Source organism: Dufourea novaeangliae, unplaced genomic scaffold (assembly GCF_001272555.1).
Source record: "Dufourea novaeangliae isolate 0120121106 unplaced genomic scaffold, ASM127255v1 scaffold28, whole genome shotgun sequence".
Taxonomy (NCBI): Eukaryota; Metazoa; Arthropoda; class Insecta; order Hymenoptera; family Halictidae; genus Dufourea; species Dufourea novaeangliae.
In genome coordinates, this window is record NW_015373917.1 from 805,758 (window position 1) to 928,567 (window position 122,810).

The 122,810-nt window shown below is 40.2% G+C and overlaps 5 protein-coding genes across 5 annotated transcripts; 2 read left to right on the forward strand and 3 right to left on the reverse strand.

Moving 5' to 3' along the window:
* The first annotated feature begins 21,371 nt into the window (after window positions 1-21,371).
* Window positions 21,372-72,677, forward strand: LOC107194302 (sonic hedgehog protein A). The gene is made up of 3 exons (XM_015583905.1): window positions 21,372-21,752; window positions 68,526-68,787; window positions 71,844-72,677. The coding sequence occupies exons 1-3, from the start codon at window positions 21,372-21,374 to the stop codon at window positions 72,524-72,526; spliced, it is 1,326 nt and encodes a 441-aa protein (XP_015439391.1). The 3' UTR covers window positions 72,527-72,677.
* Window positions 72,678-93,396: 20,719 nt separating this feature from the next.
* On the reverse strand, window positions 93,397-94,955 carry LOC107194303 (max-like protein X). Its single transcript, XM_015583906.1, has 5 exons — window positions 94,904-94,955; window positions 94,528-94,677; window positions 94,033-94,412; window positions 93,825-93,938; window positions 93,397-93,755 (listed from the first exon to the last, which is right to left on the reverse strand). The coding sequence occupies exons 1-5, from the start codon at window positions 94,938-94,940 to the stop codon at window positions 93,699-93,701; spliced, it is 738 nt and encodes a 245-aa protein (XP_015439392.1). The 5' UTR covers window positions 94,941-94,955; the 3' UTR covers window positions 93,397-93,698.
* Window positions 94,956-98,769: 3,814 nt separating this feature from the next.
* LOC107194275 (F-box only protein 28) lies at window positions 98,770-104,187 on the reverse strand. The gene is made up of 6 exons (XM_015583873.1): window positions 103,363-104,187; window positions 100,552-100,831; window positions 100,224-100,472; window positions 99,953-100,148; window positions 99,514-99,878; window positions 98,770-99,317 (listed from the first exon to the last, which is right to left on the reverse strand). Exons 2-6 carry the CDS (start codon window positions 100,792-100,794, stop codon window positions 98,931-98,933), a joined length of 1,440 nt encoding a protein of 479 aa, XP_015439359.1. The 5' UTR covers window positions 100,795-100,831; window positions 103,363-104,187; the 3' UTR covers window positions 98,770-98,930.
* A 3,513-nt stretch (window positions 104,188-107,700) lies between these two features.
* On the forward strand, window positions 107,701-120,736 carry LOC107194237 (carbonic anhydrase 1-like). The gene is made up of 7 exons (XM_015583828.1): window positions 107,701-107,822; window positions 116,229-116,270; window positions 117,416-117,577; window positions 118,538-118,782; window positions 119,303-119,539; window positions 120,063-120,501; window positions 120,690-120,736. Exons 1-7 carry the CDS (start codon window positions 107,780-107,782, stop codon window positions 120,734-120,736), a joined length of 1,215 nt encoding a protein of 404 aa, XP_015439314.1. The 5' UTR covers window positions 107,701-107,779.
* Window positions 120,737-121,446: 710 nt separating this feature from the next.
* On the reverse strand, window positions 121,447-122,092 carry LOC107194238 (coiled-coil domain-containing protein 12). The gene is given in 3 exon segments (XM_015583829.1): window positions 121,447-121,641; window positions 121,730-121,868; window positions 121,962-122,092. Coding segments are annotated over 3 exon segments (462 nt in total). The 5' UTR covers window positions 122,090-122,092.
* Between the last annotated feature and the right edge of the window lie 718 nt (window positions 122,093-122,810).

Sequence of the window (122,810 nt, forward strand, 5' to 3'; positions counted from 1 at the left end):
TTGAAAAATTTGATACTTTGCATTAAAAAAAAGTGTTCCATACACATATTATATTAGAGATCATGTATAAGAAGACATTTTGCGATGGGTAGGTTTTTGAGTCAAAGTTACATGTTTGCTAAACTTATGTTATGTGTCTTGCAATGGCTTTGACAATGGGATCACCCGTGGGTTGTTGAATATGTAATGTGGGTTGTTAAATATGTAGAGTCAAATATCTTATTAAAGAATCATGATTAGTCTTTTTGTCTTTAAAAATGAATTTCCAGTAGGGTCTTTTTCTTAATGACTGAATTCTATTAAATTAATAAGTATCCCATCTTTGCTTTTCAATTGTTATTAATACAAATTTGAATCATTTTAATTACAAATTAAACGAGAAAGAATCAAAGAATATTAACTGGTTAAAAGAGTAGCAACTTATAATTTTTTTCGTTGGATTTTCAGGATAATATCGTCCAGCAAAGCTCACATTCATCAGTACTCAATAAGATGTCCTCGGGCAAAGCTCCACTTCATTCAACATTCTTGTCTTATACGCAGCCCTTCTATCATCGGGTGAGTCGCATGCTTTTTTATTCCTCTGGTCCCCAATCATGCCGTAGGACGATAGGTCCGAAGCGGCACGGGAGACTGGTTGTATACGTGCTAAATTTGGCGAGTACAGTGAACGCGGATATGCAATCATATCCGCGAGTAGTAACATTGATCTGTTGTGTTCCTTAGCTAGGCTAGGGTCTTCTTGTATGCCATGTTTACAATTAGTAATGCAATTCATAAATATTTTATATTAAAAGTATATTTATGAGTTCAACTTTAAAAGTTTGATATAGAGGTGAATGTGATGCGAACGAAGTCACATTGCTTACTTATAATTTCAATGTCGTCGTCTGGTATCATTTATGAATGTAGAATGAAATACGATTTACATAAGGAAATTTACAGAATATAGAAAATACAATAAATTCACAATAGTCTACAACTACAGTCAGCTGGTACAAAAATAGTATTGAATTCATTAATGTGTAAAAGAAATTTAGATAATAGATTTGAATATAGAGTAGAAAGAACGGAACCATACCGGTATGTTTAAAATAAAGGGGAAAACATAGTGGTGCCTTCTTAGATGAGCATGTTGTAGCAGTTAGCGCAATACCACGAGACGCGACAGCACGTTTCAAAAACCGGAACCAGTGTCGCAAGACACAAAGGTATCATTCGTATTTGCAAGTTCCATGAATAGTGGAACACGTGTACTGGGAATCGCAATAAAGTATCGGTGCATAAAAAGAAGACGTATTAAGTTATGTCACCTGTGCATCGATATGCACGCCCTAGTGAAAAACCGCGTGTTATGGAACAATTTAACACGTTGTGCATGTATGACCATTGAAAAGTGCATTGCGATTTCCAGTTATCGTGGCCGGTGTTTTCGTTGCCACTGGCAAAGAACGCATACGGTTACGTACACGGGTAGACTACCGAGACGTACTGGCGTGTACTCACGACCACTTTCATGGAGTGTGAGCGTTAAATGCAGGGAAGGTACTACTGTGTTTCACCAGCATGTATTGTGTCCTACAAACATATTTGTATGGTAGACGTATATACTCAGAAGGAATGAGTATTCTGTCTTTTATAAAGGGCAGAGCAGAGTTGTCCATCTATTGCTTATGAGCAGCATTCTTTCCCTCCGGAGGTACCCTCATTATGGGTCTTAGTTTGACTCGTTCGAGTCAATCTGAGGTCGGTAGTGGAGGAAACCCACGAGGGGAGGCTCGAACAGCTTGTGGCTTGTGAGCGACATTTGGACACCTCTGTTATAAATTATATTTTTATGATAGTTACTTGTTGCATATTTAGAAAATTTGATTTTACCCATTACTGTGTTAATTATTATTTTTAACAGTTGTACTGTCACTTGTAGACAAATAAGAAAATGAATGGAAGTTGAATGTATTTACTAATGTAATTAGTAATACTATTTTTTACTACTTACTATTTTATAATTTGCTTAATAAATGAGGGATTTAATATGATACCAGACTACTGCAAAGAAGTTTAAGATTAATACTTGTGAAGAATATATATTATCAGATTAACTATGCGTATTGAAATATATCAGAAATACGTACACTCACGTTTCTCAAAGACAGTTATAAAAATTAAATAGTGCACTTTCATACACATAGATTGAGTTAGAACGTAACGTTCTGGACAAATGTGATATTACAGACCATGTACAAGAAGGCATTTCGCGACGGGTAGATTTCTGAGTCAAAGTGACATGATTTGTTACATTTATGTTATCTGTCTTACATTGACTTTGACGACGGAATCGCCCGAGGGTTATTCAATATGTAGAGTCATTTATCTAATTGCAGAGTCTTGCTTAGTGTCTTAATAATTAAATTGTACAATATTAATAAATAGTCAATCATTGTATTTCAATTTTTATTCATACAAAGTCGACTCACTTTTATTGCAAAATGAAATGAAAAAGAATCAAAGAGAAGTAGCCCGTTAGAAGAGCAAAAAGTAATAATTATTTCAGTTAGGATTTTCAGGATAATTATTCCGTGTTCGTTGCTCGAACCCTTTCACGTGCCCAGGTGCTACTTGGTTGGGCGAGAGCAACGGGGAACGATGACTTGATTTCATATAATAATATCATGTCTCTGCGACTGGCAATGTGTTAGCTTACCGTGCACGACGTATTTTCCACTTATGTGTGTGGTTAGGCAGTGGATTTGCGTCGTTTATATTTCCATCAATTAATAGTTCATCTGTCATTGTTCCTTGGAACAATTTCTCACAATTTCCGGTATCGGTCGTACATATTCCATTACTTCATACAATGTCTATAATAATATTTCCATGGAATATGTACCGGTTTAAAGTACCTCGCTATCAGACGAGAAAATTAACACGTAATCGATATAAAGTATACCAAGTATACATATATATATTGCTTAGAAAATTTTTCTATTTTCGCAATGGATGCTAGCCACTGCCAGTCGATTTCAGGAAAATGGTACGTACCTATTAGAGTGTGCAAGTTGAATATCACGTTCGGGTGTCGGAGGCGTCCCGGGACGTCCTCTCTAGGTTATTGCACCCGGGCGTATGCTTGAGAACCGTGGAGTGTTGTGTGTTGGTGAGAATCTGTCTTTTGCCAAATTCTTTTTAAATATAGGGTTAGGTAGGTAGGTAGCATATTTTTTGGTTTGTGAATGTGTACGATTAGACTGTAAGTAGGTAGGGGCCGGGGCAGGCTATCACATTATCTGATTGGGTAGGCTGGGGTAGGCTCGCGTAGGTTTCGCGTGATAGTCCTGCTACCGGGATAATTTGTAGAGTCGATTCGAAACTGGACCAGATAGAGCATGCTGTCTGCTTCCGATTTCGAATTCGATTCTTCAAATTCGGCGAACCCCAAGGGGGTCGTCGTCGCGGTCGCGGTCGGAAGGATAGGATTGTCGAAACGAACGACCTGCTCGATTGCATTCGTGGTACGATCATACTGACTCTTGGAGTTGTTGGTCGTCCACAACCGAGCAGCTTGAGGGTTTCAGGTCGGTGGACTGCCGAAGAACAGAAGAGGCTATATGCCGAAGAGGCCCGACAGAAATTGTCATTGAAAAGGGCAACTACTAATGGCTCTGCATCTTCGGATGGGGAGTCATTCTGTTACTACTTTGTCACTGTACTCGCCTGTAGTTGTAGTCGTAGTAGTTTGTATTGTGGTCGACAGATCGGCCCAACCACCAGCAATATTAGGTAAATCGTGGTTTGAATTAGTGTTGCGGATGAGACTAGATCACGGTTTGCATGGAATTGTAAAGTTTCAATACAGATCATGATAGTTGCTTAGAGAATAGTGTTGCGAAAAATCAGACCGTGTTTCCTTTAAGATTGTTTTTATATTTCAAAATAGTGTTGCGATAATGACTGAGCGCGAATGAAGTTATTATTTTTTTAATTAGTATTGCGATACAGATTGGTCGCGTCTGGCTTAGTCGTGCGATCTATCGGATGCCTAAAACCATTCCCGCACCATCGGAACCATAAAGCAATTGTGTTTCGTATTATGAGACTAAGGTGCACGGAAGTTTCTTCATTAGATATTTAGTAAAATAGTGTAGCGAACAACAAGCACCTCCTCTTTTTCAACATTCTCCCTACAATTTATTAATCTTAATATATCGTCGTGGTCCCCGTGATTAATTAACGTATCGACAATTATCGAGCATCTACTGTACATTTGTATGTATGTAGATCACAGACGAGATAGAAGAATAGACCTAACATCTTATGGGACTTTGTGTCCCACGAAAATCACGCTGATAAAACAAGAATATGTAAAAAGTAACATTAATAAAATGTCCATTAACGATGCATTTAGAATAAATTGTCTTGTAGTTAAGTGAAAAAATGTATACTTTTCTGTTTCATGTTTCATAAATGTCATATTTTTCCCTTAACCTTAAACTGAAGCATTGGATATTTTTATTCCCGTCAAATCATATAAATACACGCAATATGAATGTAATATATAACACTTCATTTGTGCTAATAATACTCAGAATTCATGCTTTATCGGTAACGTCGGGTATTGACACTAAAATGGTAAGGGGGCTTCTGACGCCCTCGAAACATGGGACAGAAAATTACATTGCATGTTAGTAGGCGTTAGGTCTATTCATATATCTCGAGTGTGATAGTAGATCCCTACAAAATCACGCTCGACTGATACAACAGTCTCAACGATTCTCATTCCCCTATTTAAAATTGTCGACCTCTGCAGTCTCCAAGTGTTGATTTGGATTTGGTGAACCGATGAAAATATATCAAGATATAAAATAAAACAACTAAAAAGATGCTAAGAAACAAGTAGCAGTGAGATTTGTCTTGGTCAGTTGATTATTGACCTCAAAAGGAAAGGAAACTCTTAAAAGGTAACACATTACAGAAAGGATAGAGCAAGTAGTCTATATATTTTCTTATACTTTTACTTATATTTAATAAGAGAAAATAGTGATGACGTCGAAGGTTGTGATGTAGTTTGTTTTTATCACAGTCAATAGACCTGGTGTATGTATATCTGGCACCATAAATAGCTGCCTCGTTTGGTCAGTCTCGTATTACGTCTGGGCTGATTTGAGCAACAACACACCATACATCGGGTGACACACTTTAAGGCAAACGGTACATCGTTTTTTTTCATATTGCAATTCCAAATATTCCTCTTGTCAAAAACTCATTAACTAACACCATTTTCAGTGAATCTTATAGATCTTTTTTTTTTTAAAGAAGACGATACATTTTGCAATGATACTTAAACTACATATTATGTGTGTCTGCATATTTTCTTAAATGGTGCTGTAAAAACACATGCATAAAACATGAGTATGCAGATTACCAACTAAAGTTATGGTTTTAATTGTATTTATTCGGAGAGTGATTATAATTCCTCGAATAAATATTATTAAAAGGTGGCATCCAAAAGTATAGACAAAAAATAAAGTTAAGAATTGCGACTCCATTGATAACAAAATAAATCCAAGTATTAGAAATCTATAAGAACATACATATAGTACGTAGTTGACGTATTGATATATTCATGTATAAAAACCATACATATTTATTATTATGCTTAAAGGAAAGTTCTGTCGTTCTTGTGCCTCTTATTTGATTTATCTTAAAATTGTCTTCGCATTAACCCGATACGTATTCTTATTTATGACTACACCTTGTACTACCTTCTACGTAAACTAAAAAACATTTGCCATTTTAAAATTGAAACATAGGAACTTTTCCTCATACCTAATAAGAAATCTCCAGATAGTAGAGTTACTAAAACACATGGGAAACAGAAAATGAAAGTTTAATCGAAGACAGTTTTCAATGTTAGACACATCCACGAGAAATAATGGAAACACCACGATTTAAATTCCTCAACGTAATCGCAACGTTTCGCTCGGGATGGCTCCCGCGGTGGCGCGAAATTTGAACGCGTCACCCGTTATGCACACGATGGGCCGCACACTTTCGTGCAATCACGGCCGCCAATCACCGCCGATACGTTCATCTTATTGCGCTCGCGGGGCGCAAACATGGGTAGCAAAACGTAAACCACCGTCATTATTAGAAGGATGTGTAATAGGAGGCCAGGCTCGAGTTCGAGAAATAGCCTGGGGAACACAATGGAGCCGTCGCTCTTGCGGTTCGAACGATGTTTTTCCACCCATCGGCTAAACAGCAATTAGATCCAGCGGTGATGTTTGTAGCTACAACGACGAGTAAATCCCGACTGGATGACCGATTGTTTCACCGGCGTCGATTCGATCTCAATGAAATTACAAAGCAAAACAAGAATGCTCGCGCCATGGTCGGACTGCCGCGCGAAAAACATCCCGATTGAACGGTCGGCCGATGGAGCATGAAAATGAAAACATTGTTCATGGTGTCGATTTGCGGAGAAGTTAATTAAAGACGGATTTAACAGTCTCGACGCCATGCGAAATCGATGGTTCCGGATGATACTCGAAAAAAACGGGCCCCAAGTAGTTGCATTGTAACATTGAATAGTACGGAATTGTTACACGCTCCTTTACTTTTGTTTTACATTATTTGTAATTAGATCTGAAATGAGGAAATAATATCGAATGATTTTTAGATTCTGCGAGTAAACTAGTCGCAATATGATATTTGGTTGGTGAAACCTTTCACAGGTGTATAATTTCAATCGTTTATGGCAGGGATTATATGAAGAATTAAATCAGGCGTTCAATGGTAATAGGAGATAATCGTTTTTTTTAGGTTTCAATAAGAAATTAAGAGGAATTTTATGAATATTAATAAAGTGGAAGTTTGTGACCGTTTTGTATGATTACGCTGGAGTACGTATCACACAAATGACTTGGAGAAAACTATGCAAATGGGTGTATCAAGTTCTGCTGTGTTCACTATATTCGTCAAATCATTCTCTATTATATTGTCAGTTAATTCAGTACTTGCGTAATTTTTTCAGAAATCAGTAATTCAAACATAATGCTGCCGTTAGAAACTGTGCTATAAATGATTTAGTTACTCGTTGAGAAACATGTATGTAAGACAATAGCAATTTGTTTTACTACACTAATCCAATACATTACCGTTTAATTTATTATACTTAATCCTGGATATTCTGTAATTTAATTTTGATTCTTCCATGAATCAAACATGATTCGCTTGTATAGAGGTGTGTTAAAGAATACATTAACGTCTTAATGTGCAATGAATGGACAGTAGCAGAACGGATATCATCAATAGCGACAAAATTATGTCACGACCGACCAAAATGTTTTTGTCATGTAGAATGATGTAATCAGAGGGCAATAAAGAATTCACGGTCGTAAACCATTGTGCGTATCTCACTCAACGTTTAACTCTCCTGTGATTCGCGCGTAGTTTCTTGTTTATGGATCAATAAATCTGGCGTGGCGGAGAGGAATGGAGGGATAAATGACATCTAACATTGGCCCTGACATTTAGTAAAGTCGCGCATTAGAGATTATCGATATAATTATATCGTTTTTCTCGGCCATTTAGTATCTAATCTCGACCCTCATGTGAGTATAGCAGTACATGATCGATTTATTAGAGGATCCATTTATCAATGGATCATAAAAAAGATTTTATGGTCTTGGAGTAAAATAAGTAAATCGATTAAGAGAAAAAGATTTTATAATTTTAGAGTGAAATAAATTAATTAATTTAACTAAAAAGAATTAAGATAGTAAAAAAAATATTAATATAATTTTCTTGCAGAAAAGAAACAAAATGGTTTCTCGTAACAAAAAGAGACTTCTAAGACAGTAGAACTTTACTTAAGAGGATTATAAACCATCATACTTTTAACAGTTAAAATAGAACTTGAAGATAATCCTAAAAATATACCCACAACGGTGATATAAAGTAATCTATTATCAAACTATCGATGTTAAATCACCAAAGAGTAACGAATCACAGTCTATCATAAGCACCTCTCAACAACTTGTCGCGCACTGATTAACATATATTTCGGCAAAGAAATCAGAGTGAGTGCCAGGTCAATATCCAGGTAGGAATTCGACTGTGTAACTCCAAACGCAAACGAGAATCGCAACGATAGTTGGCCCGAGCAATTCCCAGGCCCGCGTCCGCTCCGCGGGCTCTGGGCCAAAAAGGAGCAACGGCGAGAAGGGGCAACAATGCTTAGGCCCCCACGATCAACGCGCCAATATTTTAAAGCCCGTTCGAGCCTTAAGCTCCGAATGGTCCTCCTATTCCCATATGCACTCCTAATCATGAGTCGCATCGGCGGATATAGCGTGTGTACCAAACCGTGATCCGCACCCCGTCGAATATTTCTGGAAAGGGGATCGAGGGGGAGAGAGAAGAGCACTCTCTTGGGGTGACGGCGAAAGAGGGAAGCGTAGGAGGGGAGCGGGATGAGCTCGGGGTTGCGGGCGACCACGATAGAAGGAAAGGAAAAGAGAGACAGACATCGAGAGAGAAAGAGAGAGAGAGATAGAGAGTGAGAGACTCTGTGGAGAGAGGAACGGCGAAGCAACGTGAGAGGAGGTGGTGGGTCGTATCTGGAGATGTTGGAGGAGGAGATGGTAAAGGAGCAGAACAGAAGGAGAAGGGGAGAGCGACATTCCAGAAGGCGGCGGCGGCGGTGGTTCTCGTGGGAAACCAAAGAGAGAGAGAGGAGATAGATCTCGTCTCAAGGAGAGAGGTTGCGGGTCTTAAGGCAGCGTTCTCATCTCCGAACGCGCGACAAGACCGCGGCAGACTTCTGATTCAGGTGCTGTGCCGACAGTCCTCGAATTTATGAATTCGGGAGGATGGATAGGGCATCTATCTCCGCGGGACTCATAAGGTGAGAACACTCGAAAAAGGCGCATAGAAAAATCCTGAACGGAAAGAGATTACCCACCGAGGATTCGCGTCGAGGATCGATTCCTTGCGCCACCTACTTACCGTCCCGTAAGGGCGATAGGGATTTAGAGAAGTTTATTCGGTCGATTTGCGTCGCGGAAACGCCGTGTAAAGGAAATTGGATACAGCTTTATCCGGTGTTTTGAGCTGGTCCGAACACCTATCGGTTTATACGGGTATTAATAGCTTACCAACGCTCTTACATATTGCAGTCTTGCATGCGTTGACTTCTTTTGTTTACCGTGCTGGCTACCGGCTAGTGCATTATTCCGGCCCCGATAAGGCCCCGACAATTCACGCGGGTCAGTGTAATATGAGCCTACGTGACAGAATCGGTGAACGGTGATTGCGATAAAGTGAACTCTGTGTGTAGACCAGTTCGTTCGTAATAAAAAAGGAAAACAGTTAATCGACTGAATCGAGTTAAAATTCATTAGTCTTTTCATTGATCGAAATGTTCAGGATCACCATTGACTATTCCGCAAGATATCCAATGAAATTCAGCGAAGAATATCGGCGGAATCTATTTGGCGGTTTGTGAATCGGACCTTAGACTGAATCTTGGCGAAGGTAAGGACAACTTGAACATAGAAAAAGTGAACAAAGTGAAGCCTGCGAAGTTTTTGATCATCCCGAATGATCGAAGCTGACTTTTCCCCAGCCACTGTTTTAGAAACTACCAATCATCAATGACCTTTCAAATTGAAAAAGAAACAGATCCTGCAGAAAGACAGGTATACAAATTTAAAGTTCAACTCGCGTGTCGACGTATTAATTGGCCACCATAACCAAGTGTATACGCGGCCGGACATTTCGAACGATAATCTCCTTATCTCCCGCTCGGACAGCAGCAACGACAATGACTTGTCGCCATGCTCGTCGTGTGGTATATGATGGCAATAAAGTGTCTCATTCCGATTATTGCGATCGTAAGTCAAAGCAGCGGGTCCGCATGCGTGCCGCAATAACACGATAATCGCTCAGCGTGCATCAGTATCGGGCAACGACATGCACGCACTTCATTGCGCAAACGGGATAACGTCCAATTAAATGACACTGAGAAATCCAACACCGAGACCAGGCCCAAGTGTATGTATATCCATTTGTCTGACCGCTGACGGGGCACTACCGTGTCTCAGTCTCCTCGTACCCTTCCTCCTTGTATACAACGCCGATCGAAACACCTCGAATTTCCATAGGGTGAGAACGAATCCACCGGAGCCGGGCAAACTTTCAATAGTCCCCTCATTAAAACGATCGTACAAAATTCTAGTCGACCTGGCTACCGTTTTGAAAAGGGTAAGAATTTCAATTCACCAAGCGGTAACCACCTTTCGATCCGTATAAAATCTGCGCGTATCGGGTTTCGTCCAGGGCATAACACCCAACTGTGATCAGTTAACGGGACCCCTCAGATCCTGAGAGACAAAGGTGTGCGACCAAGCCGCATGCAAAACGAAAGTTTTTCGCCTGGGTTTACCAAGCGGGTGCGTGCACGTCCAGATGAACACCTTGTATAAGGCAAGGGGGGCAGAGGCACGCCGGTTCGCGAGATGAGAAGAAGAAGGAGGGAAGAAGGTGGAGAGTTAATTGAATCCGAGCAGCGTATAAGTGGAATGGCCTATTCCTCCTCCGGTTCGCTCTTCTTATTCTTCTTTCTTCCCGCGTGCCTCTTCTGCTCCTCCTCCTCCTCATCCTCCTACCCATCCCCCTTCCCTCGTTCTACCAAGTCTCTCCCTTGCCTTACCTCGCGCCGTCCTTCGTGACTCCTTGTACCCCCATCGGACGGGGTACCGAGGTGGATCGGTAGGTGGAAGGACGGCCAGGAGGATGGAGGGAGGAGGCATTCCTTTGTCTCTGCGCGCACCGGACCTAGATCACATAATATATAATGTGTATAATGTGCATGCGGATGTGCAGCTATACATATAGGATAGGGCGTCGGTGCATTACGCGTGTGTCTCTGTGCATTAGCCAGAAATGGCCGAGTCCTTCTGTATCAATATTTACTTCGGTATCAATATTTACCCGTAGACTAATTTCTCGATGGTCCTGTTGATTTTATGTCGGAGAATTGCTAGGAAAATTTTGCTAGAACAAGCATTCCCATCACGTTGTGCACTTCTTTATCCGCCTAGGTTCATCGTACGCATGTTTCTCGAAACATTTCTAGCCCGATGCCGGAAGAATGGAATTTGTATATGAATATGTGTGGTTATAGATGAGATTATTTGACGGTGATTCATAGAGTATAACCAGTAGAAACCACAGTTGCCGCATGAAAGGTGGATTAGCATATAAAAGAGGAACATCGCGACAAGGCACGAAGACAAGCTCAGAAGGATAATAGTTGTCTAAACGTTTCGATAATATAAACGAACTTCCATGAACGTCATTTTTTTTTCTATCATTAAAGCGCAATGACGTAAGCCACTTTCGTACTGTCAAGTGTTCATGCACCAGTATCCACACCGTACACGCGCGTTCGCTTTAAAAGTGTCCTCCCGTGTGACTCGTCCCTGGAATTTGGGGGAGGGGAAGTCCTTACCCCATGCGATCAGGTTCGGCGTAATTCATCCAGTCGGAGCTTATTTTCCGCAATTTGTACTTGTCCCGGGAGGATCGATCAGACGCTCGCCGCAGGGTACATGGCACCTCTTACACCGACAAAAATCCCAAGCTTTTCTGGCGGTAAACCGGACCCGGGACACGATGAGTTTCGCCGATGACAGTCTTGGCGGGTCTCACTGCGGGTGCTTGCCCGTGAGCATCCCTCGTCGCGAACGCACTCCCCGCGTATTTGCGTACCCCAAAATAGCTGTACTCTCCCTCCCCCATATCCTCTGCCCCTCCGTCAGACGGTGAGAGGACCCGAGAGGATGAGGAAGGTGAAGACCGATGGGAAGGGACGACCGGCGGGAGAGGGGGAGGTGAGGCGAACGGAGCATGTATACCGCAAAACCAGTTCGCTGGTGAGTAAACAAAAAACGAGAAGGAGCCAACGCCGCGGCGGGGCCTCGTTGTCCGTTGCGAGGGGAAGAGAATCGCTGCTTTATTGCTAATTCGAAGACATTCGCCCGGCAGAAATGAAACTTTATAGTCCTCCTGCGAGGCGCAAGGGGTACCAGCGCGTCATCGAACATACGTAGGAGCTGATACAACAGGCACTCAGAGACTGGGATACGCTCCTGTCCCCAGGACTAATGCCTCAGCGCCGCGTGGATCACTTTCGAATCCTTTTGGTTCCCGAACCTCCTCAAGGAGTCGTCGGTTCTCACGTGTGCCATTGATGAGTTGACTGTATCTTGGAGAGACAAAAGCGGGAATGCAGTTTTTAACTTTGTCTCCCATTTCTTAGGACCTGGAACTTTGGTGCAACAATAGAGAATAGGAGTTTTAGTTTGTAGAACGTGAGATAGCGAAATGGAAAATTGTAAATCTTTGAGTTACAAGAGGAGATTACTAAGAAATCTGGCGATTATTTTCTCCGAAATCGTTCTCGGTTTCCAACACACTCTCGAACGAAAACTCAGCGGGTGGCTCGCGCCACGAGAATGCAGCCCCGTAGCGGCGAAGCTCATTATGTTAGTGTGTGCGTAAGAATTTCGTACATCCGATGTAATTGCGCCCGCTGAAACTGACGCGGTGAAACACACGCGACACGTATCGCGAGTCATCGAGTCGGTCAGGAACCTTTGTCATCGTTCTTGAAAAGAAGAAAGAAATATTTCACGGGTCATCTGTTGTTTTTCCCACGCGAATTATTTCAACAATAAAACTGTGTCTGGTTGTAACCAGCGGACAATACTTGTCGCAATGTTTAACGTGCATCTCTATTATAAGTCTAGTGTAGCAATTGTCTACAGTCTACAATAATAAAACTGTACAAAGAGTGCAAGAATCTGATTTCTGGTCAGTACAACGGATAGAAAGATCGTGTTTGGATACGGGAGGCTTTATGGTATTTGGTTTTGTAAATTAATCTGTAAAAATGTTGTATGGCGTCAACTCATCCTTCCAATTTATCCAACTGGAAGTCACCATGTAGCTACGCGTCATTCATTTAACACCGACTAGATGAACAAAAATTTCGGTCTACTGCGGGTGTCGTAACTTTAATGACCCTCCATCCTTTGTTACTGAGGTTGCTGACTATACGAACACTAAACAAATTGACAACACAATAACAAACAATTAACCAACGACAAATAATTTAAATACACCTCTGAATTTTCACACGAACATCGTGCCGAGTGCCGAAGTACGATTCAGTAAGCCATATTGGTGTATTACAAGTGTCGCAGTTGCACGTCGTTAATGTGAGGCAGGTGCTAACGCGGAGAGAAAGAGGAAGACAAGGGAGAAGGTGGCGGTGAAGAAGAGAGAAAGAGAGGAGAGAGAGAGAAGATGCGCCCGGATCCCGTCCTCCCCCTAATTGACAAATTGGAATCTTATTAGAAGCTCGTGATGCCGGAGGTACCCGAGGCGCAGGAGAGGCAACCACCGGTGGGTCCTTCTCGCTGCGGCGCGAGAAAGACAGCGGGCAAAAAGAGTAAGTAAGAGGCACAGGTAGCGAGAGTAGCCGTGAAAGACGAGGAGAGAACGAGGGGACATAATGCGTGGATGGTACGACACTAACAGGTTGCACGGCCCACGGTGGAACCGAGAGAAGAAATACCTTACGCTTAGCCTGCCGGCCGGCAGGCGAATGCCACCCAGGAAGCGTTCGCGCGTGCGCGATCTGTGTGGCCTCGGCTTGGTTCGACCACCGGGCCCAGCCGAGAACGCACGAACTCCCCCGATTCCGCACGAGGACGCCCGAAGCCGACGTGTGCTGGCCCACCCGGTAGAGCGCGCGCGTGCCGCGTCCTGTGTGGTCTTACGCTCGCTTCTTCACTCTTCCTATTCTCCCTTACTGGGCTCTTCTGTTCCCTTTCTTCTATCGCTGGATCTTTCTCCCTCCTACCGGTGACTTGACTATCTCGTGCTTTTCTTTCTTTTTTTTCCTTCCACGCTACTTTTTTTCACGTTACCGTTTTTCTCCCTTTTGTTGTAGTTCCACAGGTTTCATTTGGTGTCCTACCTCTCTTCTCTAGGTTCTCTAGGTTAGCATAACTTTCTTCCGATTTAGTTTTGTTCTATTGTAAAGATATACTCTCGGCCCCGACGACTCGAAATCTGCTTCGATTTGGCTTCACCGAGCGAGTGTGTCTACAGCCGAGGAGACGCGACTACGTGCGCGTCTCTCTCCTTTCTCTTACGAGCGCAGTTTCCTCCTCCTTCTCCCTGCGCAACGGACGCTATATGCGATCCACACCGTTCTTGCCTCCGTCCGGGCCGCGAAGATGAGGTGGCCCAAAGACAAACAGCAGAACGGTGGAGGTGCTGACAGTGGCGTAAGTAACGAAGGATCGTGTAGATCGTACGATATTCCCGCCGACAGGACTGGCGAAATGGAATTCTAATTAGAGAGGTTCCCCCCTCGTTACGGGGGAGAGAGGCAATGGGACAGTCGAATGCGGGAGCTTGAAAGATCGCCAATTTATACAACGATCCTGAAATTACGCCGTTTTCACATTCTATTCGTGCAACTTAAGCTACTAAGTGGCTCATTCGATATTTATCGTCTCTACCAAAAACCGAGGAGAAGCAGTTGTGTCATCACGCGAACCTCTTTACTTTGGCTTAAGGTGGTTTTATTAGTCACGAAAATGAGCCGGGAAGACGGCCCACTTCAAAGAGCCATTGGTCCCCCATTATTACTACTCGTCACGAAAACAGTTTCTGGTGTCACGTTCACAAGGGGCCACGTAGAATTTTATCTACGTCAGTGGCCACAGAAAGAAGATGAGGTGGTAAGCCCACTCGACTCGTTTCACCTCTCCATTCCCGCTTCTCGGTTTCCTTCGCACGGCTTGCCTCGACCACGTGCTAACTTACGAGCTACGATCTCTGTACCCTTCCACTTTTCTCTCTTTCCTCATCTCTCTCTCTCTCTCTCTCTCTCTCTCTCTCTCTCTCTCTCTCTCTCTCTCTCTCTTTCTCTATCTTTGCCTCTCTCGTCGACTTGGTCGTTGTTTTTTCTTCTTTTTATCTCCGTTTGTCCTTCTCTGTCTCCTATGTCTCTCTCCTTAGCCCGATCCCTGGCGCTGCGTCGTCTCGCTTTTTCGCTCCCCTCGAATTCTCCTCCGATTATTAATCCACCGACGAAAGAGGATCCGTGGCGTTCGCGGAGATTATGGGCCGAGAGCACGGTCAAGGTGCTGCTACGTTAACAAGCATCAATAGACTGACGGGGGATTTTAAGCGTGACTCGAATGATGAGAGATCGTATTCTGCTGTCCCCCATCCGGGGAACATCATAGACAAGACCTAATACGGAAAACAGATGTCTGAAAAACAAAAAAAAATCGATGAAACTATTTTACAATTCAAAGTACACAATTTCCATGTCGAAAAATACATTTCAATTAAAACAATCAAGTTGTGTCAGCTGGTAAATTTCCAAAATGAGAGCAGATGTGGTGTCATCACGTCAGGCTTTTACGTCGCGATTCGTGTCGATCGCGAAAAGAACTCGCGCGCGTGTGTCATAAAACTGTTTGGAAGGGGAGCTGCGACGATTGGCCTCCAGTCGTAAACCGTATTTTCGCGTGTAAAATGTAAATGACGGTGCTCTTGTGTTCCTGAGGCCGGCCAGTTTCCCGCGCGTACGTGTGTGCGTGCAGGAGGAAGATGGGAACAAGGAAAAGAGAAAAAGAGGGGGAGGGGCGGGGAGAGAGAGAGAGACGAGCAGAGTTCAAAGAGCCGACAGAGGTTAAAGAGCCTTCTTCCTCTCTCCACCTCGACACGCACAAGTACAAGGCGCAACCTTTCGAGCTACCCAGAAGAGTATCATCCTTCTACCTTTCTCTCTTCCTCTCGATGGCTGTCCCTCTCTTTCTCTTTCGTTCTCTCTCTCTCTCTCTCTCTCTCTCTCTCTCTCTCTCTGTGTCTCTCAGACTCCCGGCACCTCGATTCCCCTCCTGTTCCTTGCTCCGCTGGCAGAGCAAATTTATTTCACGTTCCTGCCTTTTCTGGACCTTTCACAATATTTGGCTGTGCTTTGGCATCCAGCGCGGCGGTCGCGGTGGGCACCGGTCACCAGAAGATACGGCTTTGAGCCTTTGGTGATGGATGGTTCGCTCTCCAGCCCGCCACGAATTGCTGCTTCTACTCTCTGTCTCTCTGTCTCTCTCATTCTCCGTGTCCCCCGTCTTTTTCCCACCACCTGTGGTCTACTCTCTCGCTCGCTCCCGTTGTTGGCTTTTCTTCCCTCCGCAGAGGATGCTAGACCGCCGCTGATGGGGCCCAGGGCCGGTCAGTCCTGAGGTGTATACACGTGAGGTTCCTTGTCGAGATCGGTCAGATCCCGACTTGTTCTTATAGAGTTCCGGGATATGGACGCTCGAATAATCTAGGTTTTACCCGCCTGTCGTACACATTCAAGCTCAGTATCGTCGTGTTGAAATCGGACGCGGTCACGTAGCGGTTGTCACGCGTGATTTCGTATACACTAGGAGTTTCTCGAGTGATCGTCGGTAATTATGGGTATTCGAGACTTTCGAAGGATCGTATAAGTTTCTTCTCGGTGGATCGCGAGGAAACGACGAAAATGAATCCTCGAGGAATGACCCCCGGTGGCGTTCGGGTATCGCAACAAGCCGTCCCTGGGTCCGTGGACCCGCAGCCCCGGGACCGTTCCACCGAGTTCGTGCAGGTATATAAATTCTGGTGCTATTATTGGGGTTTGTGCCTTCTCACAGAGCCCTCTGGGGCCCGCGGCGGCCCCTTTGAGCTACTCCTTCTGCCTCTCTCGTCGTTCTCCCTCCGTCTCTCTCTCTCACGGCCTCCACTGTTTCTACTCTCTCGGGCTCCCCTGTCCTTCTCTCCTCCTCCCCCATCGACCTTATCCTACCACCGTTCCTTCCCCCCTTGCCATCATCCTCCTCCGCCTCCACCTCTTCCTCACCCTTTAACTTCTCTTCGGCCTTCCCCTTTCCGCCCCCTCCCCCATTCTCCACCTTACCGGTGGATCCTACGCCGCCGCCCCGGTGACTTGTTTGTTTTCCCTCGCGTCGTCTTCCGTTTGCTAAACGCACCTTAAATTACGCGGCCGATGATAAATATTTGAGCCGTCCATTACGCGAAAGGGGCCCCTCTCTCTCCCTCTCTCGTTCTCGGTCCGGACCTCTGTCTCCCACCCTGGCATTACCTCCTCGAGCCGACGGCAAGAGAAGTTCTTCCTCGCCTGTGGATCGTGTTACTTTGAAGAAGAAAAAGAAAAAGGGACACCCCGGGAGAAGAGCCAACTCCGAAACGGTGCAATAGTGGTGCCTTGCAACCGGTGGTAGACACCATAGAGGTGGGATTTTCAGCGACATTCGAACCAGAAGGGGATCATCCTACCGTACGATCTTAGCGCCGCCGTCTCGTTTCTTTTTCCGATCGTCTCCACTGATTACGTGAACGTGAGATCGTTAATCGGAGCGAAACACTGGACTCCAGGTATTAACGCATTCCAGCTCGCGAACCGCTCAATGGAATATCCATCCGGGGGAAGTAGAACAGAAAGAATTGATAATTGTAATCTTTAAACAGGATACGTCAGTGCTGAGAAGTGACAAAGGGGTGGGGGGATAGTTGGTAATCGATAAGCGAGAGATCTCTCGCTTTTTAAGCGTTCACCGTGGACATCGGCGACGGTGTTGTACACACCCGGGTACGGCAACGCCGCGCGCGCTATTACTTGCACCTCGATAGCGGAATTTTATTTCCGCTCCGCAACCACCGCAGCTGCCACAAAAGTCAAAGTGCCTCGTAACTGGATTATGAAATGTTCCGGAGTAGCGTTCCCGCGGATGTTTACAGCTCGCGAATACTCGTTATCTTTTATTGCCCCTCCCTACCGGCCCTGTTTCAGCGATTCTGGCATCGGCATCGTTAACAAGCGACGTTTATACTTCCCATTGGTCCGTAAACTCTTAGTCCCCCACCCTTGTTTTGCGCGTACTATGTACGCGCGGTAACATAACGTGACCATTGTTTTTGCGGCGGTTTCGCGCCGCGCCGAATCTTTACACGCCTTGACAAGAAACGTGCGCTATCCACCGCGCGTTGATCCTCCACGGTTCGTCGCGTTTCGCTTGGTGGACGTCGGGTCGCCATGAAACCGACACACCTTCTTCTCCGTTTGATCCGGGAACTCTTACCTCGGGGGGTTTTGTTTGGCGAACACCGTTTTTATCTACGCAGGTCACCTGGACTAATCTCCGATTTTTCTGCTCGCTTGCCCTATGTCGCTCCCTTCACGCGTCGAAAATCGAATATATCGCTAGCGAATGGGGATGCCCGATACAATTCTGATACATATAAGTATCGATATGTTGGTTCACGAATATCTGCAATTTTGTGTGTGATAGTATTGACAAAGAATGATTCTCAATTTGGTGTAGATGAAATAGTGATATCTAGTAGATCTGATTTGATAGTGACCTACTTGTATATTCACAATAGTCTTCCTAATTTCTAGATTCTTAATATTTTTTTTAATTTACTTTTAAATGACACAACATACAATTATTATCGATATCTACGCATGATTAATCCAACCCAAAATTTATGATGATTCATGATGACAGTCATACTTATTATATACATACTTTATTTATAACTATTTCATTGTATTCGATAGAAAAATGATTCAATACTTCCAAAAGCGATTACACAACAACGCTTCCACACATGCTACCGAAAATTCACAGCGATCTAAAATCGCAGCAAGAATATCAACGAAATCGTAATCTCCACGAAAAGGAAAGAAACAGTTTTCGCGGAATTTCAAGGGCAACAATTGTTTATACCGTAAATATCGATGTGTCAATGATAGATTGGCCCGTGCGAGCTGTGGCGGTAGAGTGGGGCGGCCCGAGGCATTCGAGAAAAGATGTTTATTATCAGTAAACCGTACGGTTTCGGTTAGGCCGCGTTCATCGTTCCTCCTTCCCCACCTTGTCCTTCGTTAGACTTCTTGGACTTTCATATCAGTTCGCTCGTAGCTGTGACTGGTGACGTTTCATTCCGTGTGCGAGTTTGTTCCATTGCACAAAATCAAAAAAATTCACAAAATCATCGATCACCTTCGCGCGTATGTTTATCGGCGAACGATCGAGCGTACGCGGTAATCTTAGGACGTGGGTCGATAAGCGTACAAGCGCCACGCGATAAATAACGATCACTTAAACTTCTCGCAATTGGGAGACGCCGTGCGTCGATCGAATCGGTTGTGTATGTATATATTCCGACACAGTGGTGGTACTACACTTTTTTTCTCTCTCTCTCTCTTGCTGCGGGGCATCGAGAAAACGCGATCGATTTAATAAGACGTCTTTCGCGGAACGATTAAAATCCTCGTGTACCGGAACTGTCGATTGCCCTTTAAAGTCTGAACGATGACCACGGTGTATGGGAACCGATGGGAACGCAACGCGCATTGGTTCGACGAAGAGGAGCGCAGAAAACTCGACGGATATTGTATTTAATAAAATCCCCGTGACTCCCGACACAGTTCAGGAATGCGATAAAAGCCCCGGTAATCGGCGAAGGGGAGTAGGTAGGGAAGGAATGGGGGGGGGGAGGAAGAGCAGAGAAAAAGCAAAATCGTAAAGATGAGCGAAACTTGACGGCTGCCGAAGTCAAGGTCAGCCCACCCCACGCCTCTACCCGGTATGCCTAGGGTACGTGCGCGCTCCGCTTGGGGGTAGACAGTCATTGAGAATCTTCTCGCAATCGCGTCGAGTACTTGGCGTAAGGATCCACGAGGGGAGAGGGGTGGAACGAGGAAATCTCTTCAGCGGGTGGAAAAGGACAGATAGCAACAAGGTAAAACGTTGTAACGACGACAACGAAAACGACGAAGAGGAAGGATCAATCGAGTCGGAGGTGGGGGAAGAGGATCGGTGGACATCGTAAAAGGAAGAGGACCAGGGGGGACGGGTAAAGAAGCCGAAGAGACGGGAATATTCGTATAGGGGAGCGAGAAGGAGAGTGAGACAGCGGAGGTTGATCAAACCGAATCGAACGAAGAGAAAGCTAAAAGATTCTCTTCCTCTCTCACTTTGCCCCGTTCGTCCAGGTTCGTTCTGTCTCTCTCTATCTCTTTCTTTCTTCCTCTCATTCCCTCTCTGTCCGGCGCGGTGCACCTGTCCTCGTTCACCTAGTGCACGCCCCGCCCCGACCAATGGAGTCACAGCGGGCCCGGTGACGTCAGTGACGTGTACACCAAGGAGGGCCTCTGTGGTAGGAGTAGGATCATCCACCACCACCACCATCGGGAGGCCGTGAGAGCCCCACGGGGGCCAGCTAAGCTAGCTGCAACCAGCGCCAGGCTGTGGCCGTTGGCCACCGTTGAGTGGGGGCAGGAAGAGGGGCACCCTGGACCCGAGGCAGGCCAAAGGAACAACGCCGGGGTACCCACCGAAAGCCCCATCCACGCATTTCCCACCACTGACTCGTCCGGAAAACGTGCGCCAGAGAGCTTCCGGACCGTGCTCGCAATATCGAGTTCAGTCAAGTGAGTCCGGTCGATCGGTGACACCTATCCTCTCATCAAAACAGCACCAAACCGTGTACCCGTTCTTACGAGACAAGTTTGTGACTTGTGTTTTGCGCGTGCGCGCACGCTCTGTCTCTTTCTCGCTGTCTCGAGAATTTCAATTTTCAATTGGAGAACGCGCGAGATCTCTAATCGACGGGTGACAATTTGCAACGGTGATGATTACCCTCGGTCCGTTAATAATGTAGGAAATATCCATCGATTTTTGTGGTCGCGATCCGGTTTCGGTGCCGTGGAATTACGAGGAGAACCAGCGGCTGCACGATAAAGCTCTTGGATCCCTGTTTCCAACGACTCTCGATCGGAACCGGGTGGGGGGAAAAAAAGAGGAACTCTCCGTTACGGAGGTTCCTTGAAGTGTGGCAATCGGTGTGCCCGGGTCGATCGCCAGTTCTGATCATCTTAAACATCTTACCCGGGATTTATATTGTTAGCTCCCGTTCGCGGTGGCGATCTCACGGCGCAGCTACGACGGTCCCAAAACGGTGATAAGAGTGCGTGCAGGGGGGGTGTGTGATGCCCTGGTTATGGTTAAGCGTGAGTGAGGTCAGTGGCAAGAGGAGGAGAAGAAGGACTGGCAGTGGCAGCTCGTCGATCATCAAGTCGTCGTCGTCGTCGTTGTTGTCGTCGTCTAGGTCATCGTCGTTCCTCTGTCAACCGCGGAGGAGGAGGAGAAGGATCGCCGGCGGCGGTGGTGGTGGCGGCGGTGGTGGTACCCCAGGGTCGTCCGTCGAGGCATAGCCACGTGATTATGGTGCACCATCATCGTCGTCGCGGCCTTCCGGCGAGCCATCATTGCGTCCTAAGGAGGCGCGGCACGACACCCTCGCTACTTCAGGTTCTGCTGCTGATACTCGGTCTCTGGTTACCGGTCCTGGACAACGGCGGCCTGGTTCTCGCTTGCGGGCCTGGCAGGGGCGGCGGACGACGACCGATCTTGCGGAAACTCACGCCCCTGGTGTTCAAGCAGCATGTGCCGAACGTCAGCGAGAACACGCTGCCGGCTAGCGGGCTCAGCGAGGGCCGCGTGTCCAGGCACGACTCGCGGTTCCGTGATCTCGTGCCCAACTACAACACAGACATCATCTTCAAGGATGAGGAAGGTACCGGAGCGGATCGCCTTATGACACAGGTAAACGAAACGTCCATATTACCTTTTTCTTTGTGCTACTCTTTTGGAATTGTGCTTGTCCCCTTGTAATACTAAGATAACGTGCCTGGAACGGGATACTTGGTGTAATCTTGCGATATACACGAGAAATTTGTGCAAAAGCCAGGGTATACAGTTTTACGGTTTGAATCTACGTATTTGGACCGACGATAACGAGTTCTCTCGAGGATTCGTCATTAGTCGAGAGGGTGTTTTTCGTAACGTGGTTGTAGATAATATCGTGTGTCAACCTGCGATAAAGATAGTCGACCTTGAAGGAGCCCGTTGATGAATCATCCGAGGGGTGACACGATATTTCATCATCGAGAGCCCCGTCGCTGTATCGTCGAACGGATTGATCCACGGGATTTTGGAGCGGGCTCGGCCCGCGGAATGACGATCGTACCCGCCGTATCAGGACGTATCGTTTCTAGAAACGGGGCTCACGTAGGTGTCGGAATGAGAGATCTAGAGAATTCTAGAAAGAGTGCAGTCAGTGACCTTTACATCTGATTCCGATAATAGTACGGTGATTCACGCGCGAGCAATAATTCCCAGAACCGAGAATGTTTGTGTGTACATATCGGCGGGAATAGAGATCCGAACGTTTCGTGTCGTTCGATCGGATTCTTCGTTGTGCTAATAAACGTTGGGATACCTAGTATCGTTCGATCATTACGGGAATGTAACAACAAAGTCGAATATCGTGGCTATCTGGCAAAGTTCGCCAATCCGTTAAATCGCTGCTTAAGTTATAACTCCATAATCCTCGATGATTAAGACTATCTATGTAGTCATAAGTTCTATTTAATCGTGTAACGTCCTGTTGATCGTATTTCTTTCGCCATTTATTGGCGCCACGATTGATAACATCTTTGGGAACACGGCGTTTAGAGATAGCCGATGTCGACGCTTTTAAATAGATCCCGAGAGATTGTTATCGTAACGCCGAAAGAATTTTTACCGGTTCTTGAATATTCGTACCCGGATGGATGATTTACAGTGGCTTTAACGATGCTTTACGAGAACGTTTCGGATGAATTAGAATGTTAGAACGCGGCCGTTGATCGGACGGGGGATCCCCGATTCTAAGGAGATTGATTGCGTTTCTCGTTTAAAGTACAGCCTTGACGGCCGCGTTAACTGCAACAACGCGTGTTATTACTTCAGCGGCGTGTCACCGTGGCTCCCCGACCGTATGACAAATTAGCCGCTGCATGTCGTTAAACGTCCGCAGGTGATTCACGCGAAATGCTATCCCGCCCGATAAGAGGCCTCGATCGTTTCTGAATACGTTTCGCGTGTGTACGGGATCGATACTTGAAACCCGAATACACAACGTAGGATCTTATGTGAAACTCTTGTGACGATTAATGATCCATTCGTGCTCCGTTAAAATGATTCGATTCATATTTTTAAAAATACGTTTTCAGTATCCGACGTGTCTAAATTTCACACCTCCTTTTTATGTATCTTCCATGTCTTAAGAACAAATCATTTCAAATTTTGACATTAATTTCATTCAAAGTGATACGAACCTGAAGAATGAATAAGAAAAACAGCAGGGTCAAGGTAAAAAAAAAAGCTAAATTTATTTAAAAATTCTCTTCTATAAGGTATTTGCCAATAACTATGATCACGAGATACATATCACTCGCGATTCGTTTCTTCTACTCGTCATCCCCTATTTACCATGCAAAACGCTTCCGCGATGCTTTTCAACGACAAATTGACGAGATTAGGAGGCAGCCACGGGAATGAAAGACTGGAAAACAGTGATCGTCTGTTTTCGCCACCTGTACCAGTCTATAGTCGTTCAGTGTACACCTTGAATGTTTATTTCCCTGTCCATAGAGCGTCCATCAGTGCTTTATTCATGCAGTTTTTATCGATGTTTGCCTTCCACTTGGCGCCTCCGCGAAGCGTGAAACGATTCTCCTAACTCCGGGCCCGTTGTATTCCAATTTGTAAGTCCCACGTTACGTGAGACGCGCGACGAACAAAAGGGCTGCGCGGCGCCGCTGGTTTCCGCTCGTAAACCATCCCCGGGTGGGGAAGGGATCGGTGGCGGCTTTCCCTTACACGCGTGTTTACTCGCGTTTCGCCAAAAAAAACCCAACGGGGCCCTCCTTTTATCGATACACACGGGGATCTACGGATGAACGTTGAACCGGCGCCGAATCTATCGTCCCGCTGCGTTGGGTTTCACTCGTTCAAATATTATCTCAAGATTTGTCGTTTCCACGAGGAATAAAGGTCGTCGCAAGAAAGGAAATCGTGAACGTTCGCGGAAAGGACGATCGCTTCGATTATCGTTTTCGCGAACGATCAGTAGGTACTGTAGAAGTATACGAACAACACTGTGATCCCTCCAGCGGGACAAGTCAGTAAAATTAACGAAAACGTTCGCATGCTAAGACCAGATATTGTGGTTACTAACCTAAATGGTTATCGCCTCCTTTTGTTTATAAAGGGTTTTCCAGTAAGAATGATATGATTTTGAAATGAAATGGCAACTATGTTTAAAATGTTATAACTGTCACTAGTTTTCAATTATAATTCATAATTTACATGTCATCACGATTTTTCAGGCATTTTCGATGCTCTGACAAGAAAATGTTTCCAACAAAGATTAATCAGCACTTTCTGTTCTACAAATTCCAATATAAAAGTTAAAAAAAAATTTTTTTCTCTTAAAACATAAGGTCACCTTGATTATATTTTTTACTTAATAATATTAAAAGCTGACGTCTAACAGTTGTGAACAGCTAATTCTTCGATCTGGCCCACTGTAAGTCGTCGTGGCGTGTTTTCTCGCGATGGCGCGAACTGGCCCTAGAGAGCTCGCTTCTCCATGCGTCGATGTCACCAAAAAGCGGGAGTAGAGGGATCCGTCGGCGACTTGCGCCGGGCCGCGCTCGTTAACGCCGTGTTTTGCGAGCATGAATCTCGCGTCGGACGAGAGAGAATAGGCTTCTTCCTCGCGACCGTAAAGCGACGGTACCGCTGACCAATTAGCCGGGCTCACCGACAAATTTAACTGCAATGAATAACGCAACGTTCTTGCAAGTTTCGAGTCTGGTAAAAAAACATTCTTTGTGGGCACATCGGTAACCAGATTCATTTCGAACAGTATTTCGCGTTGATTTACGCACTTGGAACCGTTAGGTGTTTGAAATTTAATGGGTACGAACAACTTTTATGAACTTAGGGGCGTTTCCTTGATATAGTTGGGAATAAATCAATGTTCTTGTGAGAAGATTCTGGAGGATACTTCAGAAGTAGCTGAATTGCAGTCAAGTTTTCTTGATGGGTCTTCTGAAATATTATTTTTGGGATTTTTCTGAAAATTAAATAGTGTCATTTAGTTATTGCAAGGAGCGTTGGCGTTCGATTTTAATAGAATTTTCATGTTTCTTTTGTGAATTCTGTTGGGTTGGTTGAAAAGTTCGCTCGGTTTTTGTCGATAATTGTCAGAGATTACGAAATGCATCTAATTTTGGTTCGAATCTTGAAAGCACATGGTCTTTGATAGCTAGTATTTAACCGTACACTTTAACCAAAAAGTTTGAAGACTGGCTTTGTTTTAAAATCTTTGCAAAAATTTTAAAGATGGACATACGAAAGGAGCATGTTTAACATATTTTGCTGAATGACTTACGATTCACACAAGAGAATATTACCTCCAATTAGTCAGTACAGTTAAGTTGCTAGCTAGCCGAAGAAACGTTTCGTCTCGACAGGATTTGTTGAAAAACCGAGTTTCAGCGACGGTCGGGTCTGCAAGAACACCGCGCAAGAAACAATGGGTGACCAGAAGCAGACGGTGGTAGCAAATTGCCGGCAGCTCTGTCCGGTTTTAGCCTTTTCGTCCTTTTCGTCGTGCTTGTCCTCGTATAATCGGGGAGGGAAGGGGCAGAGAGCACAGGTCGCGCGGAATAAATAGGGGAAAAAGCGCGTACCCGCGCGCCAGCTCTAAGTGATTGTGGGTAGGTTTATGGCGGCCATAACCGGTGTTTGGTTTGGCGCGTTAAAGCTCCCCCAATTACGGCAAATAAACCTAATGACCGTCCCTCTCTTTCCTCCAGGCCCTTCTCTCTCTACCTCTCTCTCCCTTTCTCTCCCGGCGGCCGACGATGATCCTCCTTGTACCGATAATCCTCCGATTTCTCGATATCGATCGGTGCCTGTCGTCGAAATCGATCCTCTCCGCCCCGGCGAACCTCTAACGCCGATCGTTTTTTATCGTGAGAAAGTTCACCCGTGGATCCGTCCGTGTGATAAATGAAACGATGATCGCGCGAACGATCGATTTGATATTCGATATACGCCCGGTCATCTATCAATTATATCGATCGGTCGTGCTGTAACGAATTAATTGTCTGCCAGGAGCCGTGGTAATTAAGATTTACCTTCGAACTGTGGACGTTACTCGACGTGTAGTCTCAGGTGTGCGGGGTTCTCGATGATATTTTTCACTGTTGGTTTTTCGTGGTGGCGCTCTTCGTGGAGTAAGACTTGATATTCTAGTGTGACATTTATCCATTAAGATAATTAACACGTTAAAGTGGTAGAATGAAATATTATATGCAAATAAAATGAGTAACTTGTATTGAAAATATTGCAGGGGTTAAATAACATTTTATTGTGGGGGTCAAATTTCTATTCTACACAGGTTTCAAGAAGAAACTGTACATAAAATTGTATGTATATTTTCAAGTCTATAAGTTACAGTTACATATAACTACAAAGAATACGACAATAGCTACAGATGGGTCCAAAGGACCCTGCATTCGCTGTAGGAGGGTTAAAACAAAATCTCATCAGAAGCTTTCGACCTATTGCTCCCAGAAAGTTTCTCTGCGAAGAATACTGTGAACGCTGCCTGAAAAATCCAGCTCATTTCCATCGAATGGTCTTCACCTCTCGTCACAGCGTGCTTTAGCAGTTGCAATCGTTGCGACTCGATAATCGAGACGATCGCGACCAGATAAGGCACAGCAGACGGGGGCAAATCGTGGTTGCAGCCGGTCGTGGCAGTGACTTACAACACGGGTGTCTGATGACGTGCAATGACCAACCGGAGTAACCCGATAAGCGCACGTGGCGCCACGTGATACGTTTCTGACCCCGCGAGGATCTGCTGTAGTCTCGTCGACAACGTTTATCGTTCCCCCGTCGAAGGATCGAGAAACGATACGCGCAAAGTCAAGGTGAACGTCGCGGAATCCGAAGCCCGCGTTGTCATCGACACTGATTGCATTCGTTAGAGAGTTTTCGAGTGATCGTGAACAGGGTGGGAACAAAGTAGCAACGATCGGTATTTCGGTATGTTAAAACATCTCACCTACCGGCTGCTATTTAACAGAGAAAGTACTTCGTCCTTTGGAATCGTTTAAACGTGAAAAGTCCAATTTTTGTAACAAAAGAATATTTCTTCAGTAAGTCGACATTTGGCAAACAATTATTCATTTCATATCGTTTACTCTAAAAAGTCCAGGATTACGCCCTTAGGTACTCCTGCTTTTCACTGTGTATTATTCGAATAAAATTGTGCCCGACTCTGATATTTAGTAGGTTTAGTGGATCCAACGATCAACAGTCAAGGACCTATTATTAAACGGTGCAATCACAGTTACAAATTACATCATCAAGATTACGACGATCGCGGGACAGGAGGGTGGGAAGGCTCTCTGTTATCGTGGGGACTCTCGCGAGAACGCGCGAAATCTCGCGGTACTGTTGCCGATGGCGTTACGCCACGCTGATAAATCGTTACGCGATTGTCCAGTGGACAGAGCGTCGGTATATACACCTATTCGATCGATCGGACACCGGAAAATAAATACAGTCGGTGTACGTGCAATCGTGTGTATTAAATGCGCCTCATAAATTTCTCTTTCATAAATTCGACTCGGTCGTTCCGGCGACACGATGCACGCTTATTTTTCTCGTGAACGTCGTTTTTCCAATTGCGCAAAACGTGATTTACCGGCTGTTGCGAACTCGCCGGATCGAGGACACTATCTTAAGTGTAATTAATAAATCGTTGTCGAATAAGTACTAACCACGGCGGAATGGTCGAACGACAAACGGTCAATAAAGTCGATGTTTGACGGTGAACGTTGCTGGCTCGTTGCTTATGGTAAGAGGACGTTAATCATGGTCTTTGTACAACAATAGTTGCGATGCTCTTTTATGCGTTACTGCGGAGACGACCTTTTCCAACGTTTCGCGGTATCTTCGTTAAATCGTTTTTATTATTTTTTGTTTTATTCGTGACGGAATGGGGGTCAAAGACAAGTATCAGTGTGTCTTCGACCTCTTGATGAAGAGCTGCAATGCTGGTGAAACGTTGAGAAAACAATTCCACAAGGACACAGCTTACTTACTATAATATAGTAATTTAAATAAATTACCAGTTAATATAAACTTACCAACCCCAGAACATTAATTATTAATTTCTATTCATAATATATATACATAAATAGATATGCACCATGCACTACAGAACTATATAAATAATATCCATTAAATACGAATTTATACGTCGCAGCATATATCATACGCACACCGCGAGAATATTCTAAACCAAAGTTATTTCAATTACCGAGGACCGATCCAAGCTCACGACCATCGCTGATTTACAACCACTGAAAAACCCACTTAAGAAACTCCTCGATTACCGTCGGAGGATCATTAATCCGCGACGTATGGCAGCCGGTATACATACGAGGAAAAGCTTCACGTGTGACGAATTCACCGGACATGGCCCCCGCGGATCACGGCTGCGCGCGCTGTTGCTCCGCGATTTCTCTTTGACCGCGGTGATCGATCTGGCGAACCGGTCCACGGGTGAAAAGTTCGATACCCGATAAACATCACGGTGGAACCTGAAAACTACGGTCTGCCACGGCGATGTTCGACGGTTAACAGATTGCCGGCCGTCCGTGTTTTACTAATGCGCACGCGGGATTAGCGTTCGCCATAAAATGCCCTCCTCGCGCATTCGCCACCGTGCCCCGCGCCGTTATCTTCGGCGGCCATAACCTCGTAAATCTACGGGCATTTGTTTCCAGCACGGCCGGACGTCGGGATTACCTCCGTTAACCCCGATGCGATCGTTCATGCGTTTACAGCGACAAATCGGCTGCCTTCTACTTCTCGGTTCCTTCTTCGCCGCCAACCCTCTCGTACGGCTAACCGATCTCTCTTTCCCACGTCGGGGAAATGATTTCACGCCGCTGTCTACCGAGCCGATCTTGGACCTCATCGACACCCGGTCGGTGTGTGTCCCACGGAATTCGTGGAATTCGTGGAACGTTGGATTATCCGGCTCGATAACGAGATTCTTGATGATAATTTGACGATAAGGATTTAGGAGTTGATACTTATGTGACTTTCTATCGTTGAGGGTGTTTGCTGGTGATTCGATGTTGCTTAGCTTTTCAATAGAAGTTGGGCATAATTTTGCAAAGCTGCAGTATCTAAGGGCATCATCCTGAGCTATAGACAGTTGATGAGATTGAACAGATTGGTCGCCGAATGTAGACTCGTTCAAGAAGTAGCATTTTATTCTTAAAATTGGAATTTCCAGGTTTGAACGATTAAAAGTAACGAAGAACTTTCTTATCTTTTATTAATTATTCGAAACTCTTTATCTAGAAATCTAGATAATGAATTTGTTCTGCGACGCAATTTGATGTATGAGAATTTTTATAGTTAGTTAGTTTGTAATTTATATAGGAATAAGATTTCCTTATTTTTACTGGTTTTTGATTGAGGTGGCTTTTGAGAGTGATGCGAATTCTACGTTGTTTAGGACTTCTGGAAATTTTTATTACAATATCTGATCTAAATAAAAGTGATATCTTTTGGTCCACTTTTATTACTTTACATTAGCTTAATTGTTGTTCATCACAATCTTCAACAATTTCGTAATGCCTCATTAGGTCTATCTCATACTCGACAAGTATCCTGATACTTATGAACAGGAGTGTATCTCGACTCCCATTTAAACATATACCCATATTTCCTATAATTAATCTTTACCCCTAACAAGCACAAATATCCCTGGAGGTACATAACTTTGACACTTATTCAATAACTAATAGCTCACGGAGACCAATAATTTCGAAAGTGTCACGGTAAACTATCCAACCCAGCAGCAAACAATGTCCCCACACGAATACAATATCCCACGTCAAGGGAAAACGCAAGCTATGTTCTCCAAGTAACAAATTCGTAATACCATAAGGGAAGTTACCAGCGGGAATCCTGATCGTTATTCATCGTCTTGTCGATCCGGAGGTGCAAGGTATGCCTATCTCGATGTGCACGGCGCTTAAAGTACAAACCGCAGACCAGGATGCGTATAGACACCAGAGGAGCACGAAGCGAAAGCCTTCGGTATCCTTGCCTTTCTTTCCTCCCCACCGATTTCTCTCTTTCTGTCCATCTTTTTCTTCATTTCTCTCTCTCTCTCTCTCTCTCTCTCTCTCTCTCTCTCTCTGTCTGTCTGCTCGCAGCATGTTCGATTATATGTGGGATAATACGGTGAGAACAAGAGAGGGACAAAGAGACCACGAAGGAGGAAGAAACGGATGGAAAAGGGACGGAGCGAGGGCAGAGAGCAAGTGAAATGTAGAGAGAGAAAGAGAGGGACGTAATCTGGTTGGTCCACCACCGTGGTGTTTCAACGGGGAAAGGATGAAGGAAGGGCCGGAGGGCCTCGAGCGCGGCCGCCATAATGCATCGTGAGAAGTGTGTATGGGGTCAAACGGGTCAAAAGAACGTCATGGAGCAGCCTCCTCGTTCCTATGGCGGATCCGCTTCCACGCGTCGAAACCCCTTCGTCGATATTTCGTTTAACGTCGAACCCCAGCCGGTGGTACGTGACGCCGGGGGACGACTTCATCGCGATTACGCGCGGACCTTGAATCGTAAAAATGGTCGACACGCTCGGGGAGAGTACTCTGACCTTGCCTCTCGCGGTAAAACACCCTTTAAAACTCCCATGCAACGTGGGATTTCCATAACACGATTAAGGGATTAGGGACACCCCAAATAACACAGTTAAAGAATTAGGTATAACACTATAATTTTGTTACTTTTTGGAACCTAACACTGTTTTTCCTATGTACACTACCAGGCAAAATTAGGGGATCAGAGTTCATGATCGATGAAACAGTAACTCATTATTTGGTTACGATATGGTCAAAGTTACGGAATCTGTACATGTACAAATTATTTTCAATCAGTTTTAGTACATTACTTTTATCGAATCATTGCCAAATAACATTTTTCCGTTTCGCAACGTCTGGAACCGTTCAACTCATAAAGTACATAAAATCACTCGGCGAATAACACGGACGTTAGGGGTCACAGGAAAGGGTAGAAGAAGGTGTGCAGGTTTCGAAATCAATTTAAATACTGGTGTGTGTGCCGCAGATCTACCGGTTGCGGTGGTATTTTGAAACATCATCGAAACATTAACCGCGGCGCTCCGAGCATTTCCATGCGACTCGCGCGCCCCAGAGAAAGACAGAGAAAGACAAAGATACCTAACGATTTGTCAAACGCGTCGTGGAACGACGTTCCACGCGTTCCTCGTATCCGCTGATCGAGAGGCATCCTGCGAACACGAGGTCGTTGTCGTGAATGGGGTAGGCCACGCTCGCGCGGAGAAGAAAGTTTTGCAAAATATGGGACGGTCTTCGCTGTAAAATGATCTTCCCGACCACTTCCTTCCTCCCGTTGCGACCGGGGATCCGATGACCAGTTTGAGGTCGGCGATGACCGACGTGGGAAAGGATCGTCACTGGCTGGTCTTCCTTTGGCCCTCTCGTGCTCTCACTTGTTCGCCTTTTTTTATTCCTTCTTATTGTTTCTCCTCTCTGTCTCTCTTTCTCGTCTTCCTACTTCTCTTTTTGCACTGCACACACCGGTGATCGGTTGGCGTCCTCGGCCGTCGTCGTTTCTTCCCGGTACAAGTTTCCCCTCGGTATAACTTATCAATTTCTTGCCATTATCGCCCGCGGGAGGGCGGCGTGCCTTTGTTAATTTTGCAAATTCGCTCTACACGCACGCCACGTCCCCCATCCCCCCACCCTTCGGGATCGTTCCGCCATTTTGACGGCTTTCCAGGGACCGTGGCGCGAAAACCGAACGAACGAACCGTCGTCCATCGATTGATATTTTATATTTATAACGCTATTATACGGGGATCATAAAAAGCCTCTTCATCCTTGTTTGGTTATCGGTCGAGGTGATCGCGCCGCAACGATACGGTTTAAACGCAAAAAATCATTTAGCTCGGGCACACTATCTCGGCTCGATCGCCGTAAAACGGTGGGATCATAAGTGTAGCGTTTGGTAAGGACGGTAATACAATATTTCAAAATGGGAAGGTTCTCGCGACTGCACTCGATGATCGAAGCTTGACGGTCGCGTGTAATAACTAGGTATAAAACTCCGCCCACCCCACCCCTGTAGATGATTATGAAACAAAATTCCGCGGAATTTTCGTGGACCACGTTCTTTCGGGGAAAAACGAAAAAAAAAGGGATAAATTGAAAAAGGTTTGAAATCAGTCAGAGATTATTTAACCTCTCAGCTGTGAATGAGGATTATACTCGTCATGAAGAAATGGCAATTTTTTATGTAATGACGAGCATACCCGTCGTGCGAGAAGAGTAATTACAATTTGTTATTTAAACTCAAATTTTTGTGCAATCTCAATCATTTTTTGTAACTTTTAGATATTTAGAATATTTAAACAGTAGTTTACCCAATAAATATTGGACCTATGGAAGGAAAATATATTGAATGAATTAAACTCTAAAATGAAAATTCAGATGAAATTCATTGAAAACCCTTCGATATTAAACAAATTTAAAGCATATCGATTTATTTTATTACATACTACCGATGTATCGATGCAACTGCCATCGATTATCGACGTGTTTTTTCATTTCTTACCATTACCTGCAGTTTTGGCGAACGACAAACTCACCGTGCGTTCGCGAGTGTTATTAATACGACGGCCGAAACGATCGGCGGCTGATCTTCCGAGGAATTATGGGAAGTGTGCGCCGCGAAAACCCTCGACGAAATTTTCATTCCCGATCAATTTATGCCTGTCGTCGGTGTCTTGTTTCTACGCCTTTCGACACTCGCCGAAAATTGCGGTCGATCGCGCTGTCGAACTTTATATGCGTATACACGTCGCGGATACGATGACGACACCTCTTATTACTTCCTGCCCGTCGATGATCGCCACGATGACGTCCATCGGGCCCCGCCTTAAAATAATGCGATCGGGCCCGATACTGGAGCAATTTTCGCCTCGGAGTTCAACGACACTTTCTGGTGAATTTACAGTGGACGTTTGTATTAATTAATTCATTTTTTTGAACTATAGTCTACCAGGTTTTTCATTTGTCATGTTAGATTTGGATTGTGGTCCCTGAGAGGGTAGTTATGTCTACTGCATATTTTATAACATTTTGTCGTTTTGTTAATGTATTTTGTACAAGTTAAAAATCAAACATCACTTCCTCTTTCAATTTGGTTTATGAATTCATAGAATGTACACCACTGAAATTGATACTCCCGATTTGAAATCGTGTATTTTTCCACGGTGGAGAACGCGAAAGCGCGGTTAATAAATAAACAAATAACTGTACAGTTCACGGTACAAGCCTATTGTGCATTGTACAGAAGGCAGCTCTACTCGCCGAAGCAACGGCCCTTACAGTAACACAATGTCCTATCTGTTGCAATGCATTACGGCATGGGGGTCCAATGCGCTGTCCCGGGTATATGCGTATTACACGTGACTCTACAGGTACACGCAGAATTATTTGCATTATACGATCGTTATATAACCGTGCCCGAGAGTAGAATCCGTTGTCCGAGGGACCGTTCCGCTAAACGTGTCTGTTTGTCAAGAAAAATTGCACGCAACGTATTAACAGATATGTTAAACATCTCACGAATTAATCGTCATTTACGTAAAAGAGCAAAAATATAGCGTTTTTTGTTTGTAGTTGTAGCGATTCCTTGAAACATCATGTGCTAATTTTAATGCTTGAACGATGCAAAATGAATACATCGCTATTTATAACTTTGGAAGATGTTACGTGGTCCCTAATATTTCTTACTATAATAGTAAATCTGTTTTTTTTTTTTTCATTTTAATGTCACTTGAAAATAAATGAACTCATGTTTTCTTCTATAATTGTACTTTGTAGGGTCTGTATTCGTCCGAAATTTCATAATATTCTAATTTTATTTCTTGTGTATTTAATATATGAATAAATATAGAAAGTACAAAAGATTCGGTTGATAAAGGTTTGCACAAGTGGTCCGCTAAAATACGCTCCTTTTTGGAGCGTTAGACTGGTCTGACCCCTTGAAGATCGATTTCTACATCAAGGATCCGCAGTCTAATTACGAGAAAACAATGTTTCGGATAAGCCACCAGCGTTCAGCTTGAATCGTCCTGTAGAAGTTCGATCGCGGCCACGGTTTACTGCGGGGCGCGTGTTCGGCGTAGGTGGGCAAGTAAGAACAACCGGCGAACAACGCGCTTATTCAAATACATTCAATTAATTTCCATAGGGATACAACAATGGCTTCCACGCCATGTAATCGCCGATATGGCTCGGCCTGGTGTGTATATATATAGGTATATGTGCCTACGTTTCGTGGGGCCGGTACTAACGGCATTAAATCTTCACCGTCTTACTTATCTCGAATCTGTTCGCGAAATACTATCCACCCCCCTCTCCCCCCTCCCTCGTCCACGATCGCGTCAATAAACCACCGGCTTGGATCGTTTGTAACATTGTATGACACCGAGATCGAGGGGACCGGACATGTTCGATTTTATCGCCAGCTGAATATAACGTCCTTGTTGTTTTTATTATTTTCAATATAAGAAACAGAATAAACGGATGTCTGTTTGTCAATTACCGGCAAGGACAAAACGTTTATATTTGGGATAAACATTTTTCCATTGGTTTTTTGTGGATTCGTTTCTTTTACGAGGGCACTTTGTTACAGAATTGAAGGTCTAGAGTCTAGGGGAAGGTAAACGCGTAAAAGTGACAGTTTTGGAAATGGAATTGAATGGAATTGTTTACAAAATGGAGGTTCTTCTGCCCTATGCCTCCGCTGCAATAGAACGATCACGCGGTAAATAAAAAATAATAGGACGTACGGATGAGTAATTGACAGATTACAAACAAGATAATTAACAAGTTAAAAAGGATTACTAATGTTCGACGGGAAGAGAGTGACGATAAGTAGGAGGCGGAACGAAAAAACGGATGGGGGGATGGGGCCAATGGGAATTCGACGGTGTCGGGCCGGGCTTGTTGTTCAGAGTATGTATCCTGGTTTCTGCAGTCGACACGCCGATTAGCCGCGGTAATTGTAGGTAATTCGTAATTAAATCCCTTTTTCTCCGGGACACCGGTCGTTCGATATAATTAATCGACCGCTTGAAGTATCCCGAAGTGGTATTCCATCGGCGCGCACCACACGGATGATGGTACAAAAGGGGGCAGAAAAGTGGAGGCGAGGACAGAGGGACCAGTGAAAAAGAGGGGGAGAAGATATCGGTGTAGCAAGCTGTGTGAATGGCTGCGCCCTTGATGGAAATGTACGTTTTCTCCTTCTATCTCTTTCCGGTTTCGTTCTCTCCTTTCTAATTAGCGCTTTACGGCGTCTTCGATTTTTCGCGCTCCTCTTCTCCACCTTCCAACTTTCGTGCTTTGCTCGACGCGCCGCGAACGAGACGATGGTTCTTCTCTCGCGAAATATTATTGCACTGACTGGACGCGTTCGATATTCGTGCACGAGGTGAATACTCGTTTGTACGTATCTCTGGACACGGCATTACGGTTATAATTAGACTACGGATGTTTATGGAGGTATATAGGAGGAGCATAATGTAGTATAATGTCAAGTATATAATAAATTAAAAACCATCGCGAAGTCCGGTCAATAGACCTTCATAATTTCAGGAATTGTAAAATAAGAAATCTGAAATCCATCATTTTGATGGGTTGGTTATTTCTGGTGTTAAAGGTACCTGTTGTATTTGGTCGTAAGTATCGTTTTATTGTTAATATTAAAGTGAATATTGAAGTAAGAATCATTTAATATATGCCTTGTGCAAATTTTAGTGAAATAAAAAATTAGAATTTGACTTTCCTTACTGTTAATCCTTTTTGCGTAAGACTAATGACAGACGATGACAGAATGTGTTAAGCCTCTCTGATATACACCCTTTTGCGTTTTTCGTCACATTCAAGCCGTGCCTTCTTGTGCGTTCACTATCCTGAAATGTGACGCCTACGCTGACGTCGCTGCGTCGTTATTTGTCTTTGAAGATACACCGATTACTCATCGAAGACAAACGATATTAAATCGCGGGATATTTCTCTCACTTTACGCTACCTTGCCTCCACGATAATTCACGATTAACGTTGTTCCACCACTTCCTTTAGAGTTCTTGAAAATGAAACGAGAGTAGGTATTAATAATTCCCCAGAAATTATTCCCACCATAAATTCAAAATTAAAATGATATTTCCTGTTTCACAAAAACTTAAAATCACGTTAGAGTGTCGTACAATATTTCAACTATGAAATTTCGATTATCTGAACCTCTAAAAGAATCCTATAACTTTAAATTAATGTTCTCAGTCCATAATGTTTTCGTAATTTAATTACAAGAATTATGTTTAATTTTGTGACGAGTACTGTGTTTATTGGTCGGTTTATCGATATTGATGATTTATGCAATTGTATCCCGTCGTAAATTATATGATTACATTAGAATGTTCGTTAATAACCATGATCACCGTTACACAGGTCGATATAATCCGGCGCTTCCTCGTAAAATGTATTAAAAACACATTTCCCACGTGATACCTAACCCAGGAATGCTTCTATCCGGTATCATCGGACTCCTCCAGATCCCCGATAACAATGCGCGGCAATTTGTTCCGAGATGACTCTCGAAGTCCATCGTTCTTGGTTATCAAATTCCTACGCGGCGACCCTCTTAGAATCTGTTAAATTTACATTCTTTCGAGCAAACGGACGCGTCTATCGATACCTCCGAAGATTTATTAAACGCTTTTCCAACAGGTCTTAATAACTGTTTCTCCAGTTTTTCCACGAATGAAAGAAGCCAAATATTGATCTTGTTTGCCTTGAAACTTTCACCATTCTGTTTTGCTTCCGATAACCGCAAGAACGAAAGATAAGAAATTAGCCAACGATCTATTGTCTGATTTTCTATGGAAAAGGCCTTTCTTAGCGGATTGTATGTGATACTGTACAATATTGTATGACTTTAAGTATACTGTGAACGACGAACAATTTAATTTAAGATACATCTTTGTGGCAAAACACTTAAGAAATTTCGGGGTCATAACAGTTCTGCTGAGCGATACGGTTCTATTTGCATTCTTGTAAGATTCTAATGATATATGTATATTCCTAGGTATTATTGTCTTATGAAAATAAGTTAATCAGGTATTTTTTTAGTTAACTTCCTAATAAAAGAGGGGAAATGTTAACAAATAAAAAATTTTTTAAACAATAAACATTATTTTAGAGGATTAATACCACCAATATCATATCCGTGTACGAAATTAGAATTCATTACACGAAACGTACCAAGAACGAAGGTAGAAGAAAACAAATGTATCCAATAATCTTGAAAATCGAAAACAACCGCGTCGCGGAGGAGTCCGCGAAGAATATTTCATGTTGTCGCAGTAGCCGCGGTGGCCGAAGCAGGACGAAGGCGAGACGACGCGGAGAGTTTCGCGCAGGGTACAAGAAAACCATTAGCAGCCGCCATCGTCGGGGCAAGAAGTTAAATTAATTACCGGGGTTCCGAGCGGGGCCGTCCAGCTGGAGGGAGCAAGAGACGAACGGAGCCAGAAAGGGAGAAGGGACCGGAGTAGAACGAGTGGCACTGCATGCCGCCGAACATTCCAGTGCCGTCCGCGCTCCGATGACTCGCTTCGAATTAGGACAAACACGAATAAAGGGGCCCCTCGGAGAACGGGGGAAAAACCGCCCCACCGGGTCCCGGGCGGCTTCAGCATCGTGGAATTCCAGGCCGTCCCGGCCCCGATGTACCGCGCCTATACCGCGAAAAAAAACGGCCGGTTTTTAGAAAGCGCGCCAAGAATTCGCGGTCCTAGAAACTTAGAGGACGCGCGCGTGCGCTCGCGGCGTACCCTGGAACCGCAGTGATTTTTCCATGGTACGTCGCGACGCGTGACAATGATCCATCGTGGATTGGTATTGTGAATGACTTTGGGAACTTGAGAAATGGGAGGAATTAGAAGATATAAATGTTGAAGAAAATTATAGAGTTTGGTAGAATATTTGCCAAGTAGATGTGGAGTTCCAAGATTAGGGAATAAGATGGTCTTCGCCACACGGAAGGACGTAGATCGTAATTCGAATAAAGTGACCGATCAAGGGTAATTAGTCCCTGGTGTTAGAACGCTGTAACACGATCTCAGTCCGTGGTCTAGGTAATAATAGGCGAGGTCCCACGGAAATGACGTAAACAGAAGTAAGAGACCATTCGGGATTCTTTCGGCGCGGCTTTATGCTTCCCTTAAAGAGCGTTATTTATTTGACTCCCGGGCGCCTTGTGGGATGTTGTATCTTGTCTCGCGCGAGGCACCGCATAGGCATTAGCCTCGGAATGGAATTTACTACACGATCGCGACGATGACGCGTCGTAATTGCTCGTCGTTGCTCCATGCTTCGGATGGGATCTGTCACCTTCCTCGATCATCCTTCGAGGATAACGGCAACCCGTAGATACCGATTTGAGTGGCACCTAATCTATAACGCCGATAATGCTCGAGAAGGTATTAATACGGCCCGCTGGAATTGGGAACTTTTAGATACTCGAATTTTCAAATAAGAATTCCAATAATGAAAATTTCGATTACGTTGTGAATATTAATCTTTGCGGATATTAAGAAGATACACATTAATTTTCAGTGAATTCTGTTATTAGGTTGAGGAGAATGACTATTGCAGAATATTTTTATTTTTATAACGTAAAAGAAATTACACTTTATTTAGTCAAAATTAATTATAATGGATAACATTTTGATCTTCGCGTACAATCTATTAGATCAACCCTTTCTTTAGTTTGCTTCAGAAATGACGTAGTCTGCAGGAAATCAATGACAGAACTGTGTTTCTGATTATCTCGGAAGCAAATATTAAATTTAATAAGACATAATGGATGCTTTGATATATTGAACATGATTGGTAATCGATGATTTATTTTTCATCAGCCTGTGACGATTACAGTAAAGACTCAAGCATTCGTCATAAAAAATTGCTTGAAATTTAACTTACAGTCATGTGCAGACAATAAATTAATTCTTATGTTTCTTGAATGCTTCTAATTCTCCGAATTTTTGAAAATTTTATTTCCTGACGCTAAATTTATCGAGAAGTTTGCATCTGTGTAGAAGGTTTAAGAAAGCATGAAGTTTCTCCAGCTGCGCGGTAATATTTACCTATTATTCATTGAATATATTCTCTCCGAAGAATTTGTAATTTCTGAAAGAAAACGAGTAGGGAAAATTGACAGCAGACTTCATGCTTTGACTTCTCTGAGAACAGTACCGAAGAAGTTTCGCATAGTCAATGTCTCATGGAACGACAAATATCTTGGAATGTTAAAGATTCCGTTAAACTGCCTCAATATTATCATCGTATACAGCTAGAATTATTGATGGAAATATTCTAGAATTTTGCTTAAATAAGATGCAACGTTCCTTACGTAGGAATTATTAAATTGTCTTGTTTTGGGTCTATAGCAAATAATTTTCTTAATACGTTTAGAATTAATGCTGCTTTTTGATGGATAATTTTCCAACATTCTAAATCATTTTTACAAAGTGAACAATCGAGAAGACCTGCTAAATTAAAAAATATCGCCTCACAATTACAAGAAATAACGGATCACTTATTGGTACACCTAATATCAATCAACGCCAATTTCGACCAAGTGACGGGATACCAAGATGGCGGACCACTCCCGCCAACCAGCCGTGAAACCTAAGCAAAGTGCAAACAATTTACCAAACATTTTCCGCGACACAAGGGAATACATAATCTCGTCTCCATATCGCGGTCTCTCCCCCCGTCTCCCAACTATTCTCTCCGGTTCCTCCACGGCGCGGAGGAGACCTTCACCTTCGACGAGAGCGAGAGGGCCAAAGGCGGCCGGTAAATAGCTGCGTGTGCAACGTCCGGTCTGGCCGCGAGGCGTTAACGAGGCGGGCAAACATGAAGAGAGGACGAGGCGGAAAGAAGGTGGATGAGGGGCGCGCAGGAGGATGGACCGAAGGAATCGGCGAAGTGTGGAGTGTGTGCGTGCGAAAGAGAAAGACAGAGAGGGGGTGAGAGAGAGTGAGGACGGTGACGATACGGGGAAGGAAGCGAATGGTGGGAATGGGACGATGGAAGAGAGGGATCGAAGGGAACGAACGAACGAACGCAAGAGGGACAGAAGAGGAACGAAGATGGGAAGAGGAATGGAAGAACAGGGCACGAAGGCGCCTTTTCGAGGCGAGGTGTGAACTCTGCCGCCCTTCGGGGATCCCTCTATCGGTCTCCTCTTCGTGCATCCCGGCCAGCACGAAAGCGCCTCTTTCCACCTTATTAAGACCCCCCGACCCAAGCCAGCGTACAACACAACCGGACTCTCTCTCTTTCTCTTTCTCTCTCCCACTATCCTCCTCTATCTCACTCGTTCTTTCACTTTTCTCTTTCGGTCACCTCGTCTTTCCTCCTTTTTCATCCTCTTCCTATTCTACCTAGCACGCTTCTCCTCTTTCTCTACTACTCCTTCCTTCTATTTTACGTTCCTTTGAGGCAATACACGCGCGCCGACGCGACGCGTTACGTACCGCGCGATGTATCCGGGGGAATTTGCTTTTTAACGACCTCTGGCGAGTTTGAAAGATTTTAAGACACCGTTGTCTATTCTGGGGTGCTCGATTCATTTCGAAGAACCGATTCCCAAATCGATTGTCGGATCGAATCGTGAGAATTGATTCTCTTAAAAAATCGAAGCCTCAAAATCGATTCTACAAGAATTTATCCCAAAATCGTAAGGAAACATATTCCCTATTAAATAGGGAAGGAGTTAAATAGCATTTAGAGGTGAAGTTAGTATAAATTTGATGGTCTGACATTAATTAGGAATCCTTTTAATAAGTATGCGTTTAATAATTATAAATGAATTAATAATTTGTTTGAACATTCGAAAGTCTTTCCCTGAAAGGTAGGAATTCATTGGTCAAGTGTTAGAAGCTTGGAAATTAGGAAATCAATAAAAAAGAACAAACGTATTAAGGAATAACGATGTGTTTATTATAAATAATGTTTTGCTATATTTTCAGTTGGAGACAAATTATTCTCATACAGAAAGATCATTCAAACAGCTTCATCTTTTCGAAGTTCAATCATATATACAGTAATGTCTCGATGAGTGCGACGTACTCGGGTCCGCTTTGAAGCATTCATAGCAAAACGGAAAGGTTTTCAGTCCTCCATAAATTTCTTCTCTGCTCAACGCCGGTTTACTCTGTTTCGATTGATTACAGAGGGGGACCCACCAGTGGTCACGGGATTAGTGTGGCAAGTAGTCAAAATAAAAATTAGATCGACCCCGGTTTGTCGTGTGAAACGAACACACGCGGGGAGGGTGACGCAAGCAAGAGGAAAAAGGAAGTCGGCGGAGGGTGCGCGAGACGGCTAGCAGCACCTTGTTTATTTTAATCGAGACTCAACGTGCCTTCGAGATTGTTTCGTCTCGCGGCACCACGATGTTTAGCTCGCCGTTTAATCGCCGTTAACGAGCGGTTATCGTTCACCAACTGGAAACACGACGATGCTAACGAGGCGATCAGCCGGAAGCACGAGCCCTTTCGCGTTCCCTCGCCACGCAGAATTCTTCTTCCTTTTTCATTGTCGCCGTTCCTCCTCCCCTCCTCTCGCCATGCTATCGGTATTTTTATCGCGTATTTTAGCGCGCAACTCGGTCTCCGATCTTTCTAACCTTGATAAAAATTGCGTTTCACCCACATACTTCTATATTATGTACTAGACTGCTAATTTGTATAAAATGTCCTCAAAAAGCATACATACCAAAGTATTTCATTCTGCATATGCAAGGAAGCAATAATTAATAATAAATAATTGTAATGGATTTCTGTACCTATATACTATATATTTTTAATGGGTACTTTAGGATATGCTTTTGTAGGACATTTTACATAAGTCAACGGTCTAGTATAGAATATAGAAGTTTATGGGGTTAAGTGAGAAAAATTAGTATTATAGTAGCATTCCCCCTTAAAATTCATGAAGGTTAGGAAAAAAGAAATGTTTTTAGACGGAAGAAATGTTCCTTGTCAAAAGTTCCTTTTAAATCTCCGTAGCAAACATGGCACGTTGTGGACAGCTGACCGATACTCGAAGGTCGTTTTTGTGCCCTTTCTCTCCCAAGGTTTTCGGTAGTCCGCCCGGAGGTCCCCCGTTTCCAAAACAGCATTCGCGCCACTCCGTGGTAGAAAGGAGCGCCACGTCGAGCTCCCGTTTCAACTGAATTTTCACTTGGTCGTTGTCCCCGTTGCTTGCCCCCCGTCCAAAAATAGGTCGTAAATCACACCGGGGCGACTGTTGGGGGGCGATTTGTTACGGAAAACAGTGGCAGCATTGCCGGCAATAAAGGCGGCACAGTTGTCAGAGTCAGCGGGGGTGAGAAAAGAAATCTCTGATGGAATGCCTATGCAGATCCCCTTTGAAAGTCTGTTCCCCATTATACCTCGTTATTTTCTTGTTATCTGTTAGAAGAAGTGAAATATGGTCAATATGGTAACTAAAGCTCATTTGTTCTTTGTGACAATATTCGTACTTCTTTGGAGAATTTTGAACGTACAATAATGTGTGCAATTGTAATATAATGCAGAATGTAATTTTATATAGGATTTTAAGGCCATACATATGCCGAATAAAAAAGCTAGCAAGAGAAACTAATCTAATTAATCACACGCGGAACATCATTGCAAAATAAATACAACCATAACGAGGCCGAAGGAATCAGAATTTACGACTCAATCTGTCAAAAGGAGTGCACTGCACAATGTCCCTCCCGAGTTCTATTTTCCATAATGTTTTTATTTATCTCTTATTTGCCGTACCGCGAACAATGGCCGGGTATCCCTTTTCAGTGGGAGCCGTGTTCGCCACTGGTTAAACAAAAAACTACCCGACGAAAAAATCGCGCGCCATGACCGACGTGACTAGTCACGGGGCCTTTTTCAGTGGTTCTTCCCTGTTCTCGCATACATTTTTCGCCGATTCTTCCCTTCCCCCTCCTCCCGCGTCCACAAACAGGAAACGTTGTTGCTCCTTCACGTCCGTTTCACTTGGACGCGCGACTAATCGGTCTGCACAAATATTTAGGGCGACCTCCGGACGACGGGAACGGTCCCTTGCTTCTGTTTACCGTTTTAAACGACGACCGGTCGCACAGTAGTTGGCCCTTTTCCGTCTCGACGAGGCACCCAGTACCGTGAAGAATCGCGAATCTGATTGCGTCCACTCCACCTTTGGACACCCTTCTGAAGCCCGTGACGACTTCCCAATAAATCTGCCTCCACGAAACAACCACTTCCGTACGCCGGCTGACGGAATCTTTCGATTTGTTACACTTCGCCGCCGAAGATATTTCCGTTGTGTCCTTGAGGAGTCAGTCGATCTTGAATTGTATGCTTCGTACACGAGTAAGCTCTCGTTTCCCGTCAGTCTATCGTTACGGGACAAAGAAAGAAAATAAACATTTTTATTTATCTTCGTCCTTAGCAATGTTTGTCGGGGAGAATCCGTACGGCCGTGAGCAGATCTCGGCCTAACCAGGCTGAATTTACAGAGACCCAGAGACCCCGAGGAACGAACGCAACCGTTGAGAAGAGAGGTTAGGTCCTACAGTCCGTCCTGAACAATAAAGCTCCGGGGCCCGTTATGACCGTTGTAAAATCTTATGACGATCATAACGCGATCATGATGTGCATAACAGCCCTCGACCATTTCGATCCTTTTCCTCTTGATCCTGTTTAAAGCCATCATCCTTTGTATCGTCGTTGACCCGACAACGCGTTCTGGCCAGCCCGGCCGTTTAACACACGGCACGACAGTCGCGTCTTGATTAATCATTAAAAATGTTGCTCGCGCAGACCGAATCGAATATCCACGTCTCAATGAAACGACTCCGCTAAGTGTGCCCGTATCGTAAACCACTGGGATTAATCTGTCCCCCGCGTTTCGCGTAAATCAAGCCACGGTTTATAATCTACTCGGGGAGCCCGTTTGATTAGCCAATCGCGTGGGAAGGTGTGTGCCACATAGACCGAAGAAAAGGATGTTGTTAAGTATATTGTATAGGTTGATCTTCGTGGAGTTTTTCTCGGTGTGTTAGATATTACTTTTACAATTGTATTTGTATTTTGCACGAATAACTCTTTCCTTCTACTGAAGGTCGCTAAAATTCTGTTTGGATGTAGAATGGTAATGTTTATACATTTTATTCGCACGTATTTCAAAGTACATACCACCTGATCATCAGTTGTGTACTAGTTTTGGGCAAATTGTCAGAAATAAATGACAACAGGTGTCTCAAGACCGGAGCTAAATAGTGTGGCTGCGACCGATTTTTCAAGCAAACGGGGGTTCGATGATGACGAGAGAGGGGTTGGAAGCTACGACGAATTTCTCCCGCGGTCGTCGATCCGGCCACACGACCGTCATTTTTTTATTTACACGTACGTTACAATGGTCAGGCCTGGCAGGCGTGATAAATCCTGGTAATGGTCGGACATCAATCTGGCAGGAATTACGCGCACCGCACGTTCCCTTCGACAATAGGCCCACACCGAGCTAGTACGAGAATGGGCACCCGCCTCGACAATGGGCCCTATTAATAAACCACCATTATTAACAAACAAACATGGACCGCCTTGGTTATTAAACGCCTCGGATTCTCCCATTCCGGCCTACGACACTATCGATCTCTCATTGATTTGTCCGACCTTTCCACGGGATCTTAATACGTCCTGTGGCGACGCTGGACACGGACACGTATTAATCTTTGGTTTTGGTGAAAAGGAACCACCATTTTTTTTACGTTTCTGTCGTGTTTACGTCACTATTCTTTGCGAAATTTGATTGTTCATTTGTTACCAGGAAGTTACAGAAGGGGGAAGGGAGTAAAACGATTGAGACATTAGAGAGTAGGCGACAGTCGATGATGTGAATAAATAGTACTTGCAGAATAGAGATTAAATTTGTTATTGCAGGACATTTGATTGTTTCTGGAATAATAATTTTTATATTTCTGCCGGAATTGGAATTTGTATGACATATGTCACGCCAACAATATTTGGCCATGACAGGATAGATTTTATTTTCTAATCGAAGCATAATCATTACCATTAAATACTACAAATCTCAATAATCCAAAAGTGGCGCCAGACAGAAATAGCTCACGTTTACAATTATTTTCCACAGATATCTCAAAAATCATACGATTTTCGATATCTGTCACTCTCCCAGCAAACCGATGATATCGTACAGCTGTCCCGTATCGCGCCACAAAATCAGCAACAGAATCGCAAAATAATCAAATAATCCTTAAATCCAAGCAATTCGTTGAACGTCACGTGTCCGTCCAAGCCAATAATTTCTCGCCCGTGTGCATTCCGCGGGAATCGCGCCCCGCCGCGGTCCGCGAATTTTCATCAAACCCTGAAGAGAGAGAGAGTGGCATGCCCGGCACAGGGGATGGGGAAGGAGGGGCGCGACGGAATTCACGTCGATCTTCGCGCCTCGTCCCGTCCATTCTCTCTCCCGGGGCCCTCCTTGATCCTCTCCATGAATCTCTCGGGGTGTAGATGGTGAACCAAGATAGGTGGAGTGGGGAAAGAGGGGGGAGGGGGCTACTTAAACTTAACCCTTGCTCGAGCTCGTGCTCTCCGGGGCCCGGGAAGACCGGTGAGACCGGAGGCCACACACCAAGAAAGACTAATAGCCGGGAAGATAACGCTCTTAAACACTTTGCCAGGCCAATGCTTCTTCTCCCTTGTTGCAACCTGCTTCTTTGCCCCGTCGTGTCTCTTGCTCTCGACCGGTGCTTCCTACCTCGAGGGGCGGGGGGGAGGGAGGGGGTGGTGGGCGAACGGGTTACCATTCGGCACCGGTAAAGACCGGGATCGATCGGCTGCCAATAACATCGCGAAAAACACGCCAGTCAACGTCATAGAACACCCACACGTCTGCACGACACGTACAAACGGAGGCGATTGTAACAAGAAACGCGAGGTTTTTTCTTATTTTTTAAATGTTCGACATTTTGACTAATCAGAGTATTGGAATGATATTCTGAATTAAAAATGTTATAGCCACCATATTGGAACTACACTGAATGACTCACTGGTACACCTAATAGTAATTAGATCTGAAAATATACGTGTATTGTATTGGGTTGAGCCAGAAATAATTTCCGTTTTCATGTTTTAGAATGTCGGTGCAAGTTATTTTTTTTTCTTATCTTGGTTCTGTACCGATTCTTTGAATTTTTAACGGATATTTAAGAAATCACCGTGTACACCTGCTGACCTGGGAATTTAGCGAGTAGCATTCTACACGAGGAATTTTTTCGGTCCTGAAACACGCGGCAGAGTGTAAAGAAGTGTCTTATCGTGGCGAACATTTAGATAATGTGGAGACTTCGGGTTGGTGAAAATGTTACTTGTTGTGGCTCTCGGAGGAACCGAAAAAGGTGGGACTCGTGGAATCTAAATGGACGTTTTCGATTGACTGATTCGGTAGGCACGCCTGGAGCTGATCGTGGTGGGATCCGTTTCGGAATTCTTTGACCGAACGTTTTGTAAAAATGATCGCACGCCGTGTTTTTTTCTTCCCTTTCTGGTTACTTATATTATACCGTTTTTCTTTCATATAAATTTGATATCCCGTGTTATAAATAAGGGATATTTGCAGCTTCTTGCTATATGATTATTTCTCGTATAAAAATTGACTGATATCTGATCAAATTGGTCTATAAATATATACATAACTTCGAATTATTTAACATAACATTTTTGTTCCCCTGTATTAAAGATAACTAGTGGTATAAGAATTTTTTAAAATTAATCATCAACGTATAAAACAGAAGTGATTCAATTGCCGATTTTTGAGGTACGAAAGAAAAGTGATCAAACACTCAAAATTCATTACACATTATTTTATCAATCATTCAAAAATATATTATGTACTTAAATATATTATAAAGAGATACATTATCATTAATTTAATCATAAAAAGTCTAAAAGGATTAGTTTCCTTTTTTTCGTAAGAGAAATTTAACTAAATGTGTATTATACTACAATTTCTATAATACTTAATACAGTTTTTTGAAATGGTCATCTAACCATATTTGATGTAAGCGTTTCACAAAAACAGTTCTTTTAATTACGATATCGAAAGGAATGCCAAGAATTTCGACAGGTAAACATTCTCTCACTAACTTCCCACATATTCTAATTGGCTTCGGCGTGCCAATGTAATTAGCACCTCAGCTAAGACCGCTTAAAACAAATCGATAAATAGCCGAGTTTACAGGGAATATATAGCTGCCCGGTTACAGTATACGGTTCATTGTTCATTCAGCTGGTACACAGAGGTTTATTCATCCTGTCAATTAACGTTTCCATTAAAAGTACATTTCGAGTCCATTAATAATGATCTACGGATCTCATGAGTAACTCTTAAACGGTAAGTGATACATACTTAATTTCGTATCCTGCCTCAAAGTGAAGAAAGTTCATCGAAAACCTTGAAAAAATTTCAAAGTAATAAAAGTTGCGAAAAGTCTCGCGAAATGCACAGTTATAAACATTTCAATCACTTTTACAAGAGTTTGTAAACCGGTGGTTATGCCTGGTTTCGTAGTTCCAGCCTTAATAAGAATTAAAGACCAGAAACGATGTCGTTACACCGGAACGTTAATTCCGACCTATTACAACGTCGATAGACCGTGTTGAAGGGGGTGTGGGGACCGTTCGTTATAATTCCACGAGGGGGACTGCATGAGCGGCATTAATTCAATTCTTCACACTTGTACGAGCAAGCAGGTAGCCACGCATCTTGTCACGGGGTATTAAGATTAACATTCAGAAGTGCCGTGTACTGGCGGTCGTTAGCGATATTTACAAGTATGTACCGGCGAGCAATAAACTCGTTGCTGCAGTTATCCCCGGCGCGAACTTTAAAGCAATAATCGAGTCGTTATCCCGGTTGTAGGTGAGCGCCACCACCGTCTCCGCCCGGGGATCCAGATACTTTCGTGTATTCACGGTTCATTCAACGAATTATCACGATGTTAACTCGCTGTCATCAATTGTACATTATAAACCCCGTACGGAATCTCGCTTGAGGTTTACCGCTCGAAAGGGGGCGCGAGTCATCTCTTTTAATTTATTAGCAGGATCTCTTGAAATTTATCGTTTAAGAGGGATGAATTTTTCTAAATGGAGTTTTACTCTACCATTAATTTGCTTGGGGGAAAATTGATAATGTTTAGAAATTGTTACCCTCATTTCTCTGTTAACAATTGGTACAGCACTGAAAATAATTATATTTTTAACGACTGAGTTTTTTATTTTTATGGTTTGAAATTTCTAGCAAAGCCTAACTTCTCTCGTGAATTCTTTTGCAGTTTATACAATGGATCTGTAACAACCTGGCGTCGCTTGTGGTAACTTCCAAAAAATCCTTCCCGCGTCATTCTAAATTTAGTCGCCCACGATTACAAAGGCTTCAAATCGGTTCTTGCGTCATTCGGATACGCAGACGGTGGCTCCAATAAGAAAGGAATGGAAATAAATTCTTTTGCCGCTGAATTAAAAAACATTCGTACGCCCACTGTAGACGCCACGATCAAAGAGATACTTTGATTTGTGCCCTAGCATAAATCATAAGAAACAGTTTAATCTGATTAATAAGAATTATTTCCAATCAACCTTATTTTTATTTCAATAGATTCAATTTTAACATATTAACAAATATCTTATGTTATTCCGTTCTTCTCTATATATTTTCTGTAGAAACATTTCTCACTAAAGGGTACCTCAGTTTTTAAAATGAAAATACGTTTGCATATTTTATCGCATACATTAAGTATGCATACATTAAATAGTCTGTATCATGTTACCAGTAAAGAATTCGAAGGCGGACAGAATTTCAATATTTACTTACACATACTTATTTCTGAAATTTCCTAATTTTATTACAGAAATATACAAAAGCATCTAAACGATAATAATACCATACAAGATTATTATTTTCATTCGTACAATATCAATCCGTCCATTGCTTTTAGTTACCACTGATACAAGCATCTTAACTTACCACAAATTCCAATTCAAGCTCACAAAACAGAACAGGCTACACAAGATCAGATATCCCGAAACAGGAAACGTGATTCCCCACCCGTACCCAGGATCGATTCATATTTTTCTCCTTCAAGCAGAGAATCGAAAGGTAGCCATAGTAATCCTCACAATTAGTTATTGTTCAGAAGTTTGGAACAAATCGACGAGTCACTGTGTCTCCAAACTTACGAGTTGTAAGGAACAGTGGGAACAAGCATGGCTATCGGGGGGCCACGAGCGCAGCCGCGTTTTCAACGGAGCAACATCGTTCGTACTGTACAAATACAAAAGCAACAGGTGGTGAGTGGCTTTGGGTTTAGGTTACCGGTTCAGCTATTCAGTTTTATTCATGACTTCAGAGACAGAGATAGAGAAAGAAAAAGAGAGAGAAGGAGCGTAAGAGGGGAGCGAGGGAGGAACAGAGGAAGAAGCAGCTCGTACATACAAATCCATGTCCGTGGGCCACTCGACCCCTCGAATTCCTTCCTCAGTCGACCTTCGAGGTCCCTTGCAGGTTTTGCACCCTGTTGCAGTCCCTTTACAATGGACTTAACGATCGGCTTACAACGTTTCGAGTGCGGTCGGCATTACGCGAAATTCGTGTGAGCAATCGATACCCACGATGGCCGCCGTGTTTTACCCCTTTTCTTCCGGTGCAAGCCATTGATTTCGTTTGATAAATTAATTTTATATTCCTCATAATAGACGTGGTATAAGGTTAATTAACGAAATATTTTGTTCATTGCTAGTGAAATATTATTTTGGATATTAATTTCCTTGAGTCTGCTGAAAAGTTCTGACATTTTGTCATTTTTTATTTGAGTTTATTTTCAAGCAAGCCTAGAAGATTATTACCCTCTTTCGTTGCAAAATGGTACATGTACATATTTAACCCGCTCAGTGTATCTTTTTAATATATTGTACAAAAATTTGTTTTTCATAAAATGAAGGAACAGTCCTTATTCATCCAGTGTTAAAATAACTGTGTGACATTTGGAATTACGTGGATAATTATTATCGAGATTTCAAGGAAAGGACTTTCTAAGAGTTTCCAGAAACTCCCCCAGACCCCATAAGCATGAAATCTCCATAAATTTCGAATGGAAATCACGCCCCGTGTAATTAAATGTGAATTTACGTTCCAGTTATTCGATCGTTTCACCAATCCTAATGCCCGTGGAAGAATCATCGTCGGACTCGAAACGTGTCTGTAACTGACGTCAGTTAACGCCATCTTAATTAATTTAAATCGCCCACGGTTTCATTCAACGTTCTTCCGCCCCGACGCATCGAAAGAGAAACAACGAGGCGAGCGAGATCGCCCGAGAAGTTTCTCAACGGGCCACGGGATCGTTCGACGATCCATTGAGAACGGTCTAGAAAAGTCCAACAGATACTTCATGATAGGCTCCCCAGTGGCCGTCAGTAACATGATCACGGTCCGACATAATTAAAGTCCTCCATCATCGCTATCTCCGGGCATCGGGGCGAGCGAACGCCCCGTTTCGTTTTCGTAAATTTTCGATCCCCTGTGTGTGGACGTCAAACGATCCTCGGGCGTCGTTGTTTTCTCCCCCGTGTTTCCGTTCCTTTATTTTTACCGCGAAATTACCGATACGGGCCTCGTGTCCACGGCGAACTCCTGCCCCCCCCCCCGAGATACATAAATGAATTCATCGTAATTACACGGCATGGGATTTTATGCTCGAGGATTAACATATTTATGCGGTGTTCCATTCACGCCGGAACGGACCCAGCGGCAATTACGAATGCATATTTATTGTTACAATAATAGTCGTACCGTTAACCTGGGGAAAACGCGCATTATAATTTAATCCTTCGTTATAACTGCACCGTGAATAATGGCCGACATCACAATGAGCCATAAAATACATCGGGAACTATACTCCAAGAAGAAATGCCCGATACTACAGTGTAACGTACGGTTTAAACCGTCCTCCCCTCACCCCCCTTCACCAGGACCGTTGCACCAGGTGACCAGGGGTGCGCAACTGAAGTCCCGTCTCTCGCGGTTTAATCTCGATCGTAATTGAATTTATGGCTAATACGGGGCCCCGGCGCGCGGACTCGCCTCACGGCTGAATTGTCCCGCGCGGGTCAGTTCGTGGCCAGCGATCTCGATATGGATCGCTAGGCTGTATTTACAGGACTGTCTGTGTGTGTGTGTGTGTGTGTGTTTTTTTAAAGATATCGTGTTAGAGAGACTTGACGTGGCTAATGTGTTGCAACTGGTCGGCTTATTATAGAATCATTTGTTTCTTCTTGAGTAGGTTTTGCAAGAGCTATAACTCTTTATAATACCATATCGGGGAGGACTTGATATTGTTTTGTTGTTATTACTACTACAACTTACATGGGAGGTTCACGAAATGATACACGCTGATTTTTTTGTAACATTGCTCAATTGTTTATGGGATTGTTCTAAGAATTTTAGCGTACTTGGTTGATGCTAGTTTTAGACTTTAAGGGAGAAACAACCCTTATTATCCAAAACGTCTGTGTATTCGCTTTTCACTTGTAAAATATAAAAAGTATTGCAAAAAAGATTAGATAAATTTTATGTCGGATTTAGTTGTCTAAATACTATGAATATATTCAATATTATTAACAGTCTGTAGTTACAGTTAACCAGAAAATTCTAAGAATCCACCAATAAAGAGTCGAAGCTTTTAGGAGGAATCTTATTTCATTTCTTCGCATTACAACACACGCACGTCCTCCCTTATTTCTCCGCAAATGGAAAACAACTACAGTTAATCAGACCGTAGGAGTATATACGTCCGATAGCCGATACGTGACGGAATTCAAAATAATGAGCTGATTTGAATCGGCCCTTATCTAAAATCAATTGCGCCGCGCCGTCACGGTAAAGGCTTCCGATGTAAACTTTCGGCTAATGCTCGTTAGTAAGCACAATTAGAGTCGTGAATGCCGGAGAACAGACTCCCGGCACGGCGGGACGACTTGTGTACACGGGAACCTGATTACTCGAACGATCAAGTAGACTGACTGCTTGATCGGTACTTACCACTGTTTAGAAGGTAGATTACACGGCTGATTAGAGGCGCTCGTTGTCTTCGTTCGTTTCTGTGCGCAATCAAGATCCACTCTATCTACGATCTCGATAATCGATCACGGGTGCTATTTTCGACGTAAAAAAGGGAACATTAATCTCTGAGGTTTTGTGTTTTTGACCTAAATAGAAGATAATTATCGATAATTCGTTACGTTAGATGTATGGGTGGAAAGGCCGATCGACGTTATCGTGAGTCACTTATAGTTACGTGATTATGAAATTCTTCACAGTTCTTAAAAATTCTGTTGAAATTGGAGTTTCATAGTACATACATATGTTGTTAGGGAAACAGGAGGGAAATTTTTTAATTTTTCACAAAATAGGGGGCTAACTTCACGCACATCTCCACCTCGATACTAAAGGGTGAACCTCATCCATTTCGAACCCATTCTTTCCTACAACAAAACAATATTCGCCATACAATCCTACGATTAATTTTTTACCAGACACATCTCTCGACGTGTCCACTTTTCTGTCGCTCATATTCTGAAAGGGAAAAATGGAAAAAGAGTTTCCCGGGATGGCAGCGGCCAACAAATCACACGGAGGTTTATAGTTGCCTTGTGGAATACCCGCTACGTAGGCGGACGATTATTTATCTTGTCGTTCCTGTAATTACTTCGTGGCGAGCAGCATCTAAGGCAAGTGACTGTGAATCATGCCGGGTTTCCACCTCGGTGTCCAGGATCGACGCGAGAAAGGGGAGCGGGGCGAATAGCTAGTTCCAATGTCATATCCGTAGCGGGGACCCCACGTCCACTAAATCCATCAGCCGTCCCGCGGCCAGGCCATGCTAATTAACGCTAATTGACCGCTGGACATAGCAAGTATACCGAACACCGCTTATATTTTCGATAATGTATTTTTGAAGTAAATATTCCATGTGTTAGTTGTCTCCTGTCTTTTAACGTTGTGTCGCGCGAAGCGTCGACTTGAATCACTGATATTCGTCCTGTAACCATTATCGCAATCAAAATCATGATAACAAAAATGGAAAAATACCAAAAAAAAATACATGATCAATATCGAATATTTTTACGAAATTTTTATGAATACTTTTTTTATTTTATTTATTTCAATAATAAATTCTTTGGTAGAGGAAATCAAGCACATTACCCACCCTAATGAAGAGAGTGTAAAATTCTCTGAGAGATTTTTCATTTGAATTCTTCTTTCAAAAATTTACCACGTTCAGGTAAATGAGTTAAATGCTGGAATTAACGACCAATTAATACGAACGATTAAGCCAGCCAATTAGTCCTGCCTGTGTGCCGATACGAGAACAGCGATCGTTCGTACAGAATGATGTCTTAATTACCGGAGGCAGCACTTATTCGCACGAATAAATGGCGTAACAGCCATTATTTCAGTAGTGCAGTTAGTTACTTACGTATTTTGTATTTCAAGAAATTTTTGCGTGATTTTATGTCAAAGAAATTCTTCTAAGTACCTAAACAGTGCTTCGGAGATGAGTTTATCCACTGTTCGTTCCATTCAACGTTCAATTGTGATATTTCGGTAAAGATAAATCTTTCATCAAATCCAACGAATTTTACTATTCGTTATGATGGAACAACCGTAGGAGGAGAGTCTGTATAAATAGCAGTGTCCAGATTCGGACACTGAGCGATGCCACATTCTAAACTCGTGGTTTGATCAATGGCAGCACTTTCGTGCAAGGTCAAAGTCAGCTCCGTCTGGCTCACCGTTTCGTTCAACGCCGTCGACTCAACAACAGAGGTCAGTTCTGCAATATTTCTACAGCTTGGTTCCCAAAGTTTGCTTTTCCAGAAGTCGAATTTAGAGTAGCGGAATTCCTTACTCGTGGCCCAAGAAAATAATCGGTTTCTGGTGGCGTCATCCATCATCGGGGGTGTATTTTAAGATAGCTGACCTTTCTTTCACGATTACATTCCCCTGAATACGTATGCTTTGTACAATTACTCTCTATTATTTGGGTGAAAGGTAACCGAAATGGGACTGAATATTCATCAAATGATTGAATCTGCTAGCAGTGCACATATACTGAATTGTTTCGTGTTCATAGGTCAGAAAACATTTTCCTGAATCGCAAATCATACGTGTTCCCACTGAAATAAGTTTGCGCGCGATAGAAGAAGAGGAACGTCTTCGGCGTCCCCTTCCATCTCGCTCTTTTTATGGCGTCCGCGACGAATTCGCCTTATAAATCGAGATTTACAGCGGCGTTTACGAGAAACGTCACTATAAAATTTCGTAATCCTCACCGTCGTTCGCGACTCTCTTTTCTGGCCTTCGTTTCCGTCGCCTCTTTTCTCTTTGGTAGCTCGAAAGTGGCCGAATTTCACGTTTGTATCATAACTTCTGTCATGCACGCACTTTAATAGTGTAATTAATAAGTGAAATAAGATTCGCCACAGAAAACAACTATTGCAGATCAAGTCAAAGAATTTTTTAAATACTTTTCTTTTCTATCACTAGCCAATTTCTGATAATATTAATTTTATTAGGTATATTAATTGATAGCCTATCATTTTTTCTTTTGCGATGACGATACAAGCTCAAATTCAAAATATTCTGAAGATTTCTGTACACGCAGACTTCGTTAAATTAATGACTAAACTGTGGATTTTATGCTTTTATCGCGTATCTGAACTTGTAGAACAAAATGAAGAGTATTCATTAAATTAATCGAAAAATGTTCAGTAAAACAAAGATCTGCTCACCAATATACACGATATCACTCAAAAGTTGGACGAATTTTTGTTAAACAAACGATCAGTATTTTACTAAAGAACATATACTCTGTACCTATAATGTATTATAGTATCCTTTCAAATTATCTTTAACTCCTCCGAATATAAAATAATGAACAATTTTGTATTTAATATTTCATGTAGATGCACATGGAAAGTAATAAATCCTGTAGCACATTCGAAAAACGAAGACATTAAAAGTTTAGTCAAGAGTAATGGAGCTAGTGGATTCGATAAGAGAACACGACGGTACAGGCTACCTGCTTGTATTTATACTTCAATTAAATCGTTTCAGTCTACACGCGTGTAATTGCTCGGTGAATTTTATCATTCTGAATAGTGGAACGATTATCCTGTTAGGATTACCGATGTAAACGCCTGCGTTTTTTGTCGCTATTCGAGAAGCACATAATTAACCTAACCCAGACCAGTCGACGTGCAGCCGGTCGATATATCAACAAGTAAAACTGTTACTTTCACTGGAACATTGATTTTCCCTGCATAGCCAGCCGCGTATAAATGCCATGTCGGGTAATTTGCAACCCTGCACTGTTATTTCTGCGTTCTGAACGGCCGATGATAAATATCACACGACGTGATTCAAAGGAAATATTAACGCACGTATTCGATCGATTTTCCGAGTCGTTCTACACGATGAAATTTCACGAAAGAATTTTTTTTGTACGATATCGATTTACATTCACATGCAGATTTGTCCCATTATGAATTTCATGTATTTTTAGGGACAACACGTAAGTACAATTATTTCCTCTGCAGTTTTCAATTTATGGCAATCGTACCATTTCTCTTGTACACTATAAATAAATACAATTTGTGAACATCTATTTTATCATCCTACAAAAAGTCGATAAAATCGAAGTGGTACAGTTATGGTTCTTCCCTTGTGAAGTGGAGGGCAGATGGAGTTGGTATGTAAAGGTGGAAAGGGAAGATTGTTTTTCGATTGACATTTGTTTTCTAACAGTTATTATATTCGTTCCAAGTCTCCCCACTATCACACAAAAGTCGATCGCCCGACAAGAATAAGCATTCACCTGACCGATAGTCAACCGCACTGATTGGAAGAGAGGGTGTCGCTTAACGTGGGTGGATGGGATGGGGGAAGGTGATATAATTTTCTGATTTAAAGGCACGTGACACCGTCGTCACGTGTCGGTGAACGTCGAAGGGATGATTAAAAGCTCGTTAGGTCGAACGCGCACCGGGCATTCCTCCTGGCCCGTGAGAGATTTAAGGGCCCGTCCACAGGGTAGGTCCCCGGCCTCTCTGGACGTAACGGGGAGAGAAAGAGAGAGGCCCCCCGAGATAGGATCAGGCCGGCTACATCCCTACAGGATCGTGGCGAGCCCCGGCCACGGTATATCTAATCTGGCCACTTTTGGAGCCGCGGGTAGCCGTGTTTTGGCCGGGGATCGTGTTAAGGGGATTTACATTCATTTCGATCCTAATAACCCGATCCCTCGGATCCCGATTTGGAACACGATATCCGTCCTCGCCGTGTATATACGTATGTGCCCGACCGACCTTTCTTTTTCTCTTTCTCTCTCCTTCTCCCCCCGCCCCCCTATGTCGCGCTGCTCTACCCGTTTCTTCGTTTCTTTCTCTAATCCTTTCTCTCTGTCCTCCATGAAACCCTCCCTCGTTCTTGTCGACCGACTCCAGAACGACGAGCTTTTAAGTTAAGGACATCGGGCTTCCTACACCTTTCACCCACTTGTGAGTTATTCCGCGGTCTTTCCGGTGGGCTTCCCGGGCCGCCGAAAGATGGTGAAACGAACAGGCGTGTTCGGACGGAATTTATTTATTGTTTTCTCTCGGTGTACTTCTTCTGCTTTTTGAAAAATGTGTGAGCGGAGGCGAGGGTTTTGCCGCGTGTACATATGTAACTGGTTCGCGGAAGAACGGAAGCGATGACGCTGTTGGGGCGAGTACTTTCGTGACGGTTGACGAACGTTGGTTGGTAGTAATCTACTATTATTCGACATATTCAATATTTCTTTCCAAATTCTTTCTGTAATATTCGACCATGTTCTCCAAAATATACCGCCATTTTTAAGAAAGAAAATAGCACGAAGTCGTTGCGAATTCAAACTACATTACTAATTTATTAACCCGCCGTCGGACGCCACTGGACTCACAGGCACAGCGATGTAACAACATCTAATAATTATCGAACCACTCATTAAGTGAATCTAGTATTATTTCTTTATAGCCTAATGTTGCAGTATCATTAATATTGTCAATAAAGTAGTTATATCATTAAAATAAATTATTTACAAAAAGAATAAGAATATTATCTCATAAAAATATTCTTAGAAAACATATTGCCCCCGATAAAAGGATAAAAACATTAGTGAATATATCTACTAAACATTAGTGAGTCTATCTACTAAACATTAAGTTTTTAAATAATTGCTAGTTATAAAAATTTCCAGTTCCATTCAATCGTTCTCTCATGTCTGACCTCGATCGTCTTGTTTCATTTGGATTCCACCATGTTTAAGGATTCTCCGCGCCTTTGACCCTTTAACTCGTCGCCGTTACTTCTGTCAATACCAGCTCCGCTTTCCTCGCGAGAATGCAAAAGAATGCCCTGTCTTTAATGGTCTTCTTGTGTCCTCTTGTTTCGACTTCGTTGCTTTCCTCGACATCTTCCGCGTCTCTTTACAGCACGAGTAGTTGTTCCCGCGAGTCCCATTCTACTTGACGATAATTTCACCGCTCTCTGGCAACGGTGAAAGTCGTTTGAAGAGGACGCGGCGTATTCGAGGGGCGAAGTAAAAGACGAACGAACAGAGTCAATAATGACCGAACGTTCGAGTTGCCTCGAGGATGCTTCACGTAATTGAAAAGGTTTCCGTGGAAACTAATATCTGTATTAAATAGGAGCTTCTATTACGACGCGTAATTTAACACCCGTTATTTAAATGTTTTTTAATCTGTAAAGCTAAGGTAGTAAATTACCAGGAAAAGGAAGACTGGTAAAAATAATTAAATTATAAGGGCACCAGGTTTTTCATATTAAACAGTATTTTTATCGTGAATTATGAGCTATGTAAACGTAACGAGATTCTACCTTTTCCTTATAATTAGAAATCGACAGATCGCAAAGAGCGAATGAGAACTTGTTTGATATTTCATTAACAATGTTTGATATAACAATGTTTCATATTTGAACAAATTTTTTAACGGAACTGTATATTTTTTACAACCCAACTGATGCATCCTTGTATTCTCTTCAAAAAAACTATCAATGTACTAACGTCGAAAATTGATTAGTTCAGAATGATCTCTGTCCCGAATGACCATATATGTATACTCGCACTGTACGACGGGCAAAAGTGTACATATAACGCGACTCGATGAAAACCAAATAAATGAAAAGAAGGGCCGGGCGTCGAGGAAGGAGGAAGCTGCCCCGAGATTGAGTGCCGAGGCACTGGAAGCGACGAGGCGTGCGTTGATCGCGGCGGACGAGGCTTCATCACCCGTGGTCGCCTTCGTGGATCCTCTGTGTCTCTGTCGACGACGGGTGTGTGATGTGCCCCGGGGCCAAAACAACACGCCCCTGTTCTCTCCTTTTCTCGTCAAATCCCCCCCTATCCCTCCTCCTCACCCTCGGGCTAACTACACTCGCCTTCACCTTCCGCCGCGGTAATCCGGTTCCTACAGACAAAAGGGCCTCGCGGCCCGTCGACTTCGATATTCTTCCACCACCTCGGCTTGCGTCCACCCGTGATCTCGTGTCCACCGTGCAGGTATGTAATAAGGATGTAACCCGAGCTCCTCGGGACACGGGACCGACTGCGATCGTTTCCACGACAGGTTCTTCGAGGGCTCCCACTCGATCGGCGAGAGAACGATCGATCGATCGATCGATCGACGTCTTCTAGGAAAACCGCCGTGGTCGAGAAATAGCGAGCTGAAAATTAGCCCCTTCTGCGACGAATAGACCTCTGGCCCCTTCCCTTCGTCCCTCCTCTCGGCTGACGTTCCACTTTGTGTTTCACCATCTTCGAATTAGTTTTCGGATCGATGCTAATTAATGTCTGGTATCTGTTGTAAATCTGATCCGCATTTTTTACGTCGTTTTTTCTGTGTCCGTGAAGAATTATCGCCCCCCCCCCCTTTGGACCGCTTCTTCCTGGCTTCTTTGGAAGTCTATCGAGGTTTCTTGTGAGTGGTAGAGTTTTTTGGTTTCGTTGATGGGTGGGTTGCGGGAGAGTGGTGTTTGTGTGTGTGTGTAGGATTTTAGTGGAGATTGTTTTGTTTGAGGAAGATGATTACGTTGACAGTTTTGCTGTAATTGAAGGGAGGTGTATGAGAGAAACGTGAATAGGGAGAGATTTAGGACAGTATAGGATAGAGTGGAAGAAGAATGTTACTATTTTTGTGTTAATAATATTTTCTACGCTATTTGTAGTAACAGAATAGGTGTTATTAAGTTATTAGTAAATGATACAGCAGAACTTCATTTATTTGAACTCCTTGGAGGACAAAATTGTTTATATAATAGAGTGGTTAGGCCCTCGATAAACTTTCGAATAATTTATCAAATAACATCCATGAATATCGGACTTGTCGACGATTATGCAACGCGGTTACCGTTACATAAACACCCCGACGCTGATGAAAGTGAATCGAAGTACCATGCGACGTTACCAATTTGCTGTGAATTATTTATTTGTGAAACTAAGTTGGATCCACCTAACAAACACGCACGAATCGCCCGTGATTACGCGATCGCGCGACGCTTCACTGGTATGCAACGAGAATGTAACCCAATCCGAGGACTGTCAAAGTGCAGAGACGCGTCGATAGACTCTCCCGACGATCGACCGAAAAATTCTACGTCGAGATCGAAATTCCAATCGAGGGCTTCCAGGAAGTGCCGTCTCCCTGGTTCGAAATTTAATTCGGACGCAGGGCGGCGTTCGCGCCAGACCGCAAAATTGCGACAGCAGCGTTGCGACGTATAATGTGTCGTGACTTATTCGTAAAATTCTTCACTCTGAGACATCGTACCGCAAGAAACTTTTAAACGTCGATTTAATCGATGTTTTCCTTCACGATTTATTTAATGTCGATCTTGCTAGAACTTAACTATTAAGATGTCCCAGAATGTATTCTCAATGTTCTTATTGTTTGTTTCATATAATAAAAAAAAAATCGAGAATAGAAGACCTCAGATTATGATAGAATGTACTTCGACTGTATATATATATATATGTATATGACTGTAAAATATTATGTAAGTGGGATGTAAATAGAAGCAGTAAAAACGATTTCCCTTAAATTTTACTAATGGAATAATCGTATCTCAGAATCTAACGAATGAAGGAACAGAGATCTCTAATTGCTCTCAGTAGGAGTTTCAGTGCGTCAATGGTCAGCCAAATTCCGTACAATTCTACTTTATCCTCCATCCTTTCCTAAACTGAATTCGAAATTAAAATTAAATTTTCCTCAAAAGATGCAGCAGTGTCACTTCAAGCATAATTCTTCAGTGTTAAATATTCGGTAAATCTTCTATTTAAAATAAAAAGAATGCCTTTTTCACGAATACATCCAGTAAACGCAAGCCTGCGCAGGATTACGAAATGCAAGTTTCAAGATCACGAAATTCGTCGTCTCGCACAAAAGACATTCAAAACCGTCTCCGTGTTCATCGCGCTTGCCGAGACCGGAGAACAAAAGAATCGATCGCGACCTTCTATCTCGTCCATGGTGTTTGCTCGTTCAGCCGGCCGTTGAAGTACTGGTAATCGTGCGCGCGAAGCAAATGAATGACTGTGGAATGGAGAGAGGAGTCGAAGAGAGGCCGAATGAAGATGAAGAAGCGTGAGATAGGTCGTTCGGGTCCCGTGGGTCGCTCTTCAAGGCTCGCTGGGACCATCTAGAGAGCTCGATAAACACTCAAGCAAGCTCGCGTGATTCTTCTCGAAAACACTGGGGCCCATTGTTGCCGTGTCATCTCTTCGGGATCCCTGCCCGGGCCATTGTCCTCTAACGCATTACCAATCGTTCGAATTGATATTGGTTTCTTTCGTCCGCAATTGTCCACCTCGAAAATCGATCGAAGGTCCCCTTAATAGATCGTAGAGAATTAGGAAGATCGTTGGAGTAATGGCGGCGTAAGGAACCGGGGCGTAGAAAGTAAGACGGAGTTGGGCCCTGCGGGGCATTTTCAAAAGGCCCCTGTAATGAAAGAAGAAAAGACCGACGGTGGACATCTCACTGTCTGAGAATTCGAATTCCCGGCGATCAGCGGAGTCGATAAAAGGCGGACGTGTCCGCGGAGGTGTCGGAGGGATCCGTTTCCATCGAAGGGGAAGTCACTTCCTGGGAGATCAGCTGACGCCTGGGCGGTTCGTTTCGGGGTAGGGAGGGAAGGGCCTCGGTGAATGGAATATCAAGAGCAGAGTGTACAGCTCTCTGCTCGCGCTCGTCTTGGCCCGAATGTGGTCAGGCGCGAGGAGGTGAAGGAGGTGATGAACGCCGGATGATGGTGGTGGTGGGGGTGGCGAGAAGGAGATCAAAAGGAGAGGGTGGAGAGTCGAGGAGGAAGGGTTGAGGGGGAACCGAGCACGTTGAAACAAGAAGAAGAATGGAATAAAAGGTTGGTCTGGCCGCGAAAGTGAAGCTGAAACGGGATGGAGGAGGAGGAGGACTCGAGAAGAAACCAGCGGGGGCGGGGCCCAAACTCTGGATGCTGGGATGGAGCCCAGTCCTCGTTCACCATCTTCGTTCATCTCGGACCCAACCCCTTTTCCCGATCAGGAGGTGGCCCGTCTTTTGCTGCTGTTTCTTCTTCTTCTTCTTCTTCTTCGTCTGCTTTTTCTGATGCTTTATTCTTGACTTCTTCCCTTGACCCTCTCACCTGCGACGAACATTTCCGAACGCGTGCGTTGGTGGAAGTCACGTCGGGATTGTTTTGTGCATAGGCTCCATTCTAGATCGCTGAGCTAGATGAATCAGTCAGGTATTTATGTGCGTACGAGAGAGCTCTTTTTATGTATGCGAATTTTACTATAATATTACTCTGAAAACTTTTAGATTCTTTGTGGATTCGTTTAAAGCCGTTTGAAAAATTGAGAATTACTTTAAAGGTTACACAAAGTTGAGATGCTTTGGTTAAATATGTAGACTAAGGTAATGTTACAATTGATTGGTCAAGTGTTACAATGTATTGAATCAATATTTAATGTATTCAAATCAATAGAAAATAAGTAGTAAGAAAACAAGGAAAGATGCTTAACTTCAGTTCAATTCATGCAACTGTACAAATTTTTTATGTAACTCATTACAGACGCAACTCAGATAGTTAAACATCTTCGTGAAGAATTATCCGTAGAAAGTTGGATTTCTTTGAAACCAAAACTTCGAAAATTCGAAAACTATAATTCGCAGTTTCATAGAGAGAATAAAAAGGTATTTTTATATTTTTCAAGGAACATTTAGAATTTATTTATCTATTAAATATCAATATTTACAATCTTCATGCAAGAAGAATTCTATCTACTTGTACATCAAAATTCAAGAAATCATTTGATTCGTTTTGGAATTTTTATCTCGTCTGGAGAAACGGGGCTCCGCGAATTCCAATGCAGACGACGCTCATTGAAAATACGGAATTGAAATTGCTCGCTGGTTAACTAGCGGCCGCGCGGGGATTAACACGCCGGCTGCAGGACGAGATAAGATACGGTGCATGTAAACGAGGTGTAAGTGATAGAAGCTCGATAATTAACGGGTATCGAGGTGAGAGATGGAGCAGAGATAGGGTGACCGGACTAGGGGGGACATTATACCTGTCGCATCCAGTCCATCATCGAACGAAACTAGTTTGCTTTTTACCTTTCATCCGCCTTTCGTAACGTCCAGCCTGCCGTGAACTGGAAAAGTTTGCGCTTTTAATACCTGCCGCACTGGTTCATGTGTGAGAGAGTCCATCATGAATACCGACTCAGTGGTTATAATATTGTGACAAATGTTACAGGTGTGTTAACACACCGAGGAATTGAATATTAATAAATGTGAGTCCACATTTGAACGATTTCCAGACTTTGAGCTTCGAACCCAACATTATAGATTAAGGTATTTCTTAAATAAATAAAAAGAAATAATGTTTTAATCTTTTTATTCTGCATTATTTATCATTTAACAATATTGGAACTCCAAATAAGGGAACAATATAATGAATATTATCATAATAGTTAACTTAAATGAATGTTAAACTTTGGTATATGATTTTGAAGTGGCTCCTAGTACCGGACACGGTAAAACTTACTAACTTAACTCAGGACAGTTTCAATATAATTTGCAGCGATCACAAATATAATTATCATATTAAACATTCTTAATTCAATATATCATTTTAAGTTCGATTAATTCTCAAGTTAGATTCCCATTCCTAGTTTTAAGTTTCCTTTACGTAACTCTAATGAACTAGTTCCATTGCAGTGATTAAAAAATTCGCGCGCCTACGGGGTTCACAAGAGTGTCCCTTTCAAATCGCTTATTTTTGTCGGTTCAAGCCCGACTCTTGCACAAGAGTCGCGATCCATTTTGTGGATATTTCGCGTACAGCTTTGTGGTTGCCCTTTTTTTTCTCTTCAGCCCTGTCTCTGATTCCCTTCCGCCCTTGTGCCCCTAATGGATTACGGGCCAGGCCATTTTTCACCCGAAATGGATTTTCATAAGGCCCCGACATTCTCGACTTTGCCCAACCGCGCGCATTCTCTAACCATTCTCCGTTTCACTCTATCTCCGGTCCGCCAAAATGTTTGTAAATAGATGTAAAGTCTGGGAGGGGCTCAGGGGATTCCCCGCTGGGTGAACAAGGCGCCCCATCGTGCACCACGGTCGGTACATTTCTCGGGCTCTTCACCATTCTTCCCTCTCTTTATACGAAGCTACATCGGGCCACCTTTTGTATTTCTTCCACCTCTTTTTCCTTCTTCTTTCTTCCACTCTGTTCCCAGACTTCCTTCCACTCGTCTTCGTTTTCTACACTTCTCCTTTTGTTCTTCCCCCTCTTGTCTTCTTTTTCTTCATTATCAGTCATCCCTCGCTATTTTTTTTTTATTCCTTTCTTTTTTATGATTCTCCTTCTTCTTTTTTACTTTCAATCATCGATTTCTCCTGTTCACGTGTAATTTTTACGTATTCCACCCATTTTCGTTCGCGATCATCAGTTTCCAGATGTTAAAACTCATCTTCATCCTCTTGGGCTCTTTAGTTGTCCCTAAGGATATCATTAGTATCTCATTTACCTACAGTTTTAGTCTCTTGGGTTCTCTTCGTACCGTTCTCCATTTTATGTTCCGACTCTGTTCATGACTAAAATATCGGACACTTCATGTAATAAATCAATTTTATTGAAGTGTGTTTTAGAAGCGACGCTAGCTCTGTAGTTCGCTTTACAGGCTAGGATGTCATCTTTGCACAACACAGGGGCATAAATTACCCGAGTGTCGTACATGTGTACATACTGTTCTCCTAACAGTGTGTCTTTTCTAAGTAATCCTATGCGGTTTCTTTCAAAAATCAAATGTTTCCCCCTCTCTGTATTTGACATACGTGCTTCGACACACCTTATTGTTGGCCGTACAAATTATTAACCGACGTCCAAACACGGTCTCTCTTCGGAAGCGATGATAAATCACCGTCATGAAAACACATTATGTTTGTCCTGTGCACATCTTCGTTATATAAATTTGCGCGGGATCCCCTGCACCCTGGAAACACCGTTCGCACGCGAATTCGTTGGAAATCGTCAATAACTGGCTGAACAAAGTTAAATATCTAACGACAGCCATTGATATGGCGATTCACGGTGACAGATCGCTCCCGAGGGTGTTCGATTCTGGCTCCGCCGTATGTTGAATCGATTAGCTTGCGGTGATTCTGCAATTATTTAACGATATATTGTCGACCTCGGCATATGGTGTCTTTTCGTTCAGACTATTGACAAAAAATATGCGAGAAACAGAGTTGAGGTTAAAGCAGATGGAATATCATCGTTGTTAGTTCGAGTACATTAGAAGTTGTAGTAGCATCTTGCATCGTAAATTGTATTATTTATTAGCGACGAAACGTGTGACCCATCCATTTTTAATACAACGACCCATAACATGTTGGTATTCCAAAAAGAACATAAATCAAGCTCAGAATACCTCAGCATAAGTACTCGAACCCGTTCGCTCAATAATCGAAATTCGATCGCGTCAACTGTTCCATCAACGGCTATAACCAAACCCAGTCGCGTCGACAATCCGATCGCGATCGGTCACGGTGACGTTGTTGTCCCCCGTTAATCCGACCAACAGAGTCAGTTTCACCGGAGCGAAAGCCACGAAGATATCGCGTGGCGGTCGCAGCTGCGGAGGTTTGCTGCCGGGGCCGGCGATAAATTCGGCAAAAAGTCAGCCGGGGACGGGCACCGAAGGGAATTAAGGCCATCTATTGAACGTGCGCGATATCGTGATACACCGCGGTTGTTGGTCGCTTGCAGGACCCATTCGAGGGACAGAGAGCGCGCGGAGAGCGTGGCCCCGTTCATTCAGAGGCGGGCCCGTCTCCTGGGCGCCTTAATGGGAATTCATCCGACAGACGATGGGCGTGCGATTTCGCCTTGTGGCGATCGCGTGCACGTGGCCGTGACACCAGGGAACGTGAAACGAGGGGGGAGGGAGGTGGGGCGACTCCTCGCTTTTCATCGGTGTGGATCTCTGTACAGAGAGAAGAAGGGAGGGACAGAGAGAAGGTGAACTGAAAGAAAGGAGGAGGGAGAAAGAGGTAGACGATGGAAAACGGTACGGAGAACGGAGACGGAAGGGAAGAAAAGGCGGTGCTCCGATTTATCTCCCTCGAACTTGTCGTGCACCCTCAATAGGGGCTAATTGCCGCGCGAGGAGAGCTGCAAATTCGTGGTATTGTATGCCACGTCTTGTTTCGTGCTAGCTGTCGAACCGAGTCGCATTGTCGGCGTCCGCGGGACCCGCGAGTCCTCTCTCTCTCTCTCTCTCTCTCTCTCGCTCTCTCTCTGGCGGAATTTCAATGAAAGGGGACGCATGCCGAATTTGCAGACGGGGCACAATGGCCGCCGCTCGGGATCGAATTAACGAGTCCGACGATGCTAAAAAAGGCGGAAGAGGTTTGGTCCGAGGGAATGAGGATGGTAATAAGTAATTGATGGCGACAACAGGTGTCTGGGGTTGTTGGTTCTTCTCTGTGGAGTCGGTGTGTCCGGTTGGGTTGAATGCGGATGGTACGCTGGGTGTGGTTGAAGGTTCCAGAAAAGTGTAATGTGTTGGTGAAAATCTTGTCATAATGCCTATTGCAATGTTATTATACATAATGAAACCCAATTTTTCTTACCTTTAATCAATAAACCGTCATGAAATGTTTGAAAGGAATTAGACTGCGGATTTTTATGTAAATTCAGATTTCTATAGGTTAATCTACTAAATTCAAATAACAAAAAGAAGTATTTCCCTTATTAAATGTTTCGTTATTTCCAAAGGAAAATACAATTTATATCACCTTTCCGAAAATCTTCACTGTCTTCTGTTTTGCATATTCAAATTTGCAACAACTTGCATAAAATCCGCAATCTACTTATCAACTATTCGATCAATACCCCCAGACCACACCTTCCATTCGTAACCCGCCAATCAATGCAAAATCATGCCCTTCTTCCACCACCGCTCCTATACACAAAATCAATTCGCTCGAAAGGAATCGAAGTTCTGTTCGGTTTTCCGAAATCCCCATTCGCCGCTTAGCTCGTCAATGACCGATCGACCGCAGAAAAATCGGGGGCGACTTTCACGCGATGAAAAGACCGCCGGGAATTAGCTTCTTCCGCGCGCCCGGCCGAGAATAAAAGCGGGACAGGAAGGTAGAGCGGCGCTGCGGCTTCAAGGGAGCCGCTTGTACGGGCTCATTGAGGCGCATGACGGGGCCCAGCGTGGCCGATTACCCCTCGAAAATCAACTTAAACACGGAGGCCTGTACGGTTCGAACGCGCTCCCCCTCTCCTTCACCTTCCCAGCAATGCCCATTGGGGACCACACGGTCTTTTGGCTTCTCGCGCCCCTGATACCTAGCGTTCCGGATTAAACGAGGTTTACATGGCTCCGTGTTGCTTCCCGTGGCACGAAGTCACAGCCCTCCCCTGCCCTCTCCATGTTTTCTCGCGCGCGTTCTATTGACCAGTGACCACGGGTGTTCGCCTATCATCCAGGTAGATGTCCAAAAGACCATGGGACAGAGACGGAAGGAGCCGCAGCAGCACAGCGGCCGGGTTAAGACGAGAAAACGAGAGAGGAGGATCACCGTGACCGAATGATCCCCCGACACCGGCCCTGTATTTATACTCCTGTTTGCCTCCTGATTCGCCACAGTGCAGCCCCGGGACCCTTAAACGGGCCCAAAGTCCAACTGTCGGCCCCCAGTGGTCCTTGGTGACCGGTCAAAACACGCATTCGTTTTCCTGGCACACTGGTTCGTTTACCTGAGCCTTGCCGGTTCCGCGCGGCACGATTCCTTTTTCCGCGCGCGTTCGCGTGAAATCGACGAATTTTTCTTGGCAACCCCGGGAATTGTTGCTTCTCCACACCCCCCCCCCCCCCCCCCCCCCCATCGTTCAGGTGGCTCGATGTGAAAACGTTGAGATCCGTCTTTCAGAGGCGGAATGAGAAATTCTGTTAGGATTGGTTTTTGGATCCAGTGGTGTGGCCTCCGATGAACGTATAATGAATCATTTTTGGCATAAACTTAGGTTACTTTTCGAAATAAAGAATTTTTTACTATTACTGTTATCGAATATTCTATCTCCTGTATTATTTTATTGTATAAATCATATAAAGTATATATAATTACACCATCAACGGATGACAGACTATAACATTTCCCTGTTCAGAACTCTATTTCCTAAATAATCTTCCTTCTATTTAACAAAAGTTTACCATTTAATTAATTGCGCCTTTAATCAATCGCACATACAACATGTATCCCTTGAATATTGTGTTAATTAATGTTCTATATGTTTCTAATATAAGCCGTTCATTTTCCAAAGTGATTGACTCCAAAAAAATTATCATAGAAATTTATTTGAAATATAAAAAGTTCAGGACCAAGCCAAAAGTGTTTTGACATTAAAATTTTATAAAAATTCTAGAAATGGAGTTAGGCACTTTGGCCTATGAACGGCTCACATAACAGTCGAATTTGTTAAGGTAACAGTGGAATAGCTATTGGTATATCTAATAATTCAGTCCCCCGATCCTCGTAATCAATCCAATAACCCCGGAAGTGTTCTGTTGCAGAGGTGCAAGGAGAAGCTAAACACTCTCGCAATCTCGGTAATGAACCAATGGCCGGGGGTGAAGCTGAGGGTGACAGAAGGCTGGGATGAGGAAGGGAAGCACGCAACGGATTCGTTGCATTACGAGGGACGTGCCGTCGACGTGACAACGAGCGATCGGGATCGCTCTAAATACGGAATGTTGGCCAGGCTCGCTGTCGAAGCTGGTTTCGATTGGGTTTATTACGAGTCCAGGTCGCATATTCACTGCTCCGTTAAATCTGGTCAGTATTTCTCTTTTCTTATCATTTTCTTATTATCATTGCTTCGCTCGTACATGAAACGAACCATACTATGCAAAATGCTGTAAAATAAAATACGTGATAGTCCATAAAAGAATAAAGTAAAGAGAAATAATCGTAGCAATGTTAATGCAGAATGACAGTTATTAATTTAGTCGTTGACTATGAAAAGAAATAGCATTGTGTCCTAAAAGATATACTTACTAGATATACTACGAATATACCTAAAAGATATACCTAAAAGACTATACGATATACCTAAAAGATATACTACGAATTTTTCGCTGTCCGTGATTGACGTGAATTGAACGGTAATTAACCATCGATCGATGAGAAATACCGGGAGGCTGCGGTGGACGTTCCCATGTTCATTGCCATTACGCCGCTTTAATTCGGTAGTCACGGTTAATTTCCGCGTAAATTTCAATTATTCCGACTAAAGACAATTTACCTTATCAAGGACACCGATGCAATAACGTTGCAGAAACTAATCGGCAATCTGGTGGCTAACGCCGCGTCGTTTCAGCATGATCATAGACAAAACAAGTGATTCAATCTTCCGTTACTTAAATGTATAATTATTTCAGTATGATAAATTATTATCAACTATTGAAAAATCAATAAATACTGATATTAATGTTACAGAGTAATTATTGTAATATTAATATTACTTTCTATTACAATATAATGATTGTAATATTTCCAGGTTAATAATCTATTGTTATAGTTATATACATGATAAGCAATTTAACAATCATTGAACAATTCTTTAAAAAATATTTTTGAAACTAATGGTGGTCAGAATCGTCTAAATAATCTGTATTAACATCGATAAAAGCAGGAAAGTAAGATTCAAAAGAAAATTAATAAGAATATTGTACATTTATTAGTAAGTCTGAACGATATTTCTACGAATTCTCTATAATCCCAGTTAGTCTGACAAACGATCATAAAGGGATTTTCGATATCCAAGTAATTTAGAAACTAATCCTCAATGCGTTCTATTATTACAATTTATCTTTATTCCCCTGAGAAGACACGTTTTAATTTTTCGCTTCGTCATGTTTACGTCATCCATTATCCGGTAAAGTACACTAGTTTGGCAAGACACTAAACGAGTCACGTATCGATTTTATTGGAAGCCATCTGGGCCATCCAATTTCCTTGTAAATCACGCATAACTTTATCACAATAAGGTCAATGTCCCTATTTCTAATCATGAAAGAGTTCTGCTATCGCAGAAATTGATTTTTATTATTTATTTATGCAACAATCGACAAAAAGACTTATTAGATATCAAATTTGAACCTCCCTTTATAATTAAATTTAAATAAAAGTAGTTTTAAAAACACTTTAACTTAATATTAGGTAATTTAATATAAAGTATAAAATGTCCCTATTTCTGTTCGGCGAAAATGGAATTGCCAAAACTAAACTTTAAAAAATAACTGTAATAAATTTGTTATACCTTATTACATTTTAATGTATTTTGTTAAGTAGTGTTAAATGAATCATTTGCAAGGAATATTTTTCGAATGCAGCACCACTGTTTCACGAAAATCTTTTACTTGTCACGCCATCGACTCCTCCGATAACAGGAAGTGTTCTGTTTTACCGACTTCTGTAGATCCATTGTATTACAGTAAACTATCTGTTAGATGTCGTTAGTTCACAGGTTTTGCAGATACCTGCCTATCGAAAATAAAAAATTATATATTATTTTCATTATAGGATATTCTGCAACTGAATTACAAATAAAATCTCTATTAATGAATTAATACTCAATAGTATTACTTATTTTCAACCACTTTAATAAGTTTATTCATCTTTTAAAAATTAATTTTCTACAGAATTTAAATGGTTTTTCGAATATACGTACTAGCAGCTTTCGTATAGTCCTTGCAACAAATTTAACATAAAAAACAATTATTAATCATAATGTGTCGAAACATTTAAAGTTATTAAAATGAATAAAAAAGTTCAAGTAGAAGCTTTCACTTGATATTACAGGACATAACACTGTTGATGCTTCGGAGTTAATAACGAAAATAGAGGGTATATGACCTGCTGTAGGATCCCATATGGCTGCAGTATTATAACCACATATCGGAGCTATTATGGTTCCCCATGGAGTCCGTATTGAAAACTCTATACATATAAAGTACTGCATCAAACTATAAATGAGTGTATTAACACGTTCGCTGGGTATATAAAATTGCTTATGTTCCCAGGCAACTGAACCAATTTATTCAGACTAAAAAACCCTTGTATACAATATTACCTAAAAATAGGATTTTGGTCCTTTAAAGGTTCGTACGCCTTAAAAGTGTAAAGTTAATCGAGACAAATAGTTTTTGTTTCATGGAATTTTAAAGTCACATCGAGATAAAGAAACAGCGATAAGTCGGATCGATGGCGTCGCGCAAAGAAATTTAAATTCAAATGAGGCCCGCCGTCCCTCAATCTCATCGCGCAAAACACTTCCCCGGGGAAATCGCAACTGTTCACAAGGAACTCGCGAACAAGACACGCTGCTGTTACATCGGACCTGGTCCCAGAGCCGCGATTACTCGAATTTCTGATGATTACGGCTCGTTTCTCGTGTTTTCGTCCCTCCTCGATCGTCTCGACGATCCTTTTGATCTGGCGGCGCTGCACCAACGGATCCGATTACCCGATCTCTTCCGGTTGGAGCGTTCAAATTAGGGTTCAAAAGAAATTCCCTTCTTTCACAGAGCTAAACGTATTTATTGTTGTTAATTTTCACAAGAATGGTTCATGATTTTCCAAATTTTTTCTTCTATCGAATAATTTCCAATCAGATAATTGTAAATGTATACTGCATCTGGAGAAAAATGAGAAAGTTCTAGTAAATATGATGTAGAGAGATGAGTGTCCCACATTTTTATCGACACCCTGTAGGAGATCAGTGAACAGATTAAAAGAAAAAAATAACAGTTGAATACCATCCAAAACACATAAATTAACCCCAGATCAAAGGACCACACCGGTTAACCAGGCCGTTTATCTGCTTTCAGAATCCTCGTCGGCGGCGAAGTCCGGTGGTTGTTTCCCAGGTAGGAGTCTGGTACGAACCGAGGACGGGTCTGCGATCAGGTTGGACCAGGTGCGTCTCGGCGATCGTATCGCCGCCCTCGATTCCCGAGGCGACATTGTCTACAGCGAGGTGATCGCGTTTCTGGACCGTTCGTTGACGGAGAGGAGACAGTTCGTGCGATTGACCACCGAGTCCGGCCGAGTGTTGACTCTGACGCCGGCCCATTTGCTGCCTGTGGAGGGCAGATCGTCGATGTTTGCCGGCCGGGTACAGTCGGGTGACAGGATTCTGGTGAGGGATCCGACGGACGAGAACGAGGTGAATCATCGTCTGCGATGGGACAAGGTCGTCGACAGCCGGCTGGTCCTCGAGGAGGGTATCTACGCTCCCCTGACGAGGGAAGGAACCCTCCTCGTTGACGACGTGGTGGCATCCTGTTACGCGTTCCTGGACAGCCAATGGATCGCCCATATGGGCTTCCTGCCGTACAGAATGTGGACCAGTCTGGAGTCGTTCTTCGTCAGACGGTGGACGATCGAGGACACAAGGCAACCAGACATTAGGCAAGACGGACGAACGTTACAGGAGGGGATTCATTGGTACGCCTCGTTCCTCTACTGGGTGTCGTCCTACGTCACGCCAACGAAGATGCTTTATCAATGAACGTGTGCCTCGTCGACGAGGGGAACAAGTCTAGTTTTATAGAACGGGCCAACGTGAAACGCGGCCCGGGAAATTGTTAGTCTCGTTTCGCGTGGAAGCCTCGAAACGACGAAGGGATCATTCGGGGATCCTCGTGGTGATGGGTGAAACGTGTACAGAGTAGATCGGTGGTGAACACCCCTTCGAAGACTCCGAGCGTCTCTTGGGGACACGGTGTTGAAGACTCTGTGCGCGTGCTCGCGGTTCCTGTCACGACGATTATAGACGGAACGGGATCGACTGGATGTTGAAGGTCGTTTTGGTCGATTTTATAATCGTCGGTTGATGTTTTACGCGTTCGCTTCATGCTAATGTCCTCTGATCCCAAGAGGATGCTTGAAAGGGGATAGTCTTTGATGGCCTTGAATGGCCCAATGGACTTTGTCCCGACTGTAGTCGATGAATTTGTATTTAGTTGAAGAGAGATACAGGGGAGATGTGTTTCTCTTGGTACTCTGTTTTTCTTTTTTTGCTTTTGGAGAAACGTACTCGATCACGTGGATAACGTTGACGAAGAGACTCGAAGTTTGCTGGCCAGTGACCCACCTCCTTTCACCGAGTGACGTGTAGTATACTAGATATGTAGGGACGAACAAAGTGAAACGAAGCTTTAAAGAAGCTTTTTCTCTTGACATTGTAGTGTGTGTACAATACAAGTATATAATATAAATGTTCTCTTTCCTCGTTCCTTGGCGAATTGGCCGCACATCGTGTCCTCCGAGATGGACCTGCGACGGAAACCCGGTTAAACCGATAATTAATTGAATTAAAACGGAGTTTATAAATCACTCGGAATGGACGTTAACGGACACGTATTAAACTCGAGGCGACGCTTTTATTTGTACAGTTTTTATTTAATACGAAACTTTTGATAAATCCCTCCCAGCTGCTCTCTGTGTAAAATCCCGATTATACTTGCTTCATTAAATTCTCGGAAATTACGTTTCACGGAAATTCAGTGTTTTATCCTTCCGATGAAACAGTTTCATACATTGTTTCTGACTTTACAAAATATTTCAACTCTGATGGATTTTATGAAATGTTCAAACGCAGTCTGTATTTTTACGCGAGATTTTAGTCGAGATATAAAATAGTTCGGGAATGTTTTGTGAAACGCGTACCTTTTCATTTTACAATATTTCATGTTTTTCTGTAACGTTCTGGTAAATTGTATTTCCGCGGGCGATGCTACATAGGCAGTATGAAACATTAACTGCGTGTTCATTAAAATGATTTTTCGTTCATCTTCAAAAACTGCATCCAACTGTGTACATTGCGTCGAATATTCAACAGAATGTTTGAAAATTCTTTCTCAAAAGCTGTATTTTATAGAACGCTGATATATTACATGTTTTAACATTTATAGACACCTCGAATACTGACATTCTCGTCAGCCTCTCCCTTCCGCTTGTATCCCCTTTTAAGGTAACAGAATCTAAAACGAAAGTATTACGTCCCCGTTGTCTTGCTTCAAACGATCCGTGGAATAGAAATAGATTAAGCGCGCTTTAACGTAAAAAAAAAAAAGAATAAAGAAAACGAAAGGGGGAATGAATTGTTGTACATAGTCCGCTATTTTCTATCTATTCTCTGTAGAAACCCGAGAAATTATGCGACTACGCTGCGTCTCCTCGACCGCCCTCGGGACTTTAGCTGTTGTTGAATTTTGAATTCTATTCACAGACGAATACGTTGAATTACCCCCACCTCGCTGTGTATAGTAAAACAGTCAGGATCGGAATTCAGGGTTGACGAGGAGGAATCGATGTCCCGAACCGGGAATAAAAATAACTATTTCACGCCAGATCGGTTGCTACATTGACACTTAAGTTATCCCCAGAAAATCTATATATTATATATTATTATATTATAGTAATTATTATTAATATTATTATATTATATTTTATTATATTATATTATTATTTGTACGTAGCAGGAAAAACAAATTATAAATTATGTATATATAGACCATCGATAGATTGAAAGTAAATCATTAAACAGAGCAGAAACACCTAGTCCCTTGTGATTGTATACACCGTTCCATGGCAGATCTCAGAACGCAGGTTGCGTTGAAAATTAATGAAATTAAACGGAGAAAATGATCAGGTAGGTAAAATCTCTCTTTTAATTAATAAATTTTTCTACGAAGAGATTTCACTAGCTTGTTTTTCAATTGGAAAATATGTTAATTTGGTTCATTTTTGTACCACAGAAGTTTAAGATTTAAATATTGGCAGTAATAATGTAATATGGACAATTATTTTTCTATTAGAAAAGTAAATTACTGATAGTGAACTTTGTCACTGGTTAATTATCAACATATTGTTCCTAACACAATTTCAGAATTAAGATTGAAGTATTATTTTAGAACTGTATAACATACTGTTGTAGGAGAGGGCATAATCGAATATGGAATTTATCATTCAAATTCGCGTAACATTTTTCCATCTTTCAATTAAAAAAGATAATTATTCTGAAGTTAATTCATGTCGATGTTTCCTTGTTTCTCGTTGCTTAATTAAACTCGCATAAATTCGATTAATACTTCATTGAATCGTTTCATGTCAAAGATTATGTTGACTAGTCAGCAAAGTAATTAAAATGCCCTTTATAAACGAGGACACACTACAAAGGGTGAGTATTTAATCTATTTTTACTTTTTCGAGATCTCAATACGGCCTTAATAATTTAACGTTAATGATTTAAAGTCTTTAAACGTGATATTAACCGTTTCTTACTAATTCTTGTGCTTTTTGTTAATTAATTTTTTATACGACTTGTAGTGTAGACTTTCTATAAGTAACAAGTTGATTTGTAATCAGAGTTAGTGACAATACTGTGAATTGTTGTTCTTTTACTAATAAGTATGTTTATTTACAGCGTTCCAGCGTGATTGTCTCGCATTTGCAGAATCTGGAGAAGCAATTCTTCGATCTCGTCGACATTGGAAATGTGCCAGCTGTGCGTCACTTTCTCACCCAGAATCCGAACTTCAACATCAACGTCACAGATTTTCAGGTAATTTTGATGTATTCTATTGCTTTGAACAGTACAATGAAATATTATTCACTTAGACTATGTTTATTTATCCATAATGTATATAATATACACATTCTTTTATATACAAATAGCATTTACGGGTACGGAATTGCGAGGCAAGTATTTATTTTCATTGTATCATTATTTTCAATCACGTAATATAAATCTTACTCATTATACACCTGAATGTTGGTAGAATAATTTTCTTTATCGATTCAGATTCATCTGAAACTCCCTTATCACCTAAAGTAGCGTCCAATACTAAACATTTTATGTCAATGTAAGTTAATTGTTCTTCCAGGTCTTTATTTAATGCATGTTTTATATAATAAACATAATTATTTTTAAAAAGGGAGGTTCCGAACGAAAAGGAAACATACTAAAAAGTAAGACTAGCCTCGCCAGATATTTTAAGCTTTAACAACTTTTTCCTTAGGAACAATGTAATCTGTTGCTTCGTTACCGAGATATTAACGAAAAACCCCGACCAATCAGAGCGCGAGTTTGCCAAACGGGTTCCCAACCCCAGGTCGCAAAAGAAACCATTCAAAGACAGTTCCCAAACCGTGTGCCGTCTCCCAAAGATCCCCGAATTTATCTCCCATCCCCGGTTTCCCACAACGCAACCGTAAAGTGGTGTCGGCCGTTTACGTTGATTCACCAAGAACGACCCAGGTAAAGCCGGTAGACGCCGCTCGTTTTCCTCTGTCTACCGTCTGAGTCCATTGGTGTTCTGTCAACCCCTTTTTCCCGAAATCACTCCCAGCCGATGATTTACACGGAACTGTCCACCGTATCCCCGGGTTCAAAGAGCAAACGCCGTCCCAGGGGTCGCGATGGCCAGCAGAGGCGGACGATGTGGATGAAACGGAGGAAGGAGACGAGAAGCAGAATCGTAGGAAGAAGAAGACTCCCAGAAACAGTCGAAGGTGGAAGGGCGGAAAGTAAGACGAGGTCTCGTTATCTCGGATCTTCACCCCGTCGTGGTACACGTACCCCCCGTGGAATGTTTATCCCTCCACTGCGCGCGCGTTCAGTGCTCAGTCGTGTCATCCGCCTCTCTTCAGGGTTCCGAAAAAAGCCCAACCCTCGTTTCACTTTGAGGCGAACGGGGGCCGCCTTCGTGGACATCAGACGAAGAGCAAACTACGCTGGAAGAGGAAGCGAAGAAACGCGAAGGTGGACGCGACGGAAGAGGTTTTGGTTGCTGAGAGGAGAGCAAGAGGAGAGTAGAGAGGACGAGACGTGTGCGAGTGAAACGGGACGATAGAAGCTCGGCTGCCTCCGTGTATCTACGGCCATATTTCAGACCGTCCTTTACAAGACAATGGTTTCAGCCGAAGACCGATAAAAATTATTCAAATGACTGGTCCCGCTGTAAATTCTGTCCCAGGGGGGAATCCCCTCGCCATCGGACTCGGCCGCGAGCTGTCCACCCCGCGCTTTGCTCTCGTTTTCGGAAGGCAACCCAATATATCCATGAGATATCGGGAGTCATTCAAGGAATTTCCATATTCCCGAATTCGGCCAATCTCGGAACCGGGGATTCTTGGAAAGGATGATGATTTTTGGTAAATGGCCCTCCCCGACAGGTTTCTCCTCCCTTGCGAGTTTTGATTGGAATTGTTTGCCGTCTGCTTGCGGGGTGATCGTTCGTGGAATCTAGAAAAGTTGGACGATTCTTAGTTTGTTTGAATGTCGACTGAGATTTTCGTGGTTTTGTGTCGAACACGTTCTATATGTCTTAATCGTGGATTTACTCCAATTATTGGATTATAATTAACCCTTGTGCACTGTTCGAGCCAATTTGCACCAAACTTAGACTTCAATTTTCAATTATATTCTCTATTAAAAATACTTGTAAAATAATTTAGCACTATTAGTACATACAAATAGAGAACGATCAAGCCATATGTATGTATGTATATTCCTTTAATTCAATTTTAGCTTTTTAGACAAAGTTTCGGTCCCTCAAAATTTACAAAAACTGGACTCTCATCGTTTTTCCCCTAGACCCTTCAATTTAGACCTCGCCTCAGAGACATGAATCCTCATTTACAATGAATAGAGGGGAAATCTTCAACGTACAAAACCACCGATCAATCACAAGGAATATATTTTCCAAAAACTTGCATTGAACCACGTGTCAACCGACATATTCGATGAATAATCAACAGAAGGAAGACAAATTGTGAGCAATCCGCAAATGAATGGGGTCACTCGAGAGGCCTCGAAAGTTCTACTAGGGTCGAAACTCGAAACCACTCTGTGGTCTTCGAAGTGTCAACCTCCGAACCTTGTAAGTGATATATCCCCGGACAAACTACACGATATTTTACTTCACTCCGACATGCGGTCGGATTTCCAAAATTCATCCGTGGAAAACAATCCTCCAATTATTCCGAGCAGTACATTTATTGGTGATGCGAGCAATTTCAACTTTTTCAATTTTTTTTACACATCATTTAGTAAACTAATGTCCCTAACTTCACAAAAGAGCTCAAATCATTTGGACTAATTTTAAAAAAGTTGTTCCGTTTTAAACGGTGTACGAATACTTTTGTACGATACTGTACAGTGACCGAAATAATGATAGGTTCACTATCCGCGTCGTCTGGTTTACCGTGTTTATTTCCGTTTACGTTTTCGGGAACGTACTGTGCCGTTTGTTATTGTTGCACAAGAATGTGCCCTACGTGATAATAAATAAAATCAAAAATACAACATAAAACACATTTTTATGTCAACCAATTAAAGTGAACCTATCCTTATTTCGGCCACTGTATGTATACGTTATTGAGCACGGTCCCATCGCCAGTATTTATCCAGCCCGCGAAAATTGCGTGGAGTCACGAGGGCGTTTGGTCGGGCAGCTGCCGATCGTGGAAAGGTGATGGCCCTTCACCGAGCATATATCACAAGGTGGCACTGTGTCGGTGCGTGTCGATGTACACAGGTTCCCCCCAGACGGGGACCCCGTCGAAAAGCCAGGATATCACGGAATATTGTGACCGTTGTCGACGGGCAACAATGGGCCCGGTCCATTGTCGGGAGCCGCCTCTGTAAACGCGCCGCAGATGGGCGACAAACGTTGTCCTCCCATTCACCGGACGAAAAGGACCCACGATCGAAGTAAAAAAAAAAAGAAAACAGAGGGAAGCAGATACAAGCTCGAAAGTCGATTTCACCAAAAGTCGGAAAGTGCCGCGAGTTCGTCGCCAACGAGGAATTCCGTGGGCATGGAAAGCCTGATGACATGGACGCTAACTGGTCCAGCAACTGGACACCTAGGACTTTTTATTAAAATTATCGTCAAACTGATTGTATTCATTATGATAACTAGATTATGGATTTTATGCACTTACAGCCTATGGACTCTGTGGAATATAATGAAAGACAAAACTTTTATCAGATACATACGTTGAGTTCTTTAGTTTACTCTTCATCCAATAGGGTAGTTAAGGGACAAAGAAAATTCTTCATTTTCTTCTTGTCTTTAGGAATTACTTTGTAAAATATCATTTTACATAAAGATTCGCTGTCTAGTGATAACTATTATACATATACGAACGATAATGTGAGTGTTACAGAATTTGCAACAAGAGGAGTAGCAACTTTGTCCAGTGTGTGATATTAAACCATTTCGAAAGTTTGCATGTTTCGCTGTGTAAAATGTTAATGACTAATGCACTTAATGTGAAGTAGTCCTTTGTAGCGACTTAATTTAAATAGTAATATTCTGAGCTGTTAGCCTTTGTTGTACGTAAACGGTACTTTAATGAAAGCGGAAATTTCGTTGTAATAATATTCATATTGCAAAGACTGCAGCATGTAAATTACGCAAATATTAATTAGTAGTCTGCGGATTTTATGCATCTATGTAATTACGTGTCTCTAAAATGCAGCACATGGAATATTAAATTATTCAACGAAAATGTAAGAAATTAATTCTTTACATTTTACGTCACACTTATAACGTATTTCATGGCGTTTTATCTTTTATTGTTTAAAGCCTTTCGCTACTTGAGCGAAAATATTAAATGTATTAACCCCTAGTGCACTGTTCCATAAATTATTGCATCACATTAATTTACAAATTTCTATAATAAGCAATATGATGATGAATCAAATATTGGCTCTAATATATACATAGTACGATTCTAAATTCTAAATCAATATTTAATTAATTTAATATAATAATAAAGATAAATTCAATAAATATATAATAAATTTAAAATCTAAAAACTTAATTTCAATAATGAAACTGAATAAAACCGTTATAAAACGTACATTTACGTTAATACTTCACGTTGTTAATCATGAAGGAACCCACTTTTCAGTGTTTGTTATATAATTTCGCAATTAACAACCTGTTTCCTTTCCAGGGTACCTCGGCGCTTCACATTGCAGTTCGAAACAAAAACATAGCGATGGTTGAATATCTCCTGTCCTCTCCAGAAATCGATCCAGGGGATACGCACCTGCACGCTATTGTAGATAACGAACTGCAAATAGTCACTTTGATATTAAACAGTCTGAATAAATTGTCGCCGGGCTTGGAGTACGTCGGCGTCACACAGAGCACTGATTTCCCAGATAATGCGACTCCGCTCGAGGTGGCTGCACAGTGCGGTCACTTCGAGCTGATCAATTTCCTTCGAAAGAGACACCATACCATCCCGAAGCCGCATCCGCCGAACTGCAACTGTGAGGAATGCAAGTATGAATTTTCTCGTGGCTGAATGAAATCATAAAATCGAAACCATTGCGCCATGTTTAATTAATAACATCGTTGTTCGACAGCGCAGAAGCGAACGGGATAGATCCGATTTGCTGACGATGGCGAAAATGCGATTATTCTCGTACAAGGCGATCACAAACCCAGCATACATTTGCCAGACGGTCGACGACCCAATTCTCGAAGCCTTCAATTTGTCTTACGAGCTCAGCGGGGCTGCATCCTTCGACAGAGAATTCTATCACGAGTATATCAACCTCGCCAAGGTTGATCGACATCTCCTCTATAATCAAATACCATTGACCAAGCAACGTTCTCTTTGCAGGATATCTCCGAATTCGCAACCGAGCTGATCGGTTGCGCGCGGACGATCGAAGAGGTGGAAATAATCTTGAAACAGACTACTGGATTTGCTATTTCCTCCAAGTTCGTATACCCCAGATTACTATTTGCACTCCATTACGAACAGAAGAGTTTCGTGGCACATCCCAATGTACAACAGGTCATTAAATATCATGGAGTAGAAATTTTCATTATCCGTTCTATTGTTTTAGTTTATTCTGTTGTCTCTGGAAAGACGTCTAGGTGGGAAGTTTAACTTTAGATTTGGTTTAAGGAAGACTGGATCTAAAATACGTCTACATAATTAGCTTCCAGTTTCCTCGTCGTTGATGTTAAGAGGGTCTTCTAGTTTAGATGGCCATTTTTTAAGGTTTCTTAACTTTCTTTTTTACAAAGAAACTATAACACTTATTCATATCTACCATAGAGCCACATATTTATTTATATTTAAAGAATATTTATTATTTTATTAAAGTTTAAATAATAAAAATTAACAGAATCACAAGTCATTTAGTACAGTCCCTTAAAATAACAGTAGTCTACTGGCTGATACGATTCCGGGTAGTCTGTTATCCGAAAGGAAAAAACCAAAAAGATTCGTAATTGTATGAGTGTGCCTACATGCTGTGCGTCATTTTCTTTAACCGTGTACTTTTATCTAATTTATACAAACGCCGAAAATTTAATAATTATTAAATGTCTTATTTCTTTAAAACATTAAACATCCAATTAATCTGCACGAACTTACGTTTCAGTTGATCGAAAGCAACTGGATCAAGGGCTGGTACGAGTGGAAAATAATGAGTATGTGGCTGAAGATTCCATACGTATTGTGGCGTATCTTCATGCTGCCCGTGATCTTCGTGTTCCTCGTTTTCGCACCAAACTCGAACTATTCAAAGTTCTATCAGTCGCCCGTGAACAAGTTCATCTCGTCATCCGCAAGCTACCTGGTTTTCCTCTTCATCGTTTTCCTCCAGTCCAACGCCGACAAGACCGAACAGCTTCGCGGAGCACCTGATACCGGTATACAAACGATTCCCTGTCATATCGAATAGAATCGAACGGTTCTTCCTTCGACTTTTGACCTTTGGCTGCTTCGTCAGTGTACGTCTGGTTCCTGATGATCTACGTCATCGGCTATACCTGGGAGCCGATTCGAGTTTGCTTGATACACGGTCCGCGGAGGTTTTTCTCGAAATGGTGGTACTGGTACGATATTAAAAATCCATGGATAACGTAACAAAATTTTCTACGTAAACACTATAAAATTTTTCTTCGAGTTAACCCATTTGGCCGACATTTATTGGACAACTTTCAACAGACAGGATGAGACAGTTTGTTTGCGAATAACTTAGAAATAAATTTCTGAACAGAATGGTCTAAGATGAAACAGAAACACACGTGTTATAGTTCATACATGTGGGATTTAATGAGGAAATGTTAAGTTTGATGTGAATATAATGTAATTAAGAACTTATCATATAGTGAGAGTGAAATAAAGAATCATAAATGTAGAAGTTTCATGGAAAAACTGTTTCAGGTTTGATCTAGTGATGCTGTCTCTATATCATCTGACATTCCTGTTTTGGATCGCCGCCGCCATAGACGTGCGGATTAAAGGAGACCTCGAATTGGAGAGGAAATATTGGCACAAGTATGATCCCACGCTGATTGCCGAAGGACTTTTCGCTCTGGCGACGATAATGGCCTTCATGAAATTATTGCACATTTGCCAGCTGAATTATCACCTGGGACCCCTTCAACTCTCTTTGGGAGAAATGATCTTCGACGTCCTGAAATTCACTATTATTTTCACAATCATCCTGTTGGCCTTTACCACAGGTAAATGTCCGTAGTTTCCGATTGATTTTATATAAACTGACTTCGTTCAAACGTGCTGAATTTCGATAAGAATTTCCTAGTAATTTGTTATAGTAATACTGTTCCTATTAGTACCACAAAGTCTACACACCAACATTTATTACGTACTATGGTCCCCTACTTTTTTTTTCAATTTTTAGTTCCAATTTTATTTCCTGCAGTAATCTCATACATTATTACTGAATTATAATATCAATTTTCTTTCATGAGGGTTATTAAAAGCTGCAAGATACTATAGTAGACTTCGTTTATTTTTATTATTATTATTATTAAATGTTTTCTTTGTTCAGGTACATGCAAACTGTATCAATACTACGATGGGATGGTACAGGTCGACGACGAATCAAAAATCAAGACACAACAAGCGAACTCATTCGTTAGTTTCGTAGCCTCTTTGAAGGTCTACTTCTGGGCGCTCTTCTGCATGAGCCCGATCGAAAGCGCGGACGTGATAATTGAGAACATTCATAGGCAATCGGACCAGGAGAGCGTCATCAATTATCATACTTTCACGGAGACCATCGGCTATATAGCTTTCGCTGGTAAGTTATATAGCTTGCGAGGCTATATAGCTTTTGCAGGTAAAGTTTATAATACTCCGTAAATACGTTCTAACAAAGACGTAGAAGTAACTTCACAGTAAAAATCAAAAATGTATAACAAAATACATTTAATAATTAGAAGATCAAAGAATTGTGCGTTAAAGTAAAAACAAAGTGTTTTTATTATTAGCGAAGTTTAAAATTTTTTCTTTCTTAATTTTAATTTCCAAATATGTATCCTATATACGATTTTATCCTGTAGGAACAATCTTTAAGTTTGTTATTTGCTGTGTCCAATATTTAGAATGTTATGTTACTACAAACACACATTATAATATTTATTAATATAGCCCATGATTATCATAAAAATTCAGAATTTTCTTATTCTTCTTTCAGGATACACGTTTATCGCTGTGATATTGATTCTAAACATGTTAATCGCGTGCATGTCGAACACACTAACGCAAGTCACAGAGAATATGATCGTCGAATGGACGTTTGGCCGCACAGAGGTTCGATACATACGAGGAAATTGCTTCGATTTAAGTGTGTTCCTATGAATTCAGTAAATAGACTTAGTTAATTCAAATTTTTAGGCTTACGTCGACTACATGCTGACGACAACTCTTCCATCGCCTTTTAATATCATCCCAACGTACGTTGGTATTCAGCCAATCATCGAATACGTGAAAATATTCCTTAACCCCCCAAAAAACAAACGGGCACGCTGGGATATTAACAAGTGTTGCTTTATCGTTAGTAAATAAATAAAAATACTTCTTTGTTAATAGTAAACCAGGTGGTATCCAGGCAGATCCATCTTTTTATGGATCAGGTCACGAAAAAGGAAGTAAATAGAAACTCATTAATTCATAAATGGATCTTCTCATTCTCCTACCTCTTGCCTGACCGTGTATAGTAAATAATATGAATTGTCCCCAAATTCAATGTGATTTTATCCAATAGAATTAGTAAAGATTTAAACGTCCAGAAACAAGTTCCTATTGTAAAGACATAGAATTGACGAATTTATCCTGTTTGTATTGTTTTCAATAGGAATCCTCGGAAAAGGATAAGGACCATCTGTTTCATATAGTGATGTCGCAACTGGTGCAACGTTACTTCCGGAAAAAGGAGAAACAGTTGGAGGAGAACGATATAGACAGATTAAGAAAAGAAATCGTTGACCTGAGGGCCCTTCTCAGGGACGCTTTGACTCCTGAGTAAAAAAAATCGATCAAAGTCACGTTCCTGTTTTTTATTAATTTTTCAAGAACTCGCGAGAACATCAGATAAATACATTAGATATGTTTCTTGTCGTTCATTGGTACATAGTGGAAAATATACAGACGTTTAGTGGAAAAAATTAATTAAAATTTAATTCTATTCTTTACGGAGACTATATAGTTCTCTGAAAAGAATTAATTTTTCACAGAATGCACACTTGCAGAGGTTATTTCTGTTGACTTTTGTTGATTGTATGCTTGAAAAAGACATAAAATCTTAACAAAGTGACTGTCAATTATATTCTGGAAGACCTTATAAGAACACATGTTATAATATACACATTTTCCAGAAACATTGATTAAAAAGTGTAAATTCAAGAAGGAAATGAAATTTTAACAAAGGAATTTTAGATTATATAAAATAGAAGAATTTGAAAAAAAATAGGAAACCTAATTTTCTCGAAGCGTGAAGCCTACATCCTGTTGCGACTGCAGAGGTGAAAGAAACCATCTTTTTGCGACGTATTTATACGAACGAGTAGCAAGAGCGTACTACCAAGAATGTCTAGAAACCTCGTGAATAAGGAGGTCGGCGCTGTCTCGCAGCCCCACAAGAATCCCTTAACTGCAATTTTTCTCACGTTCCCGTGAAAATGACTGCTTTAAAAACATCTTCCGTGAGAAGTACGCCATTTCGCGCTTCTTAGATTTATGAAATTATAATCGACGAGCGTAAAAGCCTCGAAAAGATTCGTGAATCTCGAACGAACGAGACTAGTAAATTCAATAGAGTGAATTTTCAATGGTACACAATTTGTATGCTAATATCTTCTGCTCTTCCACTTTTTTTGTCGTACTCAGGAAACAAACTGGAATTGAGTATACAATGAAGGGGAACGTTGAAAGCGTAAGTGACTTTCAATCGAATATTATATGTATAATGCATATATTGAAAGAAATTAATGTGAAGTGAAAATGTCCTATATAGAATTGTTAATATTTAAAGATAAGAACAAATAATTTCAGATTTAGCGATTAGTTCTACATTCCATTTGACTATAAACTACACCCATTATACACTTTACTGTGTCCATTTTTTAGCATTAAAGTTCTCGCGAGAAATGTCGTGGACGGTACAGTTCCGGTTCCAAAAGTTTTCGAATTTAATCAAAATTTCTCGCTTACTCGAGCAACAATGTTGGTAATACTTCGACCGAACTGAAATCGATCGTAACTTGGAACATGAACAAATGAACTGCGTGTAATGGTATTAATTCCAGAAATATTCATTAAAAATCAACATAAAGAAATCGAATTTTAATAGACTACTTGCCAGTAAAAATTATATACATGAAACATAAGACAAAATCAGTTTTTAGAAAATTATAAATGTGAATTGTGCTTGTTTCTATTCTTTTACCACATTCGTTAGTACAGTGTGCCTTACGTGACTTGAAATATCTTTGAAATTTTTAAGAACTTTTTTTGAATAACTGCATCTTAATGCATCACGAAAGAATTGTTTCTGGTACTGAATAAAATTCATAATGTTATTTTTATTAAAGAAAGGAGAGAGAATCGTACTGTACAGGCTGAATATCGAAAGAAATAAGTGCAAGGGAAGGAAGTAACAAAAACTGAACCCTTCTCTGACCTCAATCGATACTCCAACAGAAGTGACCAATCTCCAGTACCTTAAACTGCTTCGGCGTCAGCGTTTCCCCCCTTCTTTGCACCGCAATATGAACATTTTAACCCATCCCGTGAGTCGAATAACCTCACATACACGACATGCCAGTATTTTTTTTATTTTATTCACTAGCGTTCACCTCTCAGAGAAAATACAGTTTCGATAAACTAGTCAGACGCATCGATTGATTTTACTACCGGTGGCAGACGAGACATTCTGATAATACTACTGGGTGCAGCAAAATTCATGTTTCGATCAAAATAATTCTACGCGACAAAATGAAATTCATGAGGAAAATCGTATATGTCCATCTGAATATGAAATGACTGAAAAAGAAAAATATAAATATAAAGAGCATATTGAAATAAAAAATTGATAACGATCAAAAAAATTTTCATTTTACGTTCAATGTAAAAAGAATCCTGTTAATTCGTGAAATCAAATTTTCCTTTGAATGTGACTTTTATAGAATGGAGTATGAAAATAGGAATTTACATGAATAATAGTCTATAGATGAGTAGAGACTCCAAAGAATAGAAAAAGAGAACTGTAACTGCAGGCGAAGAGACGATCGATAACACGATACAGATCCGTATCGCTTATTAAATAGCGTAATATGGATGAATTCTCTGGCAATAATCTTCAATACGCTTTCGCAATTGATTGCTCTGCCAATACTGCATTCCGAGTATAGTCTACGGAGATATACGCTCGAGTTGCTACATTTTCATCAGTACAAATCGGCTTGTTAGTACTCCGTAAATAGATTGGAGAAATGAAAAACCTATAATTGTGAAATAAAACGAAATAGAACCTATGAAACCTAGTTCAGTCGAAACGTTGGTGTATATGGAAATTGAACGCGTTTGAAAGTAAAAGTATCTCCGACGGAGACACAAAATGTTAAAAAAAATAAAAGTATCTAATATCCTATCAACTTCCTCATCAGTAGGTTGCGGACTTTTATGCAAAATCACATTTTAGAAGGTTGCTCATAAAGACAAAAACAAAAATAGAAATTCCTTTCTTCCCCTAAGTATCTTATTGTGTTCAAAAGAAAATAGAAAACTCGTTGCATCTACCGAAAGAAGTCTCCTTCATTGTATTTCACAGAGATCTATACGCTGTAAATGCATAAAATTCCAGTCTACTCATCAGTATTTACATCCGTCGAATGAACATTTTAAACAGCGTTCAGCCATTCCGGTCGCACGTTCTTCGCATAAAATAACTCATGCTCGAGAAGAGTGCAAATACATAAAGTTAGACCGCCCATCGGTTCCCTCCCAACCTCACTAGCACGCCCTAAATCCTAATTTTCGTCTTACGATGCCACATCAGCCAGAACTCCGTGCGGGTTCCGTAGCTTCTCGAGGGCCATACATGAGATAGGCGACCATCTGACAGGGGTGGAAAGCCGAAAATACTCGTTGAACGAGTGACAAACGATGTTCGGGGACGGAGAATTTCGTCCGACCCGAGGGAGCGGAAGGGAAAGTTCCGATTGCCCGGTGAAGAGCCGGCAAACGACGGCAGACAACGCGTAATCAGAGAGACGGCGGCCATTACGACAAGACGCTTGTGCATTTTTGCCCGGTGATTGGGGAATTCGCATACACCGAAAGTGCTCGTTCGGGACTGGATGTACGGAGGAGTAAATTCGATTGAACCGCCCAGATCGAAGTTTTTCTTCTTTCCTTTCGTTAGTTCTGATAAGAGTTCCGCCCGCTCCGCAAGAAAAATGGGATTTGTCAGCCGGAAATTTCTTGGGGATCCCTAAATTGTCTCAGAATATCATGTAGAATAAACCAACCAGTAATTGATTGCATATCACTGAATAACCATTAAGCCAGAAATCTAAATTATACATTTAAAAATTATGAAATGTTTATAAATGGAGTGTGGTTGCACTTTTAATATCCCATATTTTTCATTTAGCGTATTAAGGGGGTATTACACTCTAGAACCTTCAAAAATTTGAATTTTTTGGGGATTTTCTGATAGTTTGGAGTTTCGAAAATATGGCCCTGAAATATTAAGCAAACATTAGTAAGTAAAATTTTTATTAAAAATACTTCAGAAATGGTGAGCTGTCCAGAAAAAATGCTGTTCTACATTTTCAACTTATTTTTAGAATCACATTCTTCCGGGCTGCACCACCATTTTGAAAACACCCTGTATTAAGTGTATCAAGAAGTAATCAACTATATTTTGACAAATCCAATACTTATTTTCACACATCAACACGTCCTATTGAAATCATTTTCAAATAAAGTTAAATTGCTAAAACGCATTAAGTAGTTTTGACAACTTTAACGATTTTTGCAAACAGGAGACAAGGATAAAGAGGAAAGTAATACTCGAAACTTGTTAAACTCGCGTTAGTAGGAATTCCAGTGACTGTTCAGGCATGAAGCGCGCCTATTCAGCAGACTCGGTAGAAACGGATGGGAAGACTTATTTAGAACTGAAACTGAATGTACCTTGAATTTACGTTGAAACGCAGGATGTACCAACTCCGTTAAAATATTCCTACCAGCAACAGAAATGGAAAAGTATTATAAACGTTTTAATATTTCTGTTTCCTGCATTCAGTCTCATGAATTTTTATGCTCTTTGTACTTATATCTTTTGTCTTTCTCACGATTTGTTACCCCCTTTTGTATTCTTTCTTTACCCTATTGTTCCTTATAATTTCTTGTATTAATCGATATAATTCTTTTTTGATTAATACTTATGTCCTTTTACACTTTCTAGTCATTTTTTATGTGAATGACAACTATCCTTAATACAACTATCCTTATGTTTTTCTTTTTCTTAATCAGCCAACTACTGTAGTAATAGACATATTATTATTATTATATGATTTTCTCATGCAAAATCACACTCTTACGTTTACATTATTTTACAACGTGCAGGTTTTTTCAGCGAAGAACATATGAAATTTTTCGAATTGAAGAATTTGCAGCTTGAAGGGATATATCGTGTTATGTATCGAATTCTTTCGCAGGTATCTGTCACCCTGTTATTGAGTACGGAATCGAATCTTTCCCACGGGGATCATAACACCGGATCCTAGCTTTTCTGCTTCTAGAGAAGCTTTCAGAGATAAGATTCGCGGATGGTATCGACACGGTTCAGTTTCTCGTAAATTCTTCTTTCGACAGACTCGACAAACTGCATTTCACCTGTCCATAATAACTGGTAGCAACACCTAACATTTATCTGAAAAAAATATTAAAAAATACCATATTACTTACTCATAAGGGTGAACACATCGACAAGGTATCCCATGAAAAGACACAACAAAATTTTTTGGATCAAATAAACACCACTCTAATATACATACATCCAAAAAATGAGTTAGATCTCTATTAAAAATGGCGAAATACTTTTTTATCTTTTATTCGTTATTCGATACTTTTAATTTAGATAACGAATTTTCCCATCTCTGGTTATGGTAATACCGTGTTATACGAAAGTTGCCTGTAGCAAAACGGAGGGCAGTCAACGTAATAATTCAATTTCATTGCTTATCCAAAGTGAAGTCGGCATTCGATGGCCTCAATACATTCTTTCGGGGAAATGGATTTAAGGCGTTCGAACCGGAAGCTTTTCGAATGTACCCTCATAATAACAAAAAACACTCATGGAAAACACAACGGAGAAGTCCATGGCTGTTCGAGGGTCGCCCGTAGAGGGTAGGAGAGACGGAAAACCCAGAGGATGCGCGAGTTCGGTGTTCGGTTTCTGTTGGCAGTCCTCACGCGGCTCTCGTGAAGCGAGCGTCGTCCTCGGATGCTCTCGCAGGTTCATCCTTAGATTTTAACGTCGTCACGGTCGAGAATCTTTGTTTTCGTGACGTGCAACTCCACTAGAGGTACTCGCAGTGGCTCGTGTACCGCGTTCGCTGATATCCAATTGGAGCAGACATATATTGTCTTCCGATTCCTTTCATTACACGTGTTTGGTGGAACTTAATTTCTGAAAGCACAGCGGGGTAACTAAAAGTGCTTCGATTTAGGAAGAATATAAAAAGTGAAGTAGACACTGATAAATTTAAAATAAAATTGACGCATGTTTTCGAGAAAATTAAAATATTGAATGAAGTATAAATGAATCGAAGGAGTTTCATGTAAAGTATAGATGGAGTAACATAAAATATTACAGCATGACGTATACGGGTTTATTCAGTAGGGTGAAAGTGGCAGTGACTGCTTTTTCGGTGCGTCTGGAACGCGAAAATGCAAAACCGATATTGTAATCGAATTTGTTCAAAGTATATGCGAAAATAACACGTGGACATAATAATTGTACAAACAATATTCAGAGTCTTTGAATATTTCTGTACGTAACCTAGTAGATGATTTCTTGTTTAGCTTATAATCTTCTGCCATTTATTTTCTAAGATGCGCTGCAATTACATGTTTCTGTGCATAAGTTTTAATTAAGAGTTACTCTTATAGGCTGTAATATAATTTTTTAGTTATTTCGTAACCTTCATGCAACATAATTGAAGAGTTGGATGCAAGAAACAGACTGCTTCATTTTTACTCATTTTAAAGAAACTAAAAAAACTGTTTAACAAATTAAAAAATGACATAAAATAGTTCTTCTTGTCAATATAATAATTGTGGACTACTTGTTAAATACATACATTCTACTTCGTAGCAAAATTTTCAATGTTTAGTACTTATACATATATAGCAATTTAATAACCTTAGAACTACCTGGTTCTTGCATAAAATTTTATTAATTTAATGTTTTTTAGAGTCGTACTTGCAAGAAAAATATATTTTTGCAAAAAATAATTTTTTTAGTTAATATTTTGAATATTACGTATATGAAAATACGATAGTTACAGTTATGGAAATATTTTAAAATATTTGTGGCCACTGCTATTGTTGCTGGTATCATTCAGTTATATCAACGTCTTCTGTCGATTGATTGGTATGTTTTCATAAGACCACTTGCCGCTAAAAGGTACATTGCGTCCAGCAAGGGTCATTACATCTTGAAATTTCGCTTCCTTGATAGGGAACGGTTCAGGATACAATTTTTCAGAAAAGTGAGGAAAGGTTGGTTTACTATTCCTCTTCAAAAGAGATGAAAGATAAAATGTTTTCATTATTATTATTTACGTCACTTCTGGAATCGTCTGTGTCTGAATATAAATCATCACCATCAGTAACATAGAAATACACCGAAGACTCGTAAAACGACCTAATCCTACGAAATATAATTTAACAAGTAAAGAAGAAATATTGAATCGAAGAAGACTGTGAGTAAATGTCAGGGAGGACCGAAAAACGTCCGAACATTTGTGCATAAATGAAGACTCCCGCGAATTTGTATGCGAATCTACCTTATTGTGTCGGCCCTCGTCCACGGAGGGAAATTTCTATGGAAATTGTTGTCGCGTTCGGGAAGGAGGAACAGCTTTTCATCAACGTCGAGCGTCGCGGGACACGCGAAGACATCGCGGATCCACCCAACCAGCGCAGATCGAATTTTACACGGTGACTTGTCGCCACGAAAGGATCAAGCGTGTACCGGATGAAGGGCGGGAGAGCGTTTCGAGAGAATTTCTCCCGGATTGTACGGGGAATGGCCGATGTTTGTGGAGAGAAACAGCGTTTCGATCGTGGAATCTGTGTAAGCCCCGACAAGACGAAAGCATTTGCGACGGTAAGACTACGGGATTACCACCAATTGAAGAATCGGACAAAATAATTATCTTTTTACAGCGGATTTGTAGGCGCGTCAAGGGGTTACATACCTTTGAGTTGTTAAATAGAAAAGAAAATTAAAAAATTGCTTTGTATTTGCAGAATTATTGTTTATTAAAAATTCAACAAATATGTACAAGATTCGATCCTATGAAATACACTCGATACGGAATATTCTCGAGCAATTCGTTCAACGATTTTTCCCGCGTACGTGACCACCGACAAATAAATTGGATTATAGCGGATTGATACTAAAATTTTGTATCCAACAGTTTCTCGTTGCCAAGAAATCTTAACTTGATCTTAATTCTTCACTATTAAAGAACGACACGAATCCGTAGAATTGAAACTTCATTTTCGAGAAAATTGACTTTGAAAATTTCCTGGATTCGAGAACAGTTGAGTGTCGGACTCATTGTTAGCTAGTGCGTCTGCTCATTCTATTCTGTTTCTACTGATTGCCAGCACAAATGCACGCGTTGTAGATGCATCTCTAAATCCGATTTTCTCGAAAACTAAGCCTCGAATGAAAAAATGTTTATTGTATATTTTCGACTTATTTTTTCACGTAGAATCACCCTCTACCCGGTATACCACCAATTACATGACACCCTGTATATAAAATAAATTATAAAAGTATCTAAACATTCCTATTTATCTATTCTGATCAAAAATACTTTCGCCTGAAACGAATTTACACATGTAATGATTAACCGAATCATCTCATAGAAAATAGTTTTGCAATAGCAGATATCCCAGAAAATGGACTATAAAAGAAACATTATTTCGTTTCATGACTGTCATAAAAGGAAGGTCACAGTGGGCTATTTTGATAAATGCAGAAATAAAAAGAAGAATGTTTTCTTTTAGTAACCTTTTATTTAATGGAATATTATAATATAAATATAAATTAACAAAAAGGCACACCTCTGTTACTTGAATGGTCCAACCGAAAATAAGAATGTATTGACTGTTGTTTCAGATGGTTTGAACATTGGTTACGAAGGACTATAATGGGTGACGAAATATCTCTTTTTTTGGTAGTCGTTCTCGCGATTGGTGGTTTGATGATGATGAGTGCACTGCTGGCCTGTTATGCCTGTATCTTTCGGGATCTTTGCTGCAGACCGGAAGACAGAACGAAGAGGAGGCGTGCCCATAGTCCTAATAATGATCCCGACGACCCCAACAGACCCAGGCAGGACGCAATACTGTTAAACGATATTACGCAAGGGGAAAGCATGCCTACAGAATCCGAGAAAGTTTAGCTACAAACAACTTAAATATGAAATTTTTACAAACGTATAAACGTTTGAACAGGAGTTGACAACAATGATGGCAAAGCTAATAAAAAATGAAACTATTGTGGGTTCAGGGACCTCAAACCCGTTAAAAAGAATTAAGAAACTAGGAAAAACGGTAGAACACCGATGTGCAGGTGGTTAAACCTCATTTTGCCCTTCATTTCTACACTATTAATAATATTCAACAGTTACATCTGTCGCTATTGGTTATTCAAGAGATGGAATGTAAACAGAGGTGACTAAATGTTTATTTCAAGCTGCTATATTGCAAATTAATTTGTATTATGTACATATTCTGATACATTCATACACATATATACATACGTTGTGTATCATATATTGATGCAGCAAAATTTACGTAATAAAAAATCTCTGATAAAAATATTTAACATCGTCCAGTCCCCAACAATGGCTTGAGGAAATTCTGTGCCACATTTTATGGCTGTATCTACAACTATATTAATATATAAAATAAATTTCTATTTATATTTCTCGTGCAATTATTATGCTACCCGTATTGTATATAACACACATGTTCCCATCGTTTCTGGTAACTCTACCAATGATTGACCTAAGTACCAGCAAAAGATTTTTATAGACATTGTATTGTGCAATCATGAACTTCATTAATATATTCGACTAGCTGATTTGGCTGTTAAGCTGCTGAAGTACTGACCGTACCACTTCGCCCAAAGTCTGAAACATTTGTTACATATTTATTAAGCGCTATTTGTTGACTCGTAAATCAAAGAGTAACTTATCTACCTGAGGTTTACAATGTTGTTCCAACCAACTGAACACACACCCAGATAATTCTGCAAAATTTGCTACAGAAATGTTGTTGAATGTTTGAAACAAGCGATCCATAATTGCCTGGAACTATAAACAATGTTTGTATTATAAGCAGTATCCAAATTGGATTAGCTATACTCGCACATTTATGTAACAACTATACAAAGAATTTTAAATTTACCACTTGAAATTTGGTTTCATCGGATATACGCATTTCAGCATGTCCTAGCTGTGTTTGCTGTACTTTAACCATTTGCTCATAATTAGCCTGCATAATACGCAACGCAACAACTTCCTTTCTTAAAGCATTACGTTCTTCCTCTTGCTTCTTCTTCTGTTGCAGTAAAAATTGTATATAATCAATTGACTTCTGAAGTACAGTAGCTTTGGACAATTTATAACCCGATGAATCGGTATTCTGACAAGTGGGAACTAAATCTTGTAGTGAATCATATCCTTTCTTAATTGCATCTCTTCGTTTTTGTTCTGCTTGAGTATGAGCTTCCCTTCTGCGTTCCTTATAACTTATAGTGGAATTTTTATTATCACTGTCTTCATCCTCTATAAATGGATAATATCATAAAAGATTTGTGGATATCACTTTTTCTTTCAAATAAGTCGTATGTAATACTGGATATGTACTACATATTTTAATCAAATTATCTAAATCATTTACCTGTATTATGTGCAGATGACGACGGTGTATTCACTGATCCAGTACTACTGCAACGGGAGAATGTATACTTTTCTGTAGGACTAGATGGTTCTAGCTTCATATCACTATCTACTCCCATGTTAGCACCTCCCCCTCGCATTACTATATTTGCTATTTACACAAAACAATAAATATTCAATGCCATTTACATTATTATCCCTAATAGCTTTTATATAATACAAATATTTAACAAGAAATGTGAAATTAACATTATTTTGTAGTATCAAGCATCAGCTACTGGTAAGAGATCGGTACAAAATCTATGAACATGGAACACTTGATAACAATGAAAAGTTGAACTCATGAAATCGAAATCATAAAATTCATTCCCACTCACACATTTCGTATCCATCTTTGTGCAACGTATCTGCCATTACGTCGGTGATTCGTATGTCAAGGATCAACGTAAGAAAAAAACAAAATTGGACTAAAATGCGCACGTGGAAAGGTTACAACAGAGTTGCAACAAGTAAGATGCAGATAGAGTGCAACGTAACGGAACACAGTTATCCATAAAGATTCGATCAACAAACTGTTGCGTTAAGAAAACGGCAAGTTAGCTACGAAAGACCCGTTGAAACAGGGCTGCGATACCATAATTCTGATAAATAAACAATTCTGAAACTATTTCGTAACAATACAATTAATACACTATATGGATGCAGCCATCTTCGACAGAAATGTAACTGTTGAGAATAGTCGACAGTGGATGAAACAGGGTCGCCACCTATCGAATCAAAGAAGCAGAAGCTGTCAAACGAAGCCACGTGCTCGAGTAGCAGACGAAAGTGAAAGTCAAGGTCTCGTTTGACTAATAAGATCGATTTCACACTACGATTATTCTGTTCTCTGCGTGAAAAACCAGCAACTGCAAGATAGTAAAATTTGAAATGTGCGAATTTAATCCACGTTGCATTCACGCAGAATAGATGAAATTGTATTATTAATATATAATAAGTTAATCGCTATTTTTTCTACGTGTAATCTACAAGAGGCGACCGCACTGCAAAACATTGAACCCATTCTAATGAAAAAAACATTTGTATATTTCAGACTTAACAGAAATGAAGAAATTATTAGGGGAATATAAAGGGTTTTGTTTATTATATACCGGAATAGTCGTCTATTTAGATTGTCTCCAATCAAAGGAAATACAAAAGTATCACCGTATTCTATTGTCAAACATAGGGCGCATTTAGAAGACACTCAGGGATACGTTTTATGTTAAATTACGTTTATTATAAGGTGTATCTAATATATTATAATATAATATATATAGTATATATAAATTGTATATATAATATATATATTATAATATATATTTACAATCGCTTTAATACATGTAAAACCATTTAAGATAACTCATGTTCTTCGGCGGTACGACGTTTCAGTCCGTAACGCTGACAATTGTGTTCCTATGTTCCATGTGTGTCGATGCGTATGCCTGTACTGTACGAGTGTGGCAATTCCAAAAAGTACACGCGCATGGTATTTTCTTTGTATTTGCTTATCGTGTACCTGATCTGGAGACCATTTACATTGCTAGTACATATGTACATACTGCGAACAAGCATGGTCCTCGGATTAATTCGTGACGAATCGAAATTGAAAATAATCGTTTTGTGCTCGCAATTTTAACGCACGGCACTACTAATTAGGAAATTATTCTACTTCTAATTGTGTATTCATTGTTATATTCGATTAATCTTAGTAGATTAATATACGTAGTACACAACGCTACATTTGTATCATTCGGGGACGGATAATGTCGGAAAGCCGAGGACTGTAAACTATTTTAAGACAATAAACTGGCAACGTGTATCGTCGGAAGAATAAATATTTTAGTAGGAGTACGTGAGGTACATTGAGTTACTGGTTCGCAAATACAATTATTTCGAAGATTGTACACAGGATACTGTTACACCAGGGGCCTAAATACACTCGTGTAAGAAGAGTCCCATTTACAGGATATTTCGTTTTTACCTTAACTTTTGTTTGTTTCTTTCGTTTATCTTTAATCTGTCAGAACGCGCCGCTATAAGCATACAATGCAAAGCATTTCGAAATTTCCGACACGGCGATACAATTACGCCCGCCCCCGCAATCCTATTCAACATAACATTAAGTAAAATTCACACATCTTTTTGTAGCCAGAAACGTCCCACATGTATTTTATTTGAATAAAGGTCACTTTCCCGCAGTTAAATCGATAAAGCATCACATCGTAAATTCTCATTAAATTTGAATTTAGTGTTTTTTTCTCATTAAATATCACACGCTCTTAAGACTCTCGCTCAATTACTCTCATACGACATGCATGTTGTGACGTACACGTTTTTTGTCTGCTCACTAGTTTTATTTTTTCCAAATTAATTTTCGACATCGATAAAAAATTATATATATATATATATGTATTTCGATAATTATTTCATCATTAATTATCATATCTTATTGTTCCATTAAAGTTTAAACTAAAGTGCTTTGTGTGGCCTGCATATTCTGGCAAGTACCGCACTCAAATATATATATTTATAATAAAGTATCATTTACTTATTATCAGTATCCTTTATATTTATTACTAGAATCATGAATAATAACTCACAATATTTCGAACTACGCATCTTTGAGATTAATTAGGATTGGTGCAAATAAAATAATTGAATCTACACAGACCAATCATCGAGCATCGCGCAGGGTAATCCGTCCGACTTTTTAAAAGAAGTTACGTGAACGTGAAATTTCGATTCATTTCGTTAAATACAGTATGCAATTGTTTCCTACGTCTCTTTCCTTCACATACGTGGTGTGGAAGCAGTAAATTTTTAATCAACGTGATTGATAAATTACGAAATTGATGTGTTGACATTTATTTTCATTAAAATAATCTGACAATCAGTTTCCTATAAATAAATTGATCCTATAAATAATTTCCTAGTGCTATTAATATTGCAATATACGCCATCCTGCGACGTGTTCACTCGTTCAAATGGATGGCGTGTTAAAAACAAAATAACACCCTTCAAGGTATTTAGCATATGTTTCGCTCACGTCTACAATCCACTTTCTCCCCAACATCGTATTCTTAAGGCTCACAAAATTTTATATCATTAAAAGTGCTTTTGATTTCATCGTAATGAGCTGCTCTACGAAATTGTTACTTCATTTTTTAATTACAAATTCATTTATCGATCTCCAGAAAAATAAACTGGTGTCACATATTATTATGCAGAAGCAACGAACTTCTTAAGGTCTTTGACTTTCACTATCTATTTTGTGATTGAATTCATGGTAGCGTAAGTGGCATACACAAACCATTATAAGAAGAAATGATTCTTTTCTTCCTTTAAATTGAGCAGATTTAGGTAAATTAAGAAATTGATATGAATATTGATGAAGTTGGAGTACCTGCGCGAACCAGTCCCAGTCAGTCCTCTCAGGTACTTATTTATTGATACTGCAAAATAAAATTTGCTAGAATCATGTCGTGTTCACTTGAAATTTTATATAAAAATTTCTACAAAGACAAGAGAATATCATTCCCGATCTATTCAGAGAACAATAATAATTACACGGCAGTTAATGTTGTTTAATTAAACCGGTACTAAACAATGAATTATGCATTCGGAATTTCTTCATAAGTTTCAGATATTAAACTGGGGTTGCATTGTATTTAATACGAAGTACCTTTGTTTTTCTTGATTACCAAGCATTTGCATTTATGCATTTGTTTGTGTATTGTCTAATCGGCATTTAATTGAACAGTTAAGAATAAGATGTATCGAATAAAAATATCATTATAGCAAAAACAAAAAAAAAAAATACATCAGAAACATTCGGGGAGTAAATGTAAATCAGTGCATTATTTGTATTCAAGGAATACAGAAGGTGAATTTCTGTTCATCACCTCATGATGTTTGATCTGTTCTACAGGTTGATATAAATTGAAAGTATCACATAAAATTCAACGCTTCCGTTATCCTTGTGTATACCATTGCGAAAATAATAGTCAAAAGGACCCCCGAAAAAGAAAAATTCGCTCCGTGTTGCTTCACGAGCGAGCCAAATGATCGACTATCATTTAGAATATTTGTAGATGTCACCGTGCGTAACGAATCCGTCCGTAATGAAATACGAAAATTAATCGCGTCAATTCTCCATCGCTCGGCAACCGACGTGGCTATAATTTTCAAAAACGAGGTTCGTTGCGCGAAATGCAGGACGTTCAGGAAAAAATTTTGTACTTTTCTAAGATCATCTGTTCGCTGACGTAATGGAACACGTTTAGCGTAAATCGAAAGACCTCTTATTCCGAAAACCCAGCAAGGATGTTAGATAAATATTTTTGTACCATGATCAGAATCGATTTACATCTTCGAACGTTTGACTTGACGAGACTTGGCAGTACGACGTGGTTTCTTCCCGGCGTCGCTAGGTGTTTCCTCTGTTGTGGATTTTCGTTTTGTAGATAACGAAGGCACGGGAGCCTTTGGGGGTGCCATTTCCTCTGTCGATGGTGGCGTTGAAGGCTGTGTAACTATTGGCTGCGGAGCTACTTCAGTGGGACTCTGCGCATCTGCTATGGGAATGAAGTCTAATCCTTCATCTGTTACCTCTGGTACTATTCCTTGATTATTCAAAACTTGTATATCTTCAGACGGTGTCAACATAGACTGACCACAGACTACACATACTGGTATCGCTGGAGATTTGGATCGCCAATACTGAAGTTCTGTTTTACATTTGTTCAATTCCTATACAACACGTATACATAATATTACAAACTGTAAGATCAGGGAAATATTAAGATTTTTAGTTATTTTACCTTTAAATCTAAGCAATCCGAATTTCACAAGATATTTAAATAACACAAGACTTGTATGCATTTAATCATACATCTCTTCTATCACACATTATACTTATGAGTACTAAGTGTACCTTAGTAAATACCTGTAGGAGTGTGCTAAATTTGCGAGAAGTCTCCTCGTTCTTCTTGTCATTTTCATCAAGACGTGTAGCGTATTCAACAATCTGTTTTTGTTGTTCTGCTATTTTTGACTTGCAACTCTTTAGATCCCTACGCATTAACGTTAACTGACTATTATATCTCTTCATGCCTTGCTTGATCTTACGAATCCGTTTTCGTAACACCATGTTTGATTGTGGAGGTGATACATTAGATTCTAAGAGAACAGGATCGTCCGACGAATGCGGTGGGGAACCTTCTTCTCCGCTATTACTTCCTGCTTTACCGCTTCCAACAGTTAGAGGTGCAGAGTCCAGGCATATGAATGGTTTGCTCACATTACTAGAAGCTGTAATCATATTATAAAGTATTGATCGATGATTTATGACAAATAATTTATCAAATTTTTTATTTTTTGCTTACAGGAAAAAGTTCCAGCAAGATCTAGGAAATCCGCTCCAAAGTAAGGAATTTCTGGTAACGTGGGCTCAATGCGTTCCTTGAAGTACTCCATAGCCATAGTACTTAAATCAAATAACTCATCTGTAACTTTGTATGGCCTGGCTAATTTTGGAGTAACTTTTATGTAATGTAAAATATGATAAACTTCGTCTAAAATCTGAAATATAATTGGAAGGTAAATCATTTATACATTAGTTCCGCAATCTATTTAAAAAAAAAAACTTTAAATTACCTCCCCAGGAAAAAAACAGCAATGTTTACGTTCAATATGTTTGCCAAAACTCATTTGAAGTAAAGTAAGTCGCATATGAAGTGTTTCAATTATATCTGATTCACAAGCCAGTGGATGATTACGACGGGCTGATTCACGTCTGGGCATCTGTGCTTTAATTGCCTGAAAGCGACTCAACATTTGTGCTTGAAGCTTTTGAAATGTGGAATTTAATATTGATCCGCAAACACGATCCATCTGGTGACATACCTGTAAAAGATTAGTGAACATATGTGATTAATATCAATTATGTCAATTTATGCTACTAGTAATTTTAATTTTCACTTACTGGACGTAAATGAGCTACAGTATTATAATCCAAATAGCTGAAAATCTTTTCAAGAATTTCAACTGGTAAATCCAGAAGATTTAAGTTACTAAAGGTGGGTGGATCCGAAACTGATGGTCCACTATAAGAGCTTGTCATTGTTACAGATTGATGTCTTCTTGATGTACTTGCATCTGCAACTTCAGCAACTGGTCCACCCCCATTACTTCCTCCCATATTACTTGACTGACGGGTTGATACCATATTTTCAATATTTTAGGTAGTCAACTTCACAAAAAACCTAAAAAGTGATTTGTTACAAATAAAAATAAAACATATCTTACAATTGTCATATTTGAACAATTAATTATAAAGTATTCCCATCTCAGAATACATGAATGCATAATTAATTAGAGATATGAAAAGTGTAAATTCTTAAGCTTCCAAGATGTTAATAAAGAAAGCAGGATCAAGGAATATCGTAAACAATAATCCACTATATAGTTATTTGACTCAATACTATCAATAAGTATATACTCTTTAATGCAACAAGAAATATAATAATACTAATAATAATGTCAATATATTAATGATATTAATTTACAGATTATGTTGATTATGTTAATTTACAGATTACACCTAAGAAATGTTTGACACAATTCAGATCTTCAATTATACACTCTAAATTATTTACAAAAATTTCAAACTGTAAATTATTTACAAAAATAAGTATTTACACATTCATACAAATACTTTTTGTGTTACTGTTTTATGGTGCAATAAATAATTAAAACTCTCTATGCACTTATATTTCAATTCATATTTTAATGCTATTAATATAAAATTATTTAAATATTAAGAGACAGTAATTTAATGTAACGATAATATAAAAATGATGCAAGAGGTACTTTAACAAGAGGACTTTAATTCTACTGAGAGTAAGTGCAGCAAAATTTTTAACTTATTTTAATTTTCGTTTTCAAAACTCGATGTTCTTCGGCCTGTATTGTTTAACAAAAATTGTAGAAAGTATTCGACAAGACTGCTTCATGTTCTTGTAACCTACAGTAATTTTCAACGAGTTTCACGTACAAACCGGCTTTTCCGATTGGTTTTCGAAGAGTAAAAAGTAAAGTAGTAAATAATAAATCGGCAGTAGAAACAGAAAGTGAACAAAAATAATGATACGAGCCGAGCGCTAGAATTCTCGATGTTTAGTTCGGAGCTTCATTGCGGAGAATCAAAATTATGCATTACAAAAAAAATACCCTAGGTTGGGGTTACTTACTTTCGGAGTTAACGAACGCGTGAAATATAGGGAGGTATATGTACATGTCTTCGTCAATGATGCACGATATAACCAAGAAATAACAATGTACAACGAATACGAACAGATAGGCATAAATATATTTACCCGCCACAGTAACGAAATGGCCGTGTCGTATTCTGCACATAACACGTACAACAAAGTTATAGAAAAACGGTTGTAACTGAAGCCAAATAAACGTTGAAGTACATGTTTAAAACATAGATCGTTTAAATAAGGGACTCCAATATGAACTTAAATAGCACAGTATTGTCAATTTAATTCGAAAAAATGAAAGGAATAAAATCGAGTTTTATTTGAATAATGTACAAATTGAAACAAAATTTTGTCTTTATATTTTCTGAGTGTCAAACAAAATGGTTTGTTCATAATTTTCAAATAGTTAAAATGCTTAGAAGTAACTTGACAATGAAGGTAAAATGGAATTGAATGAAAACTGGGTAGTATCTCACATACTGCTTTAAGTAGTGAATAATACTCAAGTAAATTCAAATATGTATTTTATATATAGTATGAAAACTCAGGAAGAAAAATAGCTTTATTTCAATGAAGTAATTTACATGTTTAAAAAACTTTTTGGTAATCTAAAATGGTATAGCATATAAGAAGAAAGGAAATATCATAATGGTTAAAGATACACTGCTTAAATTGTTGATACATTTAATTGAATAATTCTCCTTACATCCTTGTAGTCCTAAAAAATATCTAAACTAGAAACAGTTATGCATTCTGTAATAAACTTGAAACCTACCGCCACAAAGTGTAAGAAACTGAGATACGAATTCCAGCCTGAGACACCCCAATGTGAACCTCAAACGAAAAACAGATTCTCTAAATTGGTAGTCTATTAAGTATTTTCATTTTAGAGTCATTCAACCATGGACCACAATCTATTTTACACCTAGTAGTACAACAGAACTGATCAAGGTATCCTACTTACTACTTTTAAAAATCTAGACCAATATGATGCATATTTTACATTAACTGTTCGAACAGAACTATTTGCTTGCTCAAGATTCCATGTTACATTTAGAATACAGTTTGATTTACCCACATTTTAACAAGACACTATTTAGAGCAGTCAGATACACCAATTTCAAGCATTATCAAAATCTAGGAACATATATTTCAAATTATTTAAAAAAGAACTGCTTGTATTTATATTCTGGATCCAATTGGAACTTCATTTTCGAATGCTCTTTTCCGAATATCAATATAAACGAAACTGATCTTTCATTTCGTTTACAATGATTTGAACGTGGAAAGGAAATATTTTTATTTCCTATTTACCGTTTACAAATGTATTACTTTACCAATAGGTATATTTGATGGAAACAGAGGGAAACCGGGTGACCGTGCGCAATCGATGCACCTATGACTTTTCTCTCTCTATAAGCTCCGAAGAAGCTGCGTATGTTTTTTGTACTTCTCGATCTATTCGTCGATGGAACGATGTGACAAAAGAGAAGAGAAGAGGCGCAAGGATATCGAGAAAAAGCACATACCCCCTGTTAAATGACGAAAAGCAATCAATGTATCCGCGTTGGTGTTTTCAGCGACATTTTGGCGGAGATCTCTTCCTTCTCCTCACGACCCTTGCTAACGCTCTCGTTCTCACTCCGTTTCACTATCGAAGGCTCCTCTCGTTTCACCTCGGGTAGCCCTATCGCTCTCGTTCGTGGCTCCTTTTCTATTGCTCTGTCTCTCTGTTCTCCCGCGGCGCGATATGCCCGTGTAACTATGGCGCACTCACACGCGTAAATCGTACCCGGAAAAAAGCCCGCGCGTGCAGCGTTGTCGAAATGGTTCTTCCTTTCAATTACCTATCCCCGAGACCAGTTTCTCTCTCCCCTTCAGAAAATTGCAGTCGATTATAACAGCTTCGGCTCTATAAATACCAAAATAAAGGATAACGATGTCACTATTCTGACCGAGGTTGTTTTGGCACGAAAACGAGAGATCGGGCTCGTGAGAATGACTCCTCTATATTCTTTTTTTTCTCGTTCCCTCAATTCTTTCAATTTGTACGGCTCGCTTCTGGGGCAAGTCGTTGCTCGCCAACGCAGCGGGGATCGAGATCGGCGCACAAACAACGCCGACGTCGACGATGACGACTATCCGCGACGAAATGTACATATGTGTCTCCTTTGGTAGTATCGTCACTTTGCCGAGCAGTTTTGTCACATCCCGTGAAAATGTACCCACCGACTCACAAACAGTACTCGATTGGTCGACTCGCGCAAGCCAGTTCACAACGCACGCTAATCTGACAGCATTTTAATGGATATCCTACAATTCGTGCAGACAGAGATCATCTCCGTCCTCCGGAGATGTTGTGTCCATTACCACAGTAGCGTCGCGTACAGGAGAGAAACTTATAAAAATGTTTATCCGTCGAGCGGATACTAGCGACATCTGTGGATTCCGCTAATCAATCGGGAAAGCGTGTAGAATTCGAATCAGAGAATGGTACAATAATTTTATCGATTATTTTATGATAATTTGATAAATGCAACATATCAGTAATAGGAATCAATAAAAACTTAACGATAGTTGAGTGCTGAATAAACAAGATTAAGTTTTGTAATTCGGTTTGCAGAAATATGAAAGTTTATACATAAATATTTGTAAAATGTTTACAATTTATTGTAACAATAATAATATTAGTAATATATATGTAGTTAGGAGTAACAGGTAATATATATTGTTACTACTAATACATTTTAGGTTTTTTCGTACATATTCGAAATTTTTTTTAATAAATTCATTTAAGTAAACTATGGAGAAGATATCAATAACGAAAAAATGTCATACATAAGTAAGATTTGAATGTTGATACATGTAAAATCATTTTATTTATTAATTATTTCATTAGTCCAAACAGATTAGGGTATAGAAAGTTAGTAGAGTAAATAATTTAAAAATAAATTTTAGAAGAACCCAATACTATATATCGTACCGTATACATGTGTGACAGTTGTGGTTTGAACAAGTAATCTAAAATAAATTTTTCTTATATAGCTAATCCAATTTAAATTAAAAAAAGGTTTTTTTTTATTTATACTTATCACGACAATACATATTTTTTTAATAAAAATGTGTACATATATTTATATTTAGTATAATATTTTGGTCAAAATAAATTAATTTCTATAAACCATTAATTTTACAGTAGTAAACTAATTTTTAATATGTTACCTAATAATAATTTAGAACACAAAGTAGTATTGTCTTAACAACTGTTACATTTTTATATCTGTCTAAATATACTCAATGTCTCAATGGTATAAAAATATCTTCAATGTTGCTAACCCGCGTAAAAGGTGATATCATAACCTTGTTTTATTTCTCGAGTTATTAGAAGTAATAAGATATTAACAACATGACTAATAAGAATAAAATATAATTGATATAAATATAAAACCTGAACTTAATTGACCATTTACACTAGTTTCTTTTTAATGGTTTTTCTTGTTAATTTCTTATCAATCGCAGATTTATAAATATAATCAATGACAAGTACACTTTAAAACTTATATGCATACAATTACAATCACATTTTAAACATTTTCCCAATTAGATTTCTTATTTTACGATTACTGAAATAGTAGTAGTGCTTTTAGCGGAATTTATGTTGATATTATGCTAAATTGTACTTTATGTATATTATGTATATTACTGTATTATGCAGTTTAATGTAGTATAAGTGTTAATTTTTCAAACGAATCTATATATAAGAATATGTCATTTCATTCAATTCCCTACATTTTCAATGAACAATTTCTTTTTTAAGCATACATTATCATAATTATAATTAACAAAAGAAAGCCTCCTTGAAGAATTGAACGAAGACACTTTATTAAAAGTGAACCAGACCCTTAGTCATTTTTACAAAATTAAAAGCCATCTAAAGCCTTTGTAATTCTGTATTCTTCTATTTACAGAACTGCCCCTCTTCGCAACCTGATGAATACGTGAACATCTAGATCACAATTGATCAAAACGTCCTAAAAATATAAATCACGTCGGATCTGTCTGTGTCGCTCAAAAATGATTATCTTGTTGACCTTTCGCGAAGGAATTCACCTTTGCTTTAACCTTCTTTCCAAATATACTACTAAAATGATTACACTTTTTTTTTTTTCACAACATAGCAATTTCTGCGGCCATTATGTAATACGTACTTGTGAAATAAGGTCTAACTAGTAACTGGCGGTTACATGAAATCTTTATTCCGAAACAGATCAAAGGAGGCGACCTTCATGAAACATTACAAGTTCTCGTTGAACCAGGTGCACTCTGCGCCTATATTTCACACCGCTCGAACGAAGATAAACGCCTCAGGACACTCCCACACGGTACAATTATTGCTCATAAGTGTGAATCCTATGTTCTCTACACATTGTTGTCAAGAACGATTCCCTTGATTCGATGTTCAATAATGATCGATACATAATTAAACGTTCGCAGCGCGTAGCGCCTCATTCGTAATAGTAATATGCAACAATGGCGGTTGATATCCCATTCACAAAATACAGGATACCATTAAGTGTTTATCCAATAATGTCGAATGCACCGATTAGGTAATGTTCGGCAACAGCTGAACAAAGAACCGAACGAATTTTCAAGGCTCCATCGATCTGATGGTTAGAGAAAATCGTGAACGGAAGAGTATCTTATGAAACGGAAGCGGCACACCGCATTGGTCTTTTTTGTTGTTGTATGGGAAGGTACCTCAACACTCTACTGTTTACGCGCCATAAACGTCTGAAATAGAACCAATTCGTTTCTTCGTATCAAGTAAAACGCACATGAGAACAAGCCTTTCTGCATACAATTCCACTTGCACACTGACCCAAGAATAATTCACTTAAATGCATTCGATGTAGCATAAAAATGTATATTTCTCTGTGTCAGCGTAAAGACTCTAATCTATTTAAAATGTATTACATGCGTCGATTTCTTACAATACCTTCATCCATGGAATATTTCAAACAAATATGATTCATTTTCTCGTTTGAAAATGTATCGTAGTTATCTTTCGCAACGGTTCCGTTGAAAATTTATCGTTATACCGCGAACAGGCTTTAAAATGCGACACACTCGAGGCTGTCGATCACAAGTAATGCACCGGTGACACTACGAATAATTAAAATTCAACGATGGTGCATTTCGCGCCAAAACCTGCGCCGAGTAATAATCGCTCGAATCATCCGGTATCACAATTAACGCGTATGCAAAGTGTTCCACGTTTATGAATACACGATCAGAGGAATTTCTACAGCAATACTACAACAAGTGGAAGATCCATTTCACGCAGGTTACTGCGAGCGAGGTGATTATTATTTGAATCGTTTCCAGACCACTTGTATGCAAAGTATTCCCTCCCGCGCCCTTGTTACGAACACAGGATTTTTCCTTCGACTATTTTCGACCGTTTATAATCGGAAACACGATAAACAATGAAGTCATTGAACCGCCCCGGGAATACGAATAAGTTCTGTCCGCGGCGACGTTGGATCCGTATCGATTTGTGGAATTGTCGGTTTTTAGACGTCCTCAGTCATCCGTGACCGTTAGTCATCGGGAACCATCGTCGAGATTACGCACCCTTCGAAGACTTTCTCACAGGGGTGGGGGGAGAAGGGGGCCAGCATTCACCTGTGGCCCATCCGGAGCCCCTCTGCTTCGTCTTCTCTCTTTCTCGCCGCTATGAAATTCGTGCAGAGTCGATAGGCTACCGCGAAATAAAAGTGGTGGTCTCTTATTTAACATAGCCGACAAGCCGACAGTGCTCACTCGACCACCGACCGTAACAGAGTATTCGCATTTCAAAGGTAGCATATCGAGGAGTCAGTGGCGAACAGTGTCGAAGACAAGTTTCCGTTCTTGTGAGACAAAAGTGACAAATATATCACCATCATGAATCTTCTGATCTTCGTTCTCGGATCGCTTTTGTTGTGCAGTAAGTTGTTCTTCTTTTTTTTTTTTTTTTTTTTACCCCCAAGTTCAAACGATATTGTGGTATTTGTGGATAATTCAAAATAATTGTCCTATTTATTTTAGGTGTGTATTGAAAACATACAAGGTTAGATTCAGACGTTTTGATGCTATTTTGGGGTTTGATGGTTTTCCGTAAAGTTAATATTTATAGTATCCAGATCGAGCTCCTGCGTAATGAATGTTTTGTGTGAGATGAACAGAAAGCCGAAGTTTTCGAACAGAAATAGTAATAGACTGAGAATGCGATTGGGACGAAGGAACTGTACATAGATTCATGTGTCAGTCAGGGACGATTTTTTATGTTAAAAATATTAACATTCTTTTCGACGATAGTTTTATTAATATCACAAATGATCGTACAATAATGGGAATATTTTCTTAAACTTCGATAAGATTTTTCACTTCGGTTTTTTTTATATTGTTATGCATATGTTAAATCCTCAGTTACTAAATCTGTTCAACTTATCATGAACCCTTTTGATAAAACTTAACCTGATCCAACGTAGAATAAAAATTTTTGTATTTAGCGACTGACATGCGCGTATCGAGTCATATATAAATGGTGTTTCCATGCGAGAAGTGCTCCGCAATCAAAAGGTTAATAACTAGACCGTGAATGTTTAAGCAAGTATCGATTTTTGTGGACTGACTTACACAAATTGCACTCGAATAGAAAATTGTTTGCTTTATTAAGGTTTCTATAAGATTCAACAGAAATGAAAAACCTCGAGGCATTTGATTAAAATTTGAACTCTATTCAGCTTTGGAGATTTTTGGCGCTCGTGTACGCGTTGAACGCATAAAATCCGCAGTCCAATGATATCCATAGAAATTTCACGATAAGCAAATGTGAACCCCGCATAGTGTCCAGAGCTGTTAACATCTAATTCTTGGGAGCGAGATAAAAACGGAGTAACGAAGGTGAAGATAAAAATAAAATTGAATGATAATTGAATTGTAACACATCCAGTAACATTTCGATAACCGTTAGCGGGACTATCGCATCCCAAATTAATAACGCTTATTATTAATATCACGGAACCGCTTAAAATTCATGGAGGGCCACGCTGCTGTGCCGTCTATGCATAACACAGACCCGGTCACCCTGTTGCAATGTAGAAAAGCGTCATGTAAATTGATAATTAGAGCATCGTTGAAGATTTCCAGCATAGGCGGAAACGCGTGCCAGAAGCGAAACGCAAAACCGTTATATAAAATTCGTGAAAAGGGAAAGTTGAGGTTTTGCTAATGCACAATATGCATTTGTTATTACCATAGATATCATGAATTTCCATGTATTTATGATAGAATACTGAGAGTCATGTTTGTATTACTTTCAAAGAAGCAAACTATTAGAAAGCAATTCGAGAGAAATCGTGTAAACTATTCGGAGCATTCAGTGGTAATTTCAATATTTGATCAACTAGATTGAATTATTTGATAGTAATTTATTGAATTGTAACAATTGTCGAAATGTTAGTCTTTAAAAATCAGTAATTATTAATGTTTAGTGTAATATAAATATAATATAAAAAACATAAACAACGTAATATAGGATATCAGAAGAATTGAGTGTCACATTCGTAACTCGTCGGCTTTTTCAAATTAATATACAATTGTTTGATAGAGATATTGAGTTATAACAGTCACGGTATTGTTATTTCAGTGAAAAAAAAATAAATTAAAACAATTCTTACACATTATGTACTTCGTACATTCCATGATTTTTCTGTTCTCTGATAATTGTGAATATCACAGAAAGTGATTAAAAAACTCTAAATTGTTAGGAAAATTAAGACCTCGGTTTAGTATTTGTTAGAACTCGCTTGTTTTTATCAGTTGAAATGTAATTAGTTGATAGGATAACTGTAGTGGCAGCAGAAATATTACTTTTCGAAACGATAATTTTCTGTCAGAAATAATATTTAATTTTTGTGCAATTAACAACGTGAAATAATTATAATAGGAAAATACTCGGAGCGAATAACATAGAAAAAAAGTAGACTCTATAAGCTTATCACTAGATTGCGGATATTAGTGCGAAACTAAATATCCAAGGACTAATTTAAAGAAACTAGGGTCAAACAAAAATTTATTTGAAAAAAAGAAAAACTTAGTGACCCTTTTTAATCACACTTTTTACACCCAGTTTTAGATATTTGAGTACATTATAAATGCATAAAATCCGCAGTGTACTTATCACTTTCATCAAGTTCTCTTTCGAAAATCTGAATTACAATAATTGCAGAAATATAATCAGATGTATCATCTGTCTAATCGGCGTAATCAACTACCAACGACAGTGTCATTAAGCGATGCGAACTTTATATAACAGTTATTGCACATGTGTGTACGATCGTCTAAATCACACAGCACATTAATAAATGTTCCCCTCCGATATAAATAAGTTTTTACCATTCCGATGAACAATTTTTACGTAACGAGACGTGATTCAACTAGCTAATATACATGAGGATTTCGCTTTCTTCGTTACTTGTCGTTTATAAGATGAGATAATACGATGTGCCTTGAGCGAGTTTAAGGTTAATTAACGCAATTTACCATTTAAGAAATCGAAACTATCAACCGTCGTTTTTGTCAGTTTATACGCGAGCCTGTTTGTCGCTCCGTCCGTGAAATTGATCGCGAAGTAAATCGAACCAAGAACAGGGCCGGCTATTCAATATTTATCGTAGTGTTTAGCGTGACTAGATATTTGACGGTTTATATGTACATAGCTTAATAAAAAAAAGATTCCATAACCGTAGGTAGAGTCGGAGTAACCCGACGTAAAGTGATTTTCAAACTATCCACTTTGTAAATGTCGTAAAACGTTTAATTTCCTAAAACGTTCGACGCTTCCTCTATTCTGATGACTGATAACAATCGTGTCATGAATCTGGGCTTTTACGCTAGATAAGTGGACTGCCACTTGTTCTTCGAACAAATTTGGAAGCAATGTGAATCAAGTAACACACACAATGATGTTTTTGAATCATTTGATAAAAGGGTTCCCTGATATAAATTACAAACCGCATTATAACACCGTCACATTAGTCACCAAGGACATAAATTACAATTGGTTAATCCGATGATTCAGCCCTAAATGTGGGCTATCCACAGGAATATAATTACCTCGACGATTATAATACGAAAAAACCTTCCAGGGATTAATCTTAGTTAATTCTCGTAGGACATAAATTAGGTTTAATAATTGACCGCTTAAACCCTCCCTCTGAGTCCTTATTATGATACCAGAAATCCTCTTAGATTGGTTTAATAATAATAATTTGCAGGAGAATCTAGATTATCCGAGCATTAGATGAATTTTATAATGTAAATTTTTTTGTTCAATTTTTCCAAAAATCAATTTAAAGAAATCTTCTATTCGTATTGAGCTCATAAAGATCGACCAGAAACACTAATTAACAGTTATGAGGTAGGAAAAAAGTAAAAATTTGTTGAACAGTGTTATCGGAGTATGTATCGTGTGGTAAAATCAGTTCACGAAATCAATTAATATCTATTATACATTGTGCACTGTTGAATAAATTGTTGCATTTCAATTCTTTGAATTAAACATGGTCTAAATAAGCTAAAATCAAACTAGGAAAATATCCATACAGATCGCTTGATCCTGTTATGTATGTACTTTACTGGTATCAAATTAATTTACCAGTTTCTCTAGTAAAGAATATAATTAAAAATCAAAGTCTGCTGATGATTATTAGATTGAGTCATAAATACTTTCCCCATCCTGGACACGAGAAAATGACAAAGTAATAATTAAATAGCAATGGTAATAAGAATCGTTGAACTGTATTATCAATTTTTAAGATTAATCGTTATGTGGACCGTGTCGTAGATTGATAATAATAGTGAAATGTCTTGTACAGATACAAACTTAAAAATTGAACACGGAAGTCATTTATGAGATGTGTACCGAACACGTGTCGGTCAGACTTAAAAATGGGAAGTGGGACAAAGGGGCCATTACTGCAACAGCCATTAATACGCGATGGAAAGAGTCGCATCCTTCGCCGGGACATTACGTGTAATTTTCAATGAGAAGGACGTGCACAGGATAAACGGGGAGTGAGGAATCGCTGTGTTAGATCTCCGGCTTCATTATCGCAGAAGTTACGTGCTCCGGAAAGATATGCGACGTCCATAAACATTTTGCACAATTTGCTGCATGCCACGTGGGTTGCGCAATCGTTCTGCGGAAAAAAAATCGGGCCGAAACCTGAGCCCGCGCTGTAGGCGGCGGGGGATTTTGTTGGCACATCTCGATAATCAAATTAATTGCTGTTGGAGACGCTGATACATGGAGATTTCGCTCGAATTACGGGAGATTTTCGCGACAATACGCGAAAAGGCACCGCGCACAGTGGGACCATTTTACGAATCTACCTGGACCAAAATAATTGAACATTATGCAGAGAGATGATATTTTTATCTTTCTTTCTATCATTTTCTGTCATTGTGGATTTTTCTGCAAAACGATTGTTTATGAAGTAATGCATAAAGACAGGAGCAAATGTAGAAGTACCTTTCTTCTCTTCATACGTGTTCGCTGCCAGGCGTCGACTGGTAATTTTGTCGTGTCAATCGGCCGCGACATTAACACTTCGAGTACAAACATCCTAAAAGTGTACATAGGGGGACGAGTGATCTAAAACGCGAAATACCTCCTAAATTACGGAGCTTTCGAAAGAAGTTGTATAAGCATTTTTTGAAGTTTAATGTTTGTACTGGCAGGTATAATAACTGTTATTACAAATTAACGACCAGTATATGTATGATCTAATTTTAAAAGTAATGTTGTAATGAAGATTTTTAGTGGTAGAGGGTACTTCGCTATGTTTGTGCTAGGAATAGATTAGTGCATGAATGCCTGAGAAAGCCGATTTTTCTATTTTAGTCCAGCTAGATTCGGAAAATAGACCACTCTGCGTTGTTTGCTTTCGTAAGCGACGCAGATACGCAGATTAACATTCTGATCCAGGTAAAAGTTATCGAATAACGTAACAAAATCATAACTGAAGTTATCGAATAAGATAACTAGACTCCGGTACTATATGCAAATTCATGTCTTCGCGAATTAATTTATCAATAAAAAAGGCTAAAGAAAAACGTATTTATTCTGTTAAGGGAATTATTATTTTAAAAATGAAATAAGAACAGTTTTGCACTACCTTTAAATTTTATGTTTTTGTAATGCTTTAAACGTTATTTTTGGTTGAAATATTGTATTACTATGAGGTATATGTATTGGATAGTGAATCAATACGAGTACGGTTATTTATACTTCACCAATCGATTCTGTACACGAATTGTCAGAGGAAATATTTATAATTCTTTACCAAATTTTTACCAAGAAAATTTCCATCAGTACATTATAAAATAAAATATTCTTTTATGATCCTTATAGCAATGTGAAAATAATTCTTATCTGTGTTGCAACTCGTAACGATGAGTTCCTCGCAGATTTGCCAGAAATTATATTTCAATAGATTGTGTTGGTGATCATTTTGAATTAAAACCGGATATAAGAACCTATCTAAATTATATGTAAACGATATTTTGACAGAAAATGTACTTCGACAGATTATTTTATAGGCCATTACGAATTAATACTAACTGATGTAATAACTCATGCAAATTGTACCTATTTTAAAGATAGTTCAACTCTTCGATACCGTCATAATAAATGACTACGTCCTAATTGGTACATAGTACAGAGTCGATGCACAACACGGTTATCCAGGAAGGGTGTGGGCAGTTCAAAGCATTCATATAGTAATTACGTTTGAACATTTATTACTGTCATACTGAAAGTGCAAGCTAGAAATAAGATGACCTTAAAAGAATACGAATGTATTCTGTAATTCTTAATAAAATACAAACGATTGTTGAAGTTCCTCGAGTTATTTCAAAGTTACAACTTTGTTAAATGAATAGCAACTAGGTACGTAAGCGGAGTACCAATTAGCAACGTACATGCATGTATGTAGTTTGATGTTATATTAACGTTGATAAAGCCAATACACTAAAGCCTACTCCAAGATGGGAAAAACATTGGAACAAGCGAAAACTTTAACTACGAGGTTATACATATGATAGACGAAAGTTTCTAATGTCACAACAAACGAACAACCTTGATGCATGATGACCTTCCGCGGAATCAATAAGAACGAGATAACGTCGAACTTCAGCTGTCTGCGTTAATAAAAAAAAAATAGCACGCTTCCAAAGTGGTATGAACAATTCATTCGATTGCGAAACTTGTACGAATCGCGGAAACTGTACAACCATGACCTATGGCAGTGTTTCGTTTTCATTCTAGACACCCTGTACACGAGACGTGTAAAAATGCAATTCGACTCCTTCCGTCTTAAATGATAAGTGAAACTTTAGACGAGATTATGTGTGCAGCTAATGCAGCATTAGAGGAACGAGCGCATTTGGGAAGTGATCTTTGTCCTTCGTTCAATTAAACATAATACATTGTATATTGGGATCAGTTTTTCCGTTTTAATGTAATTAAACAAGTTCTCGTAGAGAATTTTTATGCAGTAAAAAATATCCTCTTTCTTAGTATCATAACATGATAGCATAATAATATGTATATAGTTATAGAAATGAGAGTGACTGAACATGTTGATAGAGTTTTTGCAAGTTCTTTAAAATAAAAGTCACGGAGCTTCAGCTAAATTTACCGACACATGACAGAATAAAATCATTTCTTAGACGAAAAATGTGTGTGTCAAATTAACACAAGTGACGGATGAGGGTCAAACGCTAAATCTTTCATTCGGCAATGTCCTAGAACTGCCGCACAGCAATATGCACAGTGTGCAGCGCATGGAAAACGTCCCTTTCGAGTTGCATCCCCGAGTCCGAAAGACATTCGTCAGTGTGCAAAACGCACACTGTTGTCCTTGTTCCGATCGTCATCCTTGGACGACATGGTTCAGTTTACTGGCATTCGGGGCAATAAATATTTCGCGTGTGGACATGAGCGACGGTCTTGGCGTTGTCAGATTCTCTCGGCGATAGGTACCAGTTTTTCGAGTCGAGTTTACAATCGGCCCTCAAATAACGTGGGCTAGAACAACGAGGCTTCAATTGTACGCAGATTTTTCTCTTAAAATATTTCGAAGTCAGCCGCATGCTTATTTCAGCGGATTGAGAAAGAACGAGAGCACAGGTGACATCCATACGCCATAAATTACCGTAGTCATAACAGTGAGACAACTATCGAAAAAAAGAAAGACTGAATAGAATCTCTCACTCGTTGTTGCAACCTGTAAAGGTGCGTATCCATGTGTTCTCTGTACCGTGTAAGTTATGTATATAACATTTTTTCATATTATTACAAATAACGGCAATATTCAAAGTGGACATAGTTATTGACCCACCCTGTATACATACATATATCATCTAAAGCCGCCGCAAATAACGGAAGTAACTTAACCGTAATCGAACTTACGGCAACAAATCGATAATACCTTGTAGATGGTAAACGTCCACGACAACATTTTTTAATAAGCAGCCTAGAATAATTCATCTGTGACGAGTTGAATACAATGTCACGGCGCGTTTATATCTCGTGAATCGACTTTCACTGGAGTTATAACGAAGCTCTCTCAATCATTGCAGGAATTACCGTATAAAGCATCGTACCGTAGGTCATTTGAAAAGTTCTCAGATCAGATTGGAAAGATAATTTGTGCCGTTTTTAATATATTTCTATTTTTCAAAGTAATCTTCCCTTTAACGACAATGAAGAATAATGAATAAATTAATGATTATAAATTATAATATACATGTTACCTAGCAAATCATTCTTTTAGAATTTCTTGTTTTTTCTACTGATTTTTAAAAACAAAAATAGTAATGTAATTCATCGTAAAATCATATTGAAAATGTTATTCTGTTTATAGATCAAGGGCTATGTACCAAGTTTAGGAGTAGATACATAGTAATACAGTAAGTTCATTAGTAGCGTCAAACATCCGTTCTCTGTTTTATTTAATTGTATTCTTGGCGATTAGTTAGATTTATCAGTAATTCCTGAGAAATCATTCTTGGGTCTCTCCAATTCCTCCACAAATATCTGGGAATTCAATTACAGGAACTAGCATAATCAGATTCTCATGAATCTAATGAGTTCTCGCGAATTACACATGCGTGCACAGCTAATTGAGAAGCTGCGTTCGATTTAACGGGTGGAATGTTTGCCGAATATTTATGGAAAATGCATTTGCAGAATGTATTTATATATGTGTACAGAACATTTATAAAGTTTCCAGTAACATGTGTACATTGTCTAGCGTCGTAAATTTGTCTATTTTTCTTTCAGATTTCGCGTTTGCCGACGACTTCGGTTACGACGGAAACCACGGTGAGTTAGGTCAACTGTCCACTACTAAGGCGTCTCGTCATAGACACGTCAGCGTAGGATACAACATGACGATTACGCTACGCTTGAGTTTTTCTGTTCACTTTTGCGTATTCGAAGCGTATAGGAATATACATAGGAAGCGTACAGAAAGCTTCATTTTCCTCATTCGCAAAGATGTCGGGCGACGAAGAGGACCTTATCGCCTTATGTTATAATTATATTTGACGGCGTAAAAGTCGGAAAAGATATTGGTTACATCCTTGCATAGAACAGAATATAAATGATCATGTATTTCATTCTTTCCGTAAGATGAATAAAAATACGTGCAAGAATTTAATGCGTTTGGTAGCTCCGCGAATAAAAAAATATGACACTAAAATGCGATGTTGTGTTAGGCATATACAAACATGGGTATTTTTTTGTATTTTTTTTTATATTTCATGGGTAATTTTTCAACAATCTGTACGAATTTTACGGCTGACATATTTCACACTCAAACACAAATGGGCATCGTTGACGACGCGCTTCATGCCGAACGCATGCAGCGACGAAAACGCGACGCTGAAGCATATGTGGACACACGTCCATTGTTTTACATTGGTCGCTACATGCAAGTGTCAAATGTCTATGAAGCGTCTATGACGAGAGGCCTTAGTGGACAGTAGACCTTAATTATGTATCTTTGGATAAATACGAACGACTTCAAGTCAAATTATCATTAAGCGGCAAGAACTCGTTTGTTATTTCACTGTAGGGGATTTACTCCTTTTATGTACGTGTTTACACATAATCCTACTATCTCTATCGACAATTAAAACGTGTCAGTAACCGCTACCAAGAATTTTACATTATTCTTCTAAGATATCTTATCTCTAATCTGTTTAAATGATCCTTTAAAGAACGTATTAGAACGAAATAAATTAAATACCCATTCTGCCATACAATAATGGAAATTCTTTTAGAAGAATATATTATATATACAAACAATAAATATATTATATTTTATTTATCACATCAGGATGCACTTAAAATTGAATTGGTTTCCTATTATAAATCGTAACTTTTTGGAATTTTAATCGTTTGCACAAATAATAAAAGGTCTTTCAGTGCAAGTCTAAGGAAATTATCGAAATTTTTCATTACAGGCCCGAATCACTGGGGCGACAAGTACAAAACTTGCCTGGGGAAATACCAGTCTCCCATTGACATTGAAGACAAGGATGTTAGGACCGCTAGTTTTCCAGCCCTCGAGTTTTCTAATATCCAGAGACCCCATACAGCTTACATGACAAATAATGGCCATACAGGTATAAAGTAGCAAGGTCGAAATATTGACAAGTATGTGCAGCAATGTGCAACAATGTGACCGCCGGGGAGTTCCTTAACACTAGAACTACCAAGCAAGTCAAAATGACTTGTCAATACCCTCTTACAACGCCGATTAAAATGTTATGACAATACATTTTCTCAGATCTTTTACACCTTTCATTACGATATGAAAGTGAAGAAATTAGTGAATTTATAAATTTCTAAGTTTTCAAAAGTTCTTCACGTTTATTCACCGATCGAAGGAAATATGCGTTTATCGTCGGTAATTCTAGTGTTAAAATGCAGATATCCGCAATTTGTGTGATTTTTTTTATCAGACACTTTAATATTATTACAAAATTAATTATTATAAAATAGTTACTACTCGTTCATCGGTATAGTAGACGACAAACTTACGGATGTGATATAGTATTTAATAATTTAATAATCAAACAATTTTATAATTGACGTTTCCGAAATGTTTCATAATAATAAATAAAGAGACGATGTCAAACGATACATAGAATATTCATACCTTTTTCTTGAAATATAAATAAAAAATTTTTACATTATTTTCAAACTTTTTCTTCAACAAACTTACCAGAAACAATAAACATTCCGAGGTATCGTGAGTGTTTGTTCCAAAAATATCTCAAAGAAACGCGAAATTTGAAAATATTATCCTCGTTTTCGGAAAACTGAATTTTTAACCGCGATTTGTCTATATTAGTAATAATTGCTTTAATTGTTTCGAACGTGTGTCGCACGTAACTCTTATCCTTGAACGGCTGCAAATTAGTGTCGATTACTGCACGTCATAGACGTTGCCTCGTAATTAAGATAAACCTTCGAGGAATTCCCTTTTTTGTCGGGAAAATCTGGGAAAGCGCGGATGTTTACCATACAAACACGACACGTCTATACGATTAGTTTTTGCGATACCTACATTCTCTGTTCAGTGATGATCGCAAGCAAGGATTCGGACATCCCCACGATATCCGGTGGTCCATTGAACGACACATACGTGTTCCAACAACTACATTTCCACTGGGGACAAAATGACGACGTGGGATCGGAGGATCTCATTAACAATCATTCGTATTCCATGGAACTGCACGCGGTTTTCTGGAAAAAAACCTACGGATCGTCCGAGGAAGCTCTGAAACATTCCGACGGCTTGACTGTACTTGGATATTGGTATCAGGTAACAATTAAGTGGCTTTCTGGATTGTTACGTGAACAGTCGAATCGATTAATAATACCCTGAACTTATAATTAATACTAAAAAAATTCTCACTCTTGCGTTTGTATGTAATTAATACAATAACCGCCGTGAATGGAATAAACTAATACTGTCTAGGTATCCATACTTTTACGCATGACTTGTATCGAAAAAAAGTACCGAGTTTTACTTAGTTCGTTTACCAGAACCAATTATGTAAAAAATGTAAAAATACATTGAAAAGTCTGAATACAAATTCCTATCAGACTGTACGGCAATTGCAAAAAGAAGAATAATGATCAAAAAATTCGAAGGATCCGTGTATTTATAATTCTGTTTCTCAAAAATAGAATTGATTACGTTCCAACAAATGTATTCAATCGTGCCGGACATTTGTTTAGTAATAAAAAAAAATAGATGGATCCGTTTAGATCACCCTCGGATTCTCATTCTTACGAAATGCTTGGAGAGATATGTATGTATCTACATATACGTGTTACAGGCAACGGACGAGCCCAATCCGATTTTCGAGTCGATTGTGCTGCAGTTGCCAGGAATAGCAACGGTTGGAAAAACGACGACGATAAATGACGTTAACATCTTAAACAAATTGATCGCTCCCGATATCGTGACAGCGGAAGATTATTACACATACAAAGGATCGTTGACTACACCCCCTTGCCTCGAAATTGTACAATGGATCGATTTTATCCAGTCGCAGATGATATCTCACGAACAGGTATTTAAGAAAGGTGTTAAAATTAATGTGTGCAAAGTGTTTCTAAAGTATTTGATGAAATTTTAACGTTTTCCAATTATAAAGACCAATTCAGATGTAAATATGCCTCTGTACGTTTTAGAGTTTGCTATTACGCTCGCTCAAATTTGGAGATTTCAATTTCGTAAAGAAAATTATCAATAAGAATGTTCTCAGTTATTACTTGGGTATTCTTCAAGAATTCTTAGACGTACTATATTCAAGAAAAACTCGATTTAAGTTTAATATATTTGCTTGTGTAATAAAAATAACATACCAATTGGATTTTTAAGTTTCTTAGAGATAAGAATATCACATATTAGATATGGCAAAGAACGGCGAATTGAAAGATAGACTGAACGATATAGAAATATTCTGCACAGACAGTTTCTCTTTAGAAAATTAAATTCCTTTATGTCGTGATGTATGATTGCAAGACATATTTTTTTGTTGCAATTCGATTAATAATTACGATATGATCTAGATTTACGAAATATATTTTCAGCTGGCCCTTTTCCGTAGTATTAAATCTCCTGATGGCAGAAATTTGACGCATAATTACCGTCCGGTGCAGCCATTGGACGACAGAATAATTTATCGTAATAATAATATTGGAGGTACGAAGATTTCCAAACCGGCAACTGTATCAACGACTTCCGGTACGACGAATGCAACAATGACCACCCAAACCAACGTGGCATCAACTATTCAATCAAGTCTATCTACTTCTAAGCCAACGAGTCCACCAACTTTTAAGCCAACGAGTCCATCGACTTCTAAACCAACGAGTACATCATCCACTTCAGCAACATCTGGTCCATCTAATACGACAAGAGTTCCTAATGGAACAGTAGATACAAACATGCTTGGAGCAAGCACAATGTTTCCAAAGAATGAAGATCAAGATCAACACTCTGGTCAAGAAAGAATATGGAATATGTCACGTTTGTATCTTTTTTGTTATATTTGTTCGATTTCATTATCAGCATAGTAGTGTAATATTTGTGTGTGTGTATGTTATCATTGATTTCTTTACCGATCGATCCGAAACATCAAAGAAAATTTCTTCATTTATGCTGAAATGGTTAAAGTCTATTTATCAAACTTATAATTTGTATAATTTCTGTTACAGCATTTTCACTAATATTTGGAATCATTTTTCTTCTGTCATACCAATAACAAGCTGGAAGTTCTAGTCAGGTATCTTCGCTATGCGCACAGTTTATAGTGAGGAGAAAACAAGTTTTAAATGAGTATTTATATAATACATTTCAGTATGAAAGAGTAATTATTTATATTCTCAGTGGCATTCGTATTTAAGCAAAATGTCTATATGGACATTTTATTAAATAATCTCAAGGCTATGCAATAGTAGGTTACATACGATAAAATCAAAAGTACTTTTTTATTTTTTATTGTAATTTATATACCATTATGATTTAATTGTAAGAGTATTTAGAGATTGTATATATGTACACTTTGATCTAATTTAGACTACAGTAAAAAGATCATTCATATATTGACTGATTCATAAGGAGGTACTACATGTATACATAAGGTTGTCAACATACAATCCTTGCATTTTTACAGTGCCAAAATCTCTATACAAACACAACTAAAAGAATCGGTTTATGTCTTTGTTTATAGTTGAAAAAAACAATGTTGCTCTATGAAATATGACCTCTAGCATTGGCATTTGTCCATCTAACTGTTCCTATTGCTGCCATAACGACGTATAATGTTTAGTTACATAGCTAATAAGTGTCCTTCACAAATATATATGTATACATGTATAAAATACAATAGAATAATATTTAGAAATACATTTTATTAACACTTTATACGTACAAAAATATTTAAATATTATGATATAAGAATTATTAATAAGATCAGGTAGGTGAATCTGTTTATTTGTTAGTTGCTATATTTACAACAGCAGCCAAGTCATGCTGGCCCTGTTTAAGACGATCTCTTATAAGTTCTGCTATTGCCTTTTGTGTTCTCCTTTCTAATTTTTCTAATTTTTTAGCAACATCTCGTTTCAAGTCCCAGTCTGGTTTTCTAGGAGCCAAATTACTAATATCCTAAAGAATTAAGGTTTAACTACACATTAACTCGTGATTAAAGTTTGCGTGTCACAAGAACAATTCACAAACATATCCAATTACTTACAAGTTCTTCAATAACAACTTTGCTAGTCGCTGCGCTCAATTGATCTTGTACTTCCGCTTCAACGTTTCCAGGCTTTGCATCTTCTAAAACTTCTACCTTAAGACTTTCATCTTGTGGTTTGTAACTTCTAAACTTTGGTCTGTGAAAAGTACATGAAAGCAAATAATCTTTCATCTTTGAGGTTAGTACAAGTTACCTTCAGTAATATTTAAAAGAAGAAGTAGAAACTCACTTTGGCAAGTTCCCACCGATTTCGCTTTGATTTTCTTTACTATCTTCGGTTTTCCGTTTTAGAGCTTGTAATCGTTCTTTTCGTTTTAAAGCTTCTTCTTCTAACGTGCCTATATTATTTTCTGTCATGTTTATTTCTTCACGCGCTACAACGAGCTATTGCAGTTGCAGGTTGCAGATTGCAGGTGGCAGTACACTCCACTATCATGATCTGAGACTTTCAGTTGATATGACAGCAGAAATGACAAAAAATTTTTTTTAAATTTACATTTACGTTTACTTCATATTTAAACAGGTCTCACGGCGTTATATGGACAGCATTCGTCTTGACAAAGCATTCGACGTGTATCTTAAAGAACGTCGATTAATTCCCTGTCATTGAGAACAACAATAAACGACCAGAACATTGTTAAAATCACATTTATTCGCAACGGTTGACACTGTATCTTGTTATGCGTACCCCGGTTAGTTCACTTTAAATAGCTTTTCCAACGTTCTATGGACAAGTTACGTCTTGATCAAGCATTCAGTTTGAAGCTAAAAGAACGTAGATTAATCTCCTGTTATTCAAAATAACAATAAACGACCAGAACACTGTTAAAATTGCATTTAATCGCGGAATACCACTATTTTTTCGACCGGTGGCGCCACTCGTGGCAACTCGCGCAAACTATTAGCCAAATCATACCGACAGGTGAGTGAAAATTCTTAATGTTGGAAAAGTGTGAATATCTCAGTAAATAGGCGCTTAAAATGAACGCAGTTGGTCTCAAATTACTCCTGATGACTCAGTGCATCGACTCAATACCGGAGAACCCCATAATCGGAAGAATCATTTCTGTCAACACTG

What these genes read in the sequence shown, in the direction of transcription:
- LOC107194302 (XM_015583905.1), top strand. Translation starts at nt 21,372, where the DNA reads ATGGTGCACCATCATCGTCGTCGCGGCCTTCCGGCGAGCCATCATTGC. An exon ending in CGGATCGCCTTATGACACAG is followed by an intron (nt 21,753 to 68,525) that starts GTAAACGAAACG and finishes GTTCTGTTGCAG; the next exon opens with AGGTGCAAGGAGAAGCTAAA. An exon ending in TCACTGCTCCGTTAAATCTG is followed by an intron (nt 68,788 to 71,843) that starts GTCAGTATTTCT and finishes ATCTGCTTTCAG; the next exon opens with AATCCTCGTCGGCGGCGAAG.
- LOC107194303 (XM_015583906.1), bottom strand. Translation starts at nt 94,940, where the DNA reads ATGGCAGATACGTTGCACAAAGATGGATACGAAATGT. An exon ending in GTCATCTGCACATAATACAG is followed by an intron (nt 94,413 to 94,527) that starts GTAAATGATTTA and finishes ATCCATTTATAG; the next exon opens with AGGATGAAGACAGTGATAAT. An exon ending in ATGAAACCAAATTTCAAGTG is followed by an intron (nt 93,939 to 94,032) that starts GTAAATTTAAAA and finishes CATTGTTTATAG; the next exon opens with TTCCAGGCAATTATGGATCG.
- LOC107194275 (XM_015583873.1), bottom strand. Translation starts at nt 100,794, where the DNA reads ATGGTATCAACCCGTCAGTCAAGTAATATGGGAGGAAGTAATGGGGGT. An exon ending in CTGTAGCTCATTTACGTCCA is followed by an intron (nt 100,473 to 100,551) that starts GTAAGTGAAAAT and finishes AATCTTTTACAG; the next exon opens with GTATGTCACCAGATGGATCG. An exon ending in AATTTAGCACACTCCTACAG is followed by an intron (nt 99,318 to 99,513) that starts GTATTTACTAAG and finishes CGTGTTGTATAG; the next exon opens with GAATTGAACAAATGTAAAAC.
- LOC107194237 (XM_015583828.1), top strand. Translation starts at nt 107,780, where the DNA reads ATGAATCTTCTGATCTTCGTTCTCGGATCGCTTTTGTTGTGCA. An exon ending in CGGATCGCTTTTGTTGTGCA is followed by an intron (nt 107,823 to 116,228) that starts GTAAGTTGTTCT and finishes TTTTTCTTTCAG; the next exon opens with ATTTCGCGTTTGCCGACGAC. An exon ending in CGGTTACGACGGAAACCACG is followed by an intron (nt 116,271 to 117,415) that starts GTGAGTTAGGTC and finishes TTTTCATTACAG; the next exon opens with GCCCGAATCACTGGGGCGAC.